Source organism: Haliotis rubra, unplaced genomic scaffold, assembly GCF_003918875.1.
Source record: "Haliotis rubra isolate DU_JTF1 unplaced genomic scaffold, ASM391887v1 Scf1138, whole genome shotgun sequence".
Taxonomy (NCBI): domain Eukaryota; kingdom Metazoa; phylum Mollusca; class Gastropoda; order Lepetellida; family Haliotidae; genus Haliotis; species Haliotis rubra.
In genome coordinates, this window is record NW_025765046.1 from 1 (window position 1) to 144,179 (window position 144,179).

General features: G+C 39.5%; 3 protein-coding genes and 1 long non-coding RNA gene across 9 annotated transcripts in view; 2 read left to right on the forward strand and 2 right to left on the reverse strand.

Moving 5' to 3' along the window:
• Positions 1–812: 812 nt before the first annotated feature.
• On the reverse strand, positions 813–4,477 carry LOC124292428. Its single transcript, XR_006902450.1, has 3 exons — positions 4,369–4,477; positions 1,027–1,030; positions 813–852 (listed from the first exon to the last, which is right to left on the reverse strand). It is a non-coding gene; the product is annotated as an uncharacterized LOC124292428 (long non-coding RNA).
• Positions 4,478–7,710: 3,233 nt separating this feature from the next.
• On the reverse strand, positions 7,711–84,510 carry LOC124292435 (calpain-3-like). 6 transcript variants are annotated; one of them, XM_046729540.1, is made up of 12 exons: positions 39,630–39,704; positions 31,636–31,903; positions 30,773–30,904; positions 30,245–30,447; positions 29,163–29,340; positions 23,984–24,007; positions 20,724–20,789; positions 19,557–19,645; positions 18,724–18,887; positions 9,415–9,510; positions 8,567–8,664; positions 7,711–8,340 (listed from the first exon to the last, which is right to left on the reverse strand). In XM_046729540.1, the coding sequence occupies exons 2-12, from the start codon at positions 31,882–31,884 to the stop codon at positions 8,152–8,154; spliced, it is 1,488 nt and encodes a 495-aa protein (XP_046585496.1). In that variant the 5' UTR covers positions 31,885–31,903; positions 39,630–39,704; the 3' UTR covers positions 7,711–8,151. The 6 variants fall into 6 exon arrangements, with proteins under 6 accessions (XP_046585496.1, XP_046585505.1, XP_046585488.1 ...); XM_046729549.1 differs by lacking the exon at positions 39,630–39,704 and adding an exon at positions 32,494–32,586; XM_046729532.1 differs by lacking the exons at positions 31,636–31,903; positions 39,630–39,704 and adding an exon at positions 84,249–84,510.
• Positions 84,511–108,699: 24,189 nt separating this feature from the next.
• LOC124292548 (calpain-type cysteine protease ADL1-like) lies at positions 108,700–118,697 on the forward strand. Its single transcript, XM_046729685.1, has 7 exons — positions 108,700–109,363; positions 113,555–113,883; positions 114,770–114,901; positions 115,458–115,654; positions 116,264–116,441; positions 117,981–118,043; positions 118,599–118,697. The coding sequence occupies exons 1-7, from the start codon at positions 108,700–108,702 to the stop codon at positions 118,695–118,697; spliced, it is 1,662 nt and encodes a 553-aa protein (XP_046585641.1).
• Positions 118,698–143,097: 24,400 nt separating this feature from the next.
• The window catches only part of LOC124292475 (serine/threonine-protein phosphatase 6 regulatory ankyrin repeat subunit B-like), a 15,041-nt gene continuing 13,959 nt past the window's right edge, over positions 143,098–144,179 (forward strand). Inside the window, exon 1 of the mRNA XM_046729573.1 lies at positions 143,098–143,161. The gene's annotated coding sequence lies outside the window, so the exon portion shown is untranslated. The remainder of the gene's footprint in view (positions 143,162–144,179) is intronic.

The following is a 144,179-nucleotide window of genomic DNA, read 5'->3' on the forward strand; positions in this document are numbered from 1 at the left end:
AGCACGACAAGCTGAATTTCACCTCACCTCCACCTACACTCAATTATCGCATCTGCTGTAACAATGCAGTAGCAGTGTAAAATAACATACAACAAATGACATATGAATGAACATCGAAAGCAGCTCCAATGTGTGGCCAATCCACTCCAAATGTTCTGAACTTTTAAATTACTAAATGGCTGCTGTTTCGAACTGCTTTACAATTAAGTAGCTGGCCCCTTTATAGCCGAAAATAAATGTTTACTTTCGGACGAAAGGAGTCCTGACGATGATGAGACAGTAGTCACCACCACCGTCAAGCGAGAGCAGGATGAGACACACTACGCTAAAAATGCAGCGGCGCAGATTCCAGTTTCTGAACTCACCCCAAGCCGTTTACATCCTGGTTCCTCCTTCCAGGCAGGTCGCGAAGGAAACAGAGACTATCTGGCCCAGGTGTATTCACCTTTATCCACCGTCTGACTCTGGGTGGCGGTAATCGCCTGCTATCAAGTTTTGAAACTTATTGTGTTTCGCATATTGCAGATGAAGCACCATAATCCACCCCGACCCATCCCCGCACTCCCTTTGTATGTTCAACTTCTACTTGCCACTCTACCCGTGAAGGGTCGGGTTAGAATATTGATCTTTCAGTAAATACATGCTTGTCGTAAGAGGCTAATAACGGGATCGGGTGCTGAAGCTCGCATAGTTTGGTTGGCCATGTCATTGGTTCCCCAATTGCGCAGGATCGATGCCTCAAGGCTGTTGATCACTGGATTGTCTTGGTCAAGACTCGATTATTTCTAGACCGCCGCCATATAGCTGGAATATTGCTGAGTGCGTATGTAAAAATTAAACCTTCACTCACTCCTCCTCCAATCACGTTGTATAAAAAGCCCTTATGATTTCAAGTTGTATACGGTACTCTGTATAATCCGACATCTGAATTATCCGACAGTCTGTGAATTCTGACATATTTTTGGGGTCCCGGCAGCGTTCTTCTATATTATCATCATTAAACATTGAATTATCCGACATCTGTACATTCCTAATTCAGACACCATTTTCTGGTCCCAATGACACTATCAATCTGTACAATCCGACATCCTCTCTCCATCCTGGACTAAATTAGCCAATCAACCTGTCAATGGCCGGTTGACAGCTAACATCCAGTTACTGGTAATCTCTTTGGTCCAGGCACTTGCTAACTGGGAGGTAATTAGCAGTGTAAGAACGCCTGTAACTTGGTTTTTACAAGCTGAGTGGCCAATGGGAGGACCTAGGTATGTTTTGTCAAGCATAGGATGAATGGGCAGAGAAAAGGGATCTATTAATTTGGTGAGATCAAATATCAAAGTGTGAACATGATTGTGATAGTAGTACGTGTTTGTATATTGTACTGAAGATAATAAATCCAATGATATACACAATATATTATACTTTTAGGACTGTATTCAAGGCTTGCTTCTAAATTATTTTCAGGACGCTTTTTTTGTTAAGAACCCGTGCAAAAGCATGTCGCCACTTACCAGAGATGTAATTTTTTTTTTTTTCAGACATTTTTGCTCAAATCTACGTCTCCGATATTTATCGATAATCGATTGCTATTGAGTTAACGATTATCGATCTTCATTATCTATATCGACAGTCAGGTCTGGTGATCAATGACTTAGCCAATAGCAATGGCACTCAATGTCGCCTGTACATGTCAATAAAGAATTTGTTTTTCCCTTTTTGACCAAGAAAATAGCTATTAAGCATTAATTTCATGATATAAGCCAGTTTCTATGGTACTGTTTGCAAAATATTCAAGCAAGGAGGGTGATCGAAAAAAATAACAGCATAACGAAACGGAAAATGTAACAGATTTTGCTAGGAAAAAATGAAACAAAAGAAACACTTCTTCAGTTGTTTGTTTTATTTTTTATATCAAAGTATAACAAAACAATTACAAGCACATTTTTTGTTACTTTTATTTGTTACTTTTTTCCTGTTTCGTATTTTCCTGTTACTCTTTTTCCTACATTCAGCAAGGAGACATTGAACTACCCGATACTCTGTATAATTCGACATTTTTTCCCGGTCCCAGTGTGTGTTGGATTATACAGAGTCCACTGTAAATGCCTTTTATGATTTAACGTAGTATAAATCACCTTACTCGCCCTTATGGATTGTCTAGATAACGAAAACTTTGCTTCACGTTGTATTGCTGATCTGATGACGTTGTATTGTATTCAAGATTAAACAAATTAAGTGACGACCAAAGGAAACTCGACAAACTTGTTTTCAAAAACACAAACAACAGATACAAGAAGTAAAATGTATTGCAAATGTCTCAACGAAATTCACATAAATCCAGACATTCATATAACGACCGATACTGGCATGGCGCTAGCCGGGATTGATGTAGGGTGGCAGAAGTAAGCTTTCAACGTAACGAAAAATGACCACATACATCTAAAAAATGGCGCCGGTTCATTGACACATTAATAGCTCCTGATATTACACGCAATGAACCAAGAAAAGTAAGTCTTCTGAAAACGTCACATGGGATACGTGAAAATTCTTCTTGGAGGACCGGGATCAGTTCTTGGAGGACCTGGATCAGTTCTTGTCGGTTAGCTGGATGATGTTGTTTACTGTCGTACACGACTATCCGTACCATCACAAACGTATTTCAAAAGGGACAAATTTGTGTAGCGCAGGCCAAGGCAAGACCTTGACATTGTGGGCTGCAAGGAAGCTCGGGCTGTATGGGATCTGGGGTTGTGATGCGGATGAAATTGTTCTAGGAACGGTAAGAGGAGTTGATGAAGAATGTGTCCCATGTAACGCTGTAGGATGACAAGTGATGTTCTCATCTGCCCACAAATTCCTCCTCCCCCCACAACAGCCCCTCCACCACATACCACGACCTCCTATACGCACCATGCCGCCATTTGTTGTCCCTTTCGGTGTTAAACACGCAGTCTTTGTCAGGTCAGAATCGCATTTAATCCATGTAGACGATCCTCTGCCAGTTACGTCGCTGCCAGTCTCTGCCGACGCACTATCTATAGCTGTAATCCCCGAGTCCTAAGTCTCCTGGTCACTGTCTGTCGCCTTACCATATGCCCAAAGGCATTTGCCGCTTATGACGAAACTGTAAGGAAGAATTCCGGAGATCAGAAAATACACCAATCTGATGTCTACCCTGTCTGTCTGTAACAGGTTAGTTACAACAAAACTGGATAATCCGACAGTTCCATCCATGTTGGCATGGGCGCCTCTGGGTGTCTGTCGTGTGTTTTGTTCAGAATGAGTGTCCCATGTCTTCGGTATAACATAACTTTTACCCAGTTTCTACAAGAAAAAGTGCCCTGAATGTGTATCACTAACAGCGTAGAGTATTGTTGTATTTGGACGATACGGTTTGCATTGATTTATTTTGAACTTGTTCTTAAATTTCCTCAGTTTGGTAATACATGTAGTTCCTTTGGTCGTCAGTTAATTCTGTAGAAATCCTTCGTAAAAAATATCTGGCAGCCAGTTCACATTCTATTGATAATGTTGGTTTTTCTCAAAAGATCACTCGAAATTTTGGTACCTATTACATATCGGCTGTTTTTCAGGGTATTTGAAACCACATTTGCTCGACAGGTTCCTCATTCCAACCGAAGACACGACACATAGTCATGTGTCGTATTCTAAGTGATGTTTTCTATTTAGATGCCGACCTACTGCTGGATTGTCCTGATCATATGTGTAGACTGTAACTAGCAATAATACACACAATAATACACACGTGTACATGACGCACCTGTAAATACAAAACGTTATGGGGCAGTAGGGTAGGTTTGATGGGGTAATTGGGTTCTCTCGTCACGCCCAAGGAACGTACTAGATTCCAAACAATGTTTTATTCTTTCAGCGAAGTAGCCGACAACACAGACATAGTCTTGGAGCAGTAACGGCACCATTACTCCCGGAGCAACCCCATGACAGATGGATGATGTTAAATGTGGCAGTGTCCACATCTTACGTGACTCAGAGAGTGAGTGAGTGAGTGCACTTTGACGCCGCTTTGAACCGAATCCAAGGTATATCACGGCTTGTCAGAGTACGTTGGCCAGCTCGACGTGATGCTGGTCTTAAACGTGTACTACTTTACTTAAGCCCACAAGCACGGGCGTGGTGCTGAAGAACCGAATAGGGACTAAAACCCATGTTCCTAGTTTTCTGGTGTGCTCAGGGGACAACAGGAAATCCAACAGATTAATATGGCGTAATGACTCTATAAGGATGTCAAGGAAGAAACAACTTGATTTTATAACAATAGATTTTTACAAGGAAGATACATTTTATGGATGTCAACTTCTTCTTTACGAGGAACACAACGTTACGGACTCTCCTTCCTTATGCTTGTCTTCTAAATGCCATTCAAAGACCTAATAGATTTTCAATACATAACACAGAAAAATATGTTTCCCGAATAATACCTAAGCATGATGATCAGAGGGTGTCCTGGGAAGAAAATGTTTTGCGAAAACAAAATTTTCACTTCCTCCTTTCAAAGATAAACACAAACTCTTTGTATGACATTTACATATATGAGTATAGATGCTAATGCTTATTGAAACTGTAGCAATGTTTCCGTATACATTTTCATACCAATCTCAATAAATGTATACACAAAGTGGATAAGTAAGCAACCATGTAAAGGATACATTTGCAGTATGGGCGATATCTCACCTGTCTATACAACTTGCATCAAGCAACTGGATCACTTCAAATACATTCTGGGGCTTTGGGGTAGCCTAATGGTTAAAGCGTCTACTCGTCACGCTGAAGACCGGGGTTCCATTCTCCACATGGGTACAATGTAGGAAGCCCATTTCTGGTGTCCTCCGCCGTGATATTGCTGGGATTTTTCTAAAAGCTGCATACTCACTCACTCAATCAATCAAATTCATCCTGTATGTGTACTAATACGTGTTCCATAGCTACACAGTAGTGTAAGATATGACCAAGAAATATTCAGTATAGATTTTACTTACAATGTTACAGTCAGAATTAGGCTTAGGAGCGTTTTGTTTCTGACATTAACAGTGATGTCATGCAGATGTGACATTTAGCAGCTTAATCCACCTTCTTCGCATATTTCTTAATGCTTCAATGTTTTATGCTTAATATTCTTTTACTAATATGGATGCAAGAGTTACGTTTTTGGGTCTTTCATTCGAATCTTCTTGTCCAACAGAGTTTTGGCCTCTGATCCTGTTACCTTTGGAAAATAACTTATTTTTCTTTTAACCAAGATGGCCTCCTCATTGGCCATGTTGAGATTCTAATATTTGATCCACTGAACAGCCCCTTCATAGTCGGAGACATTACAGTAACAAAACGTTTTTGGACGACGCTGAGCAAATTTCGACAGCTTAAAGGGGCTTTAGAGCTGAAACTGTGATCACTTTACCAAAACGTATGCTGCATACATGTGTACTACCAATCAGTCATCTGGCTGCATGTATTTTACTTGCATAGATTAGCTCCATCTTAAAGTATGACTTATGCTTAATATGTTTTGTGTAGTATACTTTTAGTTAATCTCAGCTTAAATCGGACAAAGGCTGCGCTTCCTTCGCCATTTGCTGTTGTTATCCAACTCATACTGCAAAGCTAGAATCGACAAAAGCAGTTTCATAAGAACGAAATATTAATCATAAGAAACACGAGTCCATTTTACAATTCCGACTGTATAATCCCTATTTGAACGTATTTCTGAATCTATTCAAAAATTGTGATCAGGTATTTACAAAGACATAAGCGTATCCTGGCCCAGCAGTGGCGACCTTTACAAACATATGCAAAGGCAAGACAATTATTCAACCCAAACAAGCTAAAAATCAAACTAGGATACCCTATCTGACATAGCTACATATGCTCCATATGTCCTTCATAAGTGTTTTCATGCTTTGTTGAGCATTTATTGCTTAATTCTGATAACAGAACTATTTTAGACATTCCTTTAGAGTTATAACCCTTGAAGATCCGGGGTAGAATTGGTCTTTAGCAGGCATGCTTGTCGTAAAAGGCGACTAACGTGATCAGTTGGTCAGGCTCACCGACTTGGTTGACACATGTCACCATGTCCCCATTGCGTAGATCGATGCTCATGTTGTTAATCACTGGAATATTTGGTCCACATTCGATTGTTTTCAGACCGCCGCCATAGACCTGGAATATTGCTAAGGTGCGAAGTAACAAACCAACCAACCAACTTTCATTGTTACGTTTTAAATTCCATTCCTATTAAAAATTCCCCACTTGTTGAATGAGCAATTGCAATATTCATGTTAAAGTGTAATGCGTGTGACTTTGTAATACTTGCTGTAGATATTCACATTGTCTGATACCCAACTGCTTTGTATGCGGATGACAACAAGCAGGATGTGTGTCACTCGGAGGAAAGGCCGTGAGACCGGACATGATTGTATTATTCCTCGTCGTGTATATTTGTATCTAATGTGTACTAAAATCTACGGATGTGATGCTGATGTTTCCATTGATTATTTTTAGAGCCCATCCTGTGAGTCACATATGACGAAACATGACAGACAATGAATGCAGGACTGTTTCATGAACATTGTTGATTTATTCTCTGAATATACGTTTGAAAGTCGATTTTGGACTAGAAGTCCAGAATTGAGCAACTATATATGCATGCTTATATGCTTACAACTAAAAAGCAAATAACCAAGATAATAATTATAAAACCCTGCCCATTCCAAACTCACAAAGTAAAATATCCCATCAAACATCAATCATTGGGAACGAGGGACACTTTAAGAAACTAATGCTATTCAAAGACATATGCCAGCCATTCGCAGAGACCAATGCCAACTTAAAATTGTAAAACGTCATTTATGTGTCAGTTACAAGAAATCAAGAAAATCATTTTAATCATCGAGAGATACACAACTATATACCACTGAAACTTGAACAGCTTGTATTTAATTGATCAAATTCATTCGAAATAAATTTTATCAGGAAATGGTTTAATTCGCACTGCTATAAGCATAACATTTTATGCATGCTATGGGAAATAATATAGTCAATAATTATGAGAGGCACACTATCACAATGAGGGTAATACATTTGTCAAACCGACCCACAAGTGTTGATGGTTATAATGATTTCGTATAGCAGAAACGATGTAGTTAAAAATGCAATCTAAGCATTTTGAATGAATATCCAAAATTGACATCAACATTGAAGAACAAAATTAATGGGTCAGACAGGACTAAAATGGCATTTTATAGTTTTCCCCACATATTTCATGTTCATTTTCAGGAAAGAATGAGGGAGCGCTTAGTGATGGACTCGCATACCACTGATTCTAACGGGTAATGAATTTAACAGTGGTAGCCTTTATATATTACCTGTCACCGAGTGTGACCACGAAGACAGCACCTTTATATTTTTTTAATTATATATTTTGACAGTCAATTGACAATACTGAGTGTACTGGTGTTTGGGGCTTTCAAGGTGTAACGTTATATTCTTAAAGGAAATTAGTGGTGAATGTTGATATAATGTCCTTTAAGAATATTTAACCTGGGATGTAACTGACCCGATTTATGCCAAAGGCGATCAGGGTGATGACATTTTGTGAGCTTAACAAGTGATATAAACTGTAATAGAAATTATAATTAACGAATTATATATTCCATTTTAGAGTTAGCTTCCTCTCTCAAGTAATCATTATCATGTCATTGAAGGCATTTTGAGGAATGTTCTTGACAATACGTTGTGATCAATGTTTAGGAATGTTTTCAATTAACTGATGACCAACAATAGACAAGAGAAGAAACCACAGGCTGAACATTTCTAATTCAAATATTGAGAAGTGTGTTTTATAGAAGTGAAATACATAGAAGTAAGTGCTCGGTATCGGCCCTGGTGCCTTGTCTCTTGAAACACTTTAAATTATATGTATTATAAATATATAAATTATGAAGTATGACATGTCGTGCTATCACCGCAGCCAACTTGGACAATGAAATTATATCTCCTATGTTAACAAAACTAATTTGATACGTCATATACTGTAACCAACTCTTATCTGAAATGTAGCGACACTTCGGTGTACAGTCCATCACTACTTACTAGGGATGTACTCATGGACACTTAATACTTGTCTGCATGAATGGGACAGGGTGAGAACACCCGTACAAGGAACTCCTTGCTGGTTCCATGTTTTCTGGAAGGACGGAGAATGTACGTCCCAGGTGACAGGTTATAGCGGAAAACACGCTGGAGTTCAGCAGAGCGTCGTGGCTTTCCCTCAATGTCTGGAATACGTGTACGATCGTCCCCCTGCAATGGAGCGATGGTTTCGACAATGAAATACACTTTAACATCATGTGTGCTGCATGAACAATTCCTGTAATACAAACAGTTAATGATCATTAAGTGTGAAATATAAACTGATCAGACTATTGAGTTTTACTCTGCACAACAAGCGGACGATGGTTAGGTACTGAAGCATTGACGAAACCTCGTCACCCTACTTCGTTTTAAAGGACCAGCGCTTCTCACTCACGGTTAATACGCCACAGCCGATCTTGCTGAAGCTGTCGTGCCGGAGTTCATCCTGTATGACTTGAACTACGACAGGGACAGTTCCTTCCGGTGTGAGGCCTGACAGTATAGACGTTTACGGTCAGAAAAACAGTTACCCGTCCTCGATTATCTAACAATTATCCCCAATCAAGTAGTAGAAATAATTTCCCAACACATAACATTTTCATAACATTTTTTAAGGTTGGTTTCGCAGTTGTGTATGAAACACACTTTCATCAACACAACTTCTTAGTCTCTTGAAAATATTTCCCTACTGTTGGAAAATTAAATGCTATTAAAACGCGGTAACCAATAAATATCCTGTAGCAACACAGACCAAACTATTTCTGGACATATTCTTGAAAGATGTTTTTATAAATTATAAAAATACAAACTATTATGCCAGAATTCCTATGTTATTACACTGAAGAAAACAGTTCCAGCAAGAAGTACTCAAAATGTATTGAGATTTCCCTCGAACGAGACCGATACTTTGAATGTAAATCTATGATAATTCCACAGGTAGGAGAGTGACATTGATTTGTGGCTGAGTTCAAGGTCACCTGCGAGATTCTGCGTGTGGAGATAGAAATTGTGACGTCACTTCCGGAACGAAGCTTTATGTATGAAAAATGTCAAATTGTCGAAAACGCTCAGTGCCACGAATATTATTGTTTTACATATTCTGTCCTTAACCTAACTGACACGAGCTCCTTGTGTCTTTTTGAACCGTCCAAAAACACAACATTGCATAAAACATTTATCGTTTGTTGAGACTTTGAAACATAACAATGACATCAGAGTAAGAGAATTAATTAACACTACAACCTCTATACTTGTCGGAAAACTCCGGCTTCTTGCAGATGTTTGGGACGATGACTGTCACTTCCGTTCCCCACTCTCCAAATATCCTGAGCACATAGTCTGACAAAAAGGAAGAAACATTTGATAAATTGGGCACTTTTAAACACGAAAACAACTCAAAGAGGATTCTAACCTGCTGCCTTTGACTTATAGTCATACACGTATTGTACTAAATCATTAAACAAAGTTGTTTTATTGATTGCTTAGTGATATGGGATTGCAGTTTCTAAATGATCGAATCGATCCAGTGATAGATATTGTGAGCAAAGATCCACTCTGCCACGGCCATTCTGAGCAACGATGACGCCGTTAAGCCAAATTACCCACTCAAAACATCTGCTCTGGTAAGTCACCTCCAAATACTCAGATACAAATCTTGTGTAAATGCAAAAATAAAATCAAGGATATTATAACTTCTAATTTTAAATTATGAATACCATATGAATAAATATAACAATCCCATTAACATATTTCCGATAAAAGAGATGAATTCAAGTTGATTAGAGCATGACTTATGAAAGACTGATCCACAAGATATCAATCACTGCTTATAGTAATGAAATCGCACAACTGTAGGAGTGAGTGAGTGAGTATTGTTTAACGCCACTTGAAGCAATATTCCAGCAACATCACAGAACACCAGAAATGGGCATCACACGTTGTACCCATGTGATGAATCGGACCCGGGCCTTAGGGGTGACGAGCAAATGCTTCAACCACTAGGCTACCCCACCACCCCTCGAATGTAGGAATATATTGTTTTTGCAGCTGTGTAGCCTCTTAGAGTTTCGTATTTATATGAAAGTATGAAATTGATACATCGTACAGTATAAGGCAATATAATTGACCAGATAGAATTGTAGGTGATTCCAAAAGTGTTTTCTTATCTTTGAAAGTGAAATCTATACACACGATGAGACAATCTAGTGATTTATGTTCTGAACAATTATCCACGCCAATGGGATACAATTACACACAAAAAACGAAATTACCCAGTTTAATCACATAATCCAAATGACCGTTTAACCAAACCCGCGATCTTCATGGAGCTGGTTGTGTGAGCGAGTTAGGTTTTATGTCGCTTATATCAATATTGCAAAATTATCGGGCAAAACCAGGAATCGACTTCACACATTGTGCTCACGAGGGGAATCGAAATGGTGACGGGTAGACACGTTTACCAACACTTCTTCCCCACCACCCTTCGTTGCATTCATGTAGTCGGAAATATATGACGTGTCTGAAATAATTGGTCAAATGTTTCACGACATAATCAGTTAAGTAACCGCAAGCGTATGGATGGCAGTGGACCCACCTGCCCATATCAGGATCTACAACAACCCATGCCGTGAATAGAGGAACACTTTTTATTTACAAAACAATTTGCTTGTCAAATGAATGTCATCAAATCCATGTTGGATAGGTCGATGGTCAAGATGTCAATTATTGGACATATTGCTGATTGTTGTACACAGGGGGGTATGGCATAAGTCTACCATTTTGTTTCTCACACCTGTGTGATCTAGTTAAACACCTGGATGACCTCTTTAGAATCTGGTTTGGCAATATAAGGTCTCCAAACAGTGTTTGAAAAATTCATTCTCAACTGAATCTTTGAAGTGAATGTATCCTCCGAGAAAACCATTCCAGACTCTTGATTCTACTGGTTCTGTTTGCACATAGTAAATAGAAGCAGTTCACCATGATATTCTCAGGAAGAATCACTGTGGACTAGTGACAGCTATACAATTTGTAGATAATGTGGTCAACAAACTGGTACAATTTGAAGTCATAACGTACTTCATGAAGGCTGATATTATTGAAAAAACTCAAACCTCCTTTGACAGTGCTGCAGAATTATTGTGTACCCTACCTAGACGTGGGCTCCAAGCTTACGTCCTGTTCTGCAAAGCATTGAAGAAAGTTGAGAGAAAGAAACCTTGAAATGGCTGAGTCTTGAGACACTGACCCTACTGACAAGTAGTTGACCCTGTCACAGGATCTCCGTTGTCATCTGGATCTTGGTGAACATGTGTTCGTGACAGCCTAGTCTTGGGATAATGTACTGAATATTCACATCAGGAAGTATGATGTATATTTTAGTGTGAGAAGTTATCCTACTCGAAGTGGCAGTGTACTCACCTTGCAAACACTGGCTGGAACTACCGAGTGTGTTCTAGCAAATAGAAGATCTCATGAAGTCTGGTCCCTCAGGTTCTTCTGCATATGTGGGGGCTAACATGTATGCTACATTGGAGCAGCATGGTGTGGATCTCAGACAATGGGGAAAAGATCAAAGACAAAGTCGTACCTACTTCCAAGAGTATCTTCTTGTGTCTAGACCAGTAAAGAATATTGAGAGACTGTTGTGATGTGATGACAGATTTTGTGCCCGAACTAAAAGACATGGTTCCCTGTCTCTTTCAGGAAGATCAGATCATCAAAATCAGATTGGAACTTTAATGTGCTCCTTCTGTATCCCTAATGACAATGCATGTTGGAGTGACTGACCATTTGTTTTGTGGATGGAAGTCCAAGACAATTTGCTTTGGTGATCATACACTTGTAAGTATTTTACAAGAGATTGCACCAGCCAAGCAAAAAACGTCTTGGGACATGTGTGAAAGCCTTTACTCACAAAGTGTGGGACACTGTCAGCCTTCATGTTATGACTAAGGCGTTAATGGCTAAATTTTCTCAGAACAATGACTTGAAACATGTATTGACTGAATCCTACCAAAGCAGTAAGCTGACGTAGCCCTTTGGTAACAGATGGGAAATAGGAAACTATGTAGCTCATCCTGATATTAATCAACCTTAGAAATGGCTGGGGGAAAACCTTTATGTCCGTGAAAGGTTGTTGTTGTAAATATTGTACCTTGCTTTTTATACCTGAATAAAACATTGAACATTGAATGTCATTTGAGATCTGTTTCCTGTAAATAGTTTAGTCTTTGAATCTTCTCGTTATTTGGAGTCATGGCTCCCTGGGAAGAGTACATGAATAAGATCCATTACGATCCAGACCATTCTGGTAGTGATGTTGTTAAGGTCAAAGCTCCATTAAGACTGTGGAAATCTATATAGAAGGGCACACGGTCAATCCAGCTTCATTTATCTGTGGACCGGTGCAGTGGCCGTTTTCATCTTGAATATTCCCCAAAATGAAATCTGTTTGTGCATGATACAGAAAAATAGACTCGATGCAATATGTTACAAGCCAAAGGTCAACTTGATCCCTATTACTCTGTTGTAGGAGGTGGTCAAAGAACAGGTATGCTGTCTGTAGATAGAATGCTGGAACTGTATGGTCCTGAATTGCCTAATATCTTGGAAGAACAAAAGAGAAAAGAAGAACAAGGACAGCCTTCTTCTTCTTACAAAGAACCTAAAACCTAAAATCAACTTTCTCAAAATCAACTGGGTCTCAAAAGGAAGACATACGGTAGTAAGTACAAGACACGAATAATATATTTCATGAATTGTTTTCAAAACTGTACAAAAATAAATTTTGGGTGGAAGACTTGACTGAAGATGACGATGCAGACATGATATCTGATACAGAGAGGGAACAGGAGGAGGAAGAGGGGGAATGAGACATTGTTATTCACAAACGATATAGAGTAGATTTTGGGAATGCTCCTATCCTAATGTCTACTGATGGAAACAGATCTTATAAATATTACATGAAATTTGCATATCTTTCTTGTTTGTTTATCATATGATGTATATCTATTGTTGGAAGACTGATATTAATCAACTGTTAATTGTACAACTGAGTAAAGATCATTAATTTTTTTTATAACTGATAAATAATCTATTGGCAATTCCTGCCTTAACCATATTTCACTGAATCCAATGCCTGTCAAAATACATTTAACCGGATATACCCAATGCTGTTCATCACAAGTCTCCACCTCCTCATACAAGATACTCTAAACAACCCCATAAAATACTGTTACCAGTCACAAAAAGCTTACACCAGTAGTTAATCATATAATACTCCTTGTGGAATTAATATTTAACGTCACATCGGCAATATTTCAGCCATATCGTGACGGGCGTTGATTTTTAAAAAAAAATCAAAGTAAAAAGATTCAGGAACGAGAGAGAGAGCAACCTGATATTATTGTAAATGGAGTGAGTGAGTGAGTAATAATTTATCGTTACACCAGCAATATTTCAGCCATATCGTGATGAAAACATTTAATTGTTATCGAAGGACAGTAAAACCAACTAGAATATCACAATATAAAGACATAAAACTAGCATATATCTCTAAAATAGGATTTCAGATTAGGACAATACAATATAAAAAAGACTCAGGATCCCCAACAACTGAAGGTAGACCACCCCTCTAAGGACCATGTATTGTAAATGGAAAACAGGGGCTTTCTACCTTGATCAATCAACTGCCACTAGGCCTTTAAATCGGTTATTATAATCAAAATGATTATTGATTAGCACCAGGAAGGTTTAAATACTGTACAACTAATTAATGGGCAAGACAAAAATATTTAGATACAGGAATGTGAAAATAGCATTCACTATTGATGTCTTGGATGAACTGCTTCATCATTCAAACGTTAACACTTTCCAGATGACAGTTGGGATGTGACCAGTTGTCAGATATTTACCAGGATTCACACGTAGAATATTTATAACATAATACACCTAGATATTGTCAAGCTGTTTTCACCAGATGACACAAACATGGCCTGCCGAATCCCCCATTATCCCTCTTGTATACTAGATGTATAGACTAGTTTGCCTTTTTCTCGCAAACATTTATAATAGTTCTTATACCGAGGCCATCGTACATCGAGACAAAGTCTGTAACTTCACTGAGTGGGAAATGCGAATGGTATGCACTTTTGATGGTCAGTATTCGAGAATAAAAAAAACACACCACCCCATTCAATCTGTGTGTTCAAACATGTACACAAATTCACTGAAGGTACCCTACATGTTCACCATGCATGGCGTCTTTATCAATTTAAGCGCTTGGCAACTCACACCTATTAAAATGCCCTCAATAAATACGTTTTATCAATGAGTGAGGCGGGCTACAAACTGCTTAAAATATAGTTTAGCTAACAATAGAGTTGCAACCGCTGAGCTGTTCCATTGTATAGATAACAGCCTAGGAATTAGCAGGTTGGCCGCTTGTGAAGACGTTCAACAGAGTCAGCACACGCCTCGTGAGGCGACCCCTGAGCAGTCAAACACAATACCTTTTCATGCATCTATAGAAATGTTACTAAACCGTGAAGAAGAATGCCTACAAGTCACATGCCAAGACTCAAGTCGGAACATCGGATCATAAAATTATTCATCTGACAAAACCTTACAAACGTAAACTTGAAACCTTGAAGTCTAAAGTCAAAAGAGTGACAAACGTAGCCATCAGATTTAATAGATAAAGTGCAAGAATGTCTGTACAGCTTCTGATATGTTATAATTGTCATGTTGTGACATAGAAAAGCTTCTTGACACCAACTGGTATCAACTGTTATGTTAACTCTATTATGAGTAAATCAGTCAATTTCTATCCTAGCTTATAACAAGTCGTGGGTGATTAAAACACAGATATATGTATATAAATTGTACTAGATATATGTATATCAATTCCACTATCTACTGGTAAGAGGAGTGCAATGACGACATTTTGTTGTTGTAAACGGAGCTCATTCTGCAGTTGCCCGCAGTTCCTGGTGCTTCACAGGGGTGCCCAGCTAACACACAACGTTTATACAACGCTTTCTAAGGGTTTCACAGTGAAATTGTTCATGAAAACCTGTTTATGATGTTTCTAAAATGTTTTATATAAACGTGCATTCGCGGTGAAAACCACATGTTATGTCAGGCGCCTTTATGAAAGTGTACCCGACTCATGGTCAATAAAATGAATGGAAACACGTTATTGTTTGGTCCTTTCGAAACATGGTGTCAGAAGGAATCATGTAGGAAGCCACGCCGATGTCCCGAATGAACTTTGTAAGTGACATTGTGCCATAAACTGTGATTAATTTGCACGTCAAGTCTGAATTCAAGGCCTCGGATAATTTCACCGTTGAGCGACCGCAAGAGTGGCCCGAGTGGAAACAACGTTTTCTTTCTTTTTTTTCACTTTCTCTAAATACAAAGATGAGGCTTGTGAATTACAGGTAAGTTCACTCGTCTACGCGATGGGGAGAGAGGCAGAACATATCATGAAGTCGTTTCACTTATCTAAAGAGGACAAAAGAAATACTTCAATTTCGTGTTGAAGCAGTTTGATAATCACTTCATCCCGGAGAGAAACATGAATCACGAGAGGGCACGTTTTAACTAGAGATCATAACAACCACGTGAATCTGTTGAAGCATTTATTCGTCACGTATAGGAACTTGCTGAATATTGGGATTTTGGTGACAAAAAGGGCGAATACATACTTGTATACATACATACTTGTACTGCCTATGATGATCTACGTAAACGTTTCATCCCTGTCGATGTTTTCACCCATCCGACCTTGTGTAAATTTAATCAACTGATGAGTAATGCTTCTCTTTTTGTTTTAAGAAATCTTGCCATGTTCATCTTCTATGCTTACAATCGTTGTCGCTGCAGCTTGAAGGCTGCCAGTGTATAACGTTGTACCATGGGCCGATGGCCTACATTCACATGAATAAAGACTATACACATACGTGATCGAATTGTCACATGAATTCTAGACCAATATTTACAAATGATTACAAAGATTACAAATGGAGGCTCAACTGGACCTTGAAACGGCTATACAGATTACACGCAATTCAGAAATGATCAAGAGTCAGGGTGAAGACGTTCAACATAGTGAGCACACGCCTCGTGAGGCGACCCCTGAGCAGTCAAACACAATACCTTTCATGCATCTATAGAAATTCACTGAACCGTGAAGTAGTTGGCAAGTAGTATTTTGGTAAATAAGAATCATGTATTTGTGATAGAAATGTCTACAGATTTGTGTTGTTGCACCTAATGTATACACTACACATCCAGAATGATTGTATACAATAATTACTGTATAATACACATGCTATTGTGTTTTGTGTTGTGTTTCTGTGTAATTAAGTCACGCACCTGTGTCATGAGGTCATAGCTTCCAGAAGTTTCTGTCCCTGCGTTATAAGGTCAGTATAAGGTCACACACATAAACATAATGAGGTCACACAGGTGTTTTAAGAACAGACCAGCTGCATCATAATAAAAAACAATGGCCGAAACAAAAACCAGACAACAAAAGCCCTACCCAGAATCCCCTCTTGATAATACAAAACAGACAACAAACACCCTAACCAGAATCCCCTTTTGATAATACTATATCGAACAAAATATTACTAAAACTTAACACAGCAAAACGTTTGCATTAGGAGTTTTCCCACGACCCTGTCCAAGATATTTTTACCTTATGAATGAATTGACTTTACCATGCAATATTCAGTGCGGAGTAATGTGATAACAGTATTCAAGTTGCAAATGAACGTCAGCTTAGTTTGGAGGAAAGACGGAAGGTGAAGCAGATCTCGTTTACCACCAGCACGGCTGTGGTGTTTGAAACTAAGAAACATAATCAGACGAACCAAGCCTCGAAATCACGATCATACGTTTCTGTCGTGCCCAAGGGGTGGAGCCTTAAAAGACTTGGCGTCATGCATCTCTTGAAATTAAGTTGGAAACACTGGCAAGTTTCTACTCTTCTTCATCCTCTTCTCAACTCAGTACAGATTTCAGTATTAGGTTTTAATTAATCCCAAACTCACTTACATATAATAATATAATAAATCTAGAGTTTTGACCGCCTGTCCAGAAGTATCATGTTTGATAACAGAGCCCACCATCCTCGTTTCTCTCTTAATCGTTTATGCTAATCGATTCGGGAAGTTGTTTTTGGATTAATGTGGAGGCTCTTCATGATATAATTTTATTGCGTACTTTTGCACATATTTATTTATCAGATAAACCTCTGGTGATGCATGTCTTTCGTGATGAACGCAAGGACTTCCACAGTAATTGAAGCGTGCCAAGGTTGTTGGACAGAATCTGAAATCTGAAGTTGATTTTGTTGATTTTGTCACTGCTGGACGGCGCAGCGATAGGAGTAAACCAGGTGCAGTCCTTCACCACTTTTGCCCAGAGTCGGTCGTGTGATTCTAAAGAAACATGAAATGGCATCTGTGTAATGAATTTACAGAGACTGTCCAACACCTTGTCAGCGAATGCCCTTTGTTGGCACAAACATCATATCTTAAAAGACATGATGGCATGGCTCGCTGCTTCTATTGTCTTTGACATGCCTGTGGTTGTGACTCCGAGGTCCATCCATGGAACGTCCATGAACATGTCCAGGGCGTCATGGAAAATGATGCTTTTAAATTTCTTTATATCATTGAATTTTCAGTCCCTTTTTGACAGCTACGTGATTGGCATGATTCAGGAAAAGCATGCTAAATGAAATGTGTCGCTTCCATCCCAAGTACACTGTCGTCAGGACTACCCATTCTTCTCGATGTCCTTGGTTTGGTACCTCCTGATCTCTTGGCGCAGATCAGGAGAGTGCCCGAGGTCTCCCCTGTGAGCATAGCCTTCTGACACTCTGGGTAATGCAGAAGGCTGCAGTGTTGGGGAGTCTACATATTCTCCGGAAAGTTCCTGGTGGGTTCAACTAGGCAGCGTTTCCTGGGAGAAGTCCCATTCGCTGTCTGGGATGCGTGTAGAGGGGGGCAAGGGCCCTGAGCTGATGATGAGCATTCTCAGCCTGACTGTGCCAGGATCACCCGAACCCTGCGTTTTTCATCTTAATCTGTAAAACATAATAATAATAGTGAATATTGATAATGAGCACACATCCACACATAAGAATGCTCAAGGTGCTAACACATTATCACCTTGGATAACCCAAGCTGCATGTTAGGTGCTAGAAGATTAAAAGTCACATGACTTATCCCTACTGGTACCCATTTCCTGCTGGGTGAACAGAGGCAATTTTGAACAAACTCACTTGCCTAACGTGATACTACTTGTTGTGGGGCAGGACTGAAGTCCTTGAAACTCTCAGGAGTCAAGCTTACAAACACGGTCACCCATACACGGAATCACCGTGCCCAACCCTGCTTATCTGCAACTGATTTGTGATCTGAGCTCTATGTACAGGACAACACACCACCAACCTGTTTGTCAGGACACCCATTTCAATACGCTCTGTACATCTACAGATAGAGACAGACATTCTTGTATTCAGGGGTTACTCACTTAAAGGATCGGACTGTCCATCTTTGTCGAAATCAACAGTCATGGAACAAATTGTAGTTTGAGTAAATCTTTGCATAAAGTCTGACAGTTCCATCCAGAACTCCCCTTCATCTCTAATTCGTCTCAAATTTTTGCCTTTGGCCAAAGTATCCCATTCAGAACTCCTGCAAAACAAAGGATGAATTCTTCGAATTAAACTCGAGCCCTTACGAGTGTCCTAAAAAAAGAAACAATGTAGTTCATTTCTGTCACATTTGCCCCTTTATTCTTTTCCCGGTTTCGTCACAAACTGTGTTGAACTATGGTGAGAATGAATAAATAAAAACTGTGACGAAGCGGTGTTGAAATATTTGATTTCCTCACCATGTTTAATTTGTTCATGCAGCGAGCGTAACTCCACGTTTAGTGGACTTCCAATGCCCATGCAAAGTTTTGACGTGTTAAAAATATGTTTTCAAAAGCTCATGCTCGTGGATGATGTATTTGTGAATACAGTGACATTTGAATAGTAATTATACAATGAATTGCTATAATTAATAGATCTAAATTATGAATCCACTGTGAAATATTTATTGGGTGAATTACTTTGGGGTTGAACTATTTATCAGTTCTATCCTGCGCGTCAGCTTGATATATGAGGAACGAAATATAACCTCGGCGACGTCCAACGGCACGGACAAGTTGCTGAAGAACAGGAAACCTTTTGTGGAACACTGGGTTCGCCAAATGGATGCATATTTCCACTCGAATTGTATGATTGGGCAACATGTACCCTACAAACTGCAAAATACTCCATAAAGGAAAGGTTGACATCTGACACGAAACAAACTTACTGGTCACTCCATTTGCCTGTCCACTCGTTTTTACCATGGGGATTCCTTATTCTGATCAGACAAACAACTTCACCGTTGTATCTCTGCACCTGCATTTACATGAAACATTTCAGATGTTCAAAACACTACGTACACCAACGTTAGCTTTGTCTGTTTAAACCACTAAAGCACATCAACGATATTTTTCGTCAATTACTATACAGAAATATCTAAACACAAAACACTACAGCGCATCGACGATATTTTTGTCTGTTTATTTCAAACCCGACCCATATCGAAATATCTAAACACAAAACACTACTGCACATCAACGATATTTTTCGTCAATTACAATACCGAAATATCTAAACACAAAACACTACTGCACCTCAACGATATTTTTGTCTGTTTACTTCAGACCCGACCCATATCGAAACAACATCATTGCGGTATGTCAGCACCTACATTTACATCATACATTTCAGATGTTCAAAACACTATAGCACATCAACGATATTTTTCTTCTATTACTCCAGACCACATCTATATAAAAATATCTAAACACAAAACACTATAGCACATCAACGATATTTTTCTTCTATTACTCCAGACCACATCTATATAGAAATATCTAAACGCAAAACACTACAGCACATCAACGATATTTTTCTTCTATTAATCAAGACCAAATCTATATAGAAATATCTAAACACAAAACACTACAACACATCAACGATATTTTTCTTCTGTTTACTTCAGACCAAATGCATACCCAAATATCTAAACATAGAATAATACACCACATCAACGATATTTTCCTTCTGTTTACTTGACACGCGACGCACGCCATAAATACTAAAGATCCTGTAGTTATACCTATCGTATCTGATACCAGGAGTGAGAATGCTTAACTTCACCTTTTCACTTATTGAAATGTACGTGGAGTCATCATATGCTGTAGTGTAATATGATTAGTGCCTGTTCGTATTATAGGACTTTGTCCCTTAGGCATTAATTACAATAGTTCACCTAACGATGGAAAAGACACGTCTCTACCGGCAACTGAGGTTTATGATGCATGTTTAGCAATGAAAACAGAGAATTAAAGAAACAAAATAGGTCCAGGTATCAAAATACAATAATGTTGATATTATCTATGATCTATAATACTGAACTAGTTGTCTTTACCTTGGCAGTTTTGTTCAGAGCATAGGCATGTGGTCCCAACAGGCCAAGTTTACCTGCATAATCTTTCTGAAACGAAACGACACTTGGTAGCTGGTTATATCGGAGAGTAACAAACATGTGTTGAAAAATATCAAGCATTTGTAGACAATGGACTGACTGATATTTGAGCTTTATTCACAGGATGGAACACATGTTGGAACGTCAACAAGTCAGCTGGCTGATGTTTAGAATCCCTACTCATGATATTATGTGTTGCTTGGCAAGGTACGTGAACCGAATTTCATCGTTCGATGTGGACTTTAAACGAGAGACGTAGTCATAATATATGGTTATTTGAGCAACTGCTTCACTGTGACAAGTCAGTGAAATAACAATAGTCTGTGACCTCCTGAAAATGGACAGATTTGTGAAAACTTAGGGACTGCATTCAATAAACGTTGTGACGAATATGATATATTTCACGAATACTTTATGTTTAATCTATAAAATATGTTATGTTACAATGATATATGTTTTGCTAAAAAGCTTTGCATGCAGCTTATAGCCTAATGAGTGAGTGAGTGAGTGAGTTAAGATTTCTAGTCACATCGGCAGTATTTCAGCCAAGACCAATAGTCACCAATACACGCTATACATTCAGGACACATAAATCGAGAATATACAAACATGTTGAAGAACTTATTGTCTACATTTAAAACAACAAGAAAATCACAGATATAGATGTAAAACTAGCATGTAAATCTACAACCAATACAACATATATATCCACGCATCTAGTGCTTGCTCAAGGCGTTTTCACGCCTTGAACAAGCACTAGATGCGTGGATATGTGCGTTATATAAATATCCTATAATAATAATAATAATAATACACCTTAAAACCACACTACTTGAGTGTGCGAGAGCTGCTCAGGACCAGTCACTTCCCACTCGCAATCGCCTAAATGTGATTCTTAAAGAAAAAATCAATATGAAATGTCGACTTTGCAATGAATTCACGGAGACTGTCCAACACCTTGTCAGTGGATGCCCTTCCTTGGCACAAACATCATATCTTAAACGACATTATGGCATGGCTCGTTGCTTTTACTACCGTCCCGCCATGCCTGTGGCTTTGACTCCGAGGTCCATCCATGGTACGACCCTGATGTCCAGGGCGTCATGGAAAATGATGCTTTCAATCTTCTCTGGAATAGGCCTATATACATCCTCAGAAGAATTCCAGCCAACAAACCTGAACTTGTTCTTTTTGATAAAGCCAATGAATTTATTTATATCATTGAATTTTCTGTCCCTTTTGACACCAATGTGATTGGCAAGATTAAGGAAAAGCATGATAAATATGCGGACCTCGCCTTTGAAATGTCTCGCTTGCATCCCAAGTACATTGTCGCCAGGCTCCCCATTGTTCTCGGTGCTCTTGGTTTGGTACCTCCTGATCTCTTGGCGCAGATCAGGAGAGTGCCCGGGTTCTCCACCGGGAGTACAGCCCTTCTGACACTCTGGGTAATGCAGAAGGCTGCAGTGTTGGGGAGCCTTCATATTCTCCGGAAAGTTCCTGGTGGGTTCGACTAGGCAGCGTTTCCTGGGAGAAGTCCTAATTGCTGTCTGGGCTGCGTGTAGAGGGGGCAAGGGCCCTAAGCTGATGATGAGCCTTACCAGCCTGACTGTGCCAGGATCACCCGAACCCTCTCTGCTGCATACTATCCTCAATCTGTAAAACATAATAAAACAAGCTACAAATCGAAGATATGTCACCATACTAAGGACCATAGAGTCGTTTGGTTCCTGCATGGACCCTTGATGGATTGACACCATCGCTTCAGCCGTTGGCGATTGTGCTGTTCATATACTTACAAAACATATATACTGAGTCAAAAAAGAAACTTCACAAATTGTAATTTGAAAAATAATGAATACGTTTTCTCTGATGATACATCTATGTATCCGAAATGGGATCCCTATCTTTCGACTCTAGAAAAACGTTAGCAAAACCCACTCAAACCCATCCATTCGTCGTGCAAATGACGTTCGTTCCAAATCAGGTTTTGCACATGCAGTCGATCACGTGATCTTTGCATCGAAGTTTTCTTCATATGCACGTGTTTGCATTGGCCTCAAGAATTGAAAAAACACTTTCAAACCACAGTTCTAACGGTACTTGAAATGCCACGATTGTCAAACGTGCAACGTGTACGTGCCGTTGGCATGTTGCAAGCGGGAAGATCAGTTATTGACGTCGCAAGAGCAATGGGACAAACTGGCACCACTTCTGATCGCCCAAGGTCGGGTCGTCCACGTATGACGTCACGAGCAGAAGACCTTCAAATCGTCCTACGTCACCTACGTGACAGATTTCTGCTGGCTACACGAACCAGGGCTGAGATGTTTAGAGGTCGACTGTCCTCACAGACCATTCGAAATCGGTTGCGGGCTGCCAATCTCCATTCTCGACGTCCATATCGTGGGCCAATATTGACGCCGTTTCATCAACGTCAACGTCTGCTGTGGGCCCAACGTCACCTTCGATGGACCCAGAGAGACTGGAATCGAGTCGTCTTTAGCGATGAATCCAGGTTTACCCTCAGATTCGCGGACGGCAGGCCCAATGTTGTGTACAGGAAGTAGACAGATTCGGGGGCGGAAGTTGCATGGTGTGGGGTGCTTTCTGTGGGAACAACCGTTCCCGACTTCTGGTCATCCTTGGAAACCTCACAGCTGCTGCTTACCGCGACCAGGTGCTCACCCCTGAACTCGTTCCTTTCATGGCGGCTCATGGCCCAGGTCTACAGTTCCAGCATGATAATGCTCGGTGGCATACCGCGATGTTGACACGAAATTTCCTTCAAAACGCTGGAATCAACGTCATGGACTGGCCATCGAGGTCCCCTGACCTTAATCCAATAGAGCACGTTTGGGATGCACTTGGGAGAAGGCTTTGTGGTCTTAGGAACCAACCTCAGAATTTGCAGGAACTTGGCGCTGCCTTGCAAGAGCAATGAAGCAGAATCCCCAACCACGTGTTCACAAGCATCAGGCAGTCGGTGAGGAGACGGTGTTTGGCAGTGGTGAATGCGCGGGGCGGCCATACACGATATTGAACTGAGAAATTTCGCATTGTTATTCTTGTGACTTGACATTCTGTATACCCATGTTTTGGAACGGCGGTGTAGCCTAATGGAACTGATTATGGCACTGTCAGTGTATCGAGTACATCAAACAGATCTCAGCAATGAAATAATAACAATTTAACCATCTTACCATTTCTTGTTCTTTTATAGTGCCCTGAAGAAAGAATGTAAAGTTTCTTTTTTGACTCAGTATATATCAAACGTTTACAGAGCAATTCACTTTCTTTTAAAACACAATTATTAAATGATACTGACCTGGTTAAATAGATCCTTCATTGGTTTTACACTGAAATATCGATCCCTTGTGCAACTAGGTGTTGGTACGTATTCATGTGGCCACCATCTGGTCAAATACCAACGGATTCGTGGGTTCTTTTAAGTGCACAGGGTTGTGTACTGTACACTAGGGGTTGTGACAACACTGAAAGAGTCTGCACACAAAGTTGACTCCAATGTTTTTACACCCGGTCACAGGTGGGCTCGATCCCGACACCTCAACCTCGCTGGATCACTAGCCTGGCGCCTTAGCCAGCTCGCCCACCGCGCCCAACAATATGTTTTAATAGGAACGTTCAGAACACTAGAAAAACTGTTTGGATGGTATTTGTATACACAAAAACGGAAGAATGTTAAAAAACTATGTGTAGTACAGTTTCTACAAAAGGTATTGCACTGATGTGTAAAGCCCCCGCCTATGCTATTTATCCTGAGAATTTGGACAAGTGTTCATTATGTACAGTCGTGTGTATTCTCACTGATGTTGATGGTGCTTATATTGTTGCCATAGAAAATCGTCTGTATGTTCTCGGAGAAGTGCTAAGTTCTCCTTAGTTATCTTCAGAATTTGAAGTTTCCTGCATACAGAATAACACATTGGACCTGTGCCATGAAAATCTGAAGAATGCCTACAAGTCACATGCCAAGACTCAAGTCGGAACATCGGATCATAAAACTATTCATCTGACATCACCTTACAAATGCAAACTTGAAACCTAGAAGTCTAAAGTCAAAAGAATGACAAACGTAGCCATCAGATTCAATAGATAAAGTGCAAGAATGTCTGTACAGCTTCTGATATGTTTTAATTGTCATGTTGTGACATAGACAAGCTTCTTGACACCAACTGGTATCAACTGTTTTGTTAACTCTATTGTGATTAAATCAATCAATTTCTATCCTAGCTAATAACAAGTCGTTGGTGATTAAAACACAGATATATGTATATAAATTCCACTATCTACTGGAAAGAGGAGTGTTATGACGACATTTTGTTGCTGTAAACGGAGCTCATTCTGCAGTTGCCCGCAGTTCCTGGTGCTTCACAGGGGTGCCCAGCTAATGAACAGCGTTTTTACAACGCTTTCTAAGGGTTTCTCAGTGAAATGTTTCATGAAAACCTGTTTATGATGTTTCTAAAACGTTTTGTATGAACGCGCATTCGCGGTGAAAACCACATGTTATGTCAGGCGCCTTTATGAAAGTGTACCCGACTCATGGTCAATAAAATGAATGGAAACACGCCATTGTTTGGTCCTTTCGAAACATGGTGTCAAAAGGAATTATGTAAGAAGCCACGCCGATGCCCTGAATGAACTTTGTAAGTGACATTGTGCCATAAACTGTGATTAATTTGCACGTCATGTCTGAATTCAAGGCCTCGGATAATTTCACCTTCGAGCAACCGCAAGAGTGGCCCGAGTGGAAACAACGTTTTCCTCGCTTTTTCACGCTGTCTAAATACAAAGATGAGGCTTGTGAATTACAAGTAAGTTCACTCGTCTACGCGATGGGGAGAGAGGCAGAACATATCATGAAATCGTTTCACTTATCTAAAGAGGACAAAAGAAAGACTTCAATTTCGTGTTGAAGCAGTTTGATCATCACTTTATCCCGGAGAGAAACGTGAATCACGAGAGAGCACGTTTTAACTAGAGATCATAACAACCACGTGAATCTGTTGAAGCATTTATTCGTCACCTATAGGAACTTGCTGAATATTGGGATTTTGGTGACAAAAAGGGCGAATACATACTTGTATACATACATATTTGTACTGCCAATGATGATCTACGTAAACGTTTTATCCCTGTCGATGTTTTCACCCATCCAACCTTGTGTAAATTTAATCGACTGCTGAGTAATGCTACTCCTCTTGTTTTAAGAAATCTTGCCATGTTCATCTTCTATGCTAACAATCGTCGTCGCTGCAGCTTGAAGGCTGCCAATGTATAACGTTGTACCATGGGCCGATTCACATGAATGAAGACTATACACATACGTGATCGAATTGTCACACGAATTCTAGACCAATATTTACAAATGATTACAAAGATTACAAATGGAGGCTCAACTGGACCTTGAAACGGCTATACAGATTACACGCAATTCAGAAATGATCAAGAGTCAGGGTGCTGACCGTGGTGCTACAAACCTAGATGAAGTTAGAGGGGCCCGGCCAAAACGTCACAACAATGCCAGGTCAAGCCACCATAGCAACAGGGGACGCAGACAGGGTGGATCAAGGAACAGTGTGTCACATGCCCGGTAGCAAGGACATAACAACTCATCGACACCAAGTTGTGTCCCATACGGATGTCAGCAGCACACAGATGATGTGAATGAAGGGAAACAAACGATTGTTCTTTCCTTTGATCTGTTCAATGTGAGGAGGCAAAGGCTTGGCACGTCAGCCTGGTGATTGGAGGAAAGCCTATCCCATTGACACAGATTGCGGACACATCAGTGTTGCAGAGACACTCAGAAAGCAGTCTATTGATGACCTTCATCACCCCCTTCGGTCGTTTATGTTTTTACATGTGCTCTTCGGAATTACATCCGCTCCAGAAATTTTACAGATGAAATATTGAGAAGTACTCAAAGGACTTTATGGCTCAGAAGCTATTATGGACGGTGTCCTAATATGAGGGCTAACTGTCGAGGAGCCGAACAAGAGATTGAACAGTGTCCTCGAACGTATGAAACGCTCAGGCTTGAAGCTGAACCGGGAGAAATGTGAAGTCTGGAAATCATCCATCAGGTTCTTCGGACATGTGATTAGCAAAAACGGGGTCGAACCTGACCTAGAAAAAACCCAGGCTATCAGGGACCTAACGGCACCAACAAATACCACCAAGCTTCGGAGAGCCATGGGCATGATAAACTATCTGGGGCGGTATTGAGAAACGTATCACCCATTCTTCATCCAATGAGTGACCTACTAAAAACTGATGCGATTTGGACCTGGGGTCCTGCCCAAGATGTAACATTCACCAAGTAAAAAAAATGCTGACAAATCCACTAGTCCTGCAGTTCTAAGACCTGGACAAAACTATGGTCGTCAGTGCTGACGCACGCACTTACAGCTAAGGAGCATGGCGACAAACATTTGCCAATGGCATTCTGTTCACGCACCTTAACTCCTGCTGAGACTAGGTACTCTCAGATAGAGAATGAATGCCTAGCGAGTGTGTGGGCTTGCGAACAGTTTGCAATTATACAGAACCTTGTAGAGGAAATGGAAGCCTTCACAGAGTCCGTCCTTGAGACCAAGCCTATGTCTGATCATAGACTCACAGAGATTCAGGAGGCCACGACACAGGACAAGACTCTTAAGGTAGTCACATATCTCTGACTAGGAACGGATAGCCTGCGACATACAGAGATGTCAGCACGAGCATAGTACCCAGTCAGAGGTAAATTGGCAGAGGTGTCCACAGACATACTGCTGTACAGAGACAGGATTGCGATCCCTGAAAGTATGAGAATCGACATTCTCAACAGAATTCATGAGGAACACCAGGGACTAACAAAATGTCATGAACGTGCCACAATGAGCATATGGTGGCCCAAACTCAATCAACACATTCAGGAAAAAGTATCGTCCTGTACGTTCTCCCAGGTTAACCAATCAGCACAGAGGAAAGAACCGTTACAACCAACTTCCCTGCCTGATCGACCATGGCAAAGAGTCGCAGCCGATCTATGTACTTTCAAGGACATCAATACCTTGTAGTGATTAAATAATTTTCTCGTTATCTTGAAGTAGTGTACCTGAAGGACACTACATGAAAAGGTGCCATTGGAAAGCTCAAGATCATATTCTCACGACGGGGTATACCGGACGAGCTCGTGACAGTTTGTAACTCATGAATTGGCGCGATTCAAGAAGCAGTATGGATTCAAACACACAACCTTCTCACCTCACTTCCCTCAAGCCAATGGTATGGCCGAAGCTGTTGTGAAAATCGCAAAACTTGCTTTGAAGCAGACTGATCAATTTCTCGCTCTGTTAAGTTACAGGAGTACTCCAATACAGTGAACAGGGACAAGTCTAACCCCTTGGCTCTATGTCAGTGTTAGAGATGGTGTTGCTGCCCAAGTGTCTAGATATCCACGCCGTCAGAGACAATGACAATTGCCACAAGGAATCTTCAAAGAAATTCTCCAACCAACACCATAGTATGAAAACTCTGCCAGAGTGGAATCCTGGTGACAAAGTTCGTATTGAGATTGATTGAGAGAGAAAGGTTGGAATACACCAGGTGTTGTTCAGGGATGTGCCTTAACGCCTAAAATATATGTAGCTCCATCAAGGATGGAATTATGAGAGCAATAGTTCCGCATACATACCAGTGACGTTTAATTCGTAGCTTCAAGTTGAAGTGATCAATTAAGATGAATTTTCCATGGACTTTAAATGACCAATTTAGTTAAGGTCAACTGTTTAGCCTTAAAGAGGAAAAGTTGATTTGGTGTTCACTTTCAGTTAATTTAGTTGTGATAACAGGCTTCAGTGTCAGGTCAAAAGTACTTAGCAATGTGTTTACTTACCAGAAGTATGTTTATTGTTTGTTGAACAGTTAAGGTTTGGTGAATTTCCAAATGAGACAGTGACCATGTTAACAAGTTATCTCAAAGAAAGGGAGATGTCAGCACAGCTAAGGAACAATGATTACTCCCTTTATTTTTTCAAAAATATATCGACACGAGCCTTTATGCTGCCCAAATCAAAGATTCGGATCTTTGGATCTGGGACGGTCACATCTGGGACACCACAGCAAAACCATGACTTAGGGTAGGGCTTGTTTTTACAATAGCGATGGCAACGGGCTGGTCGTCGCCCCATTTTTAATCTTCGAAGGGAAAGAACTACCGTCTACTAAATAACTTGAGTCTACTCTAACGTCGAATATGTTGCTGGGAATCTGTTTCATCATGGAGACTGAAATTCAGAATAACTGACGAAAGACGAAGGAAGACAAAGTGGCATAAATATGTATATTTATAAATATATTTAAGATATTACTTACAAGAATGACACAGGTCACCATTGCGCCGGTCTCTAGTGCCTTGTCCAATCGTCGGAACAGATCGTCGGGAGGGGATGTGTAAGATGCAAGCGGAACAGTCTCAGACACACCTCCTGTTAGGGCCAGATAGGCGTCGCTCGGCCAACCACCATCGACGACACAGTATGACCCGTACATCCTGAACAATAAAATGTAATGAATAAAAGGCAAACTTATTGCCAGTTACATTTTCACTGGTGTATGATTTGAACTGATGTCAAATATTTGTTACTGACTGTTTTCGTTTCAGAATCAAAGCCCCCTGACGAACCGGGTTAGTATTGTTCTTCAGCAACCCATGCTTGTCGAAAAAAGTGTCTAATGGGATCGGGTGTTTGAAGCAGGTCACCGCATGGTCACCGCATGCCAGTTGCTAGATGATTTCGCTGGATGACGTACGTACTGGCGTCAGTGCAACAACTGAGAGCTGAATGCTTTCACAACAGACAAGAAAATGAGAAAACGCCTAAACTTTGAGATCAAGCTATGGGATACAGAAGCCATATTTGCAATAACTGCATTCAGAAGATAACATGTTCCTCCTTTCAAATGTGAATATGTTGATGACATCATCAGATAAATACAGTCGATTCTGGTATCACTCCAAGTTATCTATTGTGTTTTGTAACTTCGTTGCTTAACGCCACACTCCAGCTATTTGACGATCCTCTGTAAATAGTTGAGTTTGGACCAGACAACCAGTGATCAACACCATGAGCATCGATCAACGCATTTGAGATGTGTCAACCAAGTCAGCCTGACAACAACAATCCGTTAGTCGCCTCTTGCGACAAGCATGGGTTGCTGAAGATCAATTCCAACCCAGGTCTAACATTATTTCAACAGAAAACAAAGAGGACATCTGTTGACCTATTGTTTCATATACTCTCGTTTTGTATCGCTGGATATACACTGAATGACACTCATATATACATTTCGGTATTGGATATGACAGAGAAATAAGGCACGGTTATCATGTTCATTTTAAATATATTAACAAACAAGCATGTGGTCATGAGTTATCTCATCTGAGACATACGTACTTTGCTACAGCTTTTTCTACCAGGGAAACCCACAGTTCGTTGGAGGCTGTCCCAGACGCAGCACCATAGAGCTCAAGGCCCGGCTTCCCTTGATACAGGGGCAAAGAGTCATCGATATAGATGTCCACCCATTCTCCAAACTTCCATAGCTTGCAATGACAGATTCCGTCTTTCCCAGGAGTATACGATCCAGTGTTGATCACCTTAAATGCGACAATTGTCTGTAGTATATTCAAAATTGTCAAGGTGGCTAAATGTTACAACATTAGATTTGTCCACATTCTAAACTCAGAGAATCCGCTGCGCGTCATCATTCGAGACCAACTCGTGTTATTCCGGGACAAGCCGAATAGCGTGTTCCTGGATGTTACGGGGACAGGGCGAGCGGTGACGAATGGCAACGAAATAGATCTTGCGAAATAACGAAATCATCTCCAGGTTATCACTTCATTTTTGTCAGACCAGGAATATAGCTTAGTTTTCAATATAACCAGGAACACAACAAAGGAATATTTAAAGTACACATACCCTTTTCAAAAATCGAGTCTTGTCAGCAAGGTTTGACAGCATGGATAAGAACCAGCACGTGCCAAACCGATTTTGTTTGACATCATACCGTTCAGTACCATGAACAAAAAGTTGTGGATTCTGGAGAAAATCCTGAAATGAAAGACCCAACTTAGGGCAGGACTGACACAAACGATGAATATTGTAATTTGTGCAATGATTTTCCTACCACGGCGACAGAAATAGAGCCGTATTTTAAACGATACCGTATTGACAAGCCCGATAAGGGTATCGGGGCTCACTCACTCGTTAACTAAACATCGATAAACATCGGATACATAACCTTGAGCAAAAATGCCAAAAGTGTCTCTGAAAGAAATTATTATATTTCACATCACTGGTGAGTGGTGACATGTTTTTGCATGGATTATTAACAATACAGCTTCCTGAGCAAGAGTTAGAAGCAGAACCTGAATAAAGTCCTAACTTGGTATATAGTGTGAGGAAATTTTAACTTTCTTCTGTCACATAAGTTGATATACGTTAGTATTGATAACACAGTTTTCATATCTATAATCATGAATATGTTTTTCCTATCAATGATACTTCCGATCGTTTGAGGCCAGCCCTGCTAAATAGAATGAATACTTTTAAGGATGGGTTGCTGAAGACCTATTCTTACCCGGATCTTCACGGGTACCGAATTAAGTAAACAAACATGTAACAACTCGCCTAAATAAGGCTTTGAACTCGTAAATGAATGTTATCCAGTAAATATGAAAAGCATCTGCTACGCGACGGCCTTATGTTACCGATATGTTTCAAAGTTACCGCCCCTTATGACAGCAGGGGCTGTGCTACTAGCATAATTTATATGAACTTACATGCGGTCTTTTCCACACGAGTGCCTCGGGAGCACAGCCAGTTTCTGCTTTGCTTGGGAGAAAAACTTTATCTGTCCACATCTGTCCCCGGGTCACGTTTGGTCGGGTTTGCCTCTCACTTCGGTGTTTGGTCCTCAAATCTAACGTGGCATACTTCAAGCCTGATCCTTCTTGGTCTTCAGAATAACCTCCCGCAATTTGAAGGTTCCTAAAGGCTAGCGACATGTCTTCTCGTGATGATGAAGCCATCTTCGTCCGCTTTCACACTCTACAACATAATGACATATTTAAATCAACTGTTTCCCGTAGGACAGGCATAATATTTGAGCGAAGATATGCATGACACATATCAAAGAGTAAGTGAGCGAGTTTAGTTTTACGCCGCTTATAGCACTATTCCAGCAATATCACATGGAGGTGACGAGAACAGAAGGCTGCGTCGTAAAAACAAAAAGATTTCACTAAACGGGATAGCTTTTGGTTTATAAGCCCTCGCTGATTTGGTCTTTGAAGATTTCACGTAACATTATAGACAATTTGTAGAACGGATTTTTGTAGACAGGAATATGTCTAAAATATGTTTATAAGAAATAAAAACTAAAATAACCACAGTCGTTTGTGTTCAATCAATCTGCATATCAGCTTATGTCTCAATATCAGGAAAGTACATAGTACACGTATACCCGAAACATAACGTACAACCGTACAATTCTTTTGGGGTCTCTTCGTTTTGCCACCTCCTTTTGTTCTTGTTACAAGTGCAGGCAAGCATAAATGACACAGTGGGGTTTGAGACTATGAGATAGGGTACGATTAACTATAGTCTGTTTGTAAAAATGAAGCTTTGAAGAAGCTGACCTTCCTGATCCAGCAGTGCTTAGTTTCACGAATAGACGTAACCGAAGACCGCCTTCAACGCGAGAATGACTACCTTAGGCCAACACAATGACTGCAGTGAAGAATGCAGACTCCCAATTCCTTTTCATGGACTACAATGAATATTGTATATTGAATGCTGTGTAAAGTGGTTTGAATATTGCTTTGTGTACATTGTTGTTGAAGACATGACACGTTTTATGGACAAATCTGTTTTATTCTTTATCACGACGTTTCAGAGCTAATTCTGCTTTAGCAGTTCACAGAATGAATATATAGAGTGCCTACACAAGGCAAGATTGGAGAATGTACAATGATGAAAATATTATCATGAGGCCAACTAGTGAGAATTAATGTAGAAAGATGACAATATATTGTTATATTGTTTTACACATACTCTTCTTTGTCAAATTTCAAAATATTGATGACCTCAAACAATACCTTTGTCATCAGAAATGTAGCAATGTTTATTTATAATGCTGTAAAGCACCGCCATTCATATATGGCTGCAAAACTGTATTATTTGTATTATGGGCCGATGACCTACATACACTCTGAGAATAAAGAATTTGTAAAGAATTTGTATTTGTTAAGGCTAAGCCGATATATATTGCTTTAATCCTACCTGATTGTCAGGTATTCATCTTCGTCCAACTTCTAAATGCCTTTCAAAAACTTCGTACGTACATTGTTTTATAAAAGTAAACAAGTTTTGTAAGTTTTCTTTTAACTATGCCTGTTTGCGCTTACACGGAAACCAGTCGCCAAAAAATGGCCACGAGAGAGACCAGACCCGAAACACAAGCAAACTGTAGCAAATGGAGTTGCGAAACAGAAAGATAATCTTCCTATATGCGAGCGAAGTGAGGTTGCCAACGTACTTCCCTCGCTTCGGTTCGAAAAAATATTTTAATGTCCAAATAAAATATCGCTACCATCAAAGGAAGACACACATTTCCTCACAGGGTTGATTTCCAAACTCATATTTAATAATTAATTAGTCACGTAAAATATGTTTCATTTAACATATTAAACGCTCCTCGTGGCATATCAAAACCTTCTTCGCCTCCATTACCTCTGCCAGCTTCCGGTTCAACGGAGTGAAGTCCGGTCATTTTTCTCTCTGTTGCGCAACCCTATCTGCGCTACACTTTGCCTGTTCCCGAACACAAGAGTTGGTCACGAATGTCACCCCAAACTGTGTCTCGGTATTACCCGGCACATAACTTATTGTTCACATAGAACATGCCTACACCTGGAAGACTGCTGACTAACAGCTGGTCTCTGAAACGATCACCTCACCCAGCTGGTGAGAGTGTTGAAGAGATTTATTGATTTTGAGTTTCCAGGTATTTCCGATCAATCGTTATGCTAGATAGGTTTGACAGTCTTATTGTGTGGATTAATGATTTCTTAGAAATCTGTAACAAACCGAAACCATTTTCGAACAAAATATGGTTACGGCAATCATAAAAATGAACCAAAAGTAACCATTACATGTTGCGTAAATGAATGAATGAGGGAGTGATAATGGTTTTAGGCTGCTTTTAGCAACATTCCAGCAATATCACGGCGGGGGACACCAGAAATGGGCTTCACATATCACACACGTGGGGAATCGAACCCTGTCAGTGTTACAGTAAGAATTGTTGAATACTGAGGGTACTATTATGCATTCCAAATAATAAAACGTAGATTCTGATGCAGATTACTGTTGCAATAGAACATTTACTCTCAAGGAATTAATTTGCAATATTTGAAATTCATTTAAACACTTCGAAAATCGAACTAGTGTAGCTGATTTCAGTCTTAACGTTAAAATTTCAATTTGGCGATTATAATGCGATGAGTATGTTATTGAAATTAGAAAAGGGCCTGCCATCTCAATGTTACACTTTTTGCACATATACCAGTTGTGGCCAGCGATCTTAGGAATAAGATATATTTTAACAATTTAACATTTGTTTTCTCTCAGCTTCCTTTCAAAGGCATTAATGCGAAGAACAATGCTGATGATATCCAACTGCCCATAAAACTGTCGATTTTTTCTCTAATAGGAATTTCCCGGAAAACTATTTATAACTTATCACTCACGTAATAATCGTGATTACCAAACATGACAACTGACGGCGTGAGGTGTGCTGCATTAAGAGAGAGAGAGAGAGAGATGGCCTTGCACGATGAGAGATTCAAATACACACATGTGCGTTTGTTAACGTAATGGCTCCAATTGAGTGCTTTCTCTGACCATTTATTTATAATTTGATCCACATATATTTCAGTCGAACACCCATTTTGGTTAATAATCCTACTGTTGAGTATCTTGAATAAACCTAAATAGACTTGTCTATATAAACAACTAGATATACTATCCGCAAAAAAGAAACGCATATGCGTTTTGTATTTTAAAAAATCTATTAATTACCAATTGTGTTCAAACAATCGTCAAAATATGTAACGAAAGTGTTGATTACATGTTTTTACACTATTGCATTACCTGAAAGTGTTGATTTTGATGAGATTTCTCACAAGAATTAAAAAGGCATCGCCACGACACAACAGAAATCATCTTCCAGTTGAAATTGTGCAGCAAAGAGCATGCACTGTCTGGAAATAAAAATCTAGATTACTTTCGGAAATCGGCATTCGTTTTGAAAGAGTTTCAAGGTCAAATCACTACGTCACGTCTTGACGCTGCGACACGGAACATCACCATTGAAAGAATGCACGCTGGAGATTACCAATTTTCTGTTGCAAAGCGTCTGAATGTTAGTCTGAGCACGATATCACTTCTGCAGATCGTTACAACCAAACAGGTATAACAAATGACCGTCCCCGTACAGGCAGACCTCGAGTCACTACTGCAGCCCAAGATCGGTACATCCGGGTACTGCACTTGCGTGATCGTACTGCCAAGGGTGAGAACACAGCAGCCAGGGTACCTGGACTTCGGAGGATATCCGGTCAAACGAGTACGAGAGAGTTTAGACTGAGAGCCAGGAGACCTGACGTCGGGACCATGGTACGTGGTCACCATCGCGCTCAACGTCTAAAATTATCCACTTGGTTATTTAGACATTACCTTCTTCTAATCTGATGTAAAAAATCATGTACTAAAGCATATTTGTGGACGAGTTATACATGTTTGAAAATACATTTTCGCAACAGATTTCTGGGTTATGGGTTTCTTTTTTGGAATAGTATATTTAAGATAAAACGAATGAAGATGTTAATTCCACCATTATTGTTTGGGGTTAATGTTTACCAATAGTTGCTTTTATTAAATTACCAAACCATCAAAACAGATATACAGTCGCAACGTACTAACTATTGGGTAAATTTCAGTTACTGATCAATATAACTGGTTAATCTATGAAATAATGTTATGAAATCGAAGCTACAAATAAAGTGAATGAAATACACATTTAATGATCCCTCAAACTCATTACCGGATTATAACTTGAAACTATTCCAGAGTTATATTCTTTAACAGCCATGCTACAAAACAGATGTTTAAATGGTGCTTTTTTAACATCATAGATAACCATTAAGGATTTTAGTATTCATAATGAGAATATATAAATCTTTAAGTTGACCCTGCACCCTTGATATGATTTTGATGGGTACTCCATTTTCCATAAAAACCTTTAAACTCACACACTTACATTTAAATATTGTTCATAAACGTATATAAGTTCAAGTGAGTGGAACGTGAAACTTCGGAATAGTGGGATTGTGTTTCATTTTATCTTTAAGCAAATATTTATTTCACTTTGTAATTGGCAAATGAGTCCTGTATTTAGACTTATTATATCTAAAAATATTATTGCAATTCCCCATTGCATTCAAGGACAATGATCCGCTATTCCTAAATGAAGAAATTGATTTACACTGAATAGACGTATTATATTTTTTTTACTTTAACATATTATTTAGATATATACATTTCGAAATAAAACACGAACAACTGAAATTCATTTTCATCAAAATTGTATTTGTAGGATGTCAACAGCTTTAGTTAATTTATGAAATACTGCAATGTGCGAGTCTTGTTACTATCAGAATTACTCAGAAATAGCATTAACGTACTGTTTGAAGTGCTTGTAGCGTTAATATGCCATCTTCAAATATTTCTACAGGGCCACAAGTGGGTCATGAATAGACCTGACAATGTTAGTTGCATGGGTGAATAGATGCTTGCAACACTCGTGCAAATATGTTAATCTGTCAGATCCTTCAACAGTATAGCAGTTGAAACGACAGCAGTATTAATAGTGAAAACGATGTATTGGCTGGGGCATGAGCGAACAAGACGAAATAAACTATTACAATGGAGGCACAGAGGTGGGCCATAACTGAAGAAATTACCATCGGTTTGCCACTGTTACCTGTATATACAGTACAACCAGAAATTATTGAGAATTTAAAGATTGTAATTTTGAAAAAAAATTTCACTCATTACTCACGTATTAAATATGAATATTAGCAGATCATAACTCCAGATTCAAAGACAGGTGAACAGTAAGTATAGTGTCAAGTCACCATAAGCAGCAATGCAGGCTTCAATGCGGCGGGACATACTACTGATCAAAGAAGTTAAAAAGTCGTAGTCCAAGCTGTCCCAATATTGGACCGCGTCTTCTTTCATTTCAGCAATTTTTGTCAGATGTTTCTTATTGACACTTTCCTTCATAAGTCCCCAAACATTTTCTACTGGATTTAGGTCAGGGCTATAGCTTGGCCAATCTAATAATGTCATATTTTGGGTCCGAAACCAGGCCTGTGTATGATTTGAACGACGTGTTGGGTTGTTGTCCTGCTGGAAAATCTAAAAATGTCCATAGAACAAGTGAACAGATGGAAGTAAATGTCGGTCGAGAATATCTGTGTACCGCTCACTGTTCATATTCCTTTCAAATACACAGAGGGGGTTGCCCCTAACACAGATATGCCACCTCACACGTTAAATTTCGGACAGTACTTTGGGCGCTGATACAAAGGTTTTACAATTTGTTTGGTCCAGAATTTCAGTGTATTAGGAAACAGCCACACAGAACTTTCGACTGAGAAAATCACATTGCCCCAGTTAAAATTTGTATGCTGCAAGGACCAGTTCAACCTTCGCTCCTTTTGTTCCATCCTCGATAATCTCCAGGGTATGAGTTACGATCACTCTCCACTATACCCTGGATGCATCCACGGCTTGGTCCGAAAAGTTTATTACCTCCCTTTGCTGGCTTTTTATCCAATCAGGTGTCTACGCTGGGAAGTTGAGCGAACCAATCACAACTCACTTTCGCTCCTTAATTTATCTAACCGTTTAACCTTGGCAACACAATTAATGCACAGGTACTCTGAAAGAGGTAGAAGGAGTTCTTTCTTATATTTTTTTAAAGTTTCAGATCTGTCAATTTGTCTGTATTATTTGCCCCAAATTCTGAGTGACACTGCGAACAAACCTTGGCGACTGGGATCGCTATCTTTGTTGCAACTGGCAAGTTCGGATGTAACGGCGGCTTCGCTGATTGGCTACTGTGAGAATGCGGAGCCAGCAAAGGGAGGTAATAAAATTTTCGGGCCAAGCCGTGGATGCATCCAGGGTATAGTGGAGAATGATTATCGAGGATGCTTTTGTTCAGGTTTCATGATCGTTGATGGAATTCCTCGACTTTTCTGCCAACCCACTGCATGCAGGTCAGTTCTAATTGTCTCCTTACAGACAGCCACAGTTCCTCTATCAATTATAACCAGCCTTAACTCCTTCGTTTGTTTTTAGAAACAAGAATACCATGCCGCCTCCTGTCACCGACAGTCGATTTTCTGGGCCTACCTGCGCCTCTCTGGTGCTCAATGCCATATCCATTGCAATATTTTTCAAAACACGATAAACAGTGGACAAAGGGATGCCTGTTCTAATTGAAATCACTTTAGCTGATCTGATGTCTTTGTTATAATACTCTAAAATCAACTTCCTCTTCTCTAAATCATCCATACTGAGGATCACTGAAAATGTCGTCTGCTAGCAAGTAAACAAAGGGGGATAACTCTTCACAAACTAATGAAATTGATTCTCTCTTGAATGAAACCAAGCACTTGATAGCTGGTCAAGGTTGTTTATACTAGAAATCCAATTAAACATATTACTAAAATTCTCAATAATTTCTGGTCATACTTTACAAATAATCTAACGGTTTTTATTCGCAGTTAATGGCGTATTGAAATGTTGTCAATCAAGTATCTCACTGGCATTTATCATGGTTCTCATATCATGAAATTGTTCTACATATTAACGTCTTTATTATAAGGAACTCAACATTTCGGATTATAATATTACTCCTTCATCAGGTCAGTTCAAGCTAGTGTGCTTTTATGTAGGGAAGCCAGTAATTTAGAACTGATAAGTAATAATAACTAATTGGTAATGGACAAAATGAAGGCCAAGTAATTCACACTTATTGTCATGTTTTCGATTTTGACATCCATACGTTGTCCCTGTCTTGTCAGTGTTGGAATGTTCAGTAGTATCTACAAGTAGTATCTACCAGAAGTGGTCTAAAATGGTTCAGGCAATGAGAAATATCAACTAAAAGTAACCATAACATGCTGCACTTAAGTATGGTTTTACACCGCATTTAGCAATATTTCAGCAATATGTGGGAATATATGACACATGTGGGAATCGAACCCAGGTCTTTAGAGTGACGAGGGGACGCATTAACCATTAGCCTACCCCGCCTCACCGTTGGGTAAATGTTACAATATGAATTTTCGAATACTGAAGAAAGTACTATTCGTTCCAAATATTAAATATGTAGATTCTGATGCAGATTACTATTGAAATAGAATAGTTAATTATCACGGACTGGGATTTGCAATATTTTCATTTAAACACTTCGAAAACGGAACTAGTGCAACTGACTTCAGCAGAAACGTTAACATGTCATTTTCACGTCATAATGCGATGAATATTTTCAGTAAAATTTAAAACTTGAAAGGGTCTGCAGCAATGCTCGATCCTGCACTATTGTTACATGTATTATAGACGACGGTGGCATGCGACTTGATAAATAATAATAATATTGTCAGTTCAAAATAATTTAACATTTGTTCGCTCTCACCTTCGTTCCAACGGCAGTAATGCGTAGAACAATGTTGACGATGCCCAAGTGCGTAGAACGATTGACAACTTTCTCTTTCACAGGAATTTCTTGGAAAACTATTTATAGCTTATGACTCATTTGGTCGTTACGTGCTAGTCGTTGGTATTGATTACCACCCGTAACGACACTACAATAGCAACTGTAAGGATCAATAGCTGCAAGCGACACTAATACAGATATGAGATTCATTACTTTTTTCTCTTTCAGTTATTTCAACTAAATTATATAACGGCAGCAGTACTGTTAAACAATGTATTGGCCAGGACATGGGCAAGCAGGACGAAATAAACTATTACAATGGATGCCCAGTGAGGGGAAATAACTGAAGAACACAGAATTACCAGCAGTTTGCCACTGTTGCATACCTATAACAAATCACCTGTAGGTTGTTAGTGGTAACTAAATGCATATTGAAATGCTTGCCAATCAAGTAACTGTATGTTTCTCTTAACATGGAGGATTTCTGCAAATTAACTTCTCTATCATCAGGAACACAGTGTTTTGGATTATAGTATTACCCCTTCATCAGATCAATGAAAGCCGGGATGTTTGTATGTATATGTGAGGACAACAAAAGTAGTAAGATACCCAAGCCATGCCCTGAAGGGAAGCTAGGAGTAAATTAGAACCCGGGTCAACTGGCGCTTTAACCACTAGGTTACCCAACCGCCCAAAAATATTATTACTAATTTTATATGTAAAGAAAAGCAGAATGTCATTTATGTACATACATGTGCAGTGCTACATACTGTCGTCCGGACAGTTGCCTCTTAGAGACCCTCTGGTATTTAACTGAAATGAGCAGGAGAGGCCTGGTGTCACAGGCACTAGGTGGGATATAGTTTTTAACAGGGAGTATAGGCATGTTTGTATATTCCCAGAGTGCTTTTTTTATCTAAATCTTCACAGTGCTGTCATAATAAATGAAATAACACCAGCTCATTATCATAGCCATCAGCACAGCCATGTGCAGGTCAACTGCGAGTAATTAACCTTAGAGTATGTATGGCCGGTTGGTCATGGAAGTTTTAATATTGTGGATGAGGTACAGGATACTGCAGGCTGACCATACATGTTCCGGGATATGATACAGGGCTGCCAGACAGTGTGTGGTCAGGGGCGTAGGATCGGGGAGGGGCTTGGCTTAGCCCCCCCCACCCCTTGCATTTTTTAAAACAAGACCATATCTACCTTACCATAGCTACAATTTCATTTTGATTTTCAATACTCTTCATAAAATTAGCCCCCCTCCCCCTCCCGAAAAACCGTTCCTACGCCCCTGGTGTTATATATACGTTGATGTCTTGCAACATTCGCCAGTACTTGACTTCTGCAGCAACTCAAGCCCTTGTTCGAGCTCTAGTAACATCCAGGCTCGACTATTGTAACAGTGTTCTTTCTGGCATCAACTCCAATCTGATTGATAAACTGCAGAGGATTCAAAACACCTCTGCCCGCATTATCAGTAGAACTTCTAAACGTGTCCACATCACTCCTGTCCTTAAAGAACTCCACTGGCTTCCAGTCAAGGCAAGAATCGATTTCAAAATTCTCTCCCTGACGTACAAATGTCTCCATGGCTTGGCCCCTTCCTACCTCTCTGACCTGCTTCACCTATATGTACCTGCCCGCAGTCTCCGTTCCAACTCTCAGAATCTTCTTGTGATACCCTCCTACAAACTGAAATCTTTCGGACACCGCAGCTTCTCCTACACAGCACCGGCCCTCTGGAATGTTCTTCCATATGACATCAAAGACTCTGACAGTTTTGATAGTTTTAAAGCAAAACTGAAAACCCACCTTTTCTCAGTATACTTCTCATAACTTCACCCATCTTCATCTTTGTAGCGCTTTGAGCATACCCAAGGGCGTGGAAAAGGCGCATTATAAATGTGCATTATTATTATTATTATTATTATTATTATTATGTCTTGTTGTAAGAGGACTTGACCCTCGGACAGCGGTTACACTGGTGGGCTGATGATCGTCTCTCTTATGCTGTCTGGCCGTTGCTGTACTAAAATGTAATTGCATATTTAGGCGCCGCATAAATTCTATCCCTTACATACGTGTCTGTTTGTCGACAGATAAAAGACAACTTACATGAAGGGTTTTATTGTTCTTACACTAGGTGCAGAACATACCAAGCCGACTATCAAGGGTGAGTGGATGTGTGAGTATAGCTTTACGCCGTTTTTAGCAATATTGCAGCAATATCACGGCGTAGAACGCTAAGCGCTGAGGTGAATGGATTCGGCTCATTCCCACTTACCCAACTTACTGGGGGGATTAAAAGAGATTAACAGCTACGGGTCAGTGATTTTGCATAGTGAATTTGTTAGATTTGTTTAGATTTGAGGTGCTAAATTTCAAAATGGGGTATATATAGATTTTTATTAAAAAAAGATATTTTTCAAAAGCCAGTGTTTCTTTTGAAATGTTGATAATAAACTCCCTTAGAACTGGAACGTTTATGTTTTTGCCATTGTTGAATAAACTGATCTGTTAGAATTTGCTTTGCTTTTGAAACTAGAGACTTTGTAGACTATGCCGTGGGATTTACCAATATTTCAGATAAGCCGATTCTGTCTAATAATTCTGGAATATAACCAAGGGTATGCCGTAGGGTGTTGTTCATAACCATGCCTAATATACTGGTATAAAACATGTGATAGTTTGGTCGTCTCAGTAGATGCGAGTTTATGCCAAAAAGACATATACGAGCATAGATTCTGATATTTAATGGGACTCGGCCAAATGCTCCAAAAACCATAAAGCTTTGGGTGGATTTTCTGAGACTGGAGGCGTTTGTTTGAAACTTTAAATGAACACTTTCAATAATTTCTAATTTCTTTTACTCCCATATTTCGGATCCGTATGTAAGGATTGATGATATCATAACATCAAAAGCTGACATGAGACAATCAAGTGGTACATTTACATTTCGTGCTTTCTTCAATAGACAGTACATCGCTTATGTGGGATATCCTACAACTCCTTCAATACTGGTAACCATTCTTTTATTTCTATGAATTCTATTCCTAAATAGACAAAGCTATCAACAATATCTAATTTTCTGTTTCCATATTTAAATTCTAATCTTGATGTTTTAGCCGGCCCAGCACCGAAAACAACGACTTTTGTTTCCTATATATTGACGTTTTATTTCCAATTTCCGCAATAATCTTACAATGAGTCTAGCGAGTTTTGTAGATTTTCTTTTGTTTTTCCAGAAAGAACAGTATCATCAGTATATGATAGTACTAAAAGTTGTAAGAACACTTGTACTTCATTTCCAATGAACATATCCAATTTAACTCCATCGCAGCCGCGTTCATACAAGTGGTTTTCTAGATAATTTATAAAGATTAAGAATAAGAGTGGGGACGAATTTTCTCCCTGGCGAACACCTTTTTCACAAGCAAAATAACAAGAGTGAGTTTAGTTTTACGCCGCTTTTAGCAATATTACAGCAATATCACGGCTGGGGACACCAGAAATGGGCTTAACACATTGTGCCCATGTGGGGAATCGAACCCGGGTCTTCGACGTGACGAGCCAACGCTTTAACCACTAGGCTACCCCACCACCCCATCAATTGTACAATTGATTTAATGTTATCATACATGTTTGTGATGAGCGTAAAGAACTTACCATGAATTCCAATCTTCTGTATCTTCGTCCACAGACTGATTCTCCAAACAATGTCAAATGCTCTCGTGAAATCAATAAAGGCGCAGAAGAGTTTTTTTTCTTTTGAGTCGACATTACATTAGCAAGGATATGTAAAACAAAGATGTTATCTATGGTTGAATTTTTTTTCTGAAACCCGCTTGTGCAGGGGTAACTAAATTGTTCATCTCTAGAAATTCCTAAAGTCTAGCATTTAAATACATGGTATTAACTTTCCTATACAACTCAAGATTGTTATTGGTCTGTATGAATTGGGGTCATTTTGATCGCCTTTATTTTTAAGAACGGGTTTTATAATATCGATTAGCCACGATTCGGGAAGCATGTTTAGCATCAACATGGTCAGTATCATTGTAATCAACATCAATATGTTCAACATCAGCATGTTTAGCATCAACATTATTAGTATCATTATGATCAACATCAATATATCCAACATCAGCATGTTTAGCATCAACATTATTGTATCATTGTGATCAATATCAATATATTCAACATCAGCATGTTTAGCATCAACATTATTAGTATCATTGTGATCAATATCAATATATTCAACATCAGCATGTTTAGTATCAACATTATTAGTATCATTGTGATCAACATCAATATATTCAACATCAATGTTTAGCATCAACATTATTAGTATCATTGTAATCAACATCAATATATTCAACATCAGCATGTTTAGCATCAACATTATTAGTATCATTATGATCAACATCAATATATCCAACATCAGCATGTTTAGCATCAACATTATTAGTATCATTGTGATCAATATCAATATATTCAACATCAGCATGTTTAGCATCAACATTATTAGTATCATTGTGATCAACATCACAATGTTCAACATCAGCATGTTTAGCATCAACATTATTAGTATCATTGTGATCAACATCACTATGTTCAACATCAGCATGTTTAGCATCAACATTATTAGTATCATTATGATCAACATCAATATATTCAACATCAATGTTTATCATCAACATTATTAGTATCATTGTGATCAACTTCAATATGTTCAACATCAGCATGTTTAGCATCAACATTATTAGTATCATTATGATCAACATCAATATGTTCAACATCAGCATGTTTAGCATCAACATTATTAGTATCATTGTGATCAACATCAATATATTCAACATCAGCATGTTTAGCATCAACATTATTAGTATCATTATGATCAACATCAATATGTTCAACATCAGCATGTTTAGCATCAACAATATTAGTATCATTATGATCAACATCAATATATTCAACATCAGCATGTTTAGCATCAACATTATTAGTATCATTGTGATCAACATCAATATATTCAACATCAGCATGTTTAGCATCAACATTATTAGTATCATTATGATCAACATCAATATGTTCAACATCAGCATGTTTAGCATCAACCTGATCAGCATCATTGTGATCAACATCAATATGTTCAACATCAGCATGTTTAGCATCAACAATATTAGTATCATTATGATCAACATCAATATATTCAACATCAGCATGTTTAGCATCAACATTATTAGTATCATTGTGATCAACATCAATATATTCAACATCAGCATGTTTAGCATCAACATTATTAGTATCATTATGATCAACATCAATATGTTCAACATCAGCATGTTTAGCATCAACCTGATCAGCATCATTGTGATCAACATCAATATGTTCAACATCAGCATGTTTAGCATCAACATTATTAGTATCATTGTGATCAATATCAATATATTCAACATCAGCATGTTTAGCATCAACATTATAAGTATCATTGTAATCAACATCAATATGTTCAACATCAGCATGTTTAGCATCAACATTATTAGTATCATTATGATCAACATCAATATGTTCAACATCAGCATGTTTAGCATCAATATGGTCAATATCATTGTGATCAACCTCAATATATTCAACATCAGCATGTTTAGCATCAACATTATTAGTATCATTATGATCAACATCAATATGTTCAACATCAGCATGTATAACATCAACATGGTCAGTATCATTGTGATCAACCTCAATATATTCAACATCAGCATCTTTAGCATCAACATTATCAGTATCATTGTGATCAACATCAATATATTCAACATCAGCATGTTTAGCATCAACATGGTCAGTATCATTGTGATCAACATCAATATGTTCAACATCAGCATCTTTAGCATCAACCTGATCAGTATCATTGTGATCAACATCAATATGTTCAGCATCAGCATGTTTAGCATCAACATGGTCAGTATCATTGTGATCAACATCAATATATTCAACATCAGCATGTTTAGCATCAACATGGTCAGTATCATTGTGATCAATATCAATATGTTCAACATCAGCATGTTTAGCATCAACATGGTCAGTATCATTGTGATCAACATCAATATGTTCAACATCAGCATGTTTAGCATCAACATGGTCAGTATCATTGTGATCAACATCAATATGTTCAGCATCAGCATGTTTAGCATCAACATTATTAGTATCATTATGATCAACATCAATATGTTCAACATCAGCATGTTTAGCATCAATATGGTCAATATCATTGTGATTAACATCAATATGTTCAGCATCAGCATGTTTAGCATCAACATTATCAGTATCATTGTGATCAATATCAATATGTTCAACATCAGCATGTTTAGCATCAACATGGTCAGTATCATTGTGATCAATATCAATATGATCAACATCAGCCAGTTTAGCATCAACATTATCAGTATCATTGTGATCAACATCAATATATTCAACATCAGCATGGTTAGCATCAACCTGATCAGCATCATTGTGATCAACATCAATATGTTCAACATCAGCATGTTTAGCATCAACATGATTAGTATCATTGTGATCAATATCAATATATTCAACATCAGCATGTTTAGCATCAACCTGATCAGCATCATTGTGATCAACGTCAATATGTTCAACATCAGCATGTTTAGCATCAACATTATCAGTATCATTGTGATCAACATCAATATATTCAACATCAGCATCTTTAGCATCAACCTGATCAGCATCATTGTGATCAACATCAATATGTTCAACATCAGCATGTTTAGCATCAACATGGTCAGCATCATTGTGATCAACGTCAATATGTTCAACATCAGCATGTTTAGCATCAACATTATCAGTATCATTGTGATCAACATCAATATGTTCAACATCAGCATGTTTAGCATCAACATTATCAGTATCATTGTGATCAACATCAATATGTTCAGCATCAGCATGTTTAGCATCAACATTATCAGTATCATTGTGATCAACATCAATATGTTCAACATCAGCATGTTTAGCATCAACATTATCAGTATCATTGTGATCAATATCAATATGATCAACATCAGCAAGTTTAGCATCAACATTATCAGTATCATTGTGATCAACATCAATATGTTCAACATCAGCATGTTTAGCATCAACATGGTCAGTATCATTGTGATCAATATCAATATGTTCAACATCAGCATGTTTAGCATCAACATGGTCAGTATCATTGTGATCAATATCAATATGATCAACATCAGCAAGTTTAGCATCAACATTATCAGTATCATTGTGATCAACATCAATATATTCAACATCAGCATGGTTAGCATCAAGCTGATCAGCATCATTGTGATCAATATCAATATGTTCAACATCAGCATCTTTAGCATCAACATTATCAGTATCATTGTGATCAATATCAATATGTTCAACATCAGCATGTTTAGCATCAACATGGTCAGTATCATTGTGATCAATATCAATATGTTCAGCATCAGCATGTTTAGCATCAACATTATTAGTATCATTATGATCAACATCAATATGTTCAACATCAGCATGTTTAGCATCAACCTGATCAGCATCATTGTGATCAACATCAATATGTTCAACATCAGCATGTTTAGCATCAACATTATTAGTATCATTGTGATCAACATCAATATATTCAACATCAGCATGTTTAGCATCAATATTATAAGTATCATTGTAATCAACATCAATATGTTCAACATCAGCATGTTTAGCATCAACATTATTAGTATCATTATGATCAACATCAATATGTTCAACATCAGCATGTTTAGCATCAATATGGTCAATATCATTGTGATCAACCTCAATATATTCAACATCAGCATGTTTAGCATCAACATTATTAGTATCATTATGATCAACATCAATATGTTCAACATCAGCATGTATAACATCAACATGGTCAGTATCATTGTGATCAACCTCAATATATTCAACATCAGCATCTTTAGCATCAACATTATCAGTATCATTGTGATCAACATCAATATATTCAACATCAGCATGTTTAGCATCAACATGGTCAGTATCATTGTGATCAACATCAATATGTTCAACATCAGCATCTTTAGCATCAACCTGATCAGTATCATTGTGATCAACATCAATATGTTCAGCATCAGCATGTTTAGCATCAACATGGTCAGTATCATTGTGATCAACATCAATATATTCAACATCAGCATGTTTAGCATCAACATGGTCAGTATCATTGTGATCAATATCAATATGTTCAACATCAGCATGTTTAGCATCAACATGGTCAGTATCATTGTGATCAACATCAATATGTTCAACATCAGCATGTTTAGCATCAACATGGTCAGTATCATTGTGATCAACATCAATATGTTCAGCATCAGCATGTTTAGCATCAACATTATTAGTATCATTATGATCAACATCAATATGTTCAACATCAGCATGTTTAGCATCAATATGGTCAATATCATTGTGATCAACATCAATATGTTCAGCATCAGCATGTTTAGCATCAACATTATCAGTATCATTGTGATCAATATCAATATGTTCAACATCAGCATGTTTAGCATCAACATGGTCAGTATCATTGTGATCAATATCAATATGATCAACATCAGCATGTTTAGCATCAACATTATCAGTATCATTGTGATCAACATCAATATATTCAACATCAGCATGGTTAGCATCAACCTGATCAGCATCATTGTGATCAACATCAATATGTTCAACATCAGCATGTTTAGCATCAACATGATTAGTATCATTGTGATCAATATCAATATATTCAACATCAGCATGTTTAGCATCAACCTGATCAGCATCATTGTGATCAACGTCAATATGTTCAACATCAGCATGTTTAGCATCAACATTATCAGTATCATTGTGATCAACATCAATATATTCAACATCAGCATCTTTAGCATCAACCTGATCAGCATCATTATGATCAAAATCAATATGTTCAACATCAGCATGTTTAGCATCAACATTATCAGCATCATTGTGATCAACATCAATATGTTCAACATCAGCATGTTTAGCATCAACATTATCAGTATCATTGTGATCAACATCAATATGTTCAACATCAGCATGTTTAGCATCAACATTATCAGTATCATTGTGATCAACATCAATATGTTCAGCATCAGCATGTTTAGCATCAACATTATCAGTATCATTGTGATCAACATCAATATGTTCAGCATCAGCATGTTTAGCATCAACATGGTCAGTATCATTGTGATCAACATCAATATGTTCAACATCAGCATGTTTAGCATCAACATGGTCAGTATCATTGTGATCAATATCAATATGATCAACATCAGCAAGTTTAGCATCAACATTATCAGTATCATTGTGATCAACATCAATATATTCAACATCAGCATGGTTAGCATCAAGCTGATCAGCATCATTGTGATCAACATCAATATGTTCAACATCAGCATCTTTAGCATCAACATTATCAGTATCATTGTGATCAACATCAATATGTTCAACATCAGCATGTTTAGCATCAACATGGTCAGTATCATTGTGATCAACATCAATATATTCAACATCAGCATGTTTAGCATCAACATTATCAGTATCATTGTGATCAACATCAATATATTCAACATCAGCATGTTTAGCATCAACCTGATCAGCATCATTGTGATCAACATCAATATGTTCAGCATCAGCATGTTTAGCATCAACATGGTCAGTATCATTGTGATCAATATCAATATATTCAACATCAGCATGTTTAGCATCAACATTATCAGTATCATTGTGATCAACATCAATATGTTCAACATCAGCATGTTTAGCATCAACCTGATCAGCATCATTGTGATCAACATCAATATGTTCAACATCAGCATGTTTAGCATCAACATTATCAGTATCATTGTGATCAACATCAATATATTCAACATCAGCATGTTTAGCATCAACCATTATCAGTATCATTGTGATCAACATCAATATGTTCAACATCAGCATGTTTAGCATCAACATGGTCAGTATCATTGTGATCAATATTGTGGTCATTAATAGCATTGTGTGTTTCTCTGATTTGATATGTGTGATCACTGAAAACAGGGTTTACATCTTTTAAATGGATGTGATGTTTAACAACAGTTTGTGACGTTGGTTTGAAACAGTTTGTAATAATGTATCTGTAAAGTTTCAGTTTAAGGCACCAATACTGTTTTTTTCTTAAATCAGCTTTTTCTTCAGGAAATTGTTCAACAATATGCTTAGGTTTTCCTTTCAGTTCACGTCCATACTTTTTCACACCATCCCTTTCCTTTGTCACAAGGAATTTAGCGATGACAAGTCGGGCTCGTACAACATCTCCCTGGAAACGTGGGGTACGTTCTGGACCTATTCTATGAACACGTGTAAATTGTATTTCTTCAGATTGTTCATATTTCAGTTCAGTTTTGATGAAGTTTCTCAATACCTGTTCAGGTGTGTCTGTTATGGGAATGAACTCAGGAATATTTGTGAAAATGAGGTTGTCCCTCATTGAGCGGCATCGCTGATCAATGATGGCTTCTCGGAGACTGAGATTTTCGGTAGACATTTCTTGCATATGTTCATTTACAGTTTTCAGGTCTTTCGCTATGGTTATCTTGTCAGATTTAAGATCATCATAGCTGTCATTGATAAACCTGACACTCTCCTCTAAAGCACTCACCCTTTCTTTCACATTCTCTAGGGATTCTATTTTCAGCTCCAGTGTGGCAATGTTACTCTTAATATCTTTTACAACTGTGTCTAGTTTCTTGTCGATAATCTCTAGTTTGGCTCGGATGGCTGCTGTTGTTGTATCGGGACTAGGACTGACTGACTGACTGAGTTTGGTTTTACGACGCTTTTAGCAATATTCCAACAACATCACGGCGGGGGACACCAGAAATGGGCTTCACACATTGTACCCATGTGGGGATTCGAACCCGGGTCTTCGGAGTGACGAGCCAACGCTTTTTTCACTAGGCTACCCCACCGCCCCATCGGGACTAGGAGGGAGGGGTTGACTGAGAGGGTGGCAAGGAAATGGTACCTGGTGGGTTGTATACTGTGCTGGTGGAGTTGCATATCCTGGGTGTTGTGCAAGACAGCTTGCAAGGAATCTCCGGCCAGGTGGGCTATACTCCCGGGTGTTGTTAGTATTGTTGTTGAGGTGGCCATTCCTGACGTGTCACCTGAGTTCGTGGCGGGGGTTGGGCTGGTGACTTTTGCTGCCGTTTTCTGCTCTTTTTATCACTATCTTGTGTGATGAACTTCTTCCTCATGCTAGAATTGGTATGATAAGGTTTTACAATTTTCCTTTTTTCTGATTAAAACTAGAATTTGAAGTAAAAATATCTCAGAGAATTCGACACGTCTCGCCATCGTGACACATGCGCAATACGCCTGCTTTGGTTGTGACATAACTTCACCCAAAACCCAGGCTAATCAGAGCAAACTCATGACCATCGGTTAACATATTTCACAAGATAAACTGATAATCATACCACTTGCTAACAACTGTATTTGATCCAAGTGAACTAAATTCATATCCTTTGCTACCAATTGAATTTGTAATTGAGTGAACTGCTGGGGATCTCGATCAGCTACAGTAACTTAATAATAATAATAAGTACATTTATAATGCGCCAATCCAGATACAAAATGTATGCTCATAGCGCTACATTAGAGATTCTGACATCATCAGGTTAAGGGACTACTAGAAATGATCAGAGTCTATAGAACTGAGCGAAGAGAAATGTTTTGAGAGACATTTGGAGAGTAGGGATTCCTTTAAGATGATCTGGGAGTTTATTCCAGAGAGTGGTGGCATTGTAAGCAAATGATCTCTGACCAAATCGTCTCACATGTGGGGTTGGAACAGAGAAGAGATATTGTTGGGCAGATCGAAGGACTCTAGATGGGTGGTAGACTTGTGTGAGTTCTGACACGTAGGAAGGTGCTGACTGGTGATAACACTGATAGGCCAGTGCAAGTGCTTAATACTGAACACGTGCATCAACAGGTAGCCAGTGCAGTTTCATCAGTATGGGCGTTATGTGTACAGATTTCTTTGATCGTGTAACTATCCTTGAGGCAGAATTCTGAATGCGCTGAAGCCTGGACATCTGGTCTTTGGTGATATTACATAAAAGACTATTACAGTAGTCCAGCTTGGATAGCACTAAGCTCCTGACAATCATATGGACAGTATGAGTAGACAGCAGGTGCCGGATGCTACCGATGTTCCTGAGATGATAGGACAAGCTCTGCAGGTCATAGTGATGTGCTGATCCATCGACAGGTCATTGTCCAGGATAACTCCAAGATTTCTACCACAGTCAGTGAGAAGAACCTGAGACTGTTCAACACTAAGAGATGAAACATTTGCCTTGTTCCGCTTATCACGTGTACCAGTCAGCATGGCTTATGTTTTGTTTGCGTTTAATTTCAACATGTTTGTGTTCATCCAACACTGAATGTTGCTGGTGCAGATACCCATATGAGAGACCTCAGCCCTCAGTGAGGTTCTGAGGAAGGAATCAAGTAACTGAGTGTCATCAGCGTAGAAATGGTGACCAATATTCATGGATGAGATGAGTTTTCCCAGATCAGAGGTGTAGATGTTAAATAAAACTGGACCTAGAACAGATCCTTGAGGAACACCACATTTCAAAGGAGCCTTGCTGGAGAAAAAACTGGATAACAACCGATTGAAACCTGTCAGTGAGGTAAGATATGAACCAGTCCAAAGCAGCTCCATCTATGCCATAGAATTCTTCGAAGTTCCAATGAGTCTCTCGTGATCAATTGTGTCGAAGGCGGAGGACAAGTCCAACAACACCAATGGGCCCACCTTACCACAGTCGCATATTATAAGTAACTCATTGGAAACTCTCAGAAGTGCCGTTTGAGTACTGCCGCCAGGTCGATAAGCTGATTATCACGATGAGCCTGATGAATAACTCCTGCATAATACTTGTATATACGCTGAATATTTGTGACTTTTCATCGTTTTAGAAGTATTTAAATATAAATGAACGTCTCATGGACATAAATACCATAAAACTACTTGGGACTGCTATGAAAAGTAGTAAAAATACCTGGAATTCGGAAATGTTTGACATAAATAAACAAGTTTAGAGGTGGTGTTAGCGGACTTTGTAAAATGTCAGGATGTGTGCTTAACTTTATATATATGTCGGGCGGTGGGGTAACCTAGTGGTTAAGGCTTTGTTCGTCACGAGAAAGGCCGGGTTCGATTCCCCACATGGGTACAATCTGTGAAGCCAAATCTGGTGTCACCCGCCGTGATATTGCTGGAACATTGCTAAAATCGGCGTATAACCCAACTCACTCACTTACCCCATCAGTCATCTCCCAGTTAGCAATCTCAGTCAACGAAACGACATGATATACTAAAGCATTCCTATTCGTTTATTACATAGTATGTGTTCACTGTGTAAGGGTTCTGGACGTGAGAGTACATAACATTTCGTGATTGCAAATAAATGGTCTGTGACACCTGCTCGACATATATGTCCCGATACAAAGTCTACACGTACCTGCAGAGCAACAGGTCAGTTTTTTTTGCCCCTCTTCTGATTTGAATGCTTGTCATTCAGACGTCTGCACTTTTAAACTATACTCAAAGGCAAAAGTTAGTGTGATCAACACATTTGATTATATGAATGAGAATTTTTAGCTCATTTTAATATCCTTGATAATATATAACCCGAAATGAGTCTTGTAGGTAGTTTTTGTTTTCCATGCGTTTTTCGTGCTTTCGAGAAGTCCGTGAAAATAAGGCCAAAACGTGTTGCTTTAAACTCGAAACCCGAGTTTACCAGCGACGTTATGTTGGGAACTGTGTCCTTGAGGCTGATAGTTTTGGTGAGTGAGCATAACGAGTGCTGGACGTACACCTTTGGTTGTCATCAATGGAAATTTAACGGGTCACAGGTACAGAGACAACATTGTTAATCCAGTCATCATACCGTTTTACCAGTAGAATGGCCATGGAATGATCTTCCAGCAGGACAACGCTTGACCTCACGTCGTCAGGGTGGTTCTGCAGTTCACGATGTCAACGTTCTTCCCAGGCCCGCTAAATGCTCATATCTGTCCGAATCTCGGACGATATGGAGCCCATTTCTGGTGTCCCCGCCGTGATGTTGCTGGAATATTGCTAAAAGCGGCGCAAAACCAAACTCAGTCAGTCAGTCGGACGATATGGAGAGGAGATAGAGACATTGGCGAAAACCCAGGTCACGCTTCAGGAACACCGGCAGGTGCTTCCACAGATATGGAATGCCATTCCACAAGACGTCTTGCATCGTTTGATTGGCTCTGTTCTAAACCTAGTCTGGTGGTTTATTTTTCTTGCGTAATCTATATAAATAACCAGTCTAAAAATTATTATCCGGTTTGGACCAGTTTGCGGGTTTCAGGCGGCATGGCCGACCATTTAGGAATCATCATCATTTTGAGAAATGTGGGAATAACACAGCAACGAGCGAGTATGTATTAAGTCTTTTATTTTGTATTTCATTTAAATCTAGATGCTTAAGTATCAGTTGAGGCATGTTAAGCAATTATAAGTTTGTTATTGTAATCTACGAAGTAGCGCTGTTCAGCTTTCGATCAGGCATAATTCATGTACAGCATTTTATGGCGTATATTGCCTTAGACTTCTATCACAGCATGTCATATGTTTAAGTCCTTTATGATTTAGGTATTGTAGAAACACAGTTAGCAGCACAGCAAAATAACTTAGTTTCCGTTCTTGCGGAAACCTAATGTATACTGGGTAATGTTGGTTTCCGCTAGGTTTCAGTATCCGGAAACAGACAATGAGAGTTTCCGCTCAGTTTAGAAAACTGAAACTAACAAGTGTAGGTTTCGGTCATGTTTCTACAACTGAAACTGTCATTTGGAGTTTCCATTTAGTTTCAGTTCGCTGAAACATTCATTGCAAAAATAACTTAGTGTCCGTACTTGCGCAAACCTAGTGGATGTTAATGGAGGTTTCCCATGGGTTTTCATACCCAGAAATTGACAGAGTTCCCCCTTTAGTTTAGATGGTTCATTCTCACTTACCCACCACCCTAGAGTTATTACAATGGATTAGGAAGGATAAGTGTTCAGGGGCAAGTGATTATACTGCTTACTGTGAAATATGCTCCTGGTGGACGGCACTTATTATCCCTCTCCATGTGGACGGTGTTCATGAACTGTGGTCTTGGAGTTGCAGTTTTTAGAATTTAGTGGACACCTTTTACCATTAGTATATATAATGACGTGTATTGTCGATGATTACGTCTGTCACGATGGCTAACTAACAATTGCATAGACTACCCGCTCCCTGAGAGGACGCACTACCCATTTGACTACGAAAAGACTCTTTTCACAGGACTAATACACTCATGCCAATAATGGTTGTCACCCCCCTCCCCACACCCCCCACACCTCACATCCCCACCCCCCACACCCCCTCTCCAATTAAAAACATTGAAGTGGGTGATAACCATTATTGGCATGAGTATATTATCCACACTGCCCTTTATCGATTTAAACAGGGCATTGCCGGATCAACCAAAGTTGTCCATCGAAAAGAGCACAGTCGAACCAGCATATTACTTTCATTCACACGAGCGGACATTAATGAATTACATCACTCTTGTTAAACGCGTAAGTCGTTAGGTGTAAGTTTGCCAAGCTTTCATGTTCAAGTTGCTCAATTGAAGCGCTCATAAAACAATATGCAGTTTACATGGGGAATATGCCACACGGAGTTGCTTCCCTTTAACTGTTATCTATCTGAAATTAATAGAGCTTGTGTAGCCTATTTTAAGAGTGTATTTCATTATTTAATATTTGCGAAATTGTGTTATTTCCTGACATTGTATTGATCTTTAGGATTGTGGCAGAATATTCAGGATAATACTTGGTTAAGGTATTGTGTGTACGTTAAGGAATATTTGAGGACATATATACTATTGTCAATGTATTTTGTAGTTGCATGTCCAGCTTAGGGTATCATTTTGACAGTTTTGGATATCATATTTAGGCATACTTAGACTAAATGACCTAGTGCAATGGAATGTAATACTTACCATATTCGGGTCTATTTAGACTAATTTGGCCTTTTGTATTTTTACCCTCAGCTTCCTCCACTTCCTCTTACCTACCTTTGGTGCTACATATTAACATCTTGCAAATAAAAAGGGTTCGCTATCCACAATAGGCTCTATGGTGCAGCGCAGGTGTCAAACATGCATCAATGCTACTTTCGGACATACACGCTGTTGACTGAATTTCATTTTTACCGTTCTCTCACTGACCTCATGAGCATGTGTCCGCCATAAAAGTTTAAAATGTGTCATTTGCAATTCTATTGTGGAATGAATTTCTTGCAATATTAAAAAGATCTTATCATAAAAATATCAGTTGTTAATTCACACATATAACTTAAAGTCAATTGCACTAACTTTTGCATTTGAGTATATCAAACCATCTACACCATGTAAGTCAAATGTAACTATGATCGTTCAAGTATGGCTTGTTTGTTTGTTCTTTAAAGTAGCAATCAGCAATATTTAGACTGCATGACGGCGACCTGTGAGTGGTCAGCCCATAAGCAACCATAAGCATTGATCTGTGCAACTGAGATACGATGACATATGTAACCCGAGTCATCTAGCCTCACGACCCGATCCAGTCAATGGCCCTTTGGCGACATTTTAAGTCATGTCACAGCGACAGACATGACATTCGAGTCAGGTAAACGACATGACAAGGATGAAAGTGTGATTGTAACTTCAGAAATTTACCTGTATCAGCTGTTATTTCTGTACCCGAATATTATGTATTATAACCATCGGTTACTCTTGAATGTAAGTGATTGTGGTTTACATATTTTCAGCTTACGAAAAGGAAACCCAACTTGACCAAACCAAGAGTGCGTGTCGCTTAGGTCAACCATCAGACATGTCTTCAGGATTACACAATTCAACTGTCAATGTATCAAATTCTGCAAGGTATTCCCCAACAAAGGCTAAAGCAGCCATGTTTGTTCCCTATGGAGAAAATGGATCTGGAAGCTATGGAGCCACTCTTGGAAAACTACATGCTGGATATTTAGAGCCAATACACTCCAAAGTTTTTAAATTAGCTATGTCCATTCCTTTCCCACAAGGTTCAGTGTTCAACATAGGAGATTATGGCACAGCAGACGGTGGTAGTTCCATGGTCTTTCTTGGGAGACTATTAGAAATCCTTAAAGAACGACACGGCCCTGATACGCAATTTAAAGTTATTCATGAAGATCAAGGTGTAAATGATTTCAACTCAATCTTCCGACGCTTGACAGGAATTACTCCCGAGCCGCCATCCTACCTCCTGGCGATGGACAACGTGTATGCTTTGCTTGTGGAACAGACTTCTACAAACTATGAGTACCTTCTGATTCCATGCATTTCATCATGTGCATGATGTCCGTACACTGGCTGTCTCAACCGCCCACAGTTTATAGGGACTCCATCTATGTTTGTAACGACAGCCTGAGGAAGAAAAGGAAGCTTTGAGGAAACAGGCCCAAATGGACTGGGAGAAGTTCTTGCTGATGAGGAGTAAGAAACTGAAAGAAGGTGGGGTACTTTTTGTTGGTTCGCCTGCTGCTTATATGGATCAAAAGAATGGTCGACTAAGACACTCTGGAGAACTGTTAGTGACTCTGATGACAGACGTATGGAAATCATTTAAGATCTCTGGCAAAATCACAACACATGAGTTCATTAATACCAATTTCTCATGCTGTTTGAGGAACACTGACCAAATGCGAGAACCATTTGAGATAGAGGGGTCCCAAGTCGTGGCATCAGGACTGCGTCTTTTGTCATCCGAAATAGTTTTTAACAAAAACATGTATTATTCTTCATGGAGACAGAAGAAAGACGAGGAGGGAATTGATGACAGGGAAGAGTTTGCCGAAATGATGGTGTCGGCCCACCGGAACTGGAGCAACCACAGCTTCATGGCAGGTCTCTCAGACACTCGATCACTGGCAGACAAAATGAAAATTGTCGTTGAATTGTATGTTAATGGGACCATGAAAATTGCGAAGATGGACCCGGAGGAGTTTAGGAATGAAGTTTGTAACGTGTATGTTTTGATCAAGAAGGTCTAAGAAAATGCTCGAAATATGTTTCCGTTTGTCTATTAGTAAATGCGGGACATCCAACTCTGACGTAAATTTCAAAGGTGTTATATGTTTAGATTATTTGGAGAATATTATTTTGTTGACTATGTATTATGTTACTTATGTTGTATTTGTTTATCATGCTAGTTATTATTCCAAATAATTATTCTTGATTATATTATACAGAACGTACCTAAGATATGTGATGCACGAAAGAGATACAGATGAGTGTTACCGTTTCCTCGCGCATGAGGAAGTACGGGACTGTTTTTTACCTACCACCTGAATATTTTACCTACCACCTACTATACCCAAACATCACACCGAGATTTTCAAATTGTCTGTCCCTCATGCAATAAATCATGATTATATATATACTGATTCTAATGCTCATGAAATAGAAGTGAATTATAGACATTTGTCTCAACGAACAAATTAACCTTCCTGTCCGAGTAAGTGAGTGAGTAAGAATGTTGGGTTTTACGCTGCTTTTAGTAACATTCCAGTAATATCACGACGGGGGACACCAGAAATGGGCTTCACACAGTTTAACCTGGGTCGTCAGCCCAACGAGCGAACGCCTTACCCACTAGTCTACCCCACCACCCCCTTTCTGTCCAAGACCAAGAACGATGTAGATTCATGTATATATGTCAAAGATATTGTATCTTCTTGTTTAGGTAATATATGTTGACAAGTTATTTACCTCATTTATCAATACACAATCCGACTGTAGCTGTGCATCCTGATTTTCATTCAACTGTACCTCACAAGAACCTCCGTAGTCAGTCTATGTTTAATTCGTAATTATAAAATAGAAAAATTGACTTTGATTCTTTTTAAATCGTTTTATATGATGCAATTGTAACACCACAATCATTCTCTGTGATATGCAAATGCACATCGTTTCGTATAATTCGTATGTAATGAGACCTCGTGTTCTATTCTCTATGTACACATAAGGAGAAAAAGAACTATTAGTGCTACATGTTGATTCCTAAGCTGAATCATTTAACCGTGTATAAATCCGTAAAAGAGCTGGATCTGTGTGAAACCAACACACAACAAAAGAATATGGTGTTATTTATAATTGTAAGTTCCAATAGCAACACAATACACTAACAAAACAAAACAAAGAAAACAAAAAAAGTGGCAGTACAAATTTAAAGGTAATATATAGAGAATACTACACGAGGTAATAAAATACAGGACAGTGTTTGTGCCAACGACACTGATGGCAATTGTCATCTCAGCAACAGTAATCCAACATGCACACTAGGCCTAGGCAGGGTTTACTGATTATCACACACAATGATGGTCTTCCAGTAACTTCAGACATCATGTGAGGTGAGAGGTACTATCCAACTCACTACATATAAAATAGAAAAAGTCTAGAATTTTCTACAATGCTGTGGGACCAGCACCCTGCAGGCCTTTCCAGGTCTGGCTAAATATAGCACACCGCTGCCCTTCCCTGAATCTACATGTACAACGTATTACACTTCAATCATTGTTACATGTTGAATAACACTATTTATACTATTGATGTGTTTGTGTCTGATTTTGAAACTTCAGTTCAATATAAAGACAGATAAAAGCAATGTCTTATGAAATTTAAAAACTTTTTAATTTTCATTTGATCATAAACGAATTGTAGACACTGCAAGTTAGTAAACTGCACAGCAGTACAACACTAAACACAATCATCACAAACGAGACCGAAGTAAGTGTTTCTATTGTTTAATATATACATGTATATATATATATATATATATATTTATAAATAGTACCGCGGTTGAGCTCTTCATCGTAATTTTAAAACATATCTTTCTGATATTGTCCGATACTCAGAATTTCAGAAATACCACAATAGTATCGTTCTGTAACTTATTAGATATGAAATACAGCCATGGTAGTACCTGGCTACTAATTTCCTCTGTTCATCCTTGCAGTAGCACCGCCTCCGTGGTGTAGTGGTTAGAACGTCCGCCTGGAGAGCGGAAGGTCGCGGATTCGATCCCCGACCGCGTCATACCAAAAGACGTTAAAATATGGTACTTGTTGGTCCCTGCCTGGCGCTCGGCATTAATGGGTACAACAAGGACTGGTCGGCTCGGAGTCAGTATAATGTGTCTGAGTGGGGTATTCATGCTTCACTGCGGCATGGCCATGGTATCTCAGTGGACTAGCACTATAAAACCAGCTTCAGTCTGGGCTAGTACAAGCAGCCGCACATACACATACACACGCATGCACGTCGTCATATGAGCGAAATATTCTCCAGCACGACGTTAAACCCAATTTCACCTCACCTCACCTTGCAGTAGTTCTATACACCATGCACCTTACAAAGACCAACATGGATCTCGTCTCTCTGTTCCTCCCATATCATAGGATATGTTAATGTGGATTTTTGAAATGTTTGTGCTGAAGTAAAGGTAATGGCTAAATAGTCTGAAGCACATTAACACTATATATAACTGATTAGTTGATTAAGCAAAAAGAAATAGTGGAAGGAGAAGTAATCACGCTCAATAAACAGGAGGAAATGGAGACTTTAGCGTCAAATGTTGTTGTACGTTTTTGTGCTGTTTTCTTTTTGTTTGTTTAGTGTTGGGTTGTGTTGGACCAGACAATCCAGTGATCAGCAGCATGAGCATTAATCTACTCACCTGGGGTACGATGAGATGTGACCACCAAGTCAGCGAGCCTGACCATCCGATCCCGTTAGTCGCCTCTTACGACAAGCATGGGCTACTGAAGACCAATTCTTACCCGGATCTTCACGGGTAAACGCCACAGGCCATTGAACCCACGGTGGCAGTATTCAAAACTCACGACGACGTTCCTCTTTGTCAATCTTCCCATCAGTCATCTCCCAGTAACAACCCCTCAATGACACACCACTCAACGAAACGATACACATGTACTAAGGCATTTTATTCGTGAAATACATGGTATTTGTATATTGATATATCTATCAATGCCAAAGTCATTGGTGAACCCTGGAACGCTAGTATGGATTCCTCACAATTAGAATTACGTATCTTTTGTGAAGGTTGGAAACAAGAAGGGGATAGAAAAGGTTCTTTGGCGTGCCTGTGCACCTAACTGAAAGCCTGTTGACAAAGAACAGTTAAACTACTAGTGTATCACAGATATCAAAGTAAAACTAGAATGTTGTCTTAAAACGATATTATTAATGTGAACAATACAACTTAAAAACAGACTACAGATTGCCAACGACTGAAGATAGTTCACCATACTACCATGGGGACTTACGGTACATTTGCTTCCTGCATGGACCCAAGCTGGATTCACACCATCCCGACCGTTGCGAGCAATTCAGACAAATTTAGTCATATATTAAAATGACACATATTCTACGCTTAAAAAGAGTTGTGAAATTAAATTGTCTTTGAAGGTTTTGGGACTTGCGTATCCTCTAAGGAGGGCAATAACTTTACGATACTTCAACCCCCTCTAAGGATACAGCTGCTAACAATCACAGCTACTAATTTGAATTAACCAATTTTAAAATCCCATAGATTTTTATATACAAAACATATTTTCAAAATCTATCTGATAATTTTATTTCTTTTAAAAACAATTATCAAATGATAATTCACATTATAAAAGAGATCCTTGATTGTTTTGACACTGAAATATTTATCCCTTGTGATGGAAAAAGCGATACAGTCAACTGTACCTAACAAAGTACGGCATGCCTCTATCAAGTCAACAAGGCTTCACGACCCTCTCCCGATATGCTTCTCATGACAATCGTTGGGATGCTGAATACCCATTAACCTGGAGAAACTGGATCTTCACATGTGTAATACATGTATTCAAAACATTATGATTAGCAGCTTGGCTATACAAATGCAAAGATCGAGACATTCATAGGAAGGTTCATACAGGGATTCCCGTTGGACTGGCGAACTACAATTATATCGTGTCTTCCTCTCAGTGAGTACAGTCGTTTCTTAACGAGCTCCGTTTCGTTGCTTTTGTTAGTCTTAAAGTGTTGGCAGCCTTCGTCGCACAGTGTGTAAGTCAGCACTAGGACGGCTGTCGAGAGAGACAGGATAAATCGGTGCTATCATATTACAGAGATACACAAATGATCTTCTTATTAGACGTTGTAGGGAATTATCACATGACTATTAACATGATATATTCTTTTGGGAGGCGTAACCTGTGTCACAACCACAAATGTTCCGTCCTCGCTCGTAAAAAATCAAGCGATATCTCCTAGGAAATATCTAGTGATTGGTCAATAATTTCATACCTCTTCCATCCCTCTTGTTCACTTAGATGTATTCATAAGTCTTCAAATGATCTTGTTACAGATAGCGTTTCGTTTTAAATTTCTCTCAAACGACAAATTATGGATGATATTGGGTGATAAAAAGAATCTCACCCCCGAGTCTTTTGATAACAAATATACTGAGTCAAAAAAGAAACTTCACAAAATGTAATTTGAAAAATAATGAATAATTTTTATCTGATGATACATCTATGTATCCGAAATGGGATCCCTATCTTTCGTCTCTAGAAAAACGTTAGCAAAACCCACTCAAACCCATCCATTCGTTGTGCAAATGACGTTAGTGCCAAATCAGGTTTTGCACGTGCAGTCGATCACGTGATCTTCGCATCGAAGTTTTCATCATATGTACGTGTTTGCATTGGCCTCAAGAATTGAAAAAACACGTTTAAACCACAGTTCTAACGGTACTTGAAATGCCACGATTGTCAAATGTGCAACGTGAGCGTGCCGTTGGCATGTTGCGAGCGGGAAGATCAGTTATTGACGTCGCAAGAGCAATGGGATGCAGCCGTCGTACTGTGTATAACTTGCGAGGTCGTCTACAACAAACTAGCACCACTTCTGATCGCCCAAGGTCGGATCGTCCACGTGTGACGTCACGAGCAGAAGACCGTCAAATCGTCCTATGTCAACTACGTGACAGATTTCTGCCGGCTACACAAACCAGGGCTGAGATGTTTAGAGGTCGACTGTCCTCACAGACCATTCGAAATCGGTTGCGGGCTGCCAATCTCTATTCTCGACGTCTATATCGTGGGCCAATATTGATGCCGTTTCATCAACGTCAACGTCTGCTGTGGGCCCAACGTCACCTCCGATAGACCCAGAGAGACTGGAATCGAGTCGTCTTTAGCGATGAATCCAGGTTTACCCTCAGATTCGCGGACGGCAGGCATAGAGTCTGGAGACGACGTCGTGAACGGTATGCCCAATGTTGTGTACAGGAAGTCGACAGATTCACCCCTGAACTCGTTCCTTTCATGGCGGCTCATGGCCCAGGTCTGCAGTTCCAGCATGATAATGCTCGGCCGCATACCGCGATGTTGACACGAAATTTCCTTCAAAACGCTGGAATCAACGTCATGGACTGGCCATCGAGGTCCCCTGAGTTTCTTTTTTGACTCAGCATATATCACCACTCGTTGAAAAAAGTGAAAAAATGTGGCATGCCGAGAAGTTGATATATTTGCTATAAAAAGACATTCTGGTGAGATTCTCTAAATATCATCAACATTTCCTTTTCGGTTAAGTTTTTTAAACGTGAAAGTTCATTTTAGCGTTAATGGCGCTGCAAAATGCACGCAAACACAAAACAGACTTTGAGGTCCGTTCTTAATAACATGCCAGCCTTTAGCTTACGTGTTAATCTCATTCCAATTAATTATTCCTCGATTGTTCAATGAGCAATTGTAGTATTCATGTTAAAGTGTTATGCTTGTGTAACACTATAATACTTGCTGTAGACATTCACTTTGTCTGATACTCAACTGCTTGTGTGCGGATGTCGAAGTTACAGAGGTGACTGAAATTATCAAGAAAGCACCTGCCAAGTGCTGTGTCGTGGATCCTCTGCCTAAATGGTTTGTCCGAGGATGTCTGGGAAATCTATATGCTGCGATGACCATGCTGATTCAAACATCCCTTAACAACGAGGAGGTTCCATCATGTTTCAAGAGAGCTGTCATCACTCCAATCTTGAAAAACCAAACTTGAAGAACTTTCGCCCTGTATCAAATCTTCACTTCCGATCTAAAATCTTGGAGAAAGTTGTGCAGAAGCAACTCAACGTCCACCTGTCTAGCTGTAGTCTACATGAAGCGTTCCAATCTGCATACAAGGCGAAGCACAGCACCTTGTCTCGTGTGAGTGCAGAATGACATCCTTCGCAGCATTGGCAAATAGGGAGTAGCGTTGCTGGTTCTACTTGACTTGTCAGCAGCATTTGACACGGTGGACCACGAAACACTCCCCTCAAGACTACACCACACCTTCGGTATTCGCCAAACCGCTTGCGGGTTGTTCAGATCTTACCTGTCAGGTCGAGTAATGCAGGTAAAACTGAGATCCATTGCTCGTTGTTCTATTGTCCCTAGACGGCAATGATTTAATGTAATATAATTCCTGAAGTTCTGAAGTTAGATATGGACAATAGTACCACAGGTTATTCTTCGGGGCCTTTATAGAATTCATTTGTAGAGCACCTACCATCTACCCAAAGATGATCAAAGGCGCTAAGGAAACAATATGCACACAGTTCACAGACATAAGACTATCTTATCCCACCAGTATCCATTTACAAGCAATATTGAAGACACGCACTTGCCTAAGGTGAGACCAAATGTTGTGTGAACACATGCAATTTTGAACAAAATCAAGTCCTTTAAACTCTAAGGAGTCAAACACGACCATTCAGTTTCTTCTTTTGAAACACCGGGGAATGTCTAGGAATGTTTTCAATCAACTGATGACAAACAATAGACAAGAGAAGAAACCACAGGCTGGACATTTCTAATACAAATATCGAGAAATGTGTTTAATAGAAGTAAAATACATAGAACTAAGTACTCGGTATCGGCCCCTTGTGCCTTGTCTCTTGAAAAACTTTAAATTATTGCAAGTATGACATGTCGTGCTATCGTTGTAGCCGACTTGGAAAATGAAATGACATCTCCTATGTTTAAAAAAAACTAATTTACGTCATATACTATAAATGACCAACTCTCATCTCAAATATAGTGACACTTCGGTTTTACTGTCCATCACTATTTACTAGTTATGTACTCATGAGCACTTAATACTTGTCTGCATAGATTGCACAGGGTGAAAACAGCCGTACAAGGAACTCCCTGCTGGTTCCACGCTCATCTCTGGAAGGAAGCAGAATGTACGTCCCAGGTGGCAGGATGTATCGGAACACACGCTGGAGTTCAACAAAGCGTCGTGGCTTTCCCTCAATGTCTGGAATAGGTGTACGATCGTCCCCCTGCAATGGACCGATGTTTTTGACAATCAAATACACTTTAATATCATATGTGTTGCATGAACAATTCGTGTAATACAAACAATTAATGATCAATTTTTGAGTCAAATATAAACTGATTAAATTAATGCGTTTTAGTCTGCACAACAAGGAGATGATGGTCACTTACTGAAGCATTAACAAAACGTCGTCTCCCTAATTTGGATGAAAGGACCATTGGTCTTCTCTCACTTACGGTGAATACGTCACAGGCGATGTTGCTGAAGTTATCGCCCCGGAGTTCATCCTGTATGACTTGAACCACTACAGGGACAGTTCCTTCCCGTGTACGATCTGACAGTCCATAACGTTCAGGGTCAGAGAAACAGTTACCCGTCCTCGGTTATCTGTCGGTTATCCCCAGTCCATTACGTAATTTCCCAACACATAACATGTTCAAAACAAATTTTAAGGTTTTGCAGTTGTGTATCAAACACATTTTCATCAAAAAAGGTTCTTAGTCTCTTGAAAATATGTCCCTACTATTAAAAAATTACAAGTTTGTGAAACGCGTTATTCATGAAAAATGTAATGTTGTTCTTTGTCACCATTTGAAAATTTCTAATTAATAATCCTGTAGCTGTCGCTCAAATTACATTTACTCATATAATAATGTTTCATTAACAACCCTGGAAGTGTCACTGCGTCTAAATATAGAAATGGTGCCATCCAACAACATTCTCCTACACAGGTCGAAATGGAACTATTCTTTCGTCTTCATCTATGGGATACAAATGGAAACATATGGTGAAAGGAGGGCTCCCTCGGTTTTAATACCGAAGGAAACATATGTTCCAGGAAGAAGTACTCAGAGCAAAATGTATTGAGAGATCCGCGAACGAGACCGTTACTTTGAACGAAAATCTATGATAATTCCCGTTAGAAGAGTGACATTGATTTGTGGTTGAGTTCAAGGTCACATGCGAGATTCTGCGTTTGAGATATGGAAATTGTGACGTCACTTCCTCAACGAAGCTTTATGTATAAAAAAACGTCAAATGATCGAAGACGCTCAGTGCCACGAATATTATTGTTTTAATATTCTGTCCCTAACATAACTGGCACGAGCTCCTAGTGTCTTTTTAAATGTCGAAAAACAAAGTATTGCATAAACCTCGTTATCGTTTGTTGAGAGTTTGTAACAACAATGATATCACAGTAAGAGAATTGTCGGAAAACACCGGCTTCTTACATATTTTGGGGATGTCGATTTTCACTGCTGTTCCCCACTCTCCAAATATGCTCCGCACATAGTCTGACAAGAGAAAGAAACGTTAAAACATTTGATAAATCTGACACTTTTAAACACGAAAACAATCCAAATAGGATTCTAATCTACCTGACTCTACTACCTACGACATCTAGTCATCATCAGAAGCTTTGTTTATTATTCTTTACCGATATGTGACGAAGGTCTCTGCATTATCCAGTCAATCCAGTGATAGATATTCTGAGAAAAGATACAAACCGTCAGGGTCAGTCTGATCAACGATGACTCCTTTCAGTCAAATTACCCACCAAAAGCACCTGATCTGGTCAGTGCAAGACTGACCCACATGATATCAATACACTGTTTATAGTAATGGAAGCACACAAATGTAGGGGTGAGGGAGTGAGTAAGTATTGTTTAACGCCGCTTTTAGCAATATTCCAGCAATATCACAGCAGGGGACACCAGAAATGGGCTTCACGCATTGTACCATGTGAGGAATCGGACACGGGCCTTAGGGTAAAAGCGAACTAAAACCATACTCACTCACTCACTAAATGTCAGTTTAAGAAGTCAAGCAGGCGACTAGCGATTGGTGGTCAAGCCGGCCATCGCTGTTGGTGAATGTCATCAAATCCATGTTGCGTAGGTGGATGGTCAAGATGTCAATTATTGGATTGTCTGTTCGGGACATGATTATTTACCGACCGCCGTAAGATAGCGGGCATATTGCTGATTGCGGTGCAATAGTGCAAAACTAGACGAAAAACACCAACCCAGAATCCCCTCTTGATACTGCAAAACAGACGACAAAAGCACCTCCCAGTTTCCCATCATGATAATACAAACAGACGACAAAAACATCACCAAGAATCCCCTCTTGATAATACAAAACAGGCGACATAAACATCACCCAGAATCCCCTCTTGATACTGCAAAACAGACGACAAAAACATCACCCGGAATCCCCTCTTGATAAATACAAACAGACGACAAAAACATCACCCGGAATCCCCTCTTGATAATACAAAACAGATGACAAAAACATCACCCTAAATCCCATCATGATAATACAAAACAGACGACAAAAGTCCTACCCAGAATCCCCTCTTGATAATACAAACAGATGACAAAAGTCCTACCCAGAATCCCCTCTTGATAATACAAACAGATGACAAAAGTCCTACCCAGAATCCCGTCTTGATAATAACATATGGAGCAAAATATTATTGAAACTAAACACAGCAATACGTTTGCACCCTGGGTTTTCCCGCGACTCTTTCCAATATATTTACCTGTTATCCTATGAATGAATTGGGTTTACCATATGGCATACGGCATAGTAGGATAACAGTATTCAAATTGCATCACTGAACGTCAGTTTAGGTTGGAGGAAAGCCGAAAGCGAGTTACGACGAGTGAGTGAGTGAGCGAGTTTAGTTTTACGCCGCTTTTAGAAATATTCCAGCAATCACGGCGGGGATTCACACATTGTACCCATTAGGGGAATCGAACCCGGCTCTTCGGCATGATGAGCCAAAGCTTTATCCACTAGGATACCCCACCGCCCCAAATTACGACGAGCCTGGCTGGGGTGTTTAAAACTAAGAAACAAAATCGGGCGAACCAAGCTTCGAAATCGCGAACATACGTTTCTGGCATGCGCAAGGGAAGGAACTCAGGCGAACCTTATACGACTGGGTGTCACGCGTCTATTGAATTTCCATATTAAACACTGGCATGGTTCTACTCTTCTTGATCCTTTCTCAACTGACTACATATACTCCTTAAAAAAACGGGGGAACTTCATTTTTAAATTACGATTGAACAAAATGATATATCGGAGTCAATCAATGTTGATGTGATAATAATGACTGTTTTGAGAGTGCATCATCCTTTGCACTTCCTTATGACCATAGTTGTTTGCACAGAAATCGCAGAAATGTCCTGGACCAGTTTCAACTAATCCCAAATCACTTACTTTTAATGTCAGGACATCCTATTTCCGTACGCTCTGTACATCTACAGATAAATATAAACATTCTTGTATTCAAGGGTTACTCACTCAAAGGATCGGACTGTCCATCTTTGTCGAAATCAGGAGTCAGGGAACAAATTGTAGTTTCAGTAAATTTTGTCATAAAATCTGACAGACTCATCCAGAACTCTCCATCATCTCTCTTTCGTCTCAAATCTGCGCCTTTTACCAAAGTCTTCCATTCAGGGCTCCTGCAAAACGACAGTTGAGTCCTTCGAATCATACTTCGTCCTCGGGCGCTAACAAGTGTCCTAACAAGGAAACAACGTAAGTCCTGAAAGTTATTTTGTCCCTGTATTCTTTTCCAGGTTTCTTCGTTTGTTTTGAATAATGGTGAGAATAAATAAAGGAAAACTGTGATGAAGCAGTATTAACAAAATAATATTTGTTTTCCTCAGCATGTTCAATTTGTTGATACAGCAAGCGTAACTCCGCTTAAAGTGGATTACCAATGCCCATGCAACGCAGTAAGCTCTGACATATTAAAAAGTGATTTCCAAAACTGAAACGGTGTATTTGGTGTGTGATTAAATTTTCATTTCAGATCTAAATGATGACCACATTGTGAAATATTTATTTGGTGAACTGCAAAAGAACCCATGAAGGAAAGGTTGACAGTACGAAACAAACCTACTGGTCACTCCATTTCCCTTTCCACTCGTTTGTACCATGGGGATTCCTCATTCTGATCAGACAAACAACTTCACCGTTGTATCTCTGCACCTGCATTTACATGAAACATTTCAGACGTTCAAAACACTACGGTACACCAACGTTAGCTTTGTCTGTTTAAACCACTTAAGCACATCAACAATATTTGTCGTCAATTACTATACAGAAATATCTAAACACAAAGCACTACTGCCCATCAACGATATTTTTGTCTGTTTACTTCAGACCCGACCCATATCGAAATATCTAAACACAAAATACTACTGCACATCAACGATATTTCTGTCTGTTTACTTCAGACCCAACCCATATTGAAACATCTTAACACATGACACTACTGAACATCAACGATACTTTTTCTCTGTTTACTTCAGACCTGACCCATATCGAAATATCTAAAAAAAGGAAACACTACTGCACATCAACGATATTTTTGTCTGTTTACTTCAGACCCGACCCATATCAAAACATCTAAACACATGACACTACTGCACATCAACGATACTTTTTCTGTTTACTTCAGACCTGACCCATATCGAAATATCTAAACACAAAACACTACTGCACATCAACGATATTTTTGCTCTGTTTACTTCAGACTTCAGATCGTGTAGTTATCCCTATCGTATCTGGTTCAAGGAGTGAGAACGCTTAAGTTCACACTTATTGAAATGTACATGGAGTCATCAGATATCTGTAGTGTACTATGATTAGTGCCGACTCTACTTACAGAACTTTACAATATAGGGGTGAAGTAAAACAGTTCAACTCATGTACAATGCACGTCTCTACCGCCAACTTAGGTTTATGATGGTGCATGTTTAGCAATGGATAACGAGAATTAAAAAAACAAATTAGGTCCAAGTGTCAGGAAACCTAATCATTTCAAGACGTTTCCAAGCCTGTAAATGTGGTCTTTTTTCCATGATCTATGATTTATAACTGAAAGTTTTCGTTACCTTTGCAGTTTTGTTCAGTGTATAGGCATGTAGTCCAATCAGGCCAAGATCACCTGTATAATGTTTCTGAAACGAAACGACACTTAATAACTGGTGGTATCTGAGAGACACATACATCTGTTGAAGGAATATCGAACATTCGTAGACAATGGACTGACTGACTGGCTTTTATTCACTCGACCCACATGTTTGAATCCTCAACAAGTCAGCTGGCTGATGTATAGAATTATTGTTGCTTGTAAAGGTAGGTAAGAGAACAGTGACAATGTTTGTTTGTGGACTTTAAATGAGAGTCGATATCATAATAAAGTAATTTGAACAACTGTTTCACTGTGACAAGTCAGTGAAATAACAACCGGCTGTGTTAAAAAGATCCTTAATTGTGTTTACACTGAAATAGTGAACCCTTGTGAAGAACAATTCAACAGTCAAACAAGGCATGCTTGTCCGTGATTATTTCATCAAAAAGGATAAACGGCCCCTATGCTCGAAAGGATCCTAGCCCTAGCATATCCTGATTTTTGGGCTTAGGATATGTGTCCTATCTTATTATCGAAAAGTGTCCTAGAGCTAGGATATCCTAACTTTGGACAAATACTAGGATAGGTTTTGACTTGTTCTAAGTCCACCTTAGTGGAAATCAACATGGTGTGGTACTTGTTCGTTCACCAATTTTGACGTTATCAAAAAAACTCGCCTAAAATACATTTGAATTTACAACAGCACACAGTTTTGATGAGGTAAAAAGAGGGGTTTTTTTTAGTTTATATTATCAATTTATCGGTAATGAATAGACATACTTGTTGCAATACACATATTCTTTAGAACTACAAAAGAGAATTGTTCAATTCTTACCTATTCTATCGCTTTTGATTCACAACATTGCTCTTTTCAGTGACATTGCTGTGAAATTTCAATGTCAAAACCAACTTGATAAGGGAAGTAACTCCTATTTATTTATAGGCGAATTTTCACTTTGTGAGATAACGCATAATGGGAGTTTCATGATTTTCATAAATAAACAAATAAAAAAAATATATATTTTTGCACATATCTTATTGCGTTTTTGGGCAGACTTTCAAACTCTGAAGAAAAATGGTATCTCTTTGTTGAATAAATACATTTTCTACAACTTCATTAACTATTATAAAGTATGGAAATATCGAAAATATTAACATTATTATTAAAAAAATTTTTCTAGAAGAACATGTTTTTCACGGCATTGCCATACATCATGGGTAATATTTAAAGGAATCCGCACCTTAATGAAGGTTTTTCTATCTCACCTACTGAAGAGCTCGCTATCCTAGCTAGGATCGATAGCTCAAGTTAGGACAGGTATAGGATCGTTTCGAGAATGGTTTTGTCCAAACAGTTGGATGTCCTAACTAGTTAGGATCTGTCTTAGCTGGGACACTTTCGAGAAAAGGCACCCAGATTGGAAGATTCTGACCTTTGAACAAGGAGCCTTGGCAAGATGATACAGTATACGACATCATGGTTTGTATATATTTCATTTTGGGTATTACACTTATATAAATATCAGACTAGGTCAATGTGAAAAAATTCGTAAACGTGGATACTAGTGAACACGACAAATGAATTGAATTAAGGAACGGATGCGGTTCGTCTCAGCGAATACGCGTGTGAATCGAAACAGGATCAGTGTTGTCTTATGTGCGATCTCTTCGTAATCAACTGTCTGAAGTGGATACCTGTGTCAAATATCAGTAGGAATTCAGAGAATGCAGTTTGATGTGGTTGAATGATACAGTGAGTAACAGTAGTCATGAAATCAGAGGTTTCGGGTGACAAATACGTTTAGACAGGAATATACAGAAAACTGGCAACTCCGTTTGGGTGGTATTTGTATGAAACAAGAGAAGGCGCAGTAACTATGTGAGGTCAGCTTGTACAGAAGATACTGAACTGTTGTCTATGGCCCTCTGTCCATACTATTTATCCAGAGAATATGATAAAGTGTTCATTATGTACAGTCGAGTGTATTTGTCACGTTTCATGCTCTTTTATGAAAGTTATTTAGGATGTATTTTGGTAGGGGTGGATGTCAGCCTTAATGTGGGAACAGATCTCCCAAACACGCCATTTCATTTATGTGCAAAACATACATTTGGTTCTCAATATGCTATATAAAGTCTTGTTAAGTTGAATTTAACGCAGTTAAACTTCATACTGTCACAGGGAGATCTAAGGAGAAGGCTTTTTTGTGAGTACGTTTCTGGTTTCTTTAGCAAAGTTAAATAAGTAAATTTAACACTTGGTGTTGAGGATTAAGAAAATATTTGTCTTTTAACATTGTTACTCGCAGACACTTTGGGTAGCATTTTTGGTGTTATTATTTTAAGAATGTTGTTGTGTTAGATGTGTTGACACGACATGTTATGGTTGTCACCACGTGGCTAGCGAGTAGGTATTTTATCATTTCAGATTTGGGGAAAATTGCTCCCACTTCTGGTTTTCGTATTCAAGAGTTCGTCAAGATATAAGGCAGTACTACACTATTCTGGATGACAACAACACACAGAGCTGTTGCACATCGTATACAGGATTACATCCATGGACTATTTTGTTGTGGACATTCCGTGTTTATGGACCATCAGTGAACTTGTGTGTACTTTTGACCATTGTTTGCCTCACCATCTGGATGTGATGTGATTTATATTAGTGCTGATTAGTACAAGATGCACTGATAACCTATATTATCTTGTGGAGAATGTCACTGTTTCATGCTACTGTTTGTGAAGTGAGGCTGTAATGTAATAAACATATTTGGCCTAAACAGGTTATGTTTTCCATTTGTAGTAATATGTGCTGAATATCCATCGGGTCTACTTTTGATTTGTGACAGTATTCCTGATGCTGAAGTTGCTCATATTGTTGCCATAGATAATTATGTGTATATTCTCGGAGCCTTTAGTAAGTGCTTAGTCTAATAAGTTCCCCTTAATCATCATCTGATTATGAAGTGCCTTGCAAAAATAATAATACACTGGACCTGTGCCATGAAAATCTGGAGAATGCCTACAAGTCACATGCCAAGACTCCAGTTGGAACATTGGATCATAAAACTATTCATTTGACACCAGCTTAGAACGACGAACTTAAAACCCAGAAGTCTAACGTCAGAAGATTGAAAAACGTAGTTAGCAGATTCGCTAGATAAACTGAAAAGATGATTGCAGTGCATAGCTTCTGCTATTTTTTAATTGTCATGTCGTGACATAGACAAGCTGATTGACACTGTGACTGGTATCAGCCAAACTTTAAACCCAGAAGTCTAACGTCAGAAGATTGAAAAACGTAGTTAGCAGATTCGCTAGATAAACTGAAAAGATGACTGCAGTGCATAGCTTCTGCTATTAGATTCGCTGATGGTGCAGCCCGAACGTGAATACAGTGCTGGAAATGATTGTTGACTTCAGAAAATGGAAACAGTCTTAGTCTTCAGTTCTCATTGATTATAAGGAAACTGTACCTGTTCCTCAGTATAAATATCTTGGTACTTAAACTGAGTCAAACCCTTGTTAGAAATATAATATTTATTTTAAGCATAAAACTTGCAGTAACGCTGATATGTTTATAGCTTCTGACGCCTTTTTAAGTAGGCAGGGTATACATCTGGTTAAATTAAAAACAAACTTTACAGAATTGTAAACACAGCATGTAGACGTATTGGAATCCGATTACTAAGTATTGGCAGTTTATTGAACAGCCGATCTCTTTTCTCATGTCTTTTTCTCTGAGCATACGTTTTTTCGTTCCCGTCGTAGGCTGCAAACGCCATGATTGAGGCTGAATAGGGCCCTCCAGTTTCTAAAGGAGTAGGGGGGGATCTAGTGGTTCAAACGTTCGCACGCCACACTGTGGATCCGGGTTCGATTCCCCACATGGGTAAAATGTGTGAAACTAAATTCACACACTCACTCTTATACAGTATCGCTGAAATTTTGCATAATTAGAATGAGCTCGTTAGGATTAAAAGCTTCTTGGACATCATCGACAAAATGTCTCTCCTGATCAAATCCTGTTTTAAGATGGCCCAGAGAGGTTCTTGCAACGATTTGTTACTATGGATGAAAGCTGGGTTTACCACTTTAAACACTGCCATAACTTCATCGCTGCACGTTCGTCAGGTTGAATGGTGTGTCAAAAAGGACCACAACAAATCAGTTCCTTCCATCAGACTCACAATTGTTAACACTCAACACCAAAAAGTTTTCGTGTTTTCAGCATGTACCTCCATTATGTACATGCAATCCAGCCTGTTCCCTTGATACATTTAGTCGCCTCTAACGTCGAATATATTGCTGGGAATCCATGGAGACTTAAATTGATATTAATTGACAAATTTGGTAGGAATGAAGACAAAGGGGCCCAAAATATTAATATTAAAAATACATTTGAGATATTACTTACAAGAATGCCACATGACACCATTGCGCCAGTCTCTAGGGCCTTGTGAAGTCGTCGGAACAGATCATGGGGCCGGGATGTGTATGATGTAAGCGAAACAGCTTCAGTAATCCCTCCTGTTAGGGCCAGATAGGCCTCGCTCGGTAAAGCACCTTCATCGACGACACAGTATGACCCGTACATCCTACGCAATAAAATGTATACATTAAAAGGCAAACTTATTGCCAGTTATATTTTTACTGGTGTATTATTTTAAATAATGTCATATTTCTTATTGAATTTATTCGTTTCAGAATCAAATCCTCTTGGTTAACGGGGATAGTATGCTTGGTAACGCTAAGAGCTCTTCAACCCACCGTTGTGGATCTGGGGGTATATTTGGTCCACCAACCTGTTAGCCGTGGGTTTCGCCCATGTGTCGGTGGAGGACGGGATTCTGGTGGTTGAGAGCAGCAGGAGCCTGGAACAGTGTTCCTGTTGCCCAACACACCACTTTAGCCCTTACTTCACCTAGACGAGTGGTATAATCGGCCCGATTCTATCAATCGGCTGGTCACGCCATGCCCTGTGCATGGACAACATCCTTATGCAATTATTGTACTCTTTTGTACATTTTTGACAACGAATGTTTGTATTTCAAATTATATTATATAGACGTTTGCCTAGAGTCCTATGCCAGAAGGTGGTGGCTCATGGGCCAATCTGGTGATGTCGACCTCTAAATTCTATGTGGCAAGTCTGTGTTCCACATGCACTAGGCTGTTGTGTTTGGGCGTTTGAATCAAACATGGTGCTGGTGTGTTTCAGCACCCTTGTTTTTCGCTGTTTTTAACAATGATTCATTTCACTCAAACTCAACGAATATTGAATCAGTTGCTTCACTGCATGTTCCAATATATCGTTTAAAGTTCCCATTAAGCACACAAAATAGTTGCATTTACCTTAGAGTATAAATGACCTCACCACGTTTCAGTTTATATATGACTATCAAATGTTAGGGTGTTCCGATATTTTTTGTTTGTAGTATACATGTTGGACATGTTTCCAAATCATGCCGTAATGCTCATCGTTGTCATCGATGCAGCAAAGATCATCTGGATTCTGATTGCTCTAAAGATCCCAAATGTGTATACTGTGGTGGCGACCATGTTTCTTCTTCAAAATCTTGTCCTCAGTGGCAAATTCATTCAAAAATTCTGAAGTTCAAATATGAAAATAATGTCTCTTTCCTTGAGGCCAAGAAACAAGCTTTACATCAGTTCACATCTAAACCTTCTCCGACTGTTAGCTATTCAGCTGCTGCATCGCGGAAACTTCAGTCAGTGTCAGTTTCCTGCCAAACTGATTTGACTTGGATGGAATAAAAAAAAACACCCTTTTGTGCAAACTGGACAGCCAGTCCACTATGACATCTGTTTCTCAGACTATAAGTCAGTCGCAACAATCAACTGTAGATGTTGACCAAATTGCTGATATGTCAAAAATTAACCGACAACGCCTTAACCGGAAACAAAAATATAAACCTCCCTCTCATATTGAGAGGCATGAGACTGTAGAGGTTCATAACTCCTTTGAACCCCTGGAGATGGAAGTGACCCAGTCTTCAGAAAACAAACCAAGGAGTTCTTCCTCACGTTCACGTTAAAGATCCCCCATAGAACCTCCATGAGCCGATATCCGAATCTAATACAGTGGAATTGCAGAGGACTTAGGAACAATTTTAATGAATTACAATTACTAACACAAGACTTTAAACCATCAGCCTTCAGTTTATAGGAAACATATTTGAAACAAAATGATAAGTTCGAATTACATCAATATCATTCTTTTTCACAGCCAGGCGACAGAGCCACTGGTGGATCTTCCGTTTTGGTGAGGCAGGGCATTATCCATAGCCCTGTTCCTCTTAAAACCAATTTCAAGGCCGTTGCTGTTAGTTTTACTTTACGTATAACTATTACTCTCTGTTCCTTGTATATCCCTCCATCTTCCACTCTTCAACAGTCCGAGCTTCAAGATTTATTTGACCAACTACCCAAACCCTGTATCACAATCGGTGATCACAATGGACATAACCCACTATGGGGAAGTACTGCTACCAACAATAAAGGGAAAAGTCTTGAAGATTTTCTCTCTAATAATAATTTATGCATATTCAACGACGGCTCTAACACATATTTACAGCCTGCAACGGGAAGATAGACTTCTTTAGACTTGTCAATCACTTATTCAAACCTTTTTAACGAATTTGAATGGTCAGTCCATAATGATCTTTGTGGGAGTGACCATTTTCCCACAGTACTTACAGCAATTAACCCTACTGATGATCCGCCTTTAACAAGATGGAATTTTTCAAAGGCCAATTGGCCCTTATTTCAGACCATCTGCCTCGAAAAACTGAAATCAGACATTTTCATGGATGTTACTGATCCAATTCAAATGTTCTCGAATAAACCCAAATATATAGCTGTTGAAACTATTCCTAAGTCTTCTGTAAACCCACACATACGTAAATCATGGTTTAATGACGAATGCAAACAAGCTAGGAAAAGTAGGAAGAAAGCAGAGAAATATTTTCGCTGCCATCCCACAGTACATAACTTAAATAATGTAAAAAATAGTTATGCTAAGGCTCGACGAACGTTTAAGCACATTAAGCGTCATACTTGGAAAAAATACGTTTCCAGAATATATCCCCGTGCTCCTATGTCAAGGGTATGGAATATAATCCAAAAAGTCCAAGGGTTCCAAATCTAGTAGTATTCAACATCTCAAAGATGATAATGACATACTTACTGCAAAATGTGATATTGCAAACAAGTTGGGTGAAACTCTGGCTAAACATTCGTCTTCCCCAAATTATAATTAAAAAATCAGGATTATCAAACACAACAAGAAAAGAAAAAAGTGAATTTTCAATCTGATAATGGTGAAGATTATAATGAGGCATTTCCATTACATGAACTTCACACTGCTTTATCACAAGCTCATGATACTGCAACGGGACCTGATGATATCCATTACCAACTTTTAAAACACCTGCCTGAATCTTGCCTGGAAACTTAACTTAACATTTTTGACCATATTTGGATAACGGGACATTTTCCTCCTTCATGGCGAAACGCCATAGTTGTTCCTATCCCAAAGCCTGGCAGGGATCATACAGATCCATCTAATTATCGACCTATTTCCTTAACTAGCTGTGTTTGTAAAACCATGGAGCGAATGGTCAATAATCGCTTAGTTTTGGTTTTAGAAACCACCAATCTAATCACTGATATACAATGTGGTTTCCATAGAAACCGAAGTACAGTTGACCACTTGGTTCGTTTGGTTGTTAAAAATTCTTTCATTAAAAAACAACATGCTGTATCCCTCTTTTTTTATCTTGAAAAAGCTTATGATACCACTTGGAAACATGGTATTTTAAAAGATTTACAAGCTTTTGGGTTGAGTGGTCGCTTGCCTCAATTTATAACTAATTTTGTATCCGACAGACAGTTTCAAGTCCGTGTGGGATCAACCTTGTCAGACTTCTTTAATCAAGACCAAGGTGTTCCACAGGGCAGTATTTTGTCTGTGACTGTTTTTAGCATAAAGATAAATAGCCTTTCAAAGGTTTTAAGTGATTCAGTTGATGGATCACTATTTGTGGATGATTTTAATGTTTCTTGTAGAGGTAGACATATGCAAACAATAGAGAGACAGTTACAAATTTGTCTCAATAAAATTGAAAAATGGTTACTTGAAAACGGGTTTAAATTTTCTATAACAAAAACTGTATACATTTCTGCAGAAAGTATAAACCGCATGAAGATCCAGAATTATTTTTAAACGGCATCCCTATCAAAGTTGCAAAGGAGGCCAAGTTCTTGGGATTATTTTCGACTCACATTTAACTTTTCTGCCACACATTAAATCACTTAAAGCCAAATGCCTGAAGGCACTTGATCTGTTAAAAGTCGTTTCAAATTCTAAGTGGGGAGGGGACCGAACTACCCTACTACAACAATACAGATCTCTTATCTGGTCGAAACTTGATTACGGCTCCATCGTTTATGGTGGAGCCTGTAAAAGCAACCTCAAAATACTTGATTCCATTCATCACCAAGGTCTAAGACTTTGTCTTGGGTCTTTCAGAACTTCTCCTATTGACAGTCTGTACGTTGAGGCTGATGAGCCATCTCTTAGCCAACGCCGTATAAAATTATCCTTACAGTATATAACCAAATTATATTCTAACGAGTCTAGCCCTGCATTTAACTGTGTTTCTAATCCTCTTTATGAGGATCTATACAATAAAGAGTCTTCTCTTGTTCCGCCTCTGGGACTAAGAGTCAAACCTTTCCTTTCTACTGCTGGCATTGAGCTAGAAAATATATCTCCTTCCCGTCTGCTTTCTTCACCTCCTTGGCAGTTAGTTAGACCAGAAGTTGGCCTAACACTAACAACATTTAAAAAATCGGAAACAAATGAATTACAATATAAACAAGAATATAATCAATTAAAAAGTTATAATACATACAAATCCTTATTTACAGATGGGTCCAAGGATGGTGGCGCAGTAGCTTGTGCCACCCTCATTGGATCCAAAACAATATCTTCTCGATTACCAGATAACAGCTCTATTTCACAGCAGAAGCTAACGCCATATTAACAGCTCTTAAATATACTAATAAACACCGTAAATATAAACAATACATAATATTTTCCGATTCTCTTTCATGCCTTCAGGCCATTAAAAATCTTTCTTTTAAACATCCACTTTTAATAGAAATTATTGAATTGTAGAATGATCTTGCTACTGGCCAATGCGACATCGTCTTTTGTTGGTTACCCAGCCATGTTGGCATTTCTGGGAATACAATGGCTGATCTTGCTGCCAAGGCAGCACTCAATAAATCTGTGACACCACTTCTTATCCCATACTCTGATTTCACAGCTGGCATAAGAACCTACATCCGTGATCTGATGCAGAACAAGTGGGACACCTAGGTAGGTATAAATAACTTACATGAAAAAACAAACTATATTGGTTACACCTACTTGGGTTGTCAGTCCAGATCTGAGGAGGTCATTATGCGACCGCGTCGCATTGGCCATACGCGTTATACTCACAAATACCTGTTAAAAGGTGAAGATCCTCCGTTTTGTATCCCTTGTGATGAGAGAGTCACTGTCAAGCATGTCCTGCTTGACTGTGTTGAATTCTCAATCATAAGGGATAAATATTTCAGCATCAAAACAGTAAAGGATCTTTTTACAAATGTAAATTTTCATTTAATCTTTTAATGTTTTAAAGGAAATTGATCTATTTGATGAATTCTGATTAATGTGTTTTGTAAAAGCAGATATATTTTAAAGATTGGTAGTGTATATTAGTAACTTAGATTGTTAGTGGCAGTACCCTCAAAGAGGGTTAAAGTACTGTAAAATTATTGTCCTCCTGAGAGGGTACGTAAGTCCCAACATTTTCAAAGTTAATTTAAACATACCAGGATTTTTAAACGTAGTATTCTTGTTATTTTAATTTTGGCAAACATTTCTTACAATCGCCAGCCGCTGAAGGGATGGTGTAAATCCAACTAGGGTCCATGCAGGTAGCAAAGGTACTGCAAGTCCCCATAGTCCCTAGTATGGTGATCTACCTTCGGTTGTTGGCGATCTATAGCCTGTTTTTATCTTGTATTGTCCTAATAGTGCTATTAGTTTAACCTCCCACACTAGTTTTAAATCTAATTGTGATATTCTAGTTCTTTCACTGTCCTTCGATGACAGGTTTTATAATATACACATATTCCATTTCAATGTAAAATGTTCTCGTCACGATATGGCTGAAATATTGCCGACGTGACGTTAAATATTAACTCACTCACTCACTCACTCTAGATAACGTTCATACTGGCGTCAATGCAACATCTGAGAGCTGAATGCTTTCACAACAGACAAAAAACTCCAGAAAACGCCAAAACTCTGCGATGGGATATGGAAGTCTTATTTACAAGAAGACAAAGTCTTAAATATCCACCGCAATTGTAAAATACTCTTCATGAATATGTCAACTAGTGTGACTATGTCAATTGTTACATTGTTCTTCACATTGATCTAATGAAAACATATCTATGTAAACTATTCGTATATTCGCATGCTTGTATCAACAACAGACTGCCTGGGTGCTTACACGGTTTGATGTACTTCGGTAATGTTGATACTGGAAATAGAATGGTACTGTGGATTTATGTCATTAGGTTCTTGAATACCCACACAGTGGAAGGGGATATTGAAAGGTTTAAAAGTTATGTTTCTGAAAAGAGCACTACCACCAATTTCAGTCGAAGACAAAGTTGTTGCCATTGAAATGAAAAATGTTTTATTAAAAGGCTCCAGTGCAGATGCAGACCTATCTATGTGCCAAGATTGGTGAAATACCATTGAACAGTTTTAAAGGTCTACTTCTGAAAAGTGCACCAACCCCAACTTCAGCCGAAGTCAAACTTATTGAAATGAAAACGCAAAGTACTATTTTATTCTGCAATCCAAAACTACCAAAGGCACCAGTTCACACCTTGATCTATCTATGTGCCAAGGTGGATGAAGACACATTGAACGGGTTTTAAGTTCTGCCCCGGAAAAGAGCACAAACAGGAGACTTGTTTTGCTGGATACGCACTGAATGACACTCATATTTAGCTTCCAATATACATCTCAGTTTCCGTGTATTCGTCCATTATATTTTGGTATCGAATATGGCAGAGAAATATGGCATGGTTATCCTGTTCATTTCAAATGATATTAACAAACAAGCAGTTGTGCATGAGTTATCTCATCTAAGACATACGTACTTCGCTACAGCCTTTTCCACCAGGGAAACCCACAGTTCGTTGGGGGCTGTCAAGGACATAGCGCCATAGAGCTCAAGGCCGGCCCGCCCTCGATACAGGGGCAAAGAGTCATCGATATAGATGTCCACCCATTCTCCAAACTTCCACAGCTTGCAATGACAGATTCCGTCTTTCCGAGGAGTATATGATCCAGTATTGATCACCTTAAATGCGAAAATTGTTTGTTGTATTTTCATGATTGTCATGAACTTACCAGACTTTTAAAAGTTGGCTACATATTTCCTACAACCGTCAGCGGCTGAAGGGATGGTGTAAATCCAACTAGGATCCATGCAGGTAGCAAAAGTATTGTAAGTCCCCATGGTCCCTAGTATGGTCATCTACCTTCAGTTGTTGGCGACCTATAGCCTGTTTTTTATATTGTATCGTTCCCTATAGTTAAATTATTTTAGATTTAATTACTAGTAATAAATATATATCTGTGATAGTCTAGTTAGTTTTACTGTCCTTTGTCGACAGATATCTTAAATTGATTACCTTGTTTTCATCGCTATATGGCTGTAATATTGCCGATGCGATGTAAAATTTTAACTCATCATCATCATCATCATCATCATCATCATCATTGTCATGATGGCTCTTTATTGCATTTTACAACATTAGATTTGTCCACATTCTAAACTCGGAGAATATGATGAGTGTTTTCATTGGTGACCACCTCGTGTTATTCCGGAGCATGCCGAATAACGTCTTCTTGGAGGTTACGGAAAGGGGCATATTTGCCAACGAAGTATCAAACTAGGTTTTCTGGACCTGACTATTTTCAGATCAGGAATGTATATATATAAACTACACATACCTTTTTCAAAAGTCGAGGCTTGTCAGCAAGGTTTGACAGCATGGATAAGAACCAGCACGTGCCAAACCCTTTTTGTTTGACGTCAAACCGTTCAGTGCCGTGAACAAAGAGTTGTGGATTCTGGAGAAAATTCTGAAATGACAGAACTAACCTGGATACACAAAACAGCAAAATAATCGCTAACTAAATATCGATCGATTATCAATAAATATCGGAGTCATAACTTTGAGCCAAAATGACAAATGTCTGAAAGAAATCAATATATTACACATCGCTGGTGAGTGGTGAACTGTTTTTGCATGGATTATTAACCAAACAGAGTCCTGAACATAATTTAGAGTGAGTGAGTTTAGTTTTACGCCGCACTCAGCAATGTTCCAGCCTATATTCCGGCGGTCTGTAAATAATCGAGTCTGGACCAGACAATCCAGTGATCAACAGCATGAGCATCGACCTCCGCAATTGTGTCAACCAAGCCAGCGAGCCTGACCACCCGATCCCGTTAGTCGCCTCTTACGACAAGCATGGGTTACTGAAGGTTCATTCTAAGCCGGACCTTCACGGGTCAAGTAATTTAGAAGCAGACCTGAAGAGAATTGGTAAATTCAGTGAAAATATTTCAACTTTTTTCTATCACATACGTTGATATACGATATTATTGACAACACAGCGATTGTAATACAGATCAGAAAGGATAATTTTAATAGGGTGAACGTGTGTGAATGAATGAATGTCAGTGAGTGAGTGAGTTTGGTTTTACACCGCTTTTACCAATATTCCAGCAATGTCATGGCGGGGGACACCAGAAATGGGCTTCACACATTGCACCCACGTGGGAAATCGAACCCGGGTCTTCGCGTGACGAGCGAACGCTTTAACCACTAGGCTACCCCACCACCCTGAACGTGTTTCAGATGACATACGACTGTGTGGAGTAGTCATATCAATACAAGAGAGTAAGTTTCGTTTCAGGCCGCTTTTTGCAATATTCCAGTAACTTCATCTTCACACATTGTACCCATATCGGTCTTCGGCGTGACAAGCGAACGCTTTGACCTCTGGGCTACCCCACCGCCCCTACCGCCAGCAGTCCAATCCAGGCATTCGAAACTAAACAATGATACTAAGCATGAGCAACTTAGATAATCGAGACTGGACCAGACAATCCAGTGATCAACACCATGAGCATCGATCTACGCATTTGGGATACAATGACATATGTCAACCACGTCAGCCAGCCTGACCACCCGATCTCGTTAGTCCCCTCTTACGACAAGCATGGGTTGCTGAAACCAGTACTAACTTCATGAGTATGGACTGACTGACTGAGTTTTACGCCGCTTTAAGCAATATTCCAGCAACATCACGGCGGGGGACACCAGAAATGGGCTTCACACATTGTGCCCATGTGGGGATTCGAACCCGGGTCTTCGACATGACGAGCCAACGCTTTAACCATTAGGCTACCCCACCGCCCCCATGAGTATGGAAGTACGTAAAGAAACATGTAACATCGACCCTAAATAAGGCTTCGAAATGAATGAATATTAAACGCATCTGCTACGCGACGGCGTTTAGTCACAGGTATGTTTCAAACTAGGGCCAATAAGTAGGCCACGGTACTACGCGAGACCTTTATACTTCCGGTGACAAACAACGTTTCATACCTTTTCATACCATCCCAAAATTAGCCAACAGCTGGGACAGCCAAGCATGGTTCTACGCTTGGTCAGGTCTATCAACGTCATATCTGGCGGTCGCGCAATTTGGAACCAGAACTGGTTCTTGAACATACGCTTGTCACCGGAAATTTGGCACCGGAAGTACGCTGGGCCCCGTCTCCCGCTTCGCAAGTCTCGCAAATCGCATAAGAAGCCGGCAACTAGCTTACTAGCGGAAGTAGCGCCTCGCGAGACCTACATGAAGCATTGCCGCCCCTTATCACAGTACGTGCTTTGCTATTTACATAATACATATGAGCTTACATGCGGCCTATACCACACGAGTGTCTCGGAAGCACAACCAGTTACTGCTCTGCTTGGAGGAAAATCTTCATCTGTCCACATCATTCCACTAGTCACTTTTGGTGGAGCTTGCTTGACACTTCGGTGTGTGGTCCTCAAATCTAACGTGGCATACTTCAAGCCTGATCCTTCTGGGTCTTCAGAGTAGCCGTCCTGGATGGCAAAGTTCCTAAAGGCTCGATGCATATCTCCATATGTCGTTGAATAAGCCATATATGTCCGCTTTCACACTCTACAATATAAAGAAATATTTAAATCAACTGCTTCCCATAGGACAGCAAAATGTTTGAGCGAAGATATGCATGACACACGACAAAGAGCGAGTGAGTGTAATTTATCGCCGCTTATAGCAATATTCCAGCAGTAATGATGAGGCCACAAGGCTCCGTCGTAAGCAAAATTCGATTTAAGTAAACTTGATGGTTTATCATTTCGACAACCCTCGACGATTTGGTCTTTGAAGATTTCGCTTGACATTATAGACAACAATTTGTAGGACGGGTTTATTTTAGACGGTACGGTATTTAATGCAACATTTTAGTATAATCAACTGTGCAATATGAATTTCCCTCGGGATTATGTAACCTTACCTTACCTTACCTTACCTTACCTTACCTTACCTTACCTTACCTTACATTCATCCTTACCTTACCTTACCTTACCTTACCGTACCGTACCGTACCTTACCTTACCTTACCTTACCTTACCTTACCTTACCTTACCTTACCTTACCTTACCTTACCTTACCTTACCTTACCTTACCTTACCTTACCTTACCTTACCTTACCTTACCTTACCTTACACAGTTTATGCAGTCATTAAATCAACTAAAAGTAACTGTTACATGATGAGTAAATGAGTTAGTGAGTGATTATGATTTTACCCGGTTTTAGCAATATTCCAGCAATATCACGGCGGGGGACACTAGAAATGGGACAGTCTGTATAGGCACTTTAATTTCATCAACAGTGTTCTTCGCATTAATGCCTTTGGCAGGCAGCAGTGAGAAAACAAATGCTAAATTGATTACAATATATCTATATCGAAGCTATATATACAGTGTATGAGAGGAATTTAATGATTCCTCGAAGTCATTACCGGATCAATAACTTGAGACAATTCCAGAGTTATACTTTTTCAGAAGCAATGTTACAAAATAGCCGCTTAATTGATGCTTTGTTAAGATCTTTGTTAGATGAGAAAATAAGGATTTGAGGTATCATCGATTCATAAAGAGAATATATAGATCTTTGAGTTGACCATGCACATATCCTTGACATGATTTTTATGGGTACTATATTTTCCATTAAAACCCTTACAAACGTACATTTAAACGTTGTTTACGGACGTTTATGAGGTTAAGTGAATAGAAAGTGAAACATCGGAACAATGGGGTCGTGTTTCATATTGTCTTTATGCCTATATACGCAATGGCACTTGAAATACCATTCCGTTATTCCAAACTCTGAACCTACAAATTCTAAATGTTTTACATTTTATTTCACCTTGTATTGACAAATGTGCCTGTATTTAGACCTATTACATCAAAATATCATAACAATTACCTCTTCAAGGACAATGGTTTCATCCGCGATTCCTAAATGTCAACCAGAATTGAAGAAATTAATTTATACTGAATGGACATATTTTATTCTTTATTAACTTTACGACATTATTTAGATGTACATTTCGAAATAAAACACGAACATCTGAGAATAATTACCATACAATACGTTTCAAATAATTGTTTTTTACAAACATACCTGTACCTGTAGTATTTTAAAGAGGTTTAATTCGTTTATTAATTACAGCAATGTAGGAGTGAAACGGTATACCCCAGTCTTAGTAGAACCGCGGTATTTGCCTTCGGTTCGGTATACAGTAAAGCAATTAAAAAAAATTCGGTATGTTCGGTTTTCGTACCATCGTTTTATCAACTTTTTAAAAAACTTTTCTAAAATGTCTGGAAATGTAATCTTTGGCAAAATGTATGCATTTCTTTGCTAGACGGTTATATTTCATATACCGAACCGAAACGAACCGAACCGAACCGAAGGCCTTGTACCAAAGTACGGACCGTACCATAGTAAAAGCGTACTGTTTCACACCCACAGCAATGTGCGAGACTTGTAACTATTAGAATTACTCAGAAATAGAGTTACCGTTCTGTTTGAAGTGCTTCGAGTGTTCATAGGCAGGCATGCAATATTTCTACAGGGCCACAAGTGGGTCACGAATGAACCCGACAATGTCAGTTGTGCATGGGCGAATAGGCTCTTGCAACACTTGTGTATATGAGATCAACTATGTTAATCTCTTTCAGATATTTCAACAGTATCATAGTTGAAACGGCAGCAGTACTATATATCGTCTGGGAGATGAGCGAACAAGACGAAATTTTTACAATCAGAATGAAGGCACAGAGGCGGCTTGCCACTGTTTCGGATTTTAATATTACACCTTCGTCGGGTCAATGAAAGTATGGGAGCTTTTATGTAGGAAAGGCAGGAGTAAATTAGAAGTGACGTGAAATGGGGTTTAACGTCGTGCATAAGAACATTTCGCTCATATGACGACGTGCATGCTTGTGTATGTGTGGCTACTTGTACTAGCCCAGACTTAAGTTGGTTTTATAGTGCTAACTGAGATACTATGCCGCAGTTAAGCATACCCCACTCAGACACGTTATATAGAACCGACCAGTCTAAAGTCAAGTAGGAAACAACAAGTACCATATTTTAACGTCTTTTGGTATGACGCGGCCGGGGATCGAACATGCGACTTTACGCTCTCCAGACGGAGAGTAAATTAGAACTGATATGTAATAATAACTAATTAGTACGAATTCCACTTATCCAGCCAGTCTGTGCCGAGACAGTGCCGAGCAGTCATTGTACAAAGTACAGACTTTGAACCCATCTTGTGGACTCAAGTAAACAGAAACACAACAATAAAGTAGTATCTATAGACGTGTGATTTCCCCCCTTTTTACCATTGAAACTACATGAAATAATTGCTCTTAAACTAGCGCAATAAATTCTTCTAAACATGGTATATGTGTTTCATTTTTAGAAGAGTGTAATATTATTCCTTCTAACAATGACAGACGTGGTGTTTTTTTTGATGTAGGGAAGCCACGAGGAAATGAAAACTGATATAATAATAATAGTTAATTTACGAAAGGAAGGCAAAGTAATTCACACTAACTGTCGTGTTTCCGATAATGAATGACCTCCATACATTGTCCGTGTAAGACTTGTCAGTTTTGGAATGTTCTCTAGTATCTACAAGTTGTTCATGATTTCTTGGAAGTAACAAACCGAAACCACTTTCGTACTCAAAATGGTTTATGCAATGAAAAATATCACCTAAAAGTAACTGTTACATGTTGTGTAAATGAGTGTGAGATTGAGTATGATTTTACGCCGCCTTTAGCAACATTCCATCAATATCACGGCCAAAGACAGCAGAAATGGGATTCACATATGCCGCATGTGGGGAATGGAACCTTGGTCTTAAGCGAGACGAGCGGACGCATTAACCATTAGGCTACCCCACCGCACCGTTGTGTAAATGTTACAATAGGAGTTGTCGAATACTGAAGCAAGTACTATACGATCCAAATGTTAAATATGTAGGTTCCGATGCAGATTACTTTCCAAATACAATAGTTAATTATCACGAAATGAGATTTGCAATATTTTCATTTAAACACTTCGAGAACTACAGCTGATTTCAGCCCAAACGTTAAAATGTCATACTTTCATAGTAATGCGATAAATATTTTCAGTAAAATTTAAATCTTGAAAGGATCTGATATCTCAATGCTGCGCTATTGTATCATAGACAATGGTGGCATGCGACATGAGGAATAACAAGTATTATTAATTTAAAATAATTTAACATTTGTGCTCTCTCACCTCCCTTCCAAAGCAGTAATTCGTAGAACACCGTAAAAAGACTGACGACTGACGACTTCAAGAAGTCCCTTGATAACTATTGATACCTTATGACCCAATTGGTCGTTGGGCGCTAGTCGTTGATCACCACCCCTGACGACAATACAATGTCAACTGAAAGGGTGAATAGCTGCTTGCGACACACATACAGATATGAGATTCAATACACTTTACTCTTTCAGTTATTCAACTATATAACGGCCCAGTGTATTGGCAAGGACATGACGAGCAGATTTCTGCATGTCAGCGTCTCCGTGGTAGGCCTAGGTAGGGGAATTATATTGCCTGAACTAAACGTACATCACCTAGTTTAGGCTGACCCTCGAAGCTTGTTTTCTTACTGGGTCACAGACAAACAAGGAGCATATCATCTCTTAACACAGCAGTCCAGTCAGCCTTCCTCGGGTAGTGACACCAACCATATCGGAGCTGGGACTTACCCCAGGGGAAAGCACAGAGCCCGACCAAGAATATCTTGGTTCAACTATCTTAAAACCACACTACTTGAGTGTGCGAAAGCAACAGGATGGCCTGCAAGCTAAAGGAGATACCAATTTGAAAGAACAGGTTCTCCTTGTCGAGGTTCTTTCTAATGATATTGGCGTGGCATTTGGACACAACAAATGTAATACTCTTCATTTGAAACGTGGCAAGGTAACTAATGATGGATCGGTCAAGTTACAACTGGGAGGAGTTATTGAGAATTTTGTGCCGACACCTGTCCTGGAATGCAAGTTCGAGACAAGCTCCAGAATGCCCAAATTCAAGACAAACTTCAGGCTGAGTATAAATCTCGCTTAAAGAAAACTTGGAGCTCAGAGCTGAATGCTCGAAACAATGTCAAAGCCATCATTACCTTTGCTGTGCCGGTCTTTTCCTATTCCTTTGTAGTAGTTGATAGGACAAAACAAGACATCCAGAGCCTGACCAGAAGGATCATGTCTGATAACAGAGCCCACCACCCTCGTTCCTCTCTTAATCGTTTATACATACAAATCAATTCTGGAGGCAGGGGTTTGATTAATGTGGGGGCTCTTCACGATATAATTTATTGTGTACTGTTGCACATATTATTTATCGGCTGATCCTCTGGTGATGCATTTCAAGACTCATGATGAAAGCAAGGAATTCCATTGCATCGTATGTACATGCAGTACGTGGAACAGAATAGCAATCCAACCGACTCCTTCGCCTGGATGAAGTCAACTGGTCCGTAATGTGAAACAGGGCATTCTTTTTGCTGCTCAGGACCAGTCAATTTCCACTCGTTATTGCCAAATGTGATTCTTAAAGAAAATATCGATATGAAATGTCGACTTTGCACCGAATTCACAGAGACTGTCCAACACCTTGTCAGTGGATGCCCTTCTCTGGCACAAACAGGATATCTTAAACGACATGATGACATAGCTCGTTGCTTTTACTACCGTCTCCGTCATGTCTGTGGCTTTGACTCCGAGGTACATCCATGGTACGACCCTGAACATGTCCAGGGCGTCATGGAAAATGGTGCTTTCAAACTTCTGTGGAATAGGCTCATTTACAGCCTCAGAAGAATTCCAGCCAACAAACCTGATCTTGTCCTTTTAGATAAAGCCAATGAACTTATTTATATCATTGAATTTTCTGTCCCTTTTGACAGCAATGTGAATTGCAAGATTCAGGAAAAGCATGCTAAGTATGCGGATCTCACCTTTGAATTGACTTGCTTGCATCCTAAGTACACTGTCTTCAAACTCCCCATTGTTCAGTCGAGTGCCCGGTTTTTCTACCGGGAGCACAGCTGCTCTGACGCTATGTGTAATGTAGAAGGCTGCAGTTTTGGGGAGTCTCCATATGCTCCGGGAAGTTCTTGGTGGGTTCGACTGGGCAGGGTTTCATGGGAGAAGTCCCATTCGCTGTCTTGGCTGCGTGTAGAGGGGACAAGGGCCCTGAGCTGATGATGAGGCTTACCAGCTGAATATGCCAGGATCATCCGAACCCTCTCTGCTGCATTTTCATCTTTGTCTGTAAACATGATAATAATAGCATATTGAATATGTACCGCGCATATATCCATGCGTAAGGATACTGAAAGCGCACAATCTCAATATAACCTGGGGTAACCCAAGCTGCCTGTGAAGCGCTAGAAAGTTATAACCACATGGCTTATCCCACCGGGTACCCATTCTCTGCTGAGTGAACAGAGCCATCTTTGAAGAAACTCACTTGCCTAAGGTTGCCTAAACCGCATGTATCACGTGTGCTTCGTTGTGGGGCAGGACTGAAGTCCAAGAAACTCTCAGATGTCAGCTGCCACAGTTACCCATCCAAGGACTCTCAGCGCTCAACTTTGCTTAATTTCAACTGATTCGTAACCTGAGCTCAATGTACAGGGCCACACACCTCCACACATGGAACACAATGTTTAAATTATAGTATTACCCGGCTTTCATCAGATCAATGAAAGCCGGAAAGAGTGTATATGTGTAAAGTAGTAAGATGTCCAAGCCATGCCCTGAAGGGAAGCCAGGAGTAAATTAGAACCCGGGTCTAGTGGCGCTTTAACAACTTTGCTACCTTACCCCACCCTCACCCAAGCCCCATCCCCAACTTAAGTGAAGAAAATGTGATTACTAAATTAAACGTTGAGAAAAGCAGAATAATATCTATGTCCAATGATATACACTGATGTCTGGACAGTCGCCTCTTGAGTCCCTATTGCATTTAGCTGAAATGAGCAGGAAAGGCCTGGTATCGTACAAACTACTGCGAGATATGGTTCTTAAAAGGGAGTATAGGCATGCTTGTATATTCTCTGAGTGAATTTAAAGATTTCTCTCTGAATATTCACAGTGCTGTCAAATTAAATTAAATAGCAGCAGCTCATGATCATAGTCATCAGCACAGCCATGTGCAGGTCAACTGCAAGTAATTAACCTTAGGGTATGTATGGCCGGTTGGTCATGGAAGTTTTAATAGTGTGGATGAGGTGCAGGATACTGCAGGCTGACCATACATGTTCCGGGATATGATACAGGGCTGCCGGACAGTCTGTGATATATTATATACTACCCAGCAATAGTTTAGACTCACTTAAAACACACATTATATGTTATGTATATACATACATACATACATACATGTCTGCTTTGCGTAATGTTCAAATGTAGACTGAGAGTCTGTTGACCAAATAAATCATTCGTACGAAATAAAACGGAATTCTAAATACTAAGAAGTGAGGTACTATAGACTTGCTCAACCATTGTAGATTTGCGTTGGTCTGGATTTCAGGGTCAGGCAAGTTAAAGGGCGGTCACAGCGATACAACAACATCGGAGCAGGACATGAACGATCTCACAACTCTTTCGTACTTCAGAAATGATTAGACGATACCCTAAGGCAACCATATCAGTATTGAAAGAATAAAGTAGCATAGATATTTATACAAACGTTTACACACGCACATTAACATGCATATATGGATGTGCACACTCATACACACACGCATGCATACATACACACGCATGCACATACATATATACACATACACACACGCATGCATACATACACACGCATGCACATACATATATACACATACACACACGCATGCATACATACACACGCATGCACATACATATACACACATACATACATACATACATACATACATACATACATACATACATACATACATACATACATACATACATACATACATACATACATACATACATACATACATACATACATACATACATATACATACATATACATACATACATACATACATCTAGTTTAGATCAGTTGACTGAAGTAAGTGGCTACATTGACAGTAGTCAATACACTTTTGATGGGTAGTATCTACGTTGAATTCTTGTTGTAAGAGTACTCGACAGCGGCTAGGCAGGTGGGCTGACGATCGCCTCTGCGATGCTGCCTGACCGTTGCTGCACTATCATGTAATTGCTTATTTAGACGCTAAATAAAGTGTTGTGGATCCACCGACGGACTTCGGTGACTGACGAGTCTATATCCAAACCGTAAACAGCCCGAGATACTAGTGCGGGCTTTAACATCTATAAAAGGTGTTAGCAAAGAGATGTTTTGGTCCGAATCATGTCCCCCACCGTATCATAAAAAGAATCTATTTCATCCCATCTTTACAGCAGCAAGAAAGTCGCAGTTTTATATTCGTATAGAGCCATATTGTGAAATTAACGCGACGTTACTTGTTCCAAAATCATAACATTTAAATGCGCTAAGGTGAATGGATTCATTTGATCCATCTCTTCACTGGTTCTGGTTTGTCCTTATGCTGCCTATGATGACGGAGGTTATGCCATGGACAACAAACATTTACTTTAGTATCTAAATTTGTTTCGTTGAAGACTCGGCGCAATCTCACGTGTGGGCGGATATAGATATACAAAATGGATTACTGTGGAACACTACAATTTAGGCTAACCGAATTTCACTGAAGAGAGAACTTTCAAAAAAGCAGTTTCTGCATTTACCAAGATTTCGATCCATTTGATATATTGCATCCTTAAGGTGATGTCTGTAGTATGAAACCAAATGGTTTTTCTATTTGATCTGATCCAGTAGTCTGGTTTTCAATCACCAAGTTGTATTCGCCCTAGAATACCCACAGTGATCCAAGTAGTAGTGTATCGTCTAAAGAACCATTACTGATATTTAATGAGCCATTAGCAGTTTCACCGTGCTAGAGTTGGTACTTAAACACGTACCACTTAATCTTTGAGACAAGCGTATGATCACTGAAGGAGATAAGCGTCGCCATCGCTTTGGGAAATGTACTAGAATATTACTTTACCGAAAAAGTGTTATTCAACATATTCCATACGTTACACATGTTACACCACATTTTGGGGCTAGCTTCTAAAAGTAGTGACTGAGTATCTCAATGTCTGAAGCTACCGTATATAACTCACACTATTCCTGCTGGAATGTAAGTGTGATGTGCTGCTTGCTTCATGAACAGCAGGTGTCGCTGATTCAAGACATCAGATACAAAGCGCTACTAATGGTAAAGTTAAAGTTTATGTCTATTATGTCAAAAACATTCCTTCAAATGAACCTTGCCAAAGAAGTAATGACAATAAGTATTGTGAAAAATGTTATGGCTACATAAATAGACATTGGCGATGAATGCTCATTCAGTCATGTATGAACCAAAGGAAACGGCGGTGAAAACAAGAACACTATCTATTTAACTATGAGGTAGTTAAGTTTCGGACTAATTCACCCCTGGGAAAAAGTAGAGAACCCCCAAATATGTTGTTGTGTATGACGATAATAATATTAATTTAAGAAATTATTGCAAGTGGTGGAAAGTGTCTCCCAAAGAAACCCTGTGCAGCATTTCCAGAAGCAAAACCACGAGGTTTTCACACGTGCAGTTCGTGCACGTTCCACATGTCAGTGTTTAATCTGCCTGGGTTACAATCTTCAAACATGATCCTGCGACTATAGTACGCAGAAGATTATCAGATGGAGATGACAAATTATAGGTATGCACAATCCCGGTATTTCCTTTTAAGCAACTGGTCGGAAAATCAATGTCCCTTACACAGTTGTCAGTCGTGTGGTCAGAACATACAGGGAAACCAGTCAGGTGAAGGATCGCCCACGTTTCCTTTCGGGCAATCAAATAATGTCATCTTACTTGTCCGTGGGCTACTAGATAATTTCCATTTATGGTTTCAAACTGCAAATAAACTTTGATTTAATTTCAAATCTGCTCAAAATGTAGCTATTACATTTCGCAATGATAATAAAGTAGAGTTATCTTTCAACATGAGCCGACCACCGAGCTGGACGGACGTGTTTTGCGCGTCTCCCGTATCACATAAATCCCTATGTACTAAGCCTACTGAAGAATCAATGCAATGCAGCACATGTCTGAGAGTATTATCTGAGCTTGTGATTTGGATACATCTGGATAAACAATCTTTGATATTTGGAACACTATCAAGGTATGTGTCAAGATGAATGAGTCGGATACCATCTATGATACACAACCCACTGACGTGAGAGATCATGAAATGTTCAAGGACCTCGATGAGCTTATTGGTGGGTGTGATAAACTTACAGCGGAGAAGAAGCTGGTAGATGTGTACAGAGAGGATAAAGACGGATTAAATGCAGTTCGACAGTCACTGTATGATATTTCGAAAGAGAAATGTGAAATGTTCCCAGAAGGCTCATTGACAAAACGTGTCAACAGGGCGGAGGTAGGAAAATCTGTGATACAGAAATATGCTGCTGATGTTTACCACCTATACAGTTTTGTTCAGGGGTCGGTGAGTGCACATGTTCTTCAAACTGAAGTTTTAAGTCGACATAAACTGAGGGAAAGTAAAGCGTCTACGAAAAATAATGATGAACGGGGCAGTGAGGCAAGTACAAAAGAGAGTAAAGATGTGCTATCTATGATGTTCACTCGAATGATTAATATGCATGAAGAAACTGTAAGCAAAGTTATGTATCTACAAACGACTCTTGAGTCGTTTTATGATAAATACTCATCAGACATGCTTGAGCTCATTACTTCATGGGAAAGAAAAAATGATGAGGTGAAACGTCAGTCAGATGAAAATCACCATCTATCATCTCAGTTGGATATTCTTACATCAGAAAACAATTTATTGAGAGGAGAAGTTTTACGAAAAGAAAAACACATTCTTTCACTAGAAACGACAATCTCTGATGAACTCTTAGCAATTAACAAAAAGGCCACTACAATTGATGGGAAAATAGACTGTATAAATACTCGAACCAAGATTGCAGCGACAGACAATGCGAACTTGTCAACAGACAAGCTGAGTCCGACATATGCAACAATGGTCCAATCACCTACTAGCCCGAGCCCGAGCTTGCGCTCTGATCTCCACCCGGACTCGCCTATTTTTCCCCAGCCAGTAATGCCCAACCAAGCGTGACACCTCAAATTCAGGTACAAGCAGATAATCATCATGTACTAACAAGGATGAAAGTGGGGATATCCAATCAAAACAAAGAGACTACACAACGTCGCGTTGTCTTCGATACACACTGGGAAAGAGCATTTCGCGGATCAGTTAAAGTGAAGACTAAGAGACTAGTACTATCATATGTCAGTGCTGATGAACAATTTGAAACAGTGCAAGATGGCATCTGTGACTATGCACAACAACGAAAGGTTAATGTCACCCACACCCAGCTTCTCAAACACTGGAAGGGAGATAACCCCACCTTCACCATCCGTATCAACGCGTCTGAAGATGATGCCAGAAAGATAACCCAAGACAGCAAGTTTTGGCCAGATGGAGTGAGATGCAGAGAATGGGTTCCAAGCAAAGAATGGTATGGAAACGATTATAAGTCGACATGATTAATATGAACATGACATCATTTATACCATTGACTTTTCTTCTCATGACTTTCCATTTACTTACCTGGAATGTGAGAGGAGTTATGTACGGAACAAACCATCTTACAGAACAACTAAGAACATGTGATATTGTCTTTGTATGTGAACACTGGCTTCAGTCGCATAATGAACATTTCCTTGAGTCCATAAACAGTGATTTTAATGTGTTCGTTAAATGCTCGCAACAACACGAACGTAATCAACGCGGATCTGGCGGCGTCTGCTTCTTCATACGTTCTGCTATATGTCGATCTATGCGGCAGATTGACACACCGAGTGACAGGATAATAGCAGTTGAAATCAAACTTTCTTCACAAAGCTTATTTCTACTCGGTACCCACCTCCCGTCGTCCAATGTTCCTGATAGTGCTTATATAGAAGCTCTCAACGACGTCATGGCATTGTATGACATTTATTCTCAGATTGGTACTACTTTGATTATGGGAGACTTTAATGCAGACCTACGGCAAGCTTGTGCGTTGAAACTGCGTGCTAGACATCTGTGGCGGGCTTTGAACACAAGACATCTATTATCTGTTATACCTCTACACGACAAGATGGCGTGCTCCTACAGAAACAAAAGTGAAACTGTCAAATCGCTGATAGACTACATATTCATTAGAGATGACAACATGAGCAGTGTGTTAACCCACTGCATAGATACCAACGCTCCTTCACAGTATCGGACCATCTACCTGTGATGATGACCTTCAATGTTCTACCAGAACCAACTCAGTCTAGCGGATATAGACAGAACTGGCGTAAAGCAAGCTGTGACGAACACACCCTCTATTGCCATGAAACAGAAAACTGTTTCCGTGGACTGGATTTTACCCCTGATAGTTATTCATGTGCTAGTGACTGTATTGAAGCACATAATGAGTACATTACCCAATGTCTTCTAGCAACAGCTGTTGCATACATTCCAGTAACTTCTTTCCGACCATATCTTAACCCTGGCTGGAAGAGAGACAATATTAAACCCCTCCATGTTGATATGCGAAGAAGACGTAAGATTTGGGTAGAAAAGGGTAAACCACGCTCAAAAGATGATGTTTCATATGTACAATGTAAACAAGCAAAGTCTGTGTTCAGAAGAATGTTTAGAACATCGAAGCGAAAATCGGAAAATGAAAAGCTACAGGAAGTTTATAATGCTGCTGAATAGTACATAAACGACTTTTTTAGAACAACCAAAAGATTGAAAAATAAAAAGGGGCATATAAGAACCTTAACTTTTGAATCTGAAATTAGCAGCACTTCTCAAGAGATATGTAACTCATTTGGCAAATATTTCTGTAAACTTGCTACACCTTCTGAACTAGACGATTATGATCATAATTTTCAAAAGGGTGTTTGTGATGAAATGTCTTCTATTGTTCACAATAAGCAAGATATTTTCCAAGAAATATTGGATGTTCCATTTACCAGTGATGAAATCGTCTCTTCATTAAAACGCCTTAAGAATGGCAAATCTCCTGGCCCTGATAGCTTGTGTAATGAGCACTTAAAGTATGCAGGCAGGTCCCTAACATCCCAGCTCTGTGTCCTGTTTAATAACATCTTAAAGTATGAGTATATCCCAGAGATATATAATATTGGCCATATCATACCAATACATAAAGGAAAGGGAAGAGTAAATGCGACCCTCCAATTACCGTGGGATAACCCTTACATCAACTATAGGCAAACTATTTGAACGTCTCATTTTGTCTAGAATTGAAAGATGGACTTCACTTAAGCTAAGTAACTATCCACATCGCCTCCAGTTTGGGTTTCGAAAACATCTTGGAGCTGATACAGCTGCACTGACCTTGATAGAAACCATTTCATACTATAGAGAAAGAAAATCCCCAGTGTATTGTGTATTTCTCGATAATGAGAAGGCCTTTGATCGAGTTTGGTTGGATGGATTGTTTCTCAAGTTGTATAACCTCGGTATAAGAGGTAAAATCTGGAGACTGCTTCGAATGTCATACTTGTCCATGCAATCATGTGTTTCCTATGCTGGTTTCCTGTCAGATAGCTTTAAAATCAGTCAAGGTGTAGGACAGGGGCGAGTCATTTCCGCTTGGCTATTCAGCCTGTACATCAACGATCTAATGCAGAGTTTAGATAAGTCGGGTTTAGGTCTCAAGCTTCCATGGGGCCACTGTCCAGGTATTCTTCTTGCTGATGATACTACTTTAACCTCCAGCAATCCACATAACTCTCAGACTCTTCTAGAAGCTGTGTACGATTATGGTTTGAAGTGGAAATTGAAGTATAACGTCAGTAAAAGTGCCTTGCTTGTATTCAATACAGACAGATATCTTACACCAGTTAGTCTGTATCTTGGTTCTGTGGCCATCCCTCTCATGCAATCGGTTACGTACGCTGGAGTTCAGTTGTCTTCATGTAATAAATCGTATGATAGAACAATGTCATCATGTGAAAAAGCACGTAAACTGGTTAATATGTATCCTGACCTTGGCTTGTGCTATGGTTCACTCAATCCTATTTGTGCTTGTCGTATATGGAACAATGTCATTTTACCATGTGCTTTATATGGTTGTACTGTCTGGAGCAGTTTAACGTCAAAAGAATTGGACATGTTGGAGTTAACACAAAGGTATTTCTGTAGAAAGGTACAAGGTCTGCCTAAACACACTGCTTCTCCTGTGGTTCTAGATACCCTGGGCCTACTGCCAATTCAAGGGTATATAGAAAAATCTTGTTTGATTATGTTTGGTAGAATCTGCCGTCTAAATGATGCCTATGTTGTTAAACAATTATTTCTTCATCGTCTATTTGAATCCAGATGTATGACTACCATTGGTAAATCCCCATCACCTATCCTGTACATGGTTAAGCTCGTAAACAAGTATGGCTTGTTTGACGCTGTTAATACATACACCACAACAGGGGTTATATGTACTAAAGCAAAATGGAATGATATTGTTAAATCCAGAATCTGTGATGCTTACGAGAGTCTGTTGTGTCATCAGATAGCAGTGAGAGAGGATCTCTCCAGATATTGCCTTATCCGAGAGCCTTTTAATCCAAGTAGACTGTGGGAACTAGCCTTGATTAAAAAGCCTAAATTTTACAAACTCTCTCATATTATTCACATTGGCTGTAAAAAGATTGAATCCAGAGAGTGTATATGTGGAATAGTAGCTTCTGATATTGTTAAACATGTTATTATGTCCTGTACACATCTTAATGATTTGAGAAATGATATGTTTGAAAGGATTTGTGATATTATATCAATATCTGATTTTGTTGACTTTTGGGAAAATGATGACGATGTAATAATTGCTGATTTACTTGGTGGATCTTGTACAACACTTGGTAACTTAAATACGACAGAATGGGTGGAAGTTATGTTATTAGTGGCTGAGTTTATGTCAGTCTGTCATTCTAAAATATCTGCACAATTAACTGTCTACTGAGTCATTGTATATTCAACTTGACACCTTGTTGTAACATGAAACAATCTTCATATTTTTGGAGGAAATAAAGATAATCTATCTCATACATACACATACATACATACATACATACATCTAGTTTAGATCAGTTGACTGAAGTAAGTGGCTACATTGACAGTAGTAGTGAGTCTACACTTTTGATAGGTAGTATCTACGTTGAATTCTTGTTGTAAGAGTACTCGACAGCGGCTAGGCAGGTGGGCTGACGATCACCTCTGCGATGCTGCCTGGCCGTTGCTGCACTATCATGTAATTGCTTATTTAGACGCTAAATAAAGTGTTGTGGATCCACCGACGGACTTCGGTGACTGACGAGTCTATATCCAAACCGTAAACAGCCCGAGATACTAGTGCGGGCTTTAACATCTATAAAAAGTGTTAGGAAAGAGGTGAGCCCTGTTCATTCTGACTGACGAGCTGAGAGTAAACTTGAAAAGAAATGTTTTTGTCCGAATCATGTCCCCCACCGTATCATAAAAAGAATCTATTTCATCCCATCTTTACAGCAGCAAGAAAGTCGCAGTTTTATATTCGTATAGAGCCATATTGTGAAATTAACGCAACGTTACTTGTTCCAAAATCATAACATTTAAATGCGCTAAGGTGAATGGATTCATTTGATCCATCTCTTCACTGGTTCTGGTTTGTCCTTATGCTGCCTATGATGGCGGAGGTTATGCCATGGACAACAAACATTTACTTTAGTATCTAAATTTGTTTCGTTGAAGACTCGGCGCAATCTCAGGCGTGGGCGGATATAGATATACAAAATGGATTACTGTGGAACACTACAATTTAGGCTAACCAAATTTCACTGAAGAGAGAACTTTCAAAAAAGCAGTTTCGGCCTTTACCAAGATTTCGATCCATTTGATATATTGCATCCTTAAGGTGATGTCTGTAGTATGAAACCAAATGGTTTTCCTATTTGATCTGATCCAGTAGTCTGGTTTTCAATCACCAAGTTGTATTCGCCCTAGAATAACCACAGTGAACCAAGTAGTAGTGTATCGTCTAAGGAACCATTACTGATTTAATGAGCCATCGCAGTTTCACCGTGCTAGAGTTGGTACTTAAACACGTACCACTTAATCTTTGAGACAAGCGTATGATCACTGAAGGAGATAAGCGTCGCCATCGCTTTGGGAAATGTACTAGAATATTACTTTACCGAAAAAGTGTTATTCAACATATTCCACACGTTACACATGTTACACCACATTTTGGGGCTAGCTTCTAAATGTAGTGACTGAGTATCTCAATGTCTGAAGCTACCGTATATAACTCACACTATTCCTCCTGGAATGTAAGTGTGATGTGCTGCTTGCTTCATGAACAGCAGGTGTCGCTGATTCAAGACATCAGATACAAAGCGCTACTAATGGTAAAGTTAAAGTTAATGTCTATTATGTCAAAAACATTCCTTCAAATGAACCTTGCCAAATAAGTAATGACAATAAGTATTGTGAAAAATGTTATGGCTACATAAATAGACATTGGCGATGAATGCTCATTCAGTCATGTATGAACCAAAGGAAACGGCGGTGAAAACGAGAACACTATTTATTTAAACTATGAGGTAGTTAAGTTTAACCCCTGGGGGAAAAGTAGAGAACCCCGAAACATGTTGACCCAGTTCAGCCTGTGTATGACGATAATAATATTCATTTAAGACATTATTGCAAGTGGTGGAAAGTGTCTCCCAAACAAACCCTGTGCAGCATTTCCAGAAGCAAAACCACGAGTTTTTCACACGTGCAGTTGGTGCACGTTCCACATGTCAGTATTTAATCTGCCTGGGTTACAATCTTCAAACATTATCCTGCGACTATAGTACGCAGAAGATTATCAGATGGAGGAGATGACAAATTATAGGTATGCACAACCCCGGTATTTCCTTTTAAGCAACTGGTCGGAAAATCAATGTCCCTTACACAGTGGTCAGTCGTGTGGTCAGAACATACAGGGAAACCAATGAGGTGAAGGATCGCCTACGTTCTGGACGACCCAGGGTGACGTCCGATCATGAAGACTGGGCAATACTGAGGTCCAGTCGACGTAAACCAACTGCCACACTGCTCTAATTAAAGCACAACTGCCTACAATCACCTACGAGAAGAGAGTCGGTTGTAACTCTAGAAGAGTCATCAGGCGTCCTCTGCGAGCGATCATCACCAAAAAGTACGTTTGGCTTGGTGTTTACTATGGCATAGCCGGAATCTGATAATACATTGTTCTGACGAAAGCCAATTTATTTATCATGTAAGTGATAGCTTGGAGGCAGCCATAAGTCCATGTCTGAACCTCCTTGAGCACATTTAGGACTTTATAGGACGACAGATAGAAACACCTGTATCACCTGTTCAAAATCTAAGCAGCTTTGCACCAGATAGAAATGGCGACATTTTCCTCTGCAACGAATACGACGACTGGCGGCGGTGTACGACGTTGTGTCCAATCTAGGGTACACTAGATATTGATTGTACAGCGCTCCCAGGTTACATATAAACTCTAATATCTCATCACATACACGCCATGTTGCCTTTACACCTGCAGAAATCACGTGTGTATATGGAGATTAGTCATCTCCCAGTTAGCAATCTCTTAGTTACACACCACTCAACGAAACGACATAATCAGGGGTTGAAAAATCCCATCGCCCGAAGCCCGGGACAAGTCAGTTTTCCTTTCGGGCAATCAAATTATGTCATCTTACTTGTCCGTGGGCTACTAGATAATTTCCATTTATGGTTTCAAACTGCAAATAAACTTTGATTTAATTTCATATCTGCTCAAAATGTAGCTATTACATTTCGCAATGATAATAAAGTAGAGTTATCTTTCTTTGCTATTTATCACTTTTCAAGAAATAGTCCAGTAAACATTAACATCAAATACCATGTTGATATATTCTTTCATAATTACACCATCATGATTATTTCATAAAATCAGGGCAAGTGGAAACTTAAGACAAGTGACTTTTTAAAATATTTTTTAACCCCTGCATAATACACTAAAGCATTCTTAATCTTTAAATACATAGCATTGTATACTATGTACCTATCCATACCAAAGTCATTGGGGAACCTTTAAAGTAGGTATGGAACCATACAAATAAGAAGTCTGTGTCCGTTGTGTAAGGGCTCTGGACGTGACTGTGCATTACATTTGCTCACTCACTCACTCACTCCCATCAGTCCTCTCCCAGTTAGCAATCTCACATGATATACTACAGCATTCCTAATCGTTTATTACGTAGTATGTGTTCATTGTGTAAGGGTTCTGGACGTGAGAGTGCATAACATTTCATGAACGCAAATAAATAGTCCGCGACACCTGCTCGACATATATGCCTAGATGTATAGTCTACACGTACCTGCAGAGGAACAGGTTAGTTTTTCTGATTTGAATGCTTGTCATTCAGACCTCTCCATTTTTACACTATTAAACATTTGTACGCCCTCCAAGTCAAACATGATCGTGATTGTTCCAGTATGGTTTGTTTCTTGTTTAAAGGAGCAAGTTACAAATATATGCTGTATGACAGCAACCTGTGAATGATAACCATAAGCAGTGATCTGTGCTACTGAGATACGGCGACATGATGCGTAAACCAACTCATTTACCTTCAGTAAATGACCTTTCACAACGACAGACAAGACGCTCGAGCCAGGTAAACGACATGACACGGACAGGGGTATGATTGTAGCTTCTGAAGTGTATCTTTATCATCGACTGGTTACTCTTGAAGCGATTGTGATACACGTCCTATATCACATTTCTTCATTTCAGCTTCACAACAGAATCAAATCAAGAGTGTGAGTCACTCAGTTCAACCATCATACATGTCTTCAGGATTATTCAGTTCAAGTGTCAATGTATCAAAGTCTCCAAGATATTCTCCAACAAAGCCAAAAGCAGCCACTCTTGGAAAACTGCACGCTGGATATATAGAGCCAATACACTCCAAAGTTTTCAAATTAGTCGTGTCCATTCCTTTTCCAAAACGTTCAGTGTTCAACATAGGAGATTATGGCACAGCAGACGATGGTAGCTCCATGGTATTTTTTGGGAGACTATTAGATACCCTTAAAGAACGACACGGCACTGATGCCCAATTTCAGGTTATTCATGAAGATCAAGGTGGAAATGATTTCAACTCACTCTTCCGACGCTTGACAGGAATTATTCCCGAGCCGCCATCCTACCTCCTGGCGATGGATAACGTGTATGTTTGTGCTTGTGGAACAGACTTCTACAAACAATGTGTACCTTCTGATTCCATGCATTTCATCATGTGAATGATGTCCGTGCACTGGCTGTCTCAACCGCCCACAGTTTATAGGGACTCCATCTACGTTTGTAACGACAGCCTTGAGGAAGAAAAGGAAGCTTTGAGGAAACAAGCCCACATGGACTGGAAGAAATTTTTGCTGATGAGGAGTAAGGAATTGAAAGAAGGTTGAGTACTTTTTGTTGGTGCGCCTGCTGCTTATATGGATTAAAAGACTTGTCAAGTAAGGTTTTCTGCAGCAAGGTTAGTGACACAGATGACAGACGTATGGAAATCATTCACAGTCTCTGGCAAAATCACAAGACAAGAATTTATTAAAACAAATATCTCGTTTTGTTTGAGGAATCTTCTGCAAATGCGAGAGCCATTCGAAGCAGAGAATTCCCAGATCACAGCATCAGGACTGCGTCTTTTGTCATCCGAAATAATTTTAAACAAAAACATTTACTATTCTTCATGGAAACAGAAGAAGAACGAGGAGGGAATTGATGACAGGGAGGAGTTTGCCGAAATGATGGTGTCGGCCCACCGGAACTGGAGCAACCACAGCTTCATGGCAGGTCTCTCAGACACCCGATCACTGAAAGAAAAGAAACAAATTGTCGATGATTTGTACGCCAATGTCATCATGGAAATTGCAACAATGAACCCTGAACTCTTTAAGAATGACTTTTATACAGCATATGCTTTGATCAAGAAGGTGTAAAAAATACACAAAATATGGGTGTGGCGTTAACTCTTAACAAAGGTATAGTAATATTTTACTCAAGAAATAAAGTTCGAATTATCTTTTACATAGATGTTGTACACCGAACACAAGAATTCAAGCTGTATGGCCGCAGTCTGTGTATAAAAGAAACTGGACCAGACAACCACGTGTGTGACATCATGATCACCACTGTACGTAACAGTGAGTGACTTAATATTTATCATCACATCGGCCATATTGATGAAGAACAGTAAAACTACTAGTGTATCACAGATGTCAAAGTAAAACTAGAATGTTGTCCTTAAACGATATTATTAAAGTGAACAATACAATATAAAAAAAGACTATAGATTGCCAACAACTGAAGGTAGGTTGCTTTTGTGAGTCTTAAAGTGTTGGCAACCTTCGTCGCACAGTGTGAAAGTCAATACTAGGACGGCTGTTGAGAGAGACAAGATTAATCAGTGATTTAATACGTAAGTTCCTTTCAGTGTCGCATATCACAGAGATACAATCATGTTGTGCCTATGATCTCCCTATTAGACGTTGAAGGGAAGTAGTAACATGACTATTTAACATGATATATTCTTTGGGAGGTGTAACATGCGTCACAACCACGAATGAACATTGGACACCAAGGACACACACACACACACACACACACACACACACACACACACATGGGACTAACGGGAATCTCAATTGCGTAGATCGATCCTCATGATCACTAGATTGTCTGGACCAGACACAGTTATTTACGGACCGTCGATATATAGCTGGAATATTGTTGAGTGCGGCGCAAGAGTAAACTCACTTACTCACTCACTTTTTATGTGTGGCAGTCATCGTTATTCCAGCATGTTCATCAAGTGCTAAAAGCGTGTCTCAGTTATGTCACAGCTTATAGTTCTGTTTTAACTGCGTCCTACGGTCTGCCCCTAATTGCAGGCGATGTCTTTTCTGAGTGTGTTTCGATATCTGTCTTTGATATAGTAAACTAATTCTTGATTGTCTGTTCATTTGATTTGATTTTCTTCCTTGACATAATATGTAATGGACAAAAAGTCTCTCATGATGTGGCTGCTATTTATATATGCCAAATACAACAATAACTAATGAATACACAAACCTCCACAAACGTTGCAGTTGCAACCGTATATGTCTGTTGCAATACGGCAGTTCATATCAACGTATGCAATACGAAGAGGGAACACTGATCAGCTTCACTTAAAGCGTACTAGAGTACCATAACCATGATTTGGTAAAGCAGGCTACACAGTGCTGTGTGGTACCATCTTGCGTTCATTTAACACAGTTGTAGTAGATTTAACACATTTTGTCAGAATAACAGCCAGTCAGTGGTATTTCATCAAAACTAACTGTAAATGTAGGTAAATTGTTCTCGGAAGTGGAAAGGAAGTACATGGCATATTGGATGCGATACGGTGCGGTGCCAGTTGTGTCCTCAGGATATGTGTGATTCTCCTTGCGATTGTAGTTTAAAATTGACACCATTTGCGAATTATTTTTAAATCCTCAATGTTTTACGAGGCCACGACAGGTCTCCGTAAATAAAACTATTGGACACCAAGCTGTGTTGCGATCTATAATCATGGGATAAAAATTTCGTCCAACGACAGACCGTTACACTAACTGTATGAATACATTTTCAGCTCACTCTGATAGTCAGTAGGTTGGTGCCCTCACAGCCTCTGCCTAGCGCATACTTTGTCATCACAGATGCGTATGCACGTATTTCAGATACCATGACCGTTGATTAAACAGTGGTCAAAGATTCCAGTCAGATTTCATCATCCGTTGATGCTTTCATTCTAAGTATATTCTTTTAACCATAAGGTTTGACAATAGCGCAAAAGGAGCATTTGCCTATTGTCTGTATGAAAGAAATTCCGTAAACATAACTTTACGAACATGAAGCTGGTGTGATACCGAGATGTGTGACGTATTTTCAGGAATATCACAGTTGTGGACAACAAACGGTCGCCAAAACACTGCAAACGTAAGGTCTAAAAACAACTCTGATACCCTATCAAGTACGTCATCATCCAATAACAATTTCTCGTTATTTTATTTTAATCACCTTCGAAAATGCTTGAGTACGTTCTTTGCCTGGCAATTTATAACTAAACATGTGACTTTTCGATATAGTTACAATCTGTAGCTTAAGATTTTAAGCTATCAGAATATGTGGACCTGTTGTGTCATGGTATTTTTCATTTAATAGCGTGTGGAATATACACGAAATAATTTTTTAGTCATCTCCCAGCAACAACCCCTCAATGACACACCACTCAACGAAACGATTCACATGTACTATGGCATTTTAATCGTGAAACACATAGTATTTATATATACTCTCCAAAAAGAGAAACTTGACATAAATTTGAACTTTAGGAAAATATTTGACACAAACCAATCCACGTTGAAGCCCAGCATGTGAGGGAATGATTGCCGACCACAAAACGTTTGAAAAAAGGAACGTTTAACAAAAACGTAACGTTACACTCACGTCTGTAGTGAGTCGCTAGAACGCTCCCTACATGAAATGCACGAGCATCATGAAATTGGGTATCACCCTGAGCTGAAGCCTATGCCTGTAGGCTTTAAAATGCAACATCAATGGTAATCTACATGCATTGCTTTGAGCCACTATTGACGACAAGAGAATGAAAAGACTGACAGAAGCTCAACGACACAACGCCATCGGCCGTTTACAAGCACGGACATCGCAGCATGATGTGGCAGCATGACAGTGCTCGACCTCACGTTGCACGTGTTTGACAGGTCTTCCTCAAGCTAAACAATGTTCAGTTGTTACCTTGGCCTTCTCGATCGCCGGATTTGTCCCCCATTGAACACCTGTGGGGAACTTGTGATCCACGATTGTGCCAGCGTAATCCGCCACCGCAGACACAACCAGATCTGCACACAGCACTTCAGCAAGTGTATCAAAACATTCCTCAAGACAGCATTCGGCATCTCCTTTCTTCTAAGGGTCACCGCTGCCAAGCATGCTCATATGTAAAGTGATGATTTTACTGTAACTGAGCAATGATGTCATGTTTAAATCAGTTATATGCACTCAGTAAGTAAACTCCAAAACAGTATGTCAAGTTTATTTTTTTTAAGAGTATATTATATATTTATCAATGCCAAAGCCATTGGTGAACCCTAGAACGCTGGAATGGATCCCTCACCGTTAGAATTACGTGTCTATCGTGTAAGTTGGGAGCGAGAAGGGGTGAGGAAAGGGTTCTTGACGTGCCTGTGCACCCAATTTTAAGATCACCTATGAATAGGTCAGTGACACCTGCCATACATATACACAGAGATATCGTGTCTACGCGTACATGGAGAGGAACAGGTAAGTTTTTTCTCTTCTCTGAATGCTGGTCTCAGTCGAATTGTACATCAGCTTGCGGTTAAAAGCATGACAGGATCTGTATTATGATTCTTGTAGCTATTGCACACTATTCAAGTTAGGGGATGTTTAAATCAAGATTGTGTGTTTATTGTATAAAGAAACACTCCGAAATATTCAGGCTGTAGGACAGTGACCTATTAATAATCGAGTTTGGACGAGATAACACTGATATTGACACCATAATCCATCGAACGTGGATACAATACATGCGTAATCCAAGTCATCTTGCCTCACGGCCTGATCCAGTCAATGACCTTTTACGATATGCTCTGCTTCTCTAGACCAATTTTAATCTTGATCTTCATTGATGTTTCAATTAAGAACATAGAAGTACACATTTCAAGCCATGTCACAGCGACAGATAAGATGTTCCAGCCAGGTACACGACATGACACGGACAGTGGTATGATTGTGTATCTCTTCTGAAGTGTATCTTCATCAGCTGTTATTTGAACTTATTTCTGTCCCCAAATATAATGTACTATAGCCATTGGCTAATCTTGAATGTAAGCGGTTGTGATTTACGCCTTATCTAACATTCATTTTCAGCTTACGGAAAAGTATAACAACTGAACCAAATCAAGAGTGTGAGTCACTCAGTTCAACCATCAGGCATGTCTTCAGGATTACTCAGTTCAACTGTCAATGTATCAACGTCTGCAAGATATTCTCCAACAATACCAAAAGCAGCCATGTTTGTTCCTTATGGAGAAAGTAGATCTGGAAGCTATGGAGCTACTCTTGGAAAACTACATGCTGGATATATGGAGCCAATACACTCCAAAGTTTTCAAATTAGTCGTGTCCATTCCTTTTCCAAAACGTTCAGTGTTCAGCATAGGAGATTATGGCACAGCAGACGATGGTAGATCCATGGTCTTTCTTTGGAGACTTTTAGATACCCTTAAAGAACGACACGGCACTGATACCCAGTTTCAGGTTATTCATGAAGATCAAGGTAGAAATGATTTCAACTCACTCTTCCGATGCTTGACAGGAATTATTCCCGAGCCGCCATCCTACCTCCTGGCGATGGATAACATGTATGCTTTTGCTTGTGGAACAGACTTCTACAAACAATGTGTACCTTCTGATTCCATGCATTTCATCATGTGCATGATGTCCGTACACTGGCTGTCTCAACCGCCCACAGTTTATAGGGACTCTATCTACGTTTGTAACGACAGCCTTGAGGAAGAAAAAGAAGCATTGAGGAAACAGGCCCAAATGGACTGGGAGAAGTTCCTGCTGATGAGGAGTAGGGAATTGAGAGAAGGTGGGGTACTTTTTGTTGGTGCGCCTGCTGCTTATATGGATGAAAAGACTTGTCGAGTAAGGTTTTCTGGAGAAACGTTAGTGACTCAGATGACAGACATATGGAAATCATTCACAGTCTCTGGCAAAATCACAAGACAAGAATTTATTAAAACAAATATCTCGTTTTGTTTGAGGAATCTTCTGCAAATGCGAGAGCCATTCGAAGCAGAGAATTCCCAGATCACAGCATCAGGACTGAGTCTTTTGTCATCCGAAATAATTTTAAACAAAAACATTTACTATTCTTCATGGATACAGAAGAAAGACGAGGAGGGAATTGATGACAGGGAGGAGTTTGCCGAAATGATGGTGTCGGCCCACCGGAACTGGAGCAACCACAGCTTCATGGCAGGTCTCTCAGACACCCGATCACTGAAAGAAAAGAAACAAATTCTCGATGAATTCTACACTAATCTCAACATGGAAATTGCAAGAATGAATCCTGAACTGTTTAAGCATGACTATTGTACAGCATATGTTTTGATCAAGAAGGTGTAGAAACATACACAAGTTTGTTATTGAATATAAGGGTGTGGCGTTAACTCTTAACGTTAACTCAAGATATGGTATTGTCTTAGTCTTAGAAGTCATTTTCGAATTATTTATTATATATATGTTATGTACTGAACTCAAGTATTCAAGTTGTATGACTGCAGTCTGTAAATTAACGAAACTGGACCAGACAACCACGTGGTTGACATCATGACCATCGCTGTACGTAACAAGGATGCGGCATACGTAACAAGGGTACGGCATACGTAACAAGGATACGGCATACGTAACAAGGATACGGCATACGTACCAACGGTTCGGCATGCGTAACAAGGATACGGCATACATAACAAGGATACGGCATGCCTCTATCAAGTCAACCAGGCTGTGCCTGCTTCACGACCATATTCAGTATTCAGAACATTACGATTATCAGCTTGGCTGTATAAATGGAATGACCGAGACATTCATAGAAAGCTTCATTCAGGGATTCCCGTTGGACTGGCGAAGTATAGTTATATCGTGTCTCCCTTTCAATGGGTACAGTGGTTTCATAACGAGCTCCGTTTTGTTGCTTTTGTTAGTCTTAAAGTGTTGGCAACTTTCGTCGCACAGTGTCTAAGTCAGTACTAGTACGGCTGTGGAGAGAGACAGGATTAATCGGTGCTATCATACGTAAGTTCCTTTCAATGTCGCATATTAGAGTGATACAATCCTGTTGTGAATATGATCTCCCTATTAGACGTCTAGTGTTATAGAAATTATTACATGAGGAAATTATTACTTTTGGGAGGCGTAGCTTATGTCACAACCACGTATACTATCTCTCTCTCTCTCTCTCTCTCTCTCAGTCTCTCTCTCTCTGTCTCTCTCCTCTTCTCTCTCTCTCTCTCTCTCTCTTTCTGTTGTTTGTTGCGACACGTGAAGATCCGGATTAAAATTGAACTTCAGTAACTTATGCTTGTCGTAAGTTTCGACTAACAGAGTGTCATCGCATCTCAGTTATATAGAACGATCCTCATGCTGTTGATCACTGGACTGTCTGGTGGAGACTCGACCACCGACATAAAGCTGGAATATTGCTAAATCTAAACTCACTCACTGTTTGTTGTGTGACAGTCACCTCTGTTCCAGCTTTTTCAGCAAGTGTTACACACGTGACTCATGCATTTACGTCACAACTTATAATCGTGATATGGATGCTATTCCAATAATGCCAAATACAACAATAATTAATGAAAACACAACCCACCACAAATATTGCAGTTGGACAATGTAACGTCGTTGGCGCCACAGAATGATTGTAACGGTATTTCTGTCTATTGCCATACGGCAATTCATATCAACGTATGCAATACGTTAAGAGGAACGCCGATCTGCTACGTCTACGCACTAGTGTACAGGCATTGTTTATTATTTAGTATACGTATTACCATTCACAAGCTTTTATGCATGAGCGTATTTGACCTAATTAAATCGTGACTGCATTGTTAATATGTTTCATTGCCAGTGTTGTGAGATATCTGTGGATATCTAAAATATGTACGAGTGAGCTTAGTTTTACGCCGCTTTTAGATATATTCAAGCAATATCACGGCGGTGACACCAGAAATGGACTTCACACATTGTACCCATGTTGGGAATCGAACCCGGGCCTTCGGCGTGAAGAACCAACGCTTTAACCACTAGGCTACCCCGCCGCCCCAAATGTGTAAGAACAGACACGTGCTGCTGCAAAGGAGGTCATACAGGGAAGTGCTTAGCAGACAAATCTATAAAGATTAGGATTAAATTCTAAGATCTTTTTCTAAGAAAAACCTATGTCTTTAGTACCAAGACACTTGTCTCAATTATGTTTAAGGACCATTGGTTACTGCACGTAGTCTTTCATGGACATCTTCAAAAACAACAACAATAATAATATTGATGGTGAATGTAATAGCATATTCATCAAACAAATGAATTCCATCTTAAAGAAAGAACCTCGGCCTTGTGTGCTTTTGTCTTTTTATGAATATAAACTCAAGATGAGTCATTGGCGTGCGCCATGCAGTTTGTGCGTATATCAACAGTGACAGTTTTGTTGCAGAACATGATGGAAAGGTATAGTAGGTTCAAGTTGTGTTCCTTAAACAAAGCGTTCTACACGCTACAATTAAACCCATGTTAGCACTTTTGAAATGTGGCAGTGTTAGTGCAACGACCTCTAAACCGGCATCATCATTACAACATCGTCGTTCCCGCGCGTGCGTGGGGGACCTCAACACTGGTAACATCAGTACCATACAAAAACGGCGTTGTTGTTGATTGGTGTTGGATCTCATGACTTCGTCTAGCCAGCGCCGGAAATCAACACCGCCCACGGATTTTCTATAGACAATTGTCGATCTGAAACCACTTATACCAGTGAATAAAGTATGGGGCAATTTCTCTTGGGGATATGTGAATGACGGTCCCCGTTGTATGACTACGGGGTATAGAGCTCCGGGCTGTTTGTTGGTGCTACACAAAGGACTTCACTGTGTACGACAGGTTTGTGACTAATGTGTTACACACCGTACAATAGTATGAATACAGAAGGTCATTTACAAAACGGTCAAATGTACTTTGTTAGTATAGGTCCGTCTCCTATTCTCGCGGGTTTCCTATTCTCGCGGTAAATACGTTTTCTTCCGAAATCGCCGATGCGCGACACTTAACGATTGTTTACATCACCGACTGGTAACTAGGAAGTGGTCCAAGTCGGTGAATGATCGAAATCTTGCAGTGTCACGAATATTGGGGAGTTTATACCAACTTGGCCATATCATTACTTTTTCCCGCCCTTTCCGGCAGGATGACTCTTACATACACTCAATAACGTTAATTCCTGGTAATACCGCGAGAATGGGAGAAGCCTCGTTTCGTCAATGGCGGATGGCATTGTTTATCGCCGGGCTCACGAGTGGTAATTCACCTGATGGATCTGGCAGCTGATAGATGTTAGAGGAGAAGGCCCTTCATTTATTAACGCCAAACATTCATACGATAAGAAGTGTTTATGTTATTTTTTCAGCCGGTATCCGTAAGTACCGCGAGAATAGGAAACGCCTTCCTACTTTGATGGGTAGAGCCCACCCGTTGCTAGTACCTTGTTTAGTTGAGACCACACGATGCTAGTACCTTGCTTGTGTTGACACCCACCCGATTCAAGCATCTTGTTCAGTGAAGACCACCCGATTCTGGTACCTTGCTTTAAGCACCTTGTTGAGTTGAGACCACCCGATTCAAGCACCTTGTTCAGTTGAGACCACCCGATGCTAGTACCTTGCTTGTGTTGACACCCATCCAATTCAAGCACCTTGTTGAGTTGAGACCAGCCGATGCTAATACCTTGTTGGGTTGAGACCCACCCGATTCAAGCACCTTGTTCAGTTGAGACCACACGATTCTGGTACCTTGCTTCAAGCACCTTGTTGAGTTGAGACCACCCGATGCTAGTACCTTGTTGGGTTGAGACCCTCCCGATTCTTGTATCTTGATGGCTGAGTTCCATCCAGGTACTAGAATCGGGATTTAACTGAGAAAGTGTAATCCCAAAAGCAACATATGTAAAGTCGAAAAGTAGTTATCAAAACAAATAAACTTATTTAAGAATTTAAATGTACGGTGTTTCATGACCTAAAGGTTTTGCCTATTGACTTTAGCACCTTCCTCCTTTGCAGATACAGTTTCATTTTAAGACACAAAAGTTGTCGATGTTTTGCATCTGAAGGGAATATTGATCCCCCAGAAAGACCTGCAGGGGACAAGAAGATATGCACGTAAGACAAGACTTTCAAACATTAAGACAATGTTACTAGGCTGGAAAAGGTCTCGAACCATTGCAAACTCGTGTATATGTACAAACATATAATATAATACTACACAGTATTATATATGATCGAAGAACTATTTCTTGTTTCTTAATTTTCAGATTAGCCACCATCAAACTTGTTTTTGCCCTGCAGTTGATGTTATCCCAATAGTTTTCTTAACTTAATCCGAAAATATTACTTTTTCATTGTAATTACGAGAGGAGGGCCCCGATATAACGCTTCAAATAATCAGCATGTATCCATTATTTAAACCAAACTAATTACAGGATTTTGTCTTATTTACAGTATGGAATGCTTTTGTCCAAAAGCGTCTGATAAGTATCGCGAAAAAGAGTTTGACAACAAACACGATGATGAAAATGATGATAAAGAGGACGATGACTTCGAAGATACGGACACCGACGTTGTGGATGACTTAGATCCCTACAATCCGTCTGACAAGCAGTACATCCAGGATTCTCTAGGTTCATGCCTGAAGTATTACACCAAAATATTCCTGCCACCGAGACCAGATCCACACAAACCACAACGTCCAGTAGTTCCCAAAGGCAAAATGTGGACAGACCCAGACTTTCCTCGACCAATGAAAATTAAACTGAACAAAAAAGTGTGTTTGCTAGAATGGAAGAGGCCACACGTGAGTATTTATAATGTGTTACAAGCGTTCTATCACTCAAATTGAACGGTGTTGCAATAAAAGATTCATTTTTGAAACGCTGTCTGAAGATGCAAAAAGTGGTTAAAGCGTTCGCTCGTCACGCCGAAGAGTGAGTGAGTGAGTTAAAATTTATAGTCACATCGACAATATTTCAGCCATATTGTGACTTAAAAAGTTATAAATTAACAATAAACACAATTACATTATAAAACACCTGTCGACGAAAGACAGTAAAACAACTAGATAACAGGAATAAATTTAGGACTAGTAATTAATCTTAACTAGTTTACCTATAAATGACAATACAACATAAAAACCGGCTATAGATCGCCAACAACTTAAGGTAAATCACCATACTAGGGATCACGAGGACTTACAGTACATTGCTACCTGCATGGGCCGTAACGCCGAAGAGCCAGGTTCGATTCTCCACATGCAACGTGTGAAGCCCATTTCTGGTGTCCCCCGGACACACACACACACACGTATGCTGGTATATTTCATGTTATATATTCCAGTTATATCAGAGTTGTCTGTACATAATCGAGTCTGGACCAGAGAGTCCAATGATCAACAGCATGAACGTCGATCTACGTAACTGGGATACGATGACGTGTGTCAAACATATCAGCCAGTCTAAACACCTGATCCCGTTAGTCGCCTTTTACAAGCCTGGGATACCGAAGACCAAATCTAACCCGGATCTTCACGGGTGTATATTTCATGAGACTGATCACTCATATCCATGAATTAAACACATCGACATACTCTAAAATTTACATTATTCAGATGCCAGATTAGACAGATTATATGTCATAAGCAATTTTAACTTAGTTCCTCACTATTGATTTTTGTTTGATTTCAGAAAATCTATAGTAACCCAGTTCTTTTCCATGAACAAACTGAGAGAGGTGATATCAACCAACGCAGTTTTGGAACATGTTGGTTTTTAGCGATGGTTGCAAACATAGCAGAGAACCCAGTTCTTCGACGAAAGGTCTGTGCATATGTTTTTATAGACTTTAACAAGTAGAGTGAGTGAGTGAGTGAGTGAGTTTGGTTTTAATCCGCTTGTAGCAATATTCCAGCAATATCACGGCGGGAGGCAGCAGAAATGGGCTTCACACATTGTACACGTGTTGGGAATTGAACCCGGGCCTTCGGCGTGACGAGCGAACGAATAGCCAACTAGGCTACCCCACCGCCCCTTTAACATCCCGCATGACCAGATGCATTGATTGTCATGCAGCAAGCCAGAGATATGGCAGTAACATGGCACTGACCTCATTGCCAATACTCCGAACTACTTCTGTTTATAAGTGTGATATTTAATGAGGTAGAACTGTAATTCACTCGTCATGACAAAGGCATGGAGTCAATTCCCTATCGTGGACTCAGGCCTTATTGATGTCGTAATATGGCTGGATGAAAGTTTGCATTACCACAAATTACGAGGTTACCAACAACACAGATTCCATTTGCATAACAGGTAAAATAGCATTGAAAAATCGTTGAATCTGTCACTGAAACTCGGGGATGACTTTCTTTTTAAGGTGATCAACGAAATGTCCTATACTCCCAGAACGGATGGAGTCTTCCACTGCAGGATGTGGCGGTTTAGGGATTGGGTGGACATCTACACTGATGATTTATTGCCTGTCAGGAAGAAATCAGTGTTCCTGTTTGGGGCTGCCGCTCCTTCTCTCTCCGGCGAGGTGTGGGTCTCCCTGCTGGAAAAGGCCCTTGCAAGGTGTGTCGACACCTTTTATATTAATGTAATTCATTTTGATAAGGTGCTTCGCTAAAATTCAAAGCCGCCGACAGTACTTTAACAGGCGATAAAGTTTTTGCATTACGTCACACTGTATCGACGTCACTACGCCATTCTGGTCTGCCCCCTCGGAATCAAACGTATCCTTGGTAAAGTACCTCGTCTTTAAACTATTCCGTAGAATCCCGTTTCCTGCTTATTTCGACGGAAACGTCCCTGAAAGAGTCCGTCATTTAGCCCCGAACGAGACTTGTTAATTTAGGTCACCGACACCGTCGCTTTTCTGTTTGTGTTCTGCCTCGATTAATTCCTGTGTGTATTAAATTATTTGGCATCTCAGAAAAGAAATACACTTCGCTCTACCACCATGTTTTGTGTTATAAAGTACACTTTTGCCCTGAGCTATTATAGTTTAAGTACGAGGACGCTTGCGTGCTTTTGTCGAATAGGAAAGCTTGTTTCATTCCTTGTAGCCACGAGTGCCTGTAAATGCGAATGCGAAAGCGTGGCTAAAACCTGCATTTAAAATTAGCTCTGCCTATCTGTTTGTTCTCCTTGAACTACCTATCATTGGCACCTCGGCTTTAGGCTCCACGGATCCTACAGCGTTGTTGAAGGGGGTTGGCCAAGCGACGCCTACCTGTCCCTGACCGGAGGGGTGGCAGAGACGATAGACTTTGCTACCTACAACGACCACCCCTACGACCTTTTCCGGCGAACAGCGAATGCGCTTGGCAGTGGCGGCCTGGTGACTTGCTGTAATCTTGTGAGTATCTCATCACTGTCATTTCTTCTCATACCATAAACGTTAATGCTAAGGATGGCGTCTGGGTAGCCCAGTGGTTAGAGCGTTGGATTGTCAAGACAAAGATCTCGGTTCGATTTCCCACATGAGTACACTGTGTGAAGCCCGTTTCAGGTGTCCCCGCTATGATATTGCTGGAACATTGCTAAAACTATACTCACTAGCTTTTGTTAAGAAACATAGATGTCCACGCATGTGCGCGTTTTCCATTTTTCAAAGTATTTGGTGATGATACTTTTCAAATATGATACCTGGAGGAAGTTTCATGAGAAACACAAGCACTGTCAAAATACTCAAAGATGTTTCCACCTTTTTCGTCAACGTTAACACCTGTTATCATTATTATTATTAATATAGGATATTTATATAGCGCACATATTCAGGTGACTAGTACATACTCAAGGCGCTGGCATCTTTTTCCTTCGATCATTGGATGTCAATCTCAACGGCACATCATATTATTAATCTCAACTCCCTGGGGATTGTACAATTCTTGCAGCCACTAGGCGCACCGAGTTAATGTGGCTTTCTCATCCTTACGAAATTCCCATTCACAGCTGGGTGGACTGGGACACATAGTCACAGTACTTTGTCCAAATTTACTGCACGTTGCTGTACCCGCAACTGGGTGTTTTTCAAGTATTCAGGTGGCCACCATCTGGTCATGTGCCAATGGATTCGTGGGTTCTTTTAAGTGCACTGGGTTAATGGTGATTCAAAACCACATCCTCATGAAAAAGTCTGAAATGTACTGTCGACTCTGCTTGTTCATACAATATATACCGTATCTGAGTAGATAAGCCTTTGCCTGGCTTTTCCCCCGGAAGGATAATGTCAAAACTACCACTCTTGGGCACATGGTGAAAATGGCTAAAGCGATTGAATATATAGTTCCATGTTGTTGTTGCCTGTTGCTCTTGAACAAGTATTTGTGAATGGCAAGCATTTACTTATGTATTCAGTGAAACGTTTAAGGTTTGATCTAATTTCACGGTATAGAAAATTAATCTGTATTCATTTGGCCGTTCTCAGTTTTGGTTATCATAAGAAAATTCATCTGGCCGTTTTGGTTTTAACTAACATAGCCGTCGTGGAGTATGGCTCATTGTGATGTAGGCGTTGCGCTCCATACGTAACTACTCGCCTCTTGACGTGACCTACATGGAGATTCGTACCTGTATGGTTCGCCATTATTGCCAAGAATTGTGGCAAACCAATCAATTCGCGCGTAGTAAAATGTGAATGGGGTCCATTATTCTCTTTGCGATTATCGATTTTCATTATTACTTCCGTGATTATAAAATTATCTTGTTACTGATATTTGTTAACGACATAAGAAACTTACTTAAAGTGACGTTCGTGTTGTAATATAAATTTCTCGGAGTAGCCATGTTTGTAAATTCAGAGTTACCCTGGACTATTTTCATCTCCGTATCCGTGCGAGGGTGCGGAAGGATCATGTGTGTTCTGATTGTCGTGAATACAGCTTTGTGTTTACAGGCGGACGAAGATAACATGGGACTGGTTAGAGCGCATGCTTACTCCCTGACCGGCGCTGAAGTGGTGAGTAAGTAATCGTGTCTAAAACAAGGAATTTTTCAAGTAACATGGGTATGGCCAGGGATAGTCAAATAGGTGGTCGCAGAAGTCTTGGGTGCAGATCTTAGTGGAAGTAGCAAATATTCAAACGTGTATGTTGATTATACTTTCAAGGTAAGAGATACGGTAGGGTTTCTTCACAGTAATAACCAGATGCTTCAGCCAAGCGTATGTTTGGGATGACACTTTCTCAGTACAGTTTATATTTGGGGTTGAGTCCCATCGGGGAGTTGAAACCACACTTTCATCGTCAGTACAAAGTCAGCGATCTAACAAACACAATGACTTTAAGTATTCATAACCTTACGGCCGTGGGAACCGTGCCAGTTTACACTTGTCAGAGGGATTCACTACCAGTCGCCTTCCAATTCTTGTGGAAACTGCGGTGGCTGAAGGGGTTAGATCGCTGACTTTGTGTGCTGGTGATTAGGTGCCTGACACTGAGACTGGTTTCGAAACATTTCCTGGTAATTCCTTAACTGGTCACTTAGAAGGCAGGTCCATTTCTGATTCCTGCAGGTAATGCGACATGACGGCGAAATGATCCCTCTGGTCCGAATTCGTAATCCACATGGCCATCAGAGCGAGGAGTGGCATGGAAAATGGAGTGACAGGTAGGTGTTGCAAACCTTAAGATGCCACACTGGTTGCATATTTCTTTTTAAAATCTAAACGTTCCGTTTTTTCACATAATTTTGCATTATCTCTATTATTTTCCATATCCCGAACTCGAAATCGCGATCTTCTTAGCATTGCTGCCATTATTTTCTCGAAATCACGAGTTGATTTCATTACCTTGATTATTTTCTCAAAATTTGAGTTATGTATTCATTAGTTCAAATTCCATTAGAAAAGTCAAAATTTCTAGAAAACAATTCCAAGACACGAGAAAAAGGAGTTACGAGTGTACTGAAATATTTGAAACAACAGGGAAAAAACAGAAGTAACGAGAAAATTTCGAGTATTTGAGAGAACTTGAACAACCTAAATTACGAAAATAACAAGGTATAAACGTAATAACCAAAATATTATTAAGTAACGAAGAATCTTGAATTTTTTAGAAAAATAATAATGAAACAACGGGAAACCTCTGCTAAAATTATTATATAGTTACCATTCACTTGATTCTGATGAAACAAAACTTTATTGAAGGGATCAAGTCCCGCATGTTACATAGAACGAAACTAAATAGTACTTTGATGAAGAATCACATTTCTGATGGAGTTGATACTGAAATACCGAGATGGATAATTTTGTTGGCTTGATACAGGATGATACCTATTATCACAATGTGCACCCTTTTCTGCGTCGTGAGATGTGACTGATTGTAGTGACAGTTTGTAAACTGAATGTCAGTAGATACCTATTATTATAATTTAAGTGCACGGTAAACTCGGTAAAATGAGATCATTCATCTGTTTCTTGCTTACCGCCACACTCAGCAATATTCCAGCTACATGGCGGTGGTCTGTAAATAAATCGAGTCTGGACAAGACAATCCAATGATCAACATCATGAGCATCGATCTACTCAGGTGGGATACGATGACATATGTCAACCAAGTCAGCGAGTCTGACCGCCCGATCCCTTTAGACGACTCTTACGACAAGCATGGGTTGCTGAAGACAACTTCTAACCCGGATCTTCACGGGTCAGTAGATAATTGAACTAAATACATGGGTGTATTTGGACATAGAAATAGGATGTTGAAACCATTATTTCTAGGAGTGATGAGTGGTCGACCCTCAAGATGGGCAGCAACCTTCACCATGACAATGAAGATGGCGAGTTCTGGATGAATATGGATGATTTCATCAGATACTTTGATCAGACAACAATCTGTTCCCTGACCCCGGACTTTGACATAGACGGCCGATCCGACCCATTAAGTGAGTATAAACATTTTAATTGTTTGATCGGCATTCTTCAGGTTTGTGCCGCAATATAGCCGGGATATTGCTGAGTGCGGCGTTAAACAACAGTGGGTTTATTTTTACACTGCACACAGCAATATTCCAGAGAAATGGAGGCAGTCTGTAAATAATCGAGTCTGGACCAGACAATCCAGTGATCAACAGCATGAGCATCGATCTACGCAATTGGGAACCGATGACATGTGTCAACCAAGTCAGCGAGCCTGAGCACCCGACCCCCTTAGTCGCCTCTTACGACAAGCATGGGTTACTGAAGATCAACTGTAACTCGGATCTTCACGGGTTCGTTAAACAAACGAGTCAATAATAAAGTATACAACTTAATGGATAGCAAATTTTTGTGTGTTGCAACGTTTCGGTGTATTTTCTTATTCCGTTTTCAAGCTTTGCAAGAATCTACATCGAAACGACGCTCTACGCAATAAACAAGAAGTTGTTATCTATAACGTTTATCCATATACTTATTATCAACATGCTGTTGTGCAACTTCAGGACATTCCTCAATGGTAATACTTTCTACATTTTGTTTCGTTAACTAAGTTTAAAATATAGATAATTGTATTTGAGATACTAGGGCAACCTCGGTGTATATACTGACGTCTATCTATGCTATCTCCATCAATATGTACATGCGTGTGTATGTATGTATGTATGCGTGTGTGTATGAGTGTGCACATGCATATATGCATGTTAATGTGCGTGTGTAAACGTTTGTATAAATATCTATGCTACTTTATTTTTTCAATACTGATATGGTTGCATTAGGGTCTAATCATTTCTGAAGTACAAAAGAGTTGTGAGATCTTTCATGTCCTGCTCCGATGTTGTATCGCTGTGACCGCCCTTTAACCTGCCTGACCCTGAAATCCAGTCCAACGCACATCTACAATGGTTGAGCAAGTCTATAGTACCTCACTTCTTGGTATTTAGAATTCCGTTTTATTTCGTAGGAATGATTTATTTGGTCAACAGACTATCAGTCTACATTTGAACATTACGCAAAGCGGACTTGTCGTACCTATGTCCTCGTCTATGTTGGCCAAGAAGTCATACATTAAATCCTACAACTGAAATACGAACATGATACATTTGCAAAGAAGAACCACCACCTGCGGTTCTACACCCACATATAACATGCAATAATGTTTAAATATATCGGATCATGGCCAAAGTAGCACTTGACTTCTGTTCGATAGATTACGTGCTGAGGATATTCGGAGAATGGCGAGGAAGGACCTCTGTGGGTCAAGGACGAGATTTGACGGAGAGACTAGGAAATCCTAAAATGGCGTTCACACTTCCTGGAGAAGGTAAATACTTCACAAAGAGTATTTACTGGCATCCGCTGTAGTTGAATGTTTTCTGTATGAGTGAGTACCCTATGCAGCTTGTACGAATATCAGACTGTGTGATATTTTTCAGTTTAGTTTTAGCAATGTTCCAGCGATATCACGTCGGGGGACACCAGAATTGGGCTTCACACATTGTACTCATGTTGACAATCGAACCTGGATCTTCAGCGTAAAGAGTGGACGCTTTCAAACACACTATCACGACTGGGATTTCAGGTTGTAATACAGATCCCCAGCCGCCTAGACTTTTCGTAAGACGCTACTAAATTAATCGCGTTGCCAGCATCGGTCAAGTGCTTCTTTGCATGTCGGGCGGTGCGGGAGCCCAGTGGTAAAAGCATCACGCCGAAGACCCGGGTTCGATTCCCCACATGGGTACAATGTGTGAAGTCCATTTCTGGTGTTCCTGGCCGTGATATTGCTGGAATATTGCTAAAAGCGGCGTAAAACCATACTCACTCACTCACATGTCATCGAATCGCAACTGATACCATGATATCAGTCACTTCGTTGTATGCAAACAGTCGTTATGTACTGGAATATTACTGAGTACGGAGTTAACAAACAAATCGTTGGTGACAGATGCAGGACATGTTGAACCGTTTTATGAACACCAGGGATCACCTATGTGATATTGAAATTATTTGACATCACACCAACCTCTTATTGGTATCACATCAACCTCTTATTGATATCACATCAAACGCTTATTGATATCACAGCAACCTTAAAAAGTCTGAAACAAATCCCTTGGTGTTCCAACAGGAATACAACCAGTTACGTTCGAAGTATAACACTCACAGATCCATTTTCACAGATGGATCCAAGGACGATGGCCAAGTTGCCAGCGCTACAGTCATTGGATCCACGACTGTCTCCTCTAGGATCCCCGACAACAGTTCCATTTTCACCGCTGAAGCCAAAGCTATCTCCTCAGCTTTGACCTACATTCAACAGCAAAATCAGTCCAAAAACTTCATCGTTTTTACAGATTCATTATCCTGCCTTCAAGCACTTCTAAACGTGACTTCAAGTCACCCAATCATCTTCGACATACTAGAACTGTACAAAGACCTTTCTACTGGCCAATATGACATCGTCCTCTGCTGGTTGCCGGGTCACGTCGGCATAGCAGGTAACACTAAGGCCGATGCTGCAGCAAAAGCAGCTCTTGAAAAGCCCCTATCTCCACTGCTAATCCCATACAGTGATTTCAAACCCACTATCAGAAGCTATACTCGGGACCTGATGCAAAAAAGGTGGGACACTCAAGTAGGAAGAAACAAACTCCATGAATTGAAGCCAACAATCGGTTATACCTACTTGGGTGTCAGTCAAGACGTGATGAAGTAATTTTACGACGATGTCGTATTGGCCACAGTCGATTTACACATGACTATCTGCTAAAAACGGATGGGGATGGACCCCCCCATATGTCTCTCCTGCGATGAGGCTTTCACCGTCAAGCATATTCTGCTTGACTGTGTGGACTTTACATCTGCAAGGGACTCACATTATCACGCAACCAATCTGAAAGATCTGTTCTCCAGCGTGAGCGCTCATCTGATACTGAACTACCTGAGGGAAGTTGATCTATATCATAAATTGTAACTGTGTAATGTCACTAACGAATTTACCTGCTTTTCAATTTAGTGCTATGACATTCTCTGTTCTAAAATAACAATGTAATGAATGTATGTCTTTGAAACGAAACCACTTTGTACTTACAATGTATATTAATGCAGACTTGTTCTCGTCACTATATGGCTGGAAAAATGCCGATGTGACGTAAAGCCCTACTCAACTCACCTCAACTCTTATTGATATCAAATCAACCTCTTATTGATATCACATCAATCTCTTATTAATATCACATCAACCTCTTATTGATATCACATCAACCTCTTATTAATATCCCACATGGGTACAACTTGTTAAGCCCATTGCTGGTGTTCCCCGCTGTGATATTGCTAAAACGGCGTAAAACCATTCTCAGTCAGTCAGTCTTATTAATATCACATCAACCTCTTATTGATATCACATCAAACTCTTATTGACATCACATCAACCTCTTACTGGTATCACATCAATCTCTTATTGATATCACATCAACCTCTTATTGATATCCCATCAAACTCTTATTGATATCACATAAACCTCTTATTGGTATCACATCAACCTCTTATTGATATCACATCAATCTCTTATTGATATCACATCAACCTCTTATTGGTATCTCATCAATCTCTTATTAACATCACATCAACCTCTTATTGATATCACATGAATCTCTTATTGATAAGACATCAACCTCTTATTGGTATCACATCAACCTCTTATTGATAACACATCAACCTCTTATTAATATCACATCAACCTCTTATTGGTATCACATCAACCTCTTATTGATATCACATCAATCTTTTATTGATATCACATCAATCTCTTATTTATATCACATCAACCTCTTATTGATATCACATCAACCACTTATTGATATCACATCCACCTCTTATTGATATCACATCAACCTCTTATTGATATCACATCAATGTTATAATAGTGAAATCCCACAAATACAGGTATGGTTGCTCCGGTGACAACAATTGATTTATGTAATTAAGAAATACAGTTCGCTCTATAACCATGTATTGCGTAATAAAGTAAATCTTTGCCCTGAACTATTATAGTTAAATTACGAGGTCGCTTGTCAAATTCAGGCAGTTTATCCGTCCAAAAACATAAAAGTAATGTTTCCACCAGTGATGTTAGCCGAGTGAAGCAACTGCAAACCAAGAAACGGGGTGCTACGGAGTAGTAGACTGTAGGAGGCTGTACGAGGCAATGACAATTGACATGCAGTTGATGTTGTTTATCAAGGGTATAGTACAACCAGAAATTATTGAGAATTTAAAGATTGTAATTTTTTGGTATTTTTTTTTCACTCATTACTCACGTATAAAATGTGAATATTAACTCAAGATTCAAAGACAGGTGAACAGTTAGTATTTTGTCAAGTCACCATGGGCAGCAATGCAGGCTTCAATGCGGCGGGGCATACTACTGATCAAAGAAATTAGAAAGTCGTGGTCCATGCTGTCCCAATATCGGACCACCTCTCCTTTCATTTCAGCAATATTTGTCAGATTTTTCTTATTGACACTTTCCTTCATAAGTCCCCAAACATTATCTATTGGATTTAGGTCAGGGCTATAGCTTGGCCAATCTAATAATGTCATACTTTGGGTCCGAAACCAGGCCTATGAATGCTTTGAACGATGTTTTGGGTCGTTGTCCTGCTGGAAAATCCAAACATTTCCATTGAACACGTGAGCAGATGGAAGTAAATGTCCCTCGAGAATATCTGTGTACCGCTCACTGTTCATATTCCCTTCAAATACACAGAAGGGCGTTGCCTCTAACACAGATATGCCACACACACAAAAACACACACACACACACACACAGAGAGAGAGAGAGAGAGAGAGAGAGAGAGAGAGAGAGAGAGAGAGAGAGAGAAAGAGAGAGAGAGAGAGAGAGAGAGAGAGAGAGAGAGAGAGAGAGAGAGAGAGAGAGAGAGAGAGAGAGAGAGAGAGAGAGAGAGACAACAGAGACACACAACACACACACCACCCCGTTAACTTTCGGACTGTACTTTGGGCGAAATCCAACATATTTCTAAAATTCTCAATATTGTCTGGTCATACTATACGTTTGATAATGAGGGGGAAGACGAGAATGGCGGTCATGCAAAAAGTATACTTTATCGCTTAAGAAATTACTGTCGGCGCTTTTGATCTTTTGGAAAAGTATCTTAGGATATATATTCTGTGCATAAAATCAAGGTTTTGGGTTCGTTGCGCAGAGATGGCGAAACCATGAGGTTAACCCTGTCTTGTTAACACAATAGCTTTCATCTGGGCTTCTCACAAGTGCATTCAGCGTCTGAGTACTTCACCACTCACTTCGGGATTCCCTCCCACTTTAACCAGACACGCTGTCATTTAACTTAGATAATGTTGAAAGCGGCCTTGAATTTTAATCGATTACTCACCAGTCAACCCTGAATGTAACGGAAGCAATGTTTTATTCGTTTTCAGTAGGGGCGATGGGGCAGACTAGTGGTTAAAGCGTTCGCTCGTCACGCCGAAGACACGGTTCGATTCCCCACATGGGTACAATGTGTGAAGCCCATTTCTGGTGTCTCCCGTCGTGATATTGCTGTTATATTGCTAGAAACGGCGTAAAACTAAACTCACTCACTCGTTTTCAGTGAATGGTTATCTGGGTGAACGTCTAATGTTAGCAGCCATTTAAATATCCGGTCAAAGTGGAACAATACATTTGTTTTCAAATTGACACTGGTTTTCCAGGAGTTAACATACCCGTTGTGATACACATCATCCAGAACGCTGACCGTGGCGAAAGGATTTATCACATGCGGTGCGACTTATTTAAAGTAAGTGAGAATGGTTTCAGCAATATTCCAGCAATGTCACGTCGAGGAAACTACAACTGAGCGTAACACAGTGTACCCATGTGGGGATCCTTGGTGTTCTTGAAAAGAGTAAATGTGTCCTGCATCTGTCACCAAAGATTTGTTTGTTAACTCTGTACTCAGCAATATTCCAGTACCTAATGACATGTGTGAGTGTTGTTTTACGACACTTTTAGCAATATTCCAGCAATACCACGGCTGGGAACACCAGAAATGGGCTTCACACATTGTACCCATGTGGGGAATCGAACCCGGATCTTCGGTGTGACGACCGAACGCTTTAACCACTGGGCTACCCCACCGCCACTGATTCAAATTAACTGTAGCTTTCCATTTGGAATCTCCATGTATAACTGAGGTAAATAAGAACGAGACAGGTTTCAAATTTTGGTTAACTGACTTCGAGCTATTCACATTCTTCTTGAGACCAACGTGACTGATGTAGAGCCAGTTAATTTTTATCAGTATGGTGAAAGCCCGACGTGATCCAGGGTCCCGATCCTCAAAGCGTTCGTAGCTCTACGACCTGTCGTAACTCTATAGTTTACCATAGGATTACGTATGTCGTAGCGTTACGAACGCTTTGTGGATCGGGACCCTGCATCACTTCACTTTCACAAAGCGTTGGTAGTGCTACGGTATTCGTAAGCCTATGGTCAACTATAGACTTACGACAGGTCGTAACGTTACGAATGCTTTCTGGATCAGATCCCAGATCTTTCGAGATCCCACACATTGACGACGTACATTAAACCCAAGAGTTATGATATGGTGCTGACAGATTTGTCCCACCGAAAGGGCACCTTAGACTACCTTACCTGCTGTTGGATCAATTTCCTTTTTCAGTTCTGGAGTCTCGTGCAACTTTACCTCTGAAGGTGTTTCCTATTTGATGCACTTTAAGCATACGTTGTATTTTTGTTACTACTTTGTATGTTACGTTATAGGTAATAAAAGGTTCCGAGACTCAGAGCCACATCTTCATAGAAAGGATGCCCTGTAATACTGTAATACTACTACCCTGCGCGTCAGTACACCTTCCGCTTCAGCCTCACCCCCGGGCGATATGTTGTGCTGCCGTCCCTTGTTCATCCCGGTATCAACAGGGAGTTTCTCATCAGAGTCTTCTCGCCCCGGCCTCTCTATAGATGCAGGTAAAGTGTGCTAATTGTTCAGCAATCTCTTCATGCAAAGATCTGACCAGGAAACTATAAAAAGAAAGGTTTATCTGGCATTTAGGGACTACACTAATTGTTAAGACTGATGAAACATAATGTCTGATATGGGATATCGTACAGTTTGGTACTGTTGTCCTGGTAGAACTGAATGACCAATGGGAACAAACGCTTAGTGACATTTCTAATTGTTCTCTTAATTCGCAGCTCTGACTAGAAAGCATAGACCGTTGCTCTTATTATCCATCACTGAAAGGTTTGGACCCTAGAGAGGCTCCAGTTTTTATGATGACCATAAATCTACGCTATGAATTGGTGTTGGTTTAAGATCATTTTATCTAACGGGTCCTGGGTCACGATCCAAAAAAGCGTTCGTATTTCTATTGATTATCACAGGCTTGCAAAAGTAGTATGAACGCTTTGTGAAACGGGTCGTGGGTCCACAAAGCGTTCGTAACGTTACGACCTGTCGTAACTCTATAGATTATCATAGACTTACGAATATCGTAGTGCTATTAACGCTGGGTCCTGGTTCTCGATCCACAAAGCGTTCGTAACGTTTCGACCTGTTGTAACTCTATAGATTATCACAGGCTTAAGAATGTCGTAGCGCTACGAACGCTTTGTGAAACGGGTCCTGCTGCAGAGTCATTATTCAAAGACAGCTTTCATATAGCTGAGAGACTGGTTTATACGACGTAAAACAACAAGAATCGTGTCATATTCTCACGCAGAGCTTCATGTAGGAACTAAGACTGGTAAGTTCTGTTTCACTGATGGAGCAGTTAGGGGTGTTTTGTTGAAGTTTCTAGTTTGATTCACTGACTGGGTACTGTTATCTCGGTAGAACTGGATGGATAATGAGAACAACCACTTGATGAAATTTCACAATATCAGGAAGCACATTACATTGGTAACGAACAATGGTATTTTTATATTTGGTAATTTTGTTCGTTAGTGTTACTATGGGCAGTATACAATAGAATCAAACCAAGATGTTGTGATCATTGACTCGGGGTACAGAGACACAGAGATTAAAAAACGCTGCCGGATGTAAGCTAAACGAAAGGGAGATTACTACTTTATAGACGAAAATAAACTATTAAACATATTTAACTGAATGTTTTTTAACTAATCCCTGGACACTGAAACTGAATTTTAATTATTTACAAACCTAAAGGTTTTGCTTGGTTGTCATTTTTGGTCAAAAGTTGCTTGAATGGAGTTCATTCAAAATATCGAAGTGGTAACAGAAAGTTCGGCATTATGACGTCCATATCGTTGAATAACCTAGTTTGATTACACAACACTCGTTAGATAACTATCAACTCTCTACCCAACCCCTGTTTCAAATAACCAAAATTTTCTTACAACGATATTCAGAACATGTCTGTAATAAACTCGATTAAACAAGGATCCGAGACTGACGATTATTTGCTCATTATAAGTCTACCCAGCAATGCCCAGGAAGATATTATTACTTACTATCTTAATAACGATGCTATTTGTTACAGGCGTTTACCAAGGAAGTTGCAGGTGGTCATACAACATCACAAAAGATGGTGATTAACTTTACGTCACAGGTGCCTTTGATCAGCTTCCTCCTGTTAACTGAATAGTGAACAGAACAATGAAGAGAACAGAACAACAAAGAGAATAGAACAATGAAGAGAACAGAACGATGACTTAACAGTGAATTAACAATGACTGGAACAGTGAACTAAACAGTGAAGTGTACAATGAATGGAACAGTAAACTGAGCAGTGAACAGAACAATGAAGAAAACAGAGCAATGAAGAGAACAGTGGACTGAACAATGAATGGAACAGTGAACTGAGCAGTGAACAGAACAATGAACAGAACAGAACAATGAAAAGAACAGAACAAAGACTTAACTGTGAATTAACAATGATTGGAACAGTGAACTGAACAGTGAACAAAACAATGACTGGACCAGTGAACTGAACAGTGAACAGAACAATGAAGAGAACAGAACAAAGACTTAACAGTGAATTAACAATGATTGGAACAGTGAACTGAATAATGAATGGAACAGTAAAGAGAACAGAACAAGGAAAGGAACGATGAACTGATCGGTAAACAGAACAATGAAGAGAACAGAACAATGAACGGTACGGTGAATTAACAGTGAAAAGAACAATGAACGGACCCGTGAACGGCACGGTGAACAGAACAATGACTGGAAAATTGAACTGAATAGTAAACAGAACAATAAACGGCACAGTGAACAGAACAGGGACGTGAACAGAACAGTGAACAAAACAGTGAATTAAGAGTGAACTGAATAATGAATGAAACAGTGAACTGAACACTGAACAGAACAATGGATCGTTGAATTTGTCATAGTTCGCCATATGGTTGTGTAGAGATTGTCATAATTGTAATCACCGACCCCTGTTTCAGCTGAGATCAAATTTACAACTGAGGATGTTCTGCTAGTCCATGGACTTTGAACAGGACATGAAACATGATCTTCTTAACCCTTGCTATAAGGATACAGAAACGACATACTTTGTATTAGTGTTCGACAAATCCCTTTTACCGATAGGCTGTCCGTATGTTTCCAAGCTCCCATCCGCCCTTAACTTTCATTCCTATGTAAAATAATAAAACGTTTTTCTACCTCAAATGTGTGCCCTGATTGATAAAATCTGAGGCTCATACTCTCGCACGTTCATAAAAGGAATTCAGCTTGATGTTCTTTATCTGTATTTGCTAGACACTGTTTCCGAAGCAAAGAGACACGATCATAAATCAATTAACACATGATTACCAAGTGATCTGAATTATAAAATGTCATAATATCAATTAAACAATTCGTCAAAAACCTTTCTATGAATATTTCTGATTTACGTTAACAACACTTTGCAAAAGATGCTGACCACTGTAACTCATATGGCAGTCAATGAGACCACATGAGAGTCACTGATATGGGACGAGTTTTCTTTGGAGATTACGGAAAGGCGCGACTGGCAACAAATGGAGTTGCTGGTCTCCTTGTCCCGGAATAACAGGAGTGGGTTATAAGACCATTACCGTACGAGTTCTCCCACTTCATACACGATAACGTAAGTAGATCTACAACCTGGTCATATGAACTCTCCGTAACTCTCCATAAACCATATAATTTCGGGTAGGGTTGCGAAAACCAATAACTAATTTAAGAAATCTCAAATGAGTCTTCTCAATGACTTGTAAATGTTCATATGCCCATGTTTCACAACAATACAGCAAGATCGGTGAAATCAAAACATCAAATACTTTCAGTAAACAATCTATGGTGTATTAAAGTTTCTTGATATTTTCAAAAGGCAAAACATAGCTTTAGATGCGCTGTCTGAAAGTTTTTTTATTGCTTTATTGAATTTTCTGTTTCTGTTGAAAGTCACTCCAAGATAAATGTAGTCATCTACAATGTCAATCAAAGTATTTCCATAATAGAACTTTAGCTTAGAGTATTTTGCAAGACCGCTCCCAGATATAAGTACCTTTGTTTTATCTAGATTTACTTCCAGATGCCACATGTTACAATATGTATGGAATGAGTTAAGAGTGCATTGATGTTCAGGAACTGAGTCAGCAAAAATGACTGTGTCATCTGCATAAAGTAGTATCATAAATGAAATACATAGGTTCATATCAATATTTGGAAAATTACGAAGACTCAGAGATCCATCATTAGTAAGGAATTCCTCTAGGTCATTTATAAATAAACAGAACAAAAGAGGGGAAAGGTTTTCACCTTGGCGCACGCCAGAGTAGCAGGGGAAGTAATCCGACATATTAGTGTTTGATAGTACACAAGATTTGATATTGGCATACATATTTTGAACAAGAGTTAAAAATCTGCCATTAATTCCATTGTTGCGTAGATTATGCCAAAGCCCAACCCTCCATACATTATCAAACGCTTTTGAAAAGTCAGTAAAAGCATAGAACAGTTTCCTTTTACTAGTCTTTAATAATTGGTTGAGCATATTCATTACAAAGATGTTATCATTTGTTGAGTGATCATTCCTAAAACCCGCCTTGACAGGGGTTAATATATGCGTAGAGGAACAAATAATCGAACACGGGGAAATTCAAGTGTTCCTTGAATGTTTTCTAGTTTTCATCACCAGCTTTGAATAGCGCTGTTGTGATGAAAACTGGAAAGTAATAAAGGAACGCTTGAATTTTTCTGTGTTCCTTTATTTGTTTCTCTACGTATATTATTTATTTCAAGAAAGGTGTTAAGTCTGTTATTCAGAATGCTTGTGAACAGTTTACCGCAACAGCTGAGTATCGTAATTGGTGGATATGCGTTTGGGTCAGATTTATCTCCCTTTCCTTTGTAGATGGGTCTGTTAGAGCCCGTCAACCATGCAATATTCCTTTTGATAAAGTCAAATTAACTTATTGAACATATGTAGCACCAAGTAGATCAAATGAATCTATAAGATAATCATTTTCAATTTGATCAGTTCCAGAGGCTTTATTGCGTTTAAGGATTTTAATTGCAAAAGCTATTTCTTCAAGTGATATGTCTTTATTAAGCATGTATGTAGTCATGGTAGTCTTTCTATTTTTCCATCACAAGGGATAAGTATTTCAATGTAAAACCTGTTAAGGATCCTTTTACTACTGTTAATTTTCATTTAATGATCGAATTTTTAAAAGAAATAGAATTATTAGATAAATTTTGATGAATAGTTTGTAAACAGATATATATTTTATTGTTGGTAGTTTGTATTAGTAACTGAGATTATTCGTGGTTGTACCCTTCGTAAATTTTTTTATTGTCCTCCTGAGAGGGTACGTCAGTCCCAAACCTTTCAAAGTCAATTTAAACTTACCAGGAGTTTTAAACATAGTATTCTTGTTATTTTAATTCTTTGGCTAACATGTCGTACAATCGCCAACGGCTGAAGGGATGAAATCCAACTAGGGTCCATGCAGGTAGCAAAGTACTGTTAGTCCCCATGGTCCCTGGTATGGTGATCTACCTTCTGTTTTTGGCGATCTATAGCCTGTTTTTTATATTGTATTGTCCAAATAGTGTTATTAGTTTTAACGTTCCACGCTAGTTTTAATTCTAATTGTGATATTCTAGTAGCTTTACAGTCCTTCGTCGACAGGTTTTTATGATATACATATATTCCATTTCAATGTCAAATATGTTCTCGTCACGATATGGCTGAAAACGATATTGCCGATGTGACGCTAAATATTAACTCACTCACTCACTCACTCACTCACTCGTAGCCTTTCTCGATGATTTCGCGGTTTATTTCGGGGTAATCTGAAATCTGTTTCCCATATATATATTTAAAATGTTCAAAAAATGTATCGATATCAGGTGCATCACTAGAGATATTTCTTTTACTCTTTGTAAGCATATTCCAAAATTCTTTAGGCTTGTGCTTTTGTTTTTCTCTAATCAATTGACAAAATTCATTTTTATGCTGCTTGATATACTTATTCATACATTTCGTATACTCTTTAGAACATCGGCGGTACTCAGCTTTATTAAGAGATGGTTTGCAATTAAAGTATTTGCGTTTGGATTTATGAACGTTATTACGTTTATCTCTGCATTTTTTGCCAAACCAAGGTTTGTGATCACGCCATGCGCTTGATTCATTTTTAAACCGGCGTTTCACACCGAACGTGGCACGTGTAGCATCGGCAAGCAGATTCGCTACTCCAGAGGGAAATTCACTAATTGCACGTGCTGTGTCATCGTGACCTGTTGTCGATTGCAATATGTTTGACAATCTGGAGACATTATTGATGTTGATTATATCTGCAAACAATTTATATGAATATATTTCATAACGCTTAGGTCTCTGGATATTATCATTTTGGGGTACGTTTGTATCAATATTATAAACCTTAAATTCTTGTTCTACTATTACATCATTAAAACCTAAGTTCAATGAGAACATGACTGGAGATTGGATATCTGAGTAAAGGGCTGAAAATTCAGTAATCCCTAAATCTCTAAAATGTGGAAGGCATAATGATGAGGATAGGACATAGTCAACTAAATTTGAATCCTTACAAGTGACATTGCCAACATCTTTATCTAATCTGCCATTACAAATGAACATATTGGTGTTTCTACATAGTTGTATTAATTTGAGGCCTGGTGCATTTTTTATCCTTATCTTGATTTGCTCTTAATATAGGAAGGGAGGCTGTGCAAAGGATATTCTCATGTTCATAAATATAATTCATTATCAATATCAATATCAAGTTCTACAATGATATGTTTGTCTATAGTACAAACGTCCTTCAGATTACTTGTCCTTGCATTAAAGTCTCCCATAAGCAAAAGGTAATCACTTTTACTTTGCATATGTAAAACTGATTGCTCCAGAACAGTGTACATATCCCCTGTAGCATATTTAGAGCTTTCAGGGGGAAAGTGTAAACTTCCCAAATGCCATTTATGATCAGTCTCCAACAAATCTTTAGATATGGTATACCATATAACATAATCACATTCATCATTCTCTAATGAAAGTCAGAATAAAACTTTCTAACAGCTAACCCAATACCACCAGATTTCATTATGAATCTTGATCTGTGGTGAACGTACAGGTCATAGCCATCAATTTCTAGTTCGTCTACTGAATCTGTTTTCGTTTCTTGTAAACAAATTAGGTCATCATTTTGTAAACATGAGGCGAATTCTGGGTAGTGTAGCTTTCTTATAAGTCAATAAACATTCAGATTGCTAAAACTCAGTTTGTTATTGGGGGATTACATTCAGAGATGATACCTGTATTTATATCTACAGTTGGGGAATGGGTTTGGGATAAATCCTGTGGGGCGTTTTCACTTATTTCAGCAAAGTAAGGATAAGCGTTTTCAACAGTGTGGTCATTCTCACTTGTGAGAACCGTGCTGGTTTCATCTTCTAATAGCATATGATTTATGTCAACACCACGTGTATCCTGATAATTTGAAATATTATCATCAGCACGGTCATCTGTAATGAAGTCTTTAATGTTTGTATACATTTCCATACAAATTTTTGTTCAATATTACATAATTGATCGATTCTAGTTTCCGCATTAACAGGTACTGTAATACCAGTACTACTTGTATTTGCATTATCATACATACAGTCTACAGTGTTACATTGTTGTTCCTTTCTAGGAGGTTGATGGGTAGCCTTGATGTTTGTAATACTGTTTGCATTACCGCACAAACCATAAACATTACTACAGACTTGGTCTGTAGCATATTTACAATCTGAAGGTGAGTCACTGCATGTTTGTTCTACGTGTGCACGAGTAAAACACAAGTTCCCATGTCCACCAGCGCACCCAGGAGTGTCACCCATAGATGTGGTCGGGACAGGTACTATTTGAAGTTTGTTCTCCACATTGAGTTTGTCTATGCTGATATGAGCTCTCTTATTAGTTCTTCTGGCATCCCTAAGTAGGGACATGAGGACCTCCCTCCTGTATGTGCTCACCTCATCAGGGAACTGCTCAAAGATGCGGATGTTCTGTGCCTTGAGTCCCCTCCCAGCCCTCTTGACAGCATCCCTCTCCACAGTGTATATAAAGCTATCGTAGGGCGGGGTCGTACACTATCTCCTTGGGAGGGGGTCTCCTCACCTGACCAAGACGATGTACCCGTTTAAAGCTGATATCCTCACTGTTACATATGTGTTACTGTTACATATCTCAGTCTGAGAGAGTGCCTCGACTTTAGCTGGAGACGAGATAGGCTCTTTTAGAGATTTTATGTCTTCTTTTATTTGTATATTTTCGCTCTCCATAAAGTGAATCTGTCACTTATGAACGCCACACTATCTTCTAGTTTATCAGCTCTCCCCCTCACCTCCTCTAAGTCCTTTACCCTCAGCTCCAGTGACGCTACATTAGACTTGATAGAAGATATCTTAGACTCGATCTTGTCTAATTTAGGTAATCGTAAGTCCATTATCTCAGGCATAGCCATACTGTGTGCTAGATCAGCGGGGTTAGGGTGTATAGGTGACTTGGCACCAGCTGTGAGGTAGGGGTCCGGGTGGTAGTGACCCTGGGGGTCTGAGGGTGCAGTACCTGTTGCCCGGAGTGTAGGGTATCCGTTTGTTGTAGGGTCAGACTCGTTACGTTCCTCTCTCGTGATGCGGGTGGGCTCGGCGTGTCTATGTCGGCAGGATTTGGGTCGGTCTCGCTCTCGACTTCCTGAGACAACATGACATCTAAACTCTACAATAGTCTGCACTCATTCAGGATTTAAGTCGATTCAAAGAAGACTGAATGACCTCCGACCAAGGCCGACAACTGTGGCTGAACTCGATCAGACGATACTAAATTTTGGGTATATCAATGGTGCCACTTTTGGTGAGTTTGTTTGTGTGAACTATAAATGTGATTTCCGAAAATGTGTTAACCATAATTGTTAAGTTTAAACTCAATCATCCGTTTTGATTGTTAATTAGAGTGAATGAAAGTGTGTGTGTTAAGAAACCGCTATTGGAGCTACATTTTGTTTTGTGGTTCAGTATATTTCCTTCTCGGGACACCTCGTGAACACTTGATCATCATGCATCATGCATATGTATTATTCCGGAAAAATATCATTTATTGAAAATCTTTTTGTTATAAAATCAACTTTCTTCCGTAACATCCTTGTAGAGACATTACACCATATTAATCTGCTGGATCTCCTAATGTCCCTTGAGCACGCCAGAAACCTGGAAGCTCGGGTTTAGTCCACATTAGCTTCAACAACACCACATCCTTGCTGGTAGGCTTCAGTTAAGTAGTAGACGTTTAAGACTTGCATAACGTCGAGCACGCCAACTTACCCTGATGCCCCATGATACACCTTGAATACCGTTCAAAGTGCACTCACTTACTCAGTCACGTAAGATGTGGACACTGCCACATTTTACATCATCCATCTGTCATGGAATCCATGCTGCTCCGGGAGTAATGGCGCCGTTACTGCTCCAAGACTATGTCTGTGTTGTCGGCTACCTGGCTGAAAGAATAAAACATTGTTTGGAATCTAGCACGTGCCTTGGGCGTGACGAGAGAACCCATCTACCCCCTCAATTCTACCCTACTACCCCAAAACGTTTTGTATTTACAAGCGCGTCATGTACACGTGTGTGTATTATTGTATTATTAGTTGCTGGTTACAGTCCACATATGATCAGACTAAAATCCAGCGAGTAGGTCGGCATCTAAATACGAACCTTCACAAAGACTGTGTTTCGGTCGAAATGAGGTGTACTTATCGAACAAGTCTGGTTTCAAATACCCTGAGACAAACGATATGTAATAAGGTATCAAATTTGACTGATCTTTTGAGAACGCACAAATCTAGCATTATCTATAGAATGAGAAGTGGCTCCAGGTAATGTTTCCGGAGGAGTTCTACACAATTAATCTAACGATCGAAAAGAACTATTATGGTAACAAATGAAACTGCGAGGAAATTTATGAAGTTCAAAATACATCAAGTGCAAACCGTAAATCGTCCAAATACAACAATACTCTGATAGTCATACACGTTCACGGCACCTTTTCTTTGTGTAAACAGGAACTGCCTTAAGAGGCAAAACTACGTGTTAGACGAAGACATACATGACACCTCCTTTGAACAAAACGTGGTGGGCGAGCTGTCTAAGGCGCGCCCTCTAGTGATCCAGCGAGAGCTTGCCAGTTGACGGGATCGAGCCCACCTGTGACCGGGTGTAAAAACCTTGGAGTCTTCTTCATGAGCAGACACTTTTAGTGTTGTCACAACCCCTAGTGTACAGTACACAACCCCGTGCACTTAAAAGAACCTACGAATCCGATGCTGAATGACCAGATCGTGGCCACATGAATACATGCAAACATCTTGTTGGGGTATAGCAATGTGCAGTAAACTTGGACAAAGTCCTGTGACTATTTGTCTCAGTCCACCCAGCTGTGAATGGGTAGGATGGGAATGCCACACTACCACGATGCGCCTAGTGGCTGCAAGACTCGTATGATCCCCAGGGAATTGAGATTGATAATACGACGGGCCGTTGAGATTGACATCCAGTGAAAGCAAAGCGCCCTTGAGCAGCTGAGCAGGAAACTGTTCCCCTGTGTCCAAACACCATTACTTCACTGTTTCTATTCTCTCGTGGACACAGGTGATGTTCCTCCATGGGTATGCTAAGGCCGCACAATACTCCTTCCCAAAAAAGGAGACTTGGCTTATCCCAAACATTTCCGCCCTATCACATGTTTGAATACTCGAGGTATAAAATATTTATAGGGTGTTTGACAAACCTCGTGTCATCCTACTGTTCTGCCAATGATTTAATTTATAGAGCAGAAGGGAGCAAGAAGGGGATGTTGAGGGGTGCAAGAAGGATCAACTTCAGGTGTACAGAAAATGATTTTTGGAAGAGGCTAAAACATATCACCATAACCTTTCCGTATTGCTGTATTGACTACAAAAGCATAGACTCTGTCCTCGTGAATGGATTTCTTAAGTGTCTGCGTTGTATTGGCCTCCCGAGGCGACTGCTTGATTTGCTCAAGTCTTTAATGAGGTTGCTGGTCGACTCAATTTGAGATGTACTCGCAAGGGAGCAGGTGCGACTTCGGAATCTATTCAATCGGAACGGAGTAATATATTTCCAGGGACTCCTTCAGTCCATTGCTTATTTGTTTGTCTCTAAATCCTTTGAGCTTCCTGCATATCGAAGCGGAGGTTACCACTTTGGGACCTCTCGGCACGAGATCCACAGCACCTTGCATCTCGCTTTCGGCAATGAAACGAGCCTGGCAGGAGACGCCAATTGAAAGAAGAGGTCTCTCCATGGTGAGTCCATTTCTACAAAGATATTGGCATGACATTTGGACTTCGACAAATGTACACTTGGAAAGAAAAAGGTGATTTAATGGTTGTCGGTCAAAGTTACGGGGGAGGTTGCTTTAGAGCATCTTGTGGAAGATCAGGGCTACACCTATCTTGGAGATGCAAGTTCGAGACAAGTTCCAGAGTGCCCAAATTCCAAGGGAAAACTTTGGGCCGGGTACAAATCTCGCTTAAGAAAGTAAATCTGGAGCTCGGGAGAAATGCTCCGAAGCAATGTCAAAGACACCAATACTTTTGCTGTGCAGTCTTTCCTATTCCTTTGGGTAGTTGATTGGACAAAACAAGACATCCAAGTCTTGAGCGCCCGACTAGAAGAAGGATCATGTCTGATAATAGAGCCCACCATCCTCTTTCCTCTCTTAGCAATTTATAGTACACCAAATCAATTCTGCAGGTAGGGGGTTTGATTAATGTCAGAGGCTCTTCATGATAGATTTTTTACATAGTGTACTTTTACTACATATTTATCGGATGATCCTCTGGTGATGCAAGGAATTCCACAGCTATTTCAAGCATGCCAAGGTTGTTGGACAGAATCTGAAATTTGAGGTTGATTGTGTTGATGGTGTTGTACTGCTGGACGGTACAGCGATAGGAGTAAACCAAGTGAAGTCCTTCACCAAGTCTGCCCAGAGTCGGTCCTTTGTGGAGAAGCTTTCTGAGAAGCCATTGCATCTTGTGTACATGGAGTGTGTGGAACAGAATAACAATCCCACCGACTCCTTCACCTGGATGAAGTCGGCTGATCTTAAATGTGAACCTGAGGGCTTCCTTTTTGCTGCTCAGCACCAGTCACTTCCAACTCGTAATCGCCAAAATGTTATTCTTAACTGACTGACTGAGATTAGTTTTACGCCACTTTTAGCAATATTCCAGCAATATCACGGCGGTGCACACCAGAAATGGGCTTCACACATTGTGCCCATGTGGGGAATCGAACTCGGGTCTTTGGCGTGACGAGCTAACCACTAGGCTACCCCACCGCCCCATGTTATTCTTAAAGAAAATATCAATATGAAATGTCGACTATATAATGAATTTACAGAGACTGTCGAACACCTTGTCAGTGGATGCCCTTGGCGTGGCGTCATAAGTGACAAATGCCTTTGGGCATATACCAAGGCGACAGACAATTAGCCAGGAGACGTCGGACTCGAAAGACTGCGGATTACAGCTATAGATAGCGCGTCGGCAGAGACTGGCAACGACGTGGCTGGCAGAAGGTCGCCTTCACTGATGAAACACGACTCCCAAATTGTGTGTTTCAACACCGAAAGAGACAACAAACTGCGGCATGTTGAGTATGGGAGGTCATGAGGTATGGTGGAGGGGCGTTGTGGTGTGGGGAGGAATTTGTTGGCAGATGAGAACATCACTGGTCATAGTACAGCGATATTTTACAGCGTTACATGGGTGACATTCTTCATTCAATTTTATCAACATAACAACCCCAGATCCCATTCAGCCCGAGCATCCCTGCAGCCCTCAATGTCAAGGTCTTGCCTTCGCCTGCGCTACACAAATAATTTCCTCATGAAACACTTCTGGGATGTTATGGATAGTCATGTGCGACATCAAAAACATCTCCAAGCCAACCGACAAGAACTGATCAGGTCCTCAAAAGAATGTTGACGTATCCACGTGACGTCTTGAGAGACTGACTCTTCTTGGTCTACTGCGTGTCTTATCGGGGAGGTGTTCATACACGCTATTAATGTGCCAATGAACAGGAGCCATGTTTAGATGTGTGTCTCCATTGTTCATGACATCGAAAGCTTATTTCTGCCACGCCAATATCGTTTGTTAAATAACTGTCCTTTAAGGTTAATTTCGTTGAGACATTCGCAAAACATTTTACTTCTCGTATTTTTTAAAACAAGTTTCTGGAGTTTCCTTTGGCCGTCACTTCATTTGCGTAGTATATACAATACACCATCTTCAGTATAATATAACGTCATCAGGTCAGCAATTTAATGTGAAGCAATGAGAATTTTCGTTATGAAAAATCTGTAATAAGCATCAATAAGACGGTGAAATCATAATGGCATATATGCAACGATGAAATCATATAGGACATTTATACAGCGTGAAATCATAAGGGCATTTATGCAATGTGAAACCTTGATGACATTTAAGCAACGTGAAATCTTTATGGCATTTATACAACGTGAACTCATAAGGCACATTTATGCAATGTGACATCTTGATTGCATTTATGCAACGTGAAAACATAAAGGCATTTATGCAATGTGAAATCTTGATGGCATTTATGCAATGTGAAAACATAAGGTCATTTATGCAATGTGAAATCTTGATGGCATTTATGCATTGTGAAATCATAATGGCATTTATCCATAGTGAAATCATAATGGCATTTATACAACGTGAACACATAAGGGCATTTATGCAATGTGAAATCTTGATGGCATTTATACAACCTGAAATCATAAGGGCATTTATGAAATGTGAAATCATAAGGGCCTTTATGCAATGTGAAATCTTGATGGCATTTATGCAACGTGAAATCATAAGGGCATTTATGCAATGTGAAATCTTGATGGTATTTATACAACCTGAAATCATAAGGGCATTTATGCAACGTGAAATCATGATGGCATTTATGCAACGTGAAATCGTAATGGCATTTATACAATGTGAAATCATAAGGGCATTTATACAATGTGAAATCATAATGGCATTTATGCAATGTGAAATCTTGATGGCATTTATGCAACGTGAAAACATGATGGCATTTATGCAACGTGAAAACATAATGGCATTTATACAACGTGAAATCATAATGGTATTTATCGAAAGTGAAATCCTAATGGTATTTATGCAACGTGAATTCATAATTGCATTTATGCAACGTGAAATCATAATGGCATTTATGCAACGTGAAATCGCAATGGCATTTATACAATGTGAAATCATAATGGCATTTATGCAACGTGAAATTATAATGGCATTTATGCAATGTGAATCATAATGGCATTTATGCAACGTGAATTCATAATGGCATTTATGCAACGTGAAATCATAAGGGCATTTCTTCAACGTGAAATCATGATGGCATTAATGCACGTATACGTGAAGTTATTACGTCATAAATTCTACAGAATCTCTGAAAGGCAAATTGCAGGGATGCACACAAAGGGAGGTAAAGACGGGGTGGTGTGTGTTTGTCTTTGGAGTATTACCTAAGACATCATACTGGTTGTTTTACCCGTTGAATGGAAGTTTACCAGTAGGGCATTAGATAAGGCGAACACGCCGTGCTAGGACGTCTCTGTGTCCTTCACGATCGCCTGCAATGAAGGAACCAGGATGTAACGACCTGGGAGTGGAGTTCGAAACGGAATGTACGCTGCCGCATTTTGGCGTAGTGTGTCTCATCCTGCCCTTCTTGATTAATCTTCTTTGTCGGGTCGTCGTCTGAAAGTAAAGCATTAATTTTGTAAAAGCGGCTTCTTATTTAATTTTCAGTGTTTCAGACAACAGCCATTTAGTAATTTAAAGTCGAGAACATTCATCGTTATCGAATGTATGTACGAGGGGCTATCAAAAAGTACCCAATGGGACTCAATACTTGTACTGCTGTCAATCGCTCATCAATGTGCTTCGCCGGGTGGACCTCTTGGACTAAAACTGTGTATGTAATATGTGTATATGTGTGTGTGTGTGTGTGTGTGTGTGTGTGTGTGTATGTCTGTCTGTCTGTGTATGTTTGTGTGTGTTAATGGATGGATGGATGGATGGATGGATGGATGGATGGATGGATGGATGGATGCGCCTGCGTGCGTGTGTGTATGTTTGTGTGTGTTAATGGATGGATACACACACAACCGATCAACTTGAAAGTTAAACACTGTGCTTACAATTCACCATCCTCCATAATCTCCCGGTATACATTACGGTAACTCTCCACTATACCCTGGATGAATCTACCTAAGTCCGATGATTTATTACCTCCTTTGCTGGCTACGCATTTCTCCTCTAGCCAATGAGGATAAGCCGCCGTTACAGCCTGAGCTTGCCAGTGTCAACAAAAAATAGCTGGTGGCAGCCATGCCAAGGTTTATTCGCAGTGCGACTCAGTTTTGGGGAAAACATGAACAAACTCGCAGGTCTGAAACCTTAAATATATATATTGCAAGAACTGCTTCTTTCCGGAGTATCTGCAGCAATATATTATTGTTTTGACAAGTTTGATTGATTAGATCATTTAAAAGCGAAAGTGAGTTGCTTGATTGAGTACGCTCCAACTTCCTAAGCGTAGACACCTGATTGGATGTAAAGCCAGCCAAGGGAGGTAAAAAATCATCAGGCCGAGCCGTAGATGCATCCAGGGTATAGTGGAGAGCTATCGTAGCGTATACCCTGGAGATTATCGAGGATGACAATTCAGGTCATTGGGGATATTTCAGTCTGTCAGCCGTATCTCTTTCAGTTACTTATTTCACGTTCAACCATGGGCGTGGCTGCAAAGGAGGCATGAACAGGGAAATGAAAAGAGTGACATCTTTAATGAACTGAACATTGACATGAACAATGATTTGAACGATGAACGGAGCAATGAAAAGAACAATGATCTGAAAAGTGACATTAACAATGAACCTATCAGTAAGAATTGTGGGTATGGTTTTAGGTTGCTGAACGTTCTCCACCAACAGGCTACTGACGACGTTGAGTATGACAAGGACTACTGTGTCTAAAACAGGTATATCATAAATTAAATACTGTGATATATCTTGGTTATACAGTAAACGCGTGTATTACATGTTCGATGTCAAATAGTACACCTGTCTTCTATGAAAAACATTAAAGGTTTTCGCAATCGGCTGTCATGTTTTACAAACTGTAAGCCGATAGGTGTGCCCATACAGTGCCTAATGTGATTAACAGTCAAACCATGCGGCAAGCATGCCATAGGAATCCAATGAATTGACCTGACCCTCGGATCCATGAAAATGCCATACATAGATTAGGATAGTTTGTGCCTGAAGTCGGTAACCAAATATGGAATACAAACTGAAACAAAGTATTAAAGAAGAGTGTTGACGAGAACCATGATTTTAACCTGTCCACAACATAAGGTGATGTCGATATATAATAGACTGTTGCTGTACGAGTTGTCCCCCTTTATACACGATAACGAAAGTAGAACCCGGATAACTTCCTGGTTGTATGGACTGGTGGACCGCCCGCACACTATCAGAGTTTCACTGTAAGTTGTTCTTATTCAATGTTACATACTCTCCCACTGTCTCCATGCTTGGGATAGGACTGTTTCTGTTGACTGCTGTCTTAATGTTATTGTTTAGTTTCCAGTGTTACGAACATGTCATGATTTAACTGTTACCGGAGACCAAACACTTGTCTTCAAAGCTACTGCACACCCTCTGATATCAACGCTCCACGTAAAGGAGATGTACAGTAAAACTCAAACCAAAGCATTTATAAAGCATATAAAAACAAGCATCTTGAAGATGCTGTTTTTTATAATGCCAATAGTCTTCTAAAAAAAGTACTCGTGTTCCGGAAACTAGACTAGAGTTGCTATTATGTGACCTGACGTCACAGTGTAGAGTTGACGAGCTGCATTTCATTCGTGACCAATTCGTGTTATTACAAGCCAAGCTGAAGGATTTAATGTTGGCTAATGAACAGCAGAACTACTTCAGACTTGAACGATAACTCTATTCCTGAATGATTCTAATAGTTTTAACAATCACTCATTGCTGTATTTCATAAACGAATGAGACCTCTTTCATATACTACACAATTATGACGATGAAATGAATTTGTTGAAAACATATTCTGTGGTCGTAATTATTCCGAGCTTTTAGTGTTTTATTTCCAAATGTATACATCTAAATGTTTGTAAAAACGTTAAAGAGATTAATATATATCTATTCAGTGTACATTAATTTCTTCAAATTTCTTTGACATTTAGGAATTGCAGATTTTATCGTTTTCCTTTATTAGGTATTAACAATAATATTTTTATGTAATAAGTCTAAGTACAGAAGACATTTGTCAATATTAGTCAACATCAATATTAGTATCAATTATAGCTATCTAACTCATCTAGATTTACTACGTTTGTTTTCATAAACCAGGTCTGTGAGCATTTATTGTTTCTGTGGGGTATTCGGTGTTTTGCGTGTTCATAGTTCGGAATGGTGTTTCATGTTCCATTATTCCGATATTTTATTTTCCTCTTATTTCCTGTTCATAAACGT

Bases quoted from the DNA above. Each gene is read 5' to 3' on its own strand.
- LOC124292435 (XM_046729532.1), bottom strand. From the start codon at position 84,500: ATGGCTTATTCAACGACATATGGAGATATGCATCGAGCCTTTAGGAAC. The intron at 24,008-29,162 runs GTAAGTAATATC...TTCTTTCTTCAG, and splicing joins TGGTGACCTGTGTCATTCTT to GGCACTATAAAAGAACAAGA. The intron at 8,341-8,566 runs GTGAGTGAGAAG...GCTCCATTGCAG, and splicing joins TCGGCTGTGGCGTATTAACC to GGGGACGATCGTACACGTAT.
- LOC124292548 (XM_046729685.1), top strand. From the start codon at position 108,700: ATGTCCGTACACTGGCTGTCTCAACCGCCCACAGTTTATAGGGACTCT. The intron at 109,364-113,554 runs GTACAGCATATG...TTTGTCCAAAAG, and splicing joins ACTGTTTAAGCATGACTATT to CGTCTGATAAGTATCGCGAA. The intron at 114,902-115,457 runs GTCTGTGCATAT...TTTCTTTTTAAG, and splicing joins ACCCAGTTCTTCGACGAAAG to GTGATCAACGAAATGTCCTA.